Source organism: Talpa europaea, assembly GCF_964194135.1.
Source record: "Talpa europaea genome assembly, chromosome: 12".
In the NCBI taxonomy this organism is placed as follows: domain Eukaryota; kingdom Metazoa; phylum Chordata; class Mammalia; order Eulipotyphla; family Talpidae; genus Talpa; species Talpa europaea.
Window position 1 is genome coordinate 4,036,398 of NC_140079.1, and position 144,179 is coordinate 4,180,576.

Here is a 144,179-nt window from a genome sequence, read left to right on the forward strand (position 1 = left end):
GAGAAGCAGAGGAATCTTGGCGACGTGGAGCAACAACATTGAATACACCTGTGAGTTACGGGAGGTGACTGAGGGCAGACAGGCACCTGTGAGACCTTAGAGAGAAGATAAAGAACCAGAGTCTTCACCAAGAGATGGACAACATTCAAGGAACACAATAATCTCTGAATGTAAATCAACAAAAATATAAAAAATTCAGCTGGCAGGCATAATAACTTCAGAAAGAGAGGATCCAAGTGTATAAATCACCCAATTAGGAAATCAGAGACAAGTAAGACATAGATAGAGGGAACAATAAGGAAACGCTACAAACAGTGTCAGATGCAGTGAGAAGTGGAAGCAAAAGGACATTGGATCACCCAGCAGGTGAAGGAGAAGGAGGAGGGACGCCTTTCAGAAACATCATAGCCGAGAATTTTCCAAACCTACAGAATGCAATGAGCGTGAATGTCCAGAAGCAGAGATGACACCCGGTTTACAAAGGGAAAATGTCCGACAGCTGACACCCCACCGGTAAAGTATAAACATTCAGAGAAACAGATACCAATTTAAAGGAAGCCTGAAAAAAAGTGAGTTTGCAAAGGCGCCCAACGTAGACTTTTCTCAGATTTTGCCCCCGTCACTCTCCAGGAACGGAGAGGAAGGAAGAGCTAAATAATCCTAAACCCAAGAACTTCCCACCAAGAACACTCTGGGCTGCGACATTATTCAGTTATGAACATGGATAAAAGCTTCCCCAGACAGAGAAGCCCATGGCGTGACTCACTGTCAGAGCTGCCGGCCTGACGATAAACGCTGCCCAGAGTTCTTCTACAAGGAAGAAAAAAATGGGGCGGGGAGAGGAAGGGTTAGGGTCAAAAAAAGGGGGGGTGTGCAATTGCATGGGGAATATAACCAAAGTGGAAAATGCATACATTGTGCAAAAATGAAAAATGATGTAAGATTATATAAAAAAAAAAAAAGAAAGAAATGACACAAAGCCCTGCGCACAATGACAAGAACAGGGATCTTACGGGTTAAGAACAAATCCCCAGAAGGAAGGCAGGAAAGGACAGAAGGAAGGGCAGCTGCACGTTACCTCGTGGCGCTCATCGATGCTGGGACGTGACAAGATTTTTCTGCTTGTAATTATGGTTTGTTTTTACCCTATGGAGTTCTACATATTTTCCCTCCAATTCTTTCCTTTATTTTGTAAGTACCTATTTCCCGTCTTAAACATTTTACTAAAGAAAAATTCACACAGATTATGATGTTTTTAATACTGAGCCCAGGAGAATGACCAGTTAAGAACAATGAAGTCTGGGCCTCCCCGGAGGCGCAGCGGTTGAGCGCTGGGTTGCGAAGCTGCCTGGAGCCTCTGCAGCGCCGGTTCGATCCCCGGCTGCTCCCCTGCCACCGGAGGAGGGTCCCACATGGCGCGCAGACCTCTCCTGCCGCCCGCTGCTCCCCTCAGCAGTGTCCTTCGGTCCTTCTGCCTGCTCTGCTCCCTGCTCTGGCTCTGGTAAATTCTCTCACCCTCCTGCGCTTCTGACTGTACCCAGTGCCTGTATGTATGTATGTATATATGTATGTATGTATGTATGTATGTATGTATGTATGCATGTATGTATAAATAATAACATCTTAAAAAAAAGAAAATGAAGGAAATATAGGAAACATACTTATAATATATAAAAAACTAATGACAAACTGTGTACATAAGACAAGCACAGATTATCTCTGACTGACTGAGGACAGGATCATGACTTAGTCCGTGGACTGTGAGGCCTGCTGCTCCCGACCAGACAGTCTGAGGAAGCGGCCCCTGTCACGGTGGGGTTGCTCTGCAGCTGAAGAGCCTCCCCAGGGCCTGCTTTATGTCCCTGTTTCTGAGACTGTAGATGAAGGGGTTCAGCATGGGGGTGACCACCATGTACATCACCGAGGCAACTGCACTGTCCCTGGAGTCGTGGGTAGCAGCAGAGCTGAGGTACACACCGAGCCCCGTCCCGTAGAACAGGGAGACCACGGAGAGGTGAGACCCGCAGGTGGAGAAGGCTTTGTACCTGCCGCTCGCTGAGGAGATTTTCAAAACAGAGGACACAATCTTAGAGTAAGAGTAAAGGATGCCACTGAGAGGAATCATTGCCACAACCCCCACTGCTACATATATCACCAGCTCATTGAGGAAGGTGTCAGAACAGGCAAGCTGGACCACCTGGTTCAGTTCACAGAAGAAGTGAGGGATTTGCAGCTGTGAGCAGAAGGACAGTCGCAAAACCATTAAGCTGTGTAACAGAGAATGCAGAAGACTTAACACCCAGGATGCAAGAAGCAGGAGGCCACAGAACTGGGGGTTCATGATGACCGTGTAGTGCAGGGGATGGCAAATGGCCACAAACCGGTCGTAGGCCATGGCTGTCAGGAGGAAGGTGTCCAGTCCTCCAAAGTGTAAGTAGAAAAACACCTGGCTGAGACAGCCTGCGTAGGTTATGGCTTTGTTCTGTGTCTGGATGTTCAGCAGCATCTTGGGGACGGTGGTGGAGGTGAAGCCGATGTCGGCAAAGGACAGGTTGGCGAGGAAGAAGTATATGGGGGTGTGCAGGTGGGAGGCTGTGACGATGGCCAGGATGATGAGGAGATTCCCATTGAACGTGACCAAGTACATGGACAAGAATGCCCAGAAGAGGAGGGGCTGCAGCGAGGCCTCTTCTGAGAGCCCCAGGAGGGTGAATGCTGTGGGGTGGGTTTGGTTTCCTGGTGCCAGGTCGCTGGTGAGCCTGGGGGATGGAGACAGAAGTGATGTCAACTTCACCACATTAGAGCAGTCAAGGAATGAGTTTAAATGGGATGATTTCATTTTAAATACTTTTAGGTAATAAATTTCATGTTTTGAAGCTACTGCCTGTTCCCTGAAATTTTCAAGGTGGCTAATGACCCACCTGCTCTTGATGCTGAGAATTAGCTATTCCGACATATAGTGCAAAGGTTTTTTCATGTCAACATTTCTTGAAAATGCCCTGAGATTTTCTTTAAACTTGGTTGACCAGTTTTATTATCCACTTATTGCTGTAATCGTGGAGAAACGCAGTGAGAGTGACTTTGAAAATTCCTTGCCCTTGGGCCTCCTCGGTGGCCTCAGGGTTAAGTATCAGGGCAGCCACCTCAGTAGCCTGAGTTCAACTCCAGCCTGGAGCTGACCCACGTGGTGCAGCAGACCCCTCCTGTTTTGCCAGTGCTCACCTTCACAGTGTGTTTCAGTAGATCTGCCTGTCTTGCTCCCCACTCTGTCTCTGATGAGTCCTCTCGTCCCCTTCCCCTCTGGCCTTTGCCCCAGTTCTATACATAAATAGTGAGTAAGTCTTTTTAAAAAAATAAAAAAGCAAAATCCTAGTCCCAAACAAGTTTTCTCCTAAGTGTGTGTGTAGTCTCACTAATTAATATTTCATATGGTGATTATTGTTGTTACGTAAAAGAATGCAGTTGAATGAAGATAGAATCTAGAGGACACTAGTGTGATCACTTCCAATTAGGGGACTTGGAACAAAAAAATCTCAAGTCAACGGGATTTTTTATATGAAGGACATATGATGTGGCAATAATTTATCCATGAGAAAAACATTTGGGTTTGGGGTACAGCCAGAACACGATGTCCCTACAGGAGCGTTGCTGGCACAGTTACAGATCCCAGAAGTAGGGGTGTGACAGGAGGGGGCGCTCCAGGCAGGGGGTGAGAGGAGAGGCCCTGGCATCATGCTGCTGTGGAAGTTCCTACACATGACATTGTGCATTTGCTGATCTTCCTTGTGTGGATTGTGTTACATGTGCTGTGCATAAGTGTAAGTTCTATGTATTACATGTATCAGTTTTCCATAATTCAATCCCTCTATAAAGTATAATTTGTTTCCCTCAGCTTTCATTGCATTTAAATTCTGAATATTCGATTGTAGAAGGCAGCTTTAACTTGGGATTGATGTCAAATCTGTGCTTCGCTTTACCTGTAATAAGTGGTTATTTCTCTTACTTTAGCCACACACACACTTTCTTATCCAAGATTAGAGCATTTTGTCCTGTGCACTGAGGCAGAGCTGAGAACTGGAAATCAAATCACTAAGGACACAGGAAATAGGAAGTGTTTTACTTTTCCCAGAATGAGCTCTCCAGAATTGTTGTAAAGAAAGTTGCTGTTTTCTTCTGCATTATCTGACACTGGCTACCTAAAAGCAAAGAATCATGGTTATTGGAGCCTTATTTATTTCTTCATGTATTCATGTATAACTGAGATAATTTTGGGGTTCCCCCTCCCAGTGTTGCTACCATAGAGCACTGACACCAACTCACCCATATTCCACCACCGCAGACCATTGTGCTTCCTTCCCTCTTTGCTCTTTTCCCCTCCCTCGGCCTCCCTCCTTGGTGGTTCCGTTCTGTAGTCAGCTGTCAAGGGTTAGTTTTTCAGCTTGTCTTAATCTGTTAATTCAGTTACTTTATATCCCACATATTAGTCACACCATGCGTCTGATATTTATTTTCTCCTAACTTATTTCAACGAGCATTATGATTTCAAGTCCTAACCATGTTGCCACAAATGGCACACATTTTCCTTGTTGATTGCTGAGTAATATTCCATTGTGTATATATATAAACTTCTAGATCTACTCATATGTTAGGGTGTGTCCTCTATAATAAATAGTGCTGCAGTAAACATGAGAGTTCAAGTTTTCTTCAAATTAGTTTTTTGAATTTTTTGGACAGATGCCTAGGAGTTGAATGACTGGGTCAAATGGCAGATCCATGTTTACTGTGTGAGATGCGTCCTCACTGCTCTCTGTGAGGGCTGGACCAGGCTGCACTCCCACCCGCAGTTAATGTGGCCCCACTGCCCTGCATGTGAACAGCGTCCCGTCAGGGTCAGTTCCTTTGCACCATCTGCTTCTTGGCAGGCCCCAGTTACCCTCAACGCTGACTGGAATAAGCTGATTGGGAGATAAATGACTACATTGATGAGTACACATATTGTTTAATATTAGAATCATCAGGGTTTTTATTTAGAACTTTGGTGCAGTTTCTGTGACCAGAAAGCTGCCATAATGAAATTTAAAATTCTTGCATATATTGACTAATTTGTAATACAGTTGCTTTTGCTATGTATCATTTCAGTTAAAGTGGCAGTTTCCAAGAATCTATGATATTAAGTGAGAAATTGATGTATTTACTATATTCTGACGCACCACCCTGAGTTAGTTTAGTTGGCAATAGGTAGTTGAATACATATTTCATGAGCTATATAAAGAATATGGTCTCACAAACAATGATGACAAGTTGAGAAGGAAGACAGGAAAATGCTAAAATACTTGTGGAGAACACGCAAGAGGAGTTTTCATATCCTGAGAGTCACATCAGACCTTGGTACATGAGCAAAGTAGAGTAGAATCAGTGTAGCACGTAGGAAAATGTGCATTGTCTGAATACGCCGGGACATGTATATACAGTTCCTTCTATCAAGTGTGTGTCCACATGTAAGTGTGCATGCATTTCTGTGTGTGTGTGCGGGTAGGTAAGCTGCATCACAGAGTAAAGGCAGGTCTTACTTTAGGCCACAGTAAGAAGCAGCTGGTATCCATTGTATACAGGGGAGATGTATTTGAAAGTTCAGTTCTTGCTAATGAGGGAGAGACCATGTGAGTGAGGCCCCAACTGAAGAGCCAGGCCGGGTGGAGAACAGTTCCTTGGACACCAGGGCCCCCAGGCCGACTGACCCTCTGTCACTCCACTCGGCTGTAGTGGTGTTTACTGTGGACACCTGATCCAATTTTTGTTTTTGTGCCTGTTCCCACTTATGTGACCACATGCTGTCATATGATACAGCAGTGAGTGAGATTGTCCCTCCTCTAGTTTTTCGTTTTTGTGGAAGTGATTCTTTGCTTTCCTTGGGTTTATATTTTGTTCTCCCTTTGACACAGATAAACTGGTCCTGGTTTTGCTCCTTGTCCAACAAGCAGTGGCCTCCCCAGACAATATTCCATAAAATCCTGCTTGTGCCCCAACAGTCTGTCCCTTTCCTCCGTGTTGTTTATTCCTGAGACCATCATATCCCACATGCGCTATTTCCTTGTGCTCAACCCTCTCTAGCATAATGTAACATCCACATGAGCAGGGACTGCAGCTAGTTTGCTCACTTTTGGGATTTCATCATATAGCAACTATGTCAAAGAATTGTAATTCATAAAATAAATGGAATAGCAAGAAAAACAGCCTGGATAAATGTAGTGGGATCAGCATGAGTGCATTAAGCACAATGGAGCACAAATCTACGACTTTGTGAATAAAAGATATAACAAGAACTTAATCACATCCACTGGTTCTCTAAAACGTAAAATGGAAGAGTTGAAAATGAAAAAATAGGAAATGACACTTTTTCCAAAGCACTGAAAAATGCAGATCCAAAGCTCTCATTTCTCCCTAGAGAAACAGAAATGGATTCCATATGCTTGAGGAACAGATCGAGATTGTTCTTTGAATACAGAAGAATGTGATCCAGGAGATGGAAGGTGGGGGCTGTTTTTAGGAACAAATTGGCTGCCCATCGACCCTTTGTCTCTCTTGTATGCAGAAGCCTTTCAGTTTATGTAGCACCAGGTGTGGCTTCCTGCTTTTTCATGTCACAAGGAAGTCATTGCCTATGCAAATACCAGAGAGCACCTAAATATGTGTTTTCCAGAGGAGACACCTAGATGGTCAGCAAGCACATGAGGGGGTGCTCAGGGTTACTCACCAGGGAAATGCAAATCGGAACCAGGAGCTGTCACCCCACAGCTGCTGACAGAGCTCCCAGGGAGATGACCAAAGGTCAGCACTGGGAGTGGGGCACAGAGAACCTTGGGGTGCTGTCGGTAGCTAATACACCGCTCAGGCACAGTGGGTAAGAGAACAGAGGTGCCTCAAAATATTAAAGTTAGATGCCCCCATGATGTGTTCATACATGTACAAAGGCAATGAAAACAGGACATTAAACTCCCTGTTTATTGAAAAAATAAAAATTAATATTTATTTTTTAATTCAAAAATAAAAAATAATTAAAAATTAAAAAATTAGAAATTAAAATTAAAAATTTTAAAAACCTATGAGTCCATCAGTGGATCAATAAAGAAAATAATGTATACATATTAGATATAAAATATACATGTGCTATATATATATAGTGCTGCTCTTAATTGTCCAAATGAATATACATGGATTATGTAAAACACATAATGTGTAATACACGCACAGGATATTGTGTTGGTATAATGCACATTCTATATAGTAAAATATCAAATAATATCCAGTCAAGAGAAGGAAGCACACCCTGCCCTTTGTGACAACCCGAGCACCTAAGATCGTTGTGCCTCGTGACACAAGTCAGAGAACTACAGACACTGGACATCACTTCTGTGTGTGGTCCTAGAAAAGACTTAAAAAGCTTCCATGGACCAGGGTGGGAAATTTGGAAGAGGCTGTTTCAGGACACAAACTTGAAACTGGTGGGTGAATAAGGTTCTGGAATCTACTGCATTGTGACAGAGTCAACAGTATTTTCTTACAACATTCAAAGTTATCAGGAGATAATTTCTTAATAATTTTGTGACAAAAATAAATATTAATTGTGTGTATTGATGGACGTGTCAGCTAGAGCTCCAGGGGTCATCATATTGCAGTATATAAATATATGAAATCAACATGTTTTTCTCCAACTTTCACACTGTTTCAATTCAATTAAATCGCAATGAAAATACAACAAATCACAAAAGTGAGGAGACATAGTAATGAGGGAAAACAGATGTGACATGAACACAGTGTGTGTAATTTATTATTACTAATACGAATGGAAGAAACAGCTTTTCTTTTAATACATAGTGGGACACAATAGATCGACAGAGGCTCACACAAAATGGAAAACTTTTAAACATTTTGCCCAAAAGCCTATGTATATATGTGGGAGAATTAAGTGCAAAACACTTATTTTAATAAACTCCCATTCTGTTTGAATATTTGAATCACAAACCAAAATAAAATGCAGTCCCTAAGTTAATGAATTGTAGGAATGAGTGCAATTTATAATTAAAATTCTAACAAGGAAAACTATGCAGATTTTCCAGGAATAGAGTGGTTGCAGAGTAAAACTCCTTAGTCTCCCCCAACTGACTTTAAAGAAAAAGGATGACTTCTGTGAGCACTTAATATAATGGATGCACTACACACTGTTCCTCTCCTCAGCTGCCCTGTGAGGTCATCTGCCTCCATTAGCCTGCATCTTTCCAACACAGATCACCTCCTCATTACCCCATCCTAAAAATGACCCCTCACTTCAGTGCCGACCCCATCACATTTAATCCTTTATTTTCCTGCTGTTTTAACGTCAAACCTACTTGGCTGTGTCCTACTTTGCTGGAACCACGTTAAGCCCCCACTCCTCCTTCAGTCTCTTCCTAACAGACTTTCCTTCCTGTCTCTTCACTGTCAGCACCATCTCTGTATTGTTGAGAGCAGTGGACAGTTTTGAGTCACAAATTAAGTAAATTAATTATAAATTGACGAGTCAGTCAAGCAAGAGAACATGGGAACCTCTTGTCCCTGGGCCTGGTTTGATCTCTGTGACCTGAGGCAGAACTTCTCAGTTTGCATTTTCCATGGATCTGTCCCAAGTGCCTGCTGGGCTCTGAGACTCACCTGGGTGGGGGCTGTGAGGGGGGCTTCTCCATGGAGCCATCTGAGTCCCTCCTGGATGCTTGAGGATGGATCTGGGCTGTGTCACAGACAGGATCTCAGGAGGGCGCCAAGGGCTGGTCCCTGGGCAGAGGTCGGGCTCCACAGACAGGAATCATGTCCTCTCCGGTCCCGGGCTGGACAGTCTGAGGGACCGAGGGAGACAGGGTATTTACCGCCCTCCACGCGGTCTCATTAGCCACACTTCACTCTCCTGCTCCAAGCTCTGAGCTCAGGTTCCCTGTGGAGACTGGACTGAACAAAAGCAAAGTTTCTTAATGATTCTCTGATCCCGAGAGACTAGATTAGATGTCAAGTGAATCCAGCTGTTGTTTCTCCTTTTTCATGAATTCCCCCATCTTCCAGAGCTGTAACTACCCAGCACCCTATTCTCACTCTGTGCCTGAGGAGCCTGTGTGGACTTGATGTCCTGGATCATCAAGGCACAAATGTGGTGGGGGCTCAGCGCCCCCCAGTGTGTCCAATAGTGCTATTCCTCTCCCATAAAGCAGAGAACCGAGTTCCTCTAGATAAAACCTTAGAAACCACACTCCTTGTGTTCATGGCACTGTTGCAAAATCAAGTAGGAATTTCTTTTTTACTATTTATTGTGCTGTGACTGCAGCAGCCTTATGTTTGAGTCTCCTGAAGGAAACACTGTGTTCCTAACCAGCTAAACATTGAGCTCCTTAGAGTGAAGATGTTTATAACTGCCACACTCGCTCTGAATCCTGTGCACCGCCTTGGCCTCCCAAAGATTAGGCTCGTGTCCTGCTTAGAGCACAGGGAAGTGCTAACACACATGCCTCGCCACTGCCCCATGGAGCGCTGCCCATAAAAGTCCACTCCTGATACCAGGCGTCACCATCCTCACAGGTCACTGTCCTTGTCCAGAACAGCAGTTGTCTTAGCAACCTCTATATCGTGCCCAGACCTCACTGGTTAACTAGCGTCTGTGACAGCACCAGTGAGGCAGGAGGAGGCATGACAACGACTCCAAGTGAGGGTCTCCAATTGCTTTTGGAGCAGCCAGAGGAAGGGCTTGTAGTGACTTGTGAGGGACTCATCTCAGTACTGAAAATTCTTTTGGAAGACAATAGATTTTCCTTCACTTTCTTGTCCTTAGTGTCTACTTTGTTGCCACACAACACAGTCGGATGTTTTCCCACCCCCCTTGTCAGGTCTCTATTGCAAGTTAGACACATTCTTGGAAAAAACTCAGTGTCACATCACACAATCTGTTGGCACATGGGCTTGGAGTAACAGCCTCTCTCCACCCACCAGGTGTCTCCTAACCCTGGGCACCTCACGTTGAACATGGCACGTCTTGGGGGTGTAGAACAGGAGAGGATGGGCCTCAGCACTCCAAGGTCCTTGCGTGTCTTTAATTGTCAGAATTATGCTGTGCAAATATGTCCTCCCTGTAGCAGGCTGTCTTAGTGTAGTAGTGATGTTTTCGTGTACTGCACCGAAGCATTTTGGTTGATATATTCCCAATTATTTACATTCTCCTTTGTTCCCCTTGCTGCTGGAGATGAATCCACTAACACACCTGAAATTTATATTCTAGAGTGTGTTGCCCAAGTTTTCTTCTACATGTGTTATGCTTTGGTCTTTCAACAAGGACTTTTATTCATTTTTTTAAATTCATTTTGAATTGATTTTTGTGTGTTTAGAGATGGAGTCCTCTAGTTTCATCCTTTTTTTTTTTGTTGTGGGACCCTCAAAGGCAGCCGGGGAACGAACCAGCGATGCAGAGGCTACGGGCCGACTTGTAGCCCAGCGCTTAACCGCCACCACCAGGGGAGGCCCTAGTTTCATTCTTTTGCATGAGTGTCCAGTTTGCCCAATGCCATTAACTGTAGAAGCTCTTTGCAACAGTGTGTATATTTGATGCCCAATTTTGCCCCCGTCACTCTCCAGGAAAGGAGAGGAAGGAAGAGCTAAATCATCCTAAACCCAAGAACTTCCCACCAAGAACACTCTGGGCTGCGACATTATTCAGTTATGAACATGGATAAAAGCTTCCCCAGACAGAGAAGCCCATGGCGTGACTCACTGTCAGAGCTGCCAGCCTGACGATAAACGCTGCCCAGAGTTCTTCTACAAGGAAGAAAAAAATGGGGCGGGGAGAGGAAGGGTTAGGGTCAAAAGAAGGGGGGGGGGTGCAATTGTACCGGGAATATAACCAATATGAAAAATGCATACATTGTGCAAAAATGATGTAAGAATTATATAAAAAAAATGACACAAAGCCCTGGGCAAAATGACAAAAACGGGAATCTTATGGGTCAAAAACAAGTCACCAAAAGGAAGGCAGGAAAGGACAGAAGTGAGGGGCAGCTGCTCATTACCTCTCGGCGCTCATGGATGCTGTGACGGGACAAGATTTTTCTGCTGGTAATTATGAGTTGTATGTTTTCACCCAATAGAGTTCTGCATATTTTCCCTCCATTTCATTCCTTTATTTGTAAGTACCTAGTTTCCTGTCTTAAACATTTTACTAAAGAAAAATTCATACAGATTTTGATGTTTTTAATACTGAGCCCTGGAGAATGACCAGTTAAGAACAATGAAGGAAATATAGAAAACGTACTTATAATATATAAAAAACTGATGTCAAACTGTGTACATAAGACAAAGCACATTATCTCTGACTGACTGAGGACAGGATCATGACTCAGTCCATGGACTGTGAGCCCTGCTGCTCCCGACCAGACAATCTGAGGAAGCAGCCCCCGTCACGTTGGGCTGCTCTACAGCTGAAGAGTCTCCCCAGGGCCTGCTTTATGTCCCTGTTTCTGAGACTGTAGATGAAGGGGTTCAGCATGGGGGTGACCACCGTGTACATCACCGAGGCTGTTGCACTGTCCCTGGAGTCGTGGGTAGCAATTGAGCTGAGGTACACGCCGAGCGCCGTCCCGTAGAGCAGGGAGACCACGGAGAGGTGAGACCCGCAGGTGGAGAAGGCTTTGTACCTGCCGCTCGCTGAGGAGATTCTCAAAACAGAGGACACAATCTTAGAGTAAGAGTAAAGGATGCCACTGAGAGGAATGGCCCCCAGTACCCCCGCTGCTAAATATATCACCAGCTCATTGAGGAAGGTGTCAGAACAGGCAAGCTGGATCACCAGGTCCAGTTAAATAAATGTTTTCATCCTTTCTGGCTTTGGGTGAGTATATTTGGGAACTTGGAGAATGAATGAAGTTTATATTAAACAAACTGCAGCTGTGCCTGTGGCCAGGGAGTCCACGTCACCCCCTGATCAGGAAAACATTGCTTTCCGTCCGTGGCCGGGTCCGGCAGTGCATCCCCCTGCGTAGAAATAGTCTTCCTCCAGTTGGTACCAGTTTGTTCCCATTTAAAAACCAGAAATAATCAAGTCAAACTCAAGGAGAATAAAGCCATACACTTTGCAGTGTTACTCTCAAGAGGCAAGATAAGAAGACAACCTCAAGTCCATTAACAGGTGAGTGGATTCATGGGATTTCAAAAAAAAAAAAAAATCACGAGATTTCACAGGTGGCTCATGTAATATCCCAGCTTTCTATCAGCGCGAAGCAAACTGCTACCATTTCTTCTGGAAACTAGTGTTTTTCACTTCCCTGCTGGTGCTTGTTCCTAGGAAGTCTGTTTCCTCCTGGACAGTTTTAAGGTCAGGAATGACACAGTGCAGGTTTTCTGATCCAGCGGACCGGGTAAAGGAGGACTCCGAGTACTCAGTGGTTTTTTGCAGGTCTTTTATTGGGGTTCACCAGGCATATGGCAGGCAGGGGTGCTGGGGGGCTGGGAGGCTGGCAGTCTCCCAGCCCCCCGCAAGTCTTCACTCTATCTGGGCTCTCTGGTGATCTCGGCTTCTCTTCGGCTTCTCTCGGCTTCTCTTCTGCTTCTGCTGGCGACCCCGTGACGCCGCCCTTAAAAGCCCAGTCTCAGCCCAGGTGAACCCCATCTACCTCTGCCCACACCCGACTCCAGGTGCCGCCATCAGGTATGCACTCAGGACCGCAAGGCTCCATCATCTCTCCTGATGGCGGGAGGGCAGACAAGCCTGACATTTTCTTTACCCTACAACAGTGCTCCTTGTGCAGGCTTCCCTTGACCCCGAGCTGCTCCCAGATGTCAGATAGCTGTGGCCCTCCGCCTGCCCACTGTGGACTCGCTGCTCTGTGTCAGCCACTCACCCTGGGTGGCTGCTGCTCTGGCGGAAGCGGCTCTGTCTTGCTCACTTAGCTACACCGGTGCCGCTCGCTCGCTCTCTCTGGTTTCCCTGCACATGAAATGGGCGGCCGGCGGCCCAGACAGGTGCCCAGGGCCCTGCATCAGCTCCTCGGGCCAGCGTGTCCACCGCGGCCGTTCCACAGCCCCGTGGGGACATGAGTGGGCCAGGCCGGAAGGCGAAGGACTCTTGGCAGACGCAGAACTGACCATCAGGGTCAGCTGAGCAGGCGGCACAGGCTGCTGAGCTGGCCCAGGCCCGGCCCTACCGGCTCAGCAGGAGGCGGGCTGCTTCCTTCCCCCCATGCTGCCTCCTCCGCCTTCCTTTCCGGGGGTACTTACCTTACACCCCAAACCCCACCTCCCCACCCACGTCCGGAGAACCGAACATGCGACACCGCAGTGTAGGGAAAATGGGGGTGATCAGGCGTTTGCGCCCTCCCGCCGTGAGCATCCATGACGCACACCTGTGGGCCCGCGCGCGGCCTGATGGCGGCACCTGGCGTGGGCGGGGCGCGGGCGGCGCACCTGAGCCCGGAGGCCACGCGTCAGGTCAGGCGGCCGCGGGGGCGGGGGGCAGAGGGCAGGGCGGCCCGAGAGCCGGCGGAGCCCCGCGGGGTGCGGTGAGCAGGACGAGAGGCCACCAGGAGAGGAGCCGCTGCCCGGAGACAGGGAGGACTCGCTGGGGCTGGGGGCCTGCCCGCCTCCTGCCCGCGTCCCGCGCCCGCCCGCGCCACAGGTGGACTGGAGGGGTCGCCAGCGCCGAGCAGGCCGGGGCTCCCGGACTCCCGCTCTCCGTCCGCCCGGCCGCCGAGAGCCCGCGTGCCCGCCTGGCGCCGCGGGGCATGCCATTCCTGCGGCGTCCCCGGACGTTTCTTTGCCACCCGCCTCAAAACCCCGGCCCTGGGGAGCCTCCACGCCGCTCCTCCGCCAGAGAACCTGCCAGAGCACCTGCGGCTGCCCGCGGGCCACCCGAGGGACCCGGGCGCCCAGGACGCCGGCGCTGCCCGAGCAGCTCGGAGGGAGGGACTTCGGCGCTGGCCTCCAGGCCCTCGATGGCGGGAGCGCCGTCCCGCCCGGACCCGCCCGGACCCACCCGGACCAGCTCCACAGGTGAGTGCCCCCCGCGCCCCCTTGTCCTGCTGGCACGTCAGTGTGGGTGTCCCCTGCGGGGCTTGGGGAGCCGGGGAGGCCGGGACGCTCTTCCCTTCGGCGGGGGAATGGTCGATGGTCGCTGCGCTTCGCTTCACGGCGTCGGGGCGTCCCCAGGAGCCGCTGCCCTCGGGTACCGCGGGGAACCAGGACTCCTGGAAGAGGGGGCAGGCTTTCGGGGCGCAGGGAGGGCAGGCGGCGGCAGAGGCAAACGCTGAAAGAAGCCGTGAGCCCCCCGGGGCCTGGGCGTGTGGAAGGGAGACACTGTGCGCCACCAGCTGCCGGGACACGCGTGATGGGAAGGGCCAGGTTGTAAGCAATAGCTGGATTGAGACATAACTGCAGCGAAATAACAAATATTTTCTAAATTCAGCTCTACATGAGCACTTCTTGCCAATACTGAGCACATTTGGCCAATACTGCATCGTGTGGCTCACCAGCTGCCGCCGCCCGCCTGTCCCGCTGGCTGCTCCAGACGCGCGGGCTGGGCCGAGGCTGCACGGGGCCTGGGCGCAGCCTCTGCAGTCACTGCGGCGCGCGCCCCTTGACTCACCTGTCCGGACATCTCGGAACGGAGGTGCGGTTTCCTGGTAGAAATCTGTTCTGATTCACTTTGTGCAATTGCTGTCTTAGGGCCTTGCTCGTGGCGCGCTCGTCTGTTGCTGTGAGTGACGTGTGTGCAGTTCAGTGTATCTCAGACGTGGGGTGAAATCGTGCGGTGTAACACATGCTCGGTATAAAATTCTAGAGCGAAGATGGCTGGTGGACATGTCCCCTGTGGGAGGAAGAGGGAAGCCCCGTCCCCCAGGTGTGCAGCCGTCGCCTGGGCTGCAGCTCAGATGCGGGGAAGAATCCAGAAGGCGCTGCCGTGGGGGACTGGCAGCTGACGGCACGCCCCAGGCAGGGCTGCCAGTTTGCCCTTAGAGGAATAGCTGAGCAGCAGGCATCTGCACCGCCGCCCCCCGCTTCATTCATGGGGCAGCTGGTCAAGGGGAGTCCTGCTAGTGACCCCATTGGAGGCCACCGCCCCTCCCTGCCCCTGCGGCCACTCCATCAGAGTCCAGGTGGCCAGTGCAAGGGCTGCCTAATGTCAAATCACCAAAGCACTTTTTTCTGCTTTATTATTCAGTTCCTCTTCCATGCGGGGCGCCTGCTTCCTTGTAACAATTGAGTGTGAGAGAATAATCTCCAGCCTGCATAACCACTCCCGTGTCCACTCACAGACTCCCAAAGCTGCTTATACACCGTCTAGCAGTTCTTTTCCTCTCAGACTCCTAACTAGTCAGCCAAACCATTCCCCACTGTGCAGGAATTTGCAAACACATGTACAGTACACACACATGTACACACACACACGCGCACACTCACTCACTCCTAGTCTCACCTCCAGCTACTTATTCTAGACAAAGGTAGTAAATAATAAGATTCAGGACTCAAAACTCAACAAGAAAGGACTTCTTCCAGCCACCATCTTTCAGGTCCTCCTCCAAGTGTGACTGCAGACTAGCAGCCAAGTATGGCAGTTGCTCCCACCGCCGTGTGTGTCAGTCCCACTTACACATCCAGAAGATGCTCTAGAAGCTGAAACTCAGCCTCTGCCGCACTATTACCCCGTAGGGAACCGCCTCGGTGCTTCTCACCTCCAGGTGTCACTGTCCACTTCACATGTGTCCATATCCCCCGACCGTCCAGTACAGTGTCGGCCGGGTAAACACCACACGTCCCTCTGGGAAAATAATCAGCAGAATCCCAGTATCTGTTGTGGTGTTGCAATCCAAGGGTTCCCAGATTCAGCACGTAACCATACAGGACTCTCAGTGCAATGGAATTTCAGATAAGCAAGAAATAATTTTTTAGCGTAAGTATTTTGCAAATACTGCGTGAGAGATACTGAAATATTATCTGGTGTTTATCTGAAATGCAAATGAAGTAGATTCTTCTCGTATGTCAGCTGGCACCACTGCCTTGCCAACTCTTCAGACTTCACGGTCTGAGTCTGAGAAATGGATCTGAGCTCAAAATAATCCACATGCCAGGGTGACACAGCTTAGAAGCCATTTCTGGATAGGTCAGAAAGCGCCTGGGCCAGGTACATTGGCGTGGACTCTAGTTCTGAGACTGGGCGCACCGTTTATCCAGGCGATGCTGACAGAGCAGACATCTGAGAACCATCCACCTTAAAAAAGTGTGGTTCCTGACTGGCTGCATCTTCCCTGAGAACTCGCTGTAAACGCAGGGCCTCAGGCCCCCCTGGGTGAACATCTGTATGCCAGTGAGACCCATGTGGGGTTCATATCCATTCATGTGGACATTTTTAAGAAGAAGGCCGGAGGCCATGGCTCTTGACCCTAACTTCCTGTAAACAGCATACTGGGAGCTTGAAAAGTTGCAGATACCTGGGCCTCACCTTCAGAGTTTTACTTAATTTTTATGGGTGTGGCCCAGATGGAGAGTTTTTATTTTATTTGCATTAATTAAAAAAAAATTCTCACATAGTTGTAGATCCCATAGGCCTCCCGCCACCACATCACAGGGAACCATCACTGCATTCCCTTGCGCACTTCCCTCCCCTGTTTGCCCCCCACCCTCTCCCTTGCTGTACGCCTCAGATCTACGGTCAGCTGGCTAGCTTTGACTTTCTCTTGACCTTTTGTTTGGTGTCTCTATTCTCCACATATCAGTGAGACCATCAGTATTTATCTTTTTCCTTCTAATTTCCGCTAGCATCATCCCTTCCAGCTGCATCCACGTTGCCACAAAAGGCAGAGTTTGTCTTTTTTGATCGCTAACTGATATTCCATTGTATAAATACACCACAACTTTTTGATCCCTTCGTTAATTTGGGGGCACTTAGGTTGTTTCCATATCTTGGCTATTGTGAACAGTGCTGCAACAAACACAGGCGTGCAGGTTTCCTTTTGCATTAGTGTTTTTGTGTTCTCTGGGTGGATTCCTAAGAGTGGAATCCCTGGATACTACTGTAGATCCATTTTGAGTGTTCTGAGGAACCTCCACACAGCTTTCCATAGTGGCTGGACCAGTTTGCATTCCAGATGCGGGAGTCTTTAATGCTTCCTAGGGTAGCTCTTATAGGAAGTAAAGATTTCAGATCACCTCTCTTAAGAAACTTCAGGGTATTCTTGATTCTTTGTATAACTATATAGTTTGTACTTCTTAATAGTTTTTAATTAATCTAATAAATTATGAAGAAATATAACTGAAGAAATTTGAGTTGTAGAACTTTAGAATTTAAAGTAAGTCTTTTCACTCACCCCATTTTACATACATGTGTACATGCTTGGTTAGTATATAATAGAAGGAAGCAATAGAACAAAGCAGTTACCATATACATAAATTCTTCGAGTTATAGAAAGATCCAGATCCAAAATTTAGCACCTGGTTGCAAACGTTTCTGAGAATTGTTTAATTGACTGAGAGGAAAGCATCTGATTTTAGAAGGACCCCCTGAGAGTGAGGTCCTGACATGTAAAAGAGGGTACTTTGAACCTTGGAAACCAAGTATACTGCACATAGACCAGGTCTAATTCTCATAACTTCAGAACTGGCATAAATAATTTAGTCTGATTTTACAATTAAAGATGTATTCTATTGATAGTATATATTTTAAAAATCATAAAATAATGACTTTTTGTGGTTTTTAAGTGCCATGAAAAGAAAAGACATAAAGCATCCCAGCATAGGGAAATTATATGAGTAAACTGAATTTGATCAGTCGATTTCTTGTGTGATTTCCGTCTTCCGTTAAATTATTCAATTTCTGGTCACCAGTAACATTTGAGCTTACATTGCCATCTGCTGGAGGAACTTCGTCAAATAAGTACTGCTTACTTAGTTTAAAATTAAACACCATTTTGCTACTGTTTTCAGTAGGGTAGGATTCACATTAAAATTTAATGTGAACGTTTGAAATCTAATAAGAGAAAAAAATTGGACTATCATATCAACTTGGAATATGGATGAACACATGCAGAATGTACTCTGGAAAAACAGACTCACCATTGAGAGGGGCTTGGATTTACACCCAGGGGCCAGACCATTGTCCACTTCACCTGGGTTATTGTAAACCTAATTTTCTGGTAGTTCAGCTCCAGATGTGATCATTTCTGAAGTCAACATAACCCTTAAACTCATGTATACTTTTATATGACAAGATGTTTTTGCAGATAATCCATAAGTGGCTTGTTTTTACCTGATACGTTTGTACATATTTTTCCTGGATTTATTTCTAGTATTTTGTAAGTACCCAATTTCCTGCTTTAAGCATTTTCCTAAAGAAAAATTCATGCAGATTATGCTTTTCTTAATACTGAACCCAGCATACAGAACAGTTAAAAATAATTAAGGACTTATCGTAAGCATGTATATAATGTATAAAAAACTGATATCAAAGTCTGTACATAGGCAAAGCACAGATTATCTCTGACTGACTGAGGACAGAATCATGAGTTAGTCCATGGACTGTGAGCCCTGCTGCTCCCGACCATACAATCTGAGGAAGCGGCCCCCGTCACGTTGGGGTTGCTCTGCAGCTGAAGAGCCTCCCCAGGGCCTGCTTTATGTCCCTGTTTCTGAGACTGTAGATGAAGGGGTTCACCATGGGGGTGACCACCGTGTACATCACTGAGGCTGTTGCACTGTCCCTGGAGTCGTGGGTAGCAGCAGAGCTGAGGTACACGCCGAGCGCTGTCCCGTAGAACAGGGAGACCATGGAGAGGTGAGACCCGCAGGTGGAGAAGGCTTTGTACCTGCCGCTCCCTGAGGAAATTTTCAAAACAGAGGACACAATCTTAGAGTAAGAGTAAAGGATGCCACTGAGAGGCATGAGCACCACAACCCCCGTTGCTAAATATATCACCAGCTCATTGAGGAAGGTGTCAGAACAGGCAAGCTGGATCACCTGGTCCAGGTCACAGAAGAAGTGAGGGATTTGCAGCTGTGAACAAAAGGACAGTCGCAAAACCATTAAGCTGTGTAACAGAGCATGCAGAAGACTTAACACCCAGGATGCAAGAAGCAGGAGGCCACAGAACTGGGGGTTCATGATGACCGTGTAGTGTAGGGGATGGCAGATGGCCACAAACCGGTCATAGGCCATGGCTGTCAGGAGGAAGTTGTCCACTCCTGCATAAAATATGAAGAAAAACATCTGGCTGAGACAGCCCGTGTAGGTTATGTCTTTGTTCTGTGTCTGGATGTTGAGCAGCATCTTGGGGACGGTGGTGGAGGTGAAGCAGATGTCGGCAAAGGACAGGTTGGCGAGGAAGAAGTACATGGGGGTGTGCAGGCGGGGGTCCGTGACGATGGCCAGGATGATGAGGAGATTCCCAGTGACCGTGACCAAGTACATGGCCAAGAATGCCCCGAAGAGGAGGGGCTGCAGCGAGGCCTCTTCTGAGAGCCCCAGGAGGGTGAAGGCTGTGGGGTGGGTTTGGTTTCCTGGCGCCAGGTCGCTGGTGAGCCTGGGGGATGGAGACAGAATTGATGTCAACTTAACCACAGCAGAGCAGTCAAGACATGAGTTTAAATGGGGTGATTTTATTTTAAATACATTCAGTTAATAAATTTCATTTTATAGAGCTAGTACCTCTTACCTAAATTTTCTAGGCGGTTGAATGGCCCATCTTTCCCGATGCTGGAATAATTAGCCATTCTTACATCCAATGCAAACATTTTTCCAAGTCAAAATTTTCTTTGAAAATTTCCTGAGATTTTCTTTTCAATATGTTTGACCAATTATATTATTCAAATATTGTTGGAATCATGGAGAAAAAGCAGTGAGAGTGACTTTGAAAAATCCTAGCCCATGGGCCTCCCTGGTGGCCTAGGATTTAAGTCTCAGGCTACCACTGGGACAGCCTGAGTTTGATCTCTGGCCACAGAGCTGACCCACATGGTGCGGCAGACCTTTCCTGTTTTGCCAGCTGCTCCCCTCAGCAGTGTATTTCCGTAAATTAGCATGGTGTGCTCCCCATTCTTGTCTCTGATGATTTCTCATGCCCTGCACCTCCGGCCTGCACCCCAGTTCTTGTATGCATACACAATAAGTAAAGAAATATATTTTTAAATATTTTGTATAATTCTTACATCAAACCTTTTGTTTTGTTTTGTTTTGTTTTAGAAAAATCCTACCCCCAAACAAGTTTTCCTTTAAGTACATGTGGGGTCTCATTAAATGATATTTCATATGGTGATTATTATTATTAAGTAAAGTAATGCAGTTGGATGAAGAGGTAGAACCTAGAGGAAACATGTATAATCACTTCCAATTAGGAGACTTTGAACAAAAAAAATCTGAAGGCTTTTATATATGAAGGATTTATCAGGTGGCAGCAATATATCCATGAGAAGAACATTTGGGTTTTTGGAAATGGCCAGAAAAAGATGTCAGTACAGAGTGTTCTTGGCAGAGTTACAGAACCAGAAGTAGGGGTGTGACAGGAGGGGGCGCTCCAGGTTGGGGGTGAGATGAGAGTTGGCAGGAGGCCCCGACATCCTGCTGTCGAGCAAAGTCCCTGCACATGATGTACATTTGCTGATCTTCTAGTGTTACATGTGCTGTAACTAAGTGTGAATATCATGTATTACTTGTATCAATTGTCGATAATTTAATCTCTCCATCCATGTCTTTCTCTCACATTTCATCTAAATTATGAATGTTTGATTACAGAAGACAGCTTCCACTTGGGACTGATGTCTAATCTGTGCTTCTCTTTACTTGTAATAAGGATTATTTCCCTTATTTCAGCCGCACACACACTTTCTCATCTGTGCTTGGCATTTTGCCCTTTGCATTGAGGCAGAGCTGAGAATTGGAAATCAAATCACCAAAGAAAATGAAAATAGGAAATGATTTACCTTTCAAAGAATCAGCTCTCCAGAATTGTTGTAAAAAAGTTGTTATTTCCCCCGCATTTTAAGACACTGGGAAACTAAAAACAAAAAATCTTGGCTACTGTGCTCTTATTTATTTATTTGTAACTGACTTAATATCAGGGTACCTCCACCAGGTATTGCCACCATAGTGCACCCACTCACCCATATTCCACCACCACAGACCATTGGATTCCTTCCCGCGTTATTCTTACCCTTCCCCCAGCCTCTGCCCTTGGTGTCTCAGCTCTGTGGTCAGCTGTCAAGGGTTAGTTTCTAGCCTTGTCTTCGTCTTCTAATTTAGTTACTTTATATTCCACATTATCAGTCACACTATCTGACATTTATCTTTCTCATGACTGATTTCACCTAGCATTATGATTTCAAGCTCCATCCGTGTTGCCACAAATGGCACAGTTTATCTTTTTGAATACTGAGTAGTAGTCCATTGCAGCTCTGTATACTACATCTTCTTGATCTACACAGGTTAGGATGTTTCAGCTGTAATATATGGTGCTGCAATAAATATGGGAGTGCAAATATTTTTCAAATTAGTTTTGTGAATTTTTTGAACAAATGCTTAGGAGTAGAATTACTGGGTCAAATGGCAGATCCATGTTTACTGTTTGAGACACGTCCTCACTGCTCTCTGTGAGGGCTGGGCCAGGCTGCACTCCCACCCACAGCGAGTGGCCCACTGCCCTGCATCTGAACAGCGTCCCGTCAGGGTCAGTTCCTTTGCACCGTCTGCTTCTTGGCAGGCCTCAGTGTCCTCGATGCTAACTGAAATAGCTGATTAGGAGATAAAGGAATAGTTGAATGAATACAAATAGTGTTTAATAGTAAAAGTGTCAGGGTCTCTATTTAGAACTTTGATGATGTATCTGTGACCAGAAATATGGCATCGGAAATTTAATTCTTGTTTATATCGACAGACTTACAATACAGTTGGTTTTGCTATACATCAGTTCACTTAAAGTAGCAGTTCCTAACAAGCTATCCATGATATTAAGTGAGAAATTAATGTATTCACTGTGCTCCGACACCCCACTCTGACTTACTTTAGTTGGGAATAGTAGGAATAGTAGCCAAATAAAACATATTATGTGAGCTATATAAAGACCATGGTCTCACAAAAATAATGACAAGTTGAGAAGAAAGACCGGGAAATACTAAAATACTTGTGGAGAAACGCAAGAGGAAATTTTCATATCCTGAGTCTCACCTCCATTAGGGGGTCAGACCTTAGTTTACGTGCATGAGGTAGAGTAGACTCAGTAAAGCACGTAAGGAATGTTCTGAGTGCATTGTCTGAACACACCGTGGAAGCTCATTTACAGTTCTCTTTTTTCAGTTGTGTGTACGCGTGTACGTGTGCATGTCGTTTCTGTGTGTGTGGGTAGGTGAGCTGCATCACAGAGTAAAGGCAGGTCTGACTTTGGGCCACAGTAAGAAGAATCTGGCATCCATTGTATACAGGGGAGATGTATTTAAATGTCAGTTCTTACTAATGAGGGAGAGACCATGAGAGTGAGGCCCCAACTGAAGGGCCAACTGACCCGCTGTCACTCCACTCGCCTGTGGTGGGGTTGACAGTGGGATCCTGATCTGAGTGTTGTTTTTGTACCTGTTCCCACTATGTGACCACACACTGTGACATGAAGCCGTAGTGGCTGAGATTGTCCCTTCTCTGGTTTTTTGGTTTAGTGGATTGATTCTTTGCTTTCCTTGGGCTTTAGGTTTTGATCTCTCTTTGACACAGATAAACTGGTCCTTGTTTTGCTCCTTGTCCAACAAGCAGTGGCCTCCCCCGACAATATTCCATAAAATCCTGCTTGTGCCCCAACAGTCTGTCCCTTTCCTTCGTGTTGTTTATTCCTGAGACCATCATATCCCACATGCGCTATTCCTTGTGCTCAACCCTCTCTGTCATCATGTAACATCCACATGAGCAGGGACTGCAGCCATTTGCCCACATTTGTGACTTCATCATCTAGAAAATATGTCAAGGATTGTAATCCATACAACAAATTGAATACCGGGCAAAATAAAGCCTGGTTAAACAGCAGAACAACATGAATGCATTAAGCAGAGTGAAGTACAAATCAAAGCTTTGTGAAGAATAGGTAAAAGAAGAACTTAATTACATCTATATGGATCTCTAAAAAGTAAATTTGCAAAGATTGACAATGCAAAATAGGAAATCACAATTTTCCCAAAGCAGTGAAAAATGTGCATCCATTTTTACATGGACGGGAGTGGGGCATTTGGAAGAGGTTGTTTGAGGATACACACTTGAAGCTGCTGGATGAAAAAGGTTCTGGAAATCTACTGCATAGTGACATAGTCAACAGTACTTTCTTATAAACGTCAAAGTTGTTGAGAGATTATTTCTTAATCGTTTTGTGACAAAAAGAAACATGAATTGCAGGTAGTGATGGAGGTGTTAGCTAGTGCTACGGTGATAATCACGTTGCTCTATGTGTGTGTGTGTGTGTATATATATATATATATATGTATCTCAAATCAACATGTTTTCTCCAACTCACACACTGTTTCATGTCAATGAAATCTCAATGAAAATACAAAGGGTGAAATCCTGAAAGTCAGGACACATAGTCATGAGGAAACAGATGTAGCATACGAACAAAATGTGTACAATAGGTTATTACTTATAAGAGTGTAAGAAAACTGCCCATGTTTAAAATGTATCATTGGAAACAATAGGATCTGCAGAGGCCCGCACAAAATTGACAACTTTCAAACATTTTGTCCAACAATCTATACATATGTGGGAGCATTAAGTGGAAAACACCTATTTTGAAAAACTCCAATTCTGTTTGAATATTTCAGCACAAATCAGAATAAAAATTAAGGCTCTGTAAGTAAAAAATTTGTCAGAAGGAGCACAGTTTATAATAGATAAAGTCAAAATTCTAAGAAGCAAAACTGTGCCATTCTCCAGTAATATTGTGGTTGCAAAGTGAAACTCTTGAGATCCCCCAACAGACATTAAATAAAAGTAGGACTCATGTGCTCCTAATATGAGGGAGGCTCCTCAGCTGCTCTGTGAGGTAACCTGCCCCCGTTAGTCTGGATCCTCCTAATACAGGTCACCTGCTCCTAACCCCATCCTAAAAATGAGACCCTCACTTCAGTGCCTGCCCCATCACATTTAATACTTTATTTTCCCTCTGCCTTAACTCCAGACCTTCTTGGCTGGTTCCTAACTTTGCTGGAACCACGTTAAGCCCCCCACTCCCCCTTCAGTCTCATCCTAACAGATTTTCCTTCCTGTCTCTTCACTGTCAGCACCATCTCTGTATTGTTGAGAGCAGTGGACGGTTTTGAGTCACAAATTAAGTAAATTAATTATAAATTGACGAGTCAGTCAAGCAAGAGAACAAGGGACCCTCTTGTCCCTGGGCCTGGTTTGATCTCTGTGACCTGAGGCAGAACTTCTCAGTTTGCATTTTCCCTGAATCTGTCCCAAGTGCCTGCTGGGCTCTGAGACTCACCTGGGTGGGGGCTGTGAGGGGGGCTTCTCCATGTAGCGTCTGAGTCCCTCCTGGACGCTTGAGGATGGATCTGGGCTGTGTCACAGGATTTCAGGAGGGCGCCAAGAGCTGGTCCCTGGGCAGTTAGGGCTCCACAAATAGAAATCATGTCCTCTCAGGTCCCATGTGGGACAGTCTGAGGGACCAAGAAAGACAGGATATTTACTGCTCCCTAGTTGGTCTCATTAGCCACACCTCACTCTTACGCCAAGCTCTGAGCTCATGATTTCCCTGTGGACACTGGACTGGACAAAATGAAAGTTTCTTAATGATTCTCTGATCCAGAGAGACTGGAGTAGATGTCAAGTGCATCCAGCTGTTGTTACTCCTTTTTTCTTGAACTCTTGTACTTTCCAGAGCTGTAACCACCCAGCACCTTATTCTTGTTTTTTTTTTAAGAATTTTTTTTTAAAGATTATTTATTTATTTTTGCAAGCACTGGGTACAGTCAGAAGCACAGGAGGGTGAGAGAATTCACCAGAGCCAGAGCAGAGAACGGAACAGGCAGACTGACGAAACACCCTGCTGAGGGGAGCAGCGGGCGGCAGGAAAGGTCTGCATGCCATGTGGGACCCTTGCCGGTGTTGGGGATCAAACCGGCACTACAGATGCTGCGGGCAGCTTCGCAGCCCAGTGCTCACCCACTGCGCCACCAGGGGAGGCCCTGACCCAGCACCTTATTCTAACACTGTGTTCAAGTTTTCAAAATGTCTGTGCCTGAGGAGCCCGTCTTGACTTGATGCCCTGGATCATCAAGGCACAAATGTGGTGGGGCAGGCATAGCTCCCTTCCCCCAATATGTCCAACAGTGCTACACCTCTCTCAAAGAAGCAGAGAACCGAGTTCCTCTAGATAAAACCTTAGAAACCACACTTCGTGTGTTCATGGCACCTTCACAAAAACAAGTAGGAATTTCTTTTTTACTATGTTTGAGTCTCCTGAAGGATGACTGCGTTCCTAACCAGCTAAAGAGTAAAGATATTTTTAGCTGCCACACTCACTCTATGCACCACCTTGGCCCCCCAAAGATTAGGCTCATGTCCTGCTAAGCAGCACAGGGAAGTGCTAACACACATGCCACGCCACTGCCCCACGGAGCGCTGCCCATAAAAGTCCACTCCCGATACCAGGCGTCACCATCCTCACAGGTCACTGTCCTCGTCCCGAGCAGCTGTTGGCTCAGCAACCTCTATATCGTGCCCGGACTTCACTGGTAAACCAGGGTCTGTGACAGCCCCAGTGAGGTAGGAGGAGGCATGACAATGGTGTCCAAGTGAGGGTCCCAATTGCTTTTGGAGCAGCCAGAGGAAGGGCTCGTAGTGACCTGTGACGGACTCGTCTCAGTACTGAAACTTCTTTTGGAAGACAATAGATTTTCCTTCACTTTCTTGTCCTTAGTGTCTACTTTGTTGCCACACAACACAGTCGGATGTTTTCACACACTCCCCGTGCCAGGTCGCTCTGCATGTTAGACACATTCTTGGAAAAAACTCAGTGTCACATCAGACAATCTGTTGGCACATGGGCTTGGAGTAACAGCCTCTCTCTGTCCACCAGGCGTCTCCTAACCAGCTGGGCACCTCACCTTGACATGACACCTCTTGGGTTATGGAACAGGAGAGGATGGGCCGCAAAACCTCACATTTCTTGTGTGTCTTTAATTGTCAGAATTACGCTGTGCAAATATGTCCTCCCTGTAGTGGGCTGTCTTAGTGTTATAGTGATGTTTTCGTGTACCGGACAGATACATTTTGGTTGATAAAGTCCCAGTTATTTATATTCTCCTTTGTTTCCCTGCTGCTGGAATGAATCCACAAACACACCTGAAATTTATATTTTAGAGTGTGTTGCCCAGGACAGGAGAGGAAGGAAGTGCTCATAATCCTAAATACAAAGACTTCCAACCAAGAATACTCCACCCTGCAGAATTATTCAAATATGAATGTGAGTAAAAACTTCCCCAGGCAGAGAAGCCAAAGGAGTTAATCACCATCAGGTCTCCCTGCCTCACCATCAATGCTGAAATGGGGTCTTCTGCAGGAAAACCTGAAGCAAAGCCCCGAGCAAAATGACATGAACAGGAATATTATGGGTCAACAACAAATCACCAACGGAAGGAAGGAAAGGGCAGAAGGAGGGACAGTGAATATCAGCCCTGGGCACGCCTGGGTACTGTGATATGACAAGATTTTTCTGCTTGTTTTAACTGATACGGTTGTACATATTTTTCTTCCATTAGTTTCTGTTTATAAGTACCCAATTTCCATATTAAACATTTCAGTAAAGAAAAACTCACAGACATATGCTTTCCTTAATACTGAACCCAGTACACATAACAGTCAAAAATAATGAAGGAAATACAGAAAACATTTATTTATTTTAAAAGATTTATTTATTTATTTATACAAGCACTGTGTTCAGTCAGAAGCATGGGAGGCTGAGAGAATTCACCAGAGCCAGAGCAGGGAACTGAACAAGCAGAAGGACCAAAGTACACTGCTGAGGGGAGCATCGGGCGGCAGGAAAGGTCTGCGCACCATGTGGGATCCTCCCGCAGTGCCCTGGGATCGAACCGGCGCTGCAGAGGCTGCGGGCAGCTTTGCAACCCAGCGCTCAACCGCTCTGCCACCGGGGAGGCCCAGAAAACATATTTATAGTGTATAAAAAAAGTGATGTCAAACTCTGTTCCTAAGCCAAACCACAGATTATCTCTGACTGACTGAGGACAGGATCAGGACTTAGTCCACTGACTGTGAGCCCTCCTGCTCCCAACCAGACAATCTGAGGAAGCGGCCCCCGTCACGTTGGGGTTGCTCTGCAGCTGAAGAGTCTCCCCAGGGCCTGCTTTATGTCCTTGTTTCTGAGACTGTAGATGAAGGGGTTCAGCATGGGGGTGACCACCGTGTACATCACCGAGGCGACTGCACTGTCCCTGGAGTCCTGGGTAGCAGCAGAGCTGAAGTACACACCGAGCGCTGTCCCGTAGAACAGGGAGACCACGGAGAGGTGAGACCCGCAGGTGGAGAAGGCTTTGTACCTGCCGCTCGCTGAGGAGATTTTCAAAACAGAGGACACAATCTTAGAGTAGGAGAAAAGGATGCCACTGAGAGGAATCATCCCCACAACCCCAGCTGCTAAATACATCACCAACTCATTGAGGAAGGTGTCAGAACAGGCAAGCTGGATCACCTGTCCCAGGTCACAGAAGAAGTTAGGGATTTGCAGCTGTGAGCAAAAGGACAGTCGCAAAACCATTAAGCTGTGTAACAGAGCATGCAGAGGACTTAACACCCAGGATGCAAGAAGCAGGAGGCCGCAGAACTGGGGGTTCATGATGACCGTGTAGTGCAGGGGATGGCAGATGGCCACAAATCGGTCGTAGGCCATGGCTGTCAAGAGGAAGTTGTCCCCTCCTGCAAAGAGGAAGAAGAAAAACACCTGGCTGAGACAGCCCGCGTAGGTGATGGCTTTGTTCTGCGTCTGGATGTTCAGCAGCATCTTGGGGACGGTGGTGGAGGTGAAGCAGATGTCGGAAAAGGACAGGTTGGCGAGGAAGAAGTACATGGGGGTGTGCAGGTGGGGGTCCGTGACGATGGCCAGGATGATGAGGAGATTCCCAGTGACCGTGACCAAGTACATGGACAAGAATGCCCAGAAGAGGAGGGGCTGCAGCGAGGCCTCTTCTGAGAGCCCCAGGAGGGTGAACGCTGTGGGGTGGGTTTGGTTTCCTGGCGCCAGGTCGCTGGTGAGCCTGGGGGATGGAGACAGAAGTGATGTCAACTTAACCACAGCAGAGCAATCAAGGAATGAGTTTAAATGGGGTGATTTTATTTAAAATATATTCTGTGAGTTAATTTCATGTTATAGAGCTAGTGCCTGCTCCCTGAAATCTTCAAGGCTGTTAATGACCCACCTACCCTTGATGCTGAAAATATTAAGCCATTCTTACCTCTAATGCACACATATTTCCAAGTCAGCATTTTCTTTGAAAATTTCCTGAGATTTTCTTTTAAATACATTGACCAATTATATTATCCAAGTATTGTTGGAATCATGGAGAGAAATCAGTGAGAATGACTGAACTGTCCTACCCTAGGGCCTCCCTGGTAGCCCTTGTGTTAATTCTCTGGGCTCCTACCAAGACAGCCTGAGTCTGTTCCCCACCCAGGGAGCTACCCACAGGCCGCAGCAGACCTCTCCTGTCTCATCAGCTGCTCCCCTCACAGTGTATTTCAGTAGATCTGCCTGTTCTGCTCCCCACTCTGTCTCTGGTGAGTCCTCTCTCTCCCAACCTCTAACTACCTCCCTAGTTATTCTGTCCATAAAGAATTAATAATTTTTTTAAAACAGGATATTCCTCACCCCAAAGTAGTTTTCTTCTAAGTATGTGTTTGGTCTCGGTAAATAATATTTCTTACAGTGATTATTATTGTCAAGTGAAATAATGTAGTTGTATGAAGAGGTAGAATCTAGAGGAAACTCGTATATCTTCCAATTAGAAGATTTGAACAGAAAATGTTGAAGGCCTCCGGTTAACCTGTGATGGAGTTATCAGGTGGCAACAATATATCCATGAGAACAACATTTAGGTTTGGGGAAATACCCAGAAAAATATGTCAGTACAGGAGCATTCCTGGCACAGTTACAGATCCCAGAAGTAGGGGTGTGACAGGAGGTGGAGCTCCAGGTTGGGGATGAGAGGAGAGCGTGGGCAGGAGGCCCCAACATCCTGCTGCCGTGTGAAGTTCCTGCTCATGACATTGTACGTTTGCTGATCTTCTAGTGTGTAGATTGTGTTACATGTGCTGTGCCTAAGTGTGAACATTATGTATTATATGGATGAATGATCCATAATTGTATCCCTCCATCAATTTCTTTCCCTCACATTTCATCTGGATTATGGATGTGTGATTGCAGAAGACAGCTTCATTGGCACAGATGTCCAATCTGTGCTTCCTCTACCTCTAGTAAGGATTATTTCCCTATTTCAGCCACACACACACTTTGTCCTGTGCATGGAAGCAGAGCTGAGAATTGGAAATCAAATCACTAAGGACAACAAAAATAAGTGTTATACGTTTCCAAGAATCGGCTCTCCAGAATTGCTGTAAAGAAAGTTGCTTTTTTTGTGCATTGTAAGACACAGCACACCTTAAAACAAAGAACCTTGCCCTGTATCCTTATTCATGTATTTATTTGTAACTGAGTTAATATTGGGGTATCCCCACCAGGTATTGCCACCATAGTGCACCCACACCCACTCGCCCATGTTCCACCACCCCTGGCCATTGTGCTTCCATCCTTTTGCTCTGCCCCCTTCCCCCATATTCCTCCTTGCTGTCTCAGCTCTGTAGTCAGCTGTCAAGAGTGTTTTTAGCTTGTCTTAATCTATTTAGTTACTTTATATTCCACATAATAGTCACACCGTCTTATATTTACCATTCTCATAACTCATTTTCACCTAGCATTATGATTTCAGGTTCCATACATGTTCACACAAATTCATTAAGTTTGTCTTTTTGATTGCTGAGTAGTACTCCACTGTGTGTATGTACTACATCTTCTTTACACTTATTAGGATGTTTCAGCTATAATAAATAATGCTGCAATAAACATGGGAGTGCACGTTTTTTCAAATTAGTTTTTTGAATTTTTGGACAGATGCCTAGGAGTCGAATTACTGGGTCAAATGGCAGATCCATGTTTACTGTTTGAGACGCGTCCTCCCTGCTCTCTGTGAGGGCTGGACCAGGCTGCACTCCCACCACAGCGAGTGGCCCACTGCCCTGCATCCAGTCAGGGTCAGTTCCTTTGCACCATCTGCTTGGCAGGCCTCAGTTACCCTCAACATTGACTGGACTAAGCTGATTGGGAGTAAATGAATAGATGAATGATTACAAGTATTGTTTAATGTTAGAAGTGTCAGGGTCTTTATTTAGAAGTTTTGTAATGTTTCTGTCACCAGAAATCCACTATGAGAAATTTAATTCTTGTTTATATGGATGAACTTACAGTTCACTTACAGTTGCAGTTTCCAAGAATTTGTCCATGATATTAAGAGAGAAATTAATGTATTCACTATATCCTGACACCCCACCTGTCAAAGAATTGTAATTCGTAAAATAAATGGAAGAGCAGGAAAAATAAAGCCTCGTTAAATACACCAGCATCACCATGAATGCATTAAGCACAATGGAGCAAAAATCTAAGACTTTGTGAGGAAAAGATATAACAAGAACTTAATCACATCCACGTTGTTCTCTAAAATGTAAACTGACAAAGCTTGAAAATGAAAAACAGGAAATGACACTTATTCCAAAGCACTGAAAAATGCAGATCTAAAGCTGTCATTTTTCTCTGGATAAATAAAAATGGATTCCAATATGCTTCAGGAAAATATCATTTGTCATTTGAATATAGAAGAATGTGATCCAGGAGATGGAAGGTGGGGGATATTTTTAGGAACAAATTGGCTGCCCATCATCCCTTTGTCTCTCTTGTATGCAGAAGCTTTTCAGTTTATGTAGCACCACATGTGGCTTCCTGCTTTTTTCAAGTTACTCAGGAATTCATTGTCTATGCAAATACCAGAGTGCACCTAATAAGTGTTTTCCAGAGGAGACACCTAGATGGGCAGCAAGCACATGAGGGGGTGTCCAGGATCACTCACCAGGGAAATGCAATTCAGAACCAGGAGCTGTCACCTCACAGCTGCTGACAGAGCTCCCAGGGAGATGAGCAAAGGTCAGCACTGGGAGTGGGGCGCAGAGAACCCTGGGGTGTGGTCAGTGGCTAATACACCACTTCAGCCACCGTGGGTAAGAGAACAGAGACGCCTCAAAATAGCAAAGTTAAGACTCCCCCGTGATGTGTTTATAGATGTACAAAGGAAATAAACACAGGACTTTGAAAAGCTATCCACACCCCCTTGCTTATTGAGCCAAAATTTAGAAATAACCTGTGAGTCTCTTAGTGGGTGAATAAAGAAAATAATGTGTACATGTATAGATATAAAATATATATTCACAATACGTGTACACAATTGCTCTTAATTGTCCAAATGAATATACATGGATTATCTAAAACATGTAATGTGTAATACACGCACAGGATAGTGTGCTGTTAAAATACATTCTATATAGTAAAATATCAAATAATATCCAGTCAAGAGAAGGAAGGACACCCTGCCCTTTGTGACAACCGAGCACCTAAGAACGTTGTGCCACGTGACACAAGTCAGAGAACTACAAACACTGGACATCACTTCTGTGTGTGGTCCTAGAACAGACTTAAATAGCTTCCATGGACCAAGGTGGGGAATTTGGAAGAGGCTGTTTCAGGACACAAACTTGAAACTGGTGGGTGAATAAGGTTCTGGAATCTACTGCATTGTGACAGAGTCAACAGTATTTTCTTACAACATTCAAAGTTACTGGGACTTGTCATATATGGCCTTTATGATGTTGAGGTATGTTCCTTGTATCCCAAGAATTTCAAGGGTTTTTATCATGAATGGGTGTTGTGCTTTGTCGAATGCTTTCTCAGCATCTATTGATATTATTGTATGGTTTTTATATTTCTTTTTATTGATGTGTTGGATAACGTTGATTGGAGATTATTTCTTAACTTTGTGTCAAAAATAAATATTACTTGTGTGTATTGATGGAGGTGTCAGCTAGTGCTCCAGGGGTAATCACATTGCAATATATAAGTATATGAAATCAACATGTTTTTCTCCAACTTTCACACTGTTTCAATTCAATTAAATCTCAATGAAAATACAACAAATCGAATCACAAAAGTGAGGAGACATAGTAATGAGGGAAAGCAGATGTGACGTGAACACAGTGTGTGTAATACATTATTACCACTAAGAATGCAAGAAACAGCTGATGTTTAAATACATAGTGGGACACAATAGGTCGACAGAGGCCCACACAAAATGGAAAACTTTTAAATATTTTGCCCAAAAGCCTATGTATATGTGGGAGAAATAAGTGCAAAACACTAATTTTGATAAACTCCAATCACAAACCAAAATAAAATGCAGGCCCTAAGTAAATAAATTGTAGGAATGAGCATAATTTATAATTGAAAAAACAAAATTCTAACAAGAAAAACTATGCAGATATGCCAGGAATAGAGTGGTTGCAGAGTAAAACTGGTTGCAAATTATCCCCCAACTGACATTAAAGAAAAAATATTACTTCTGTGAGCACCTAATATAGTGGACACACTACACACTTCCTCTCCTCAGCTGCTCTGTGCCGTCATCTGCCTCCATTAGCCTGGCTCTTTCTAATACAGATCACCTGCTCCTACTCCCTATCCTGAAAATGAGCCCCTCACTTTAGTGCCGACCCCATCGCATTTAATACTTTAATTTCCTGCTGCTTTAACTTCAAACCTACTTGCCTGTGTCCTAACTTTGCTGGAACCACGTTAAGCCCCTACTCCCCCTTCAGTCTCATCCTAACAGATTTTCCTTCCTGTCTCTTCACTGTCAGCACCATCTCTGTATTGTTGAGAGCAGTGGGCAGTTCTTAGTCACAAATTAAGTAAATTAATTATAAATTGACCAGCCAGTCAAGCAAGAGAACAAGGGACCCTCTTGTCCCTGGGCCTGGTTTGATCTCTGTGACCTGAGGCAGAACTTCTCAGTTTGCATTTTCCCTGGATCTGTCCCAAGTGCCTGCTGGGCTCTGAGACTCACCTGGGTGGGGGCTGTGAGGGGGGCTCCTCCATGTAGCCGTCTGAGTCCCTCCTGGACGCTTGAGGATGGATCTGGGCTGTGTCACAGACGGGATCTCAGGAGGGCGCCAAGGGCTGGTCCCTGGGCAGAGGTCGGGCTCCACAGACAGGAATCATGTCCTCTGCGGTCCCGGGTTGGACAGTCTGAGGGACCGAGGGAGACAGAGTATTTACTGACCTCCAAGCGGTCTCATTAGCCACACCTCACTCTCCTGCCCCAAGCTCTGAGCTCATGATTTCCCTGTGGACACTGGACTGGACAAAGGAAAGTTTCTTAATGATTCTCTGATCCCGAGAGACTAGAGCTGTAACCACCCTAGGTTACAGGTGTGTGTTCATGTTTTCCAAATGTCTGTGCCTGAGGAACCCGTCTTCACTTCTTTTCCTGGGTCATCAAGGCACAAATGATTTGGGGGCACAGACCCCCCCCCAACATGCCCAATAGTGCTATTCCTCTCTCATAAAGCAGAGAACCGAGTTCCTCTATAGAATACCTTAGACTCCACACTCCTTGTTGTCATGGCACTCGTGCAAAAGTAAATAGGAATTTCCTTTTTGTTTTTATTGTGATGTGACTGCAGCAGCCTTATGTTTGAAACTCCAGAAGGAAACGCCTGTGTTCCTAACCAGCTAAATGTGCAGGGCCAACGAGTAAAGAGTTTTGTAAGTGTAAGACGAACCCTGAAGCCTGTGCACCTCCTCGGTCCCCCAAAGGTTAGGCAGGTGTCCTGCTTATCAGCACAGGCAAGTGCTAACATGCTGTGCCACTGCCGGCACAGGGTAGTTCGCTACAGAAGTTGACTCCTGACACTGGGCATCACTTTGTCATCCTGAGCAGCAGTTGTCTGAGCAACCTCTGAATCGTGCCCAGACTTCCCTGCTAAAGCAGGGTCCATGACAGCCCCCGGGGAGGCAGGAGCAGGCGCCACAATGAGCTGCAAGTGAGGGTCGCCCGTTGCTCTTCTAGCAGCCAGAGGAAGGGCTTGTGGTGACCTGTGACGACTCGCCTCAGGACTGAAAAGTCTTCTTTTGGTGACTATCTATTTTCTTTCACTTTCTTGTCCTTAATGTCCATGTTGCCACACTACACAAAAGGGATGTTTTCACACCCTGTACCAGGTTTACTTGGAATTTAGAGACATACTGGGAAATAACTCGATGTTAACTCTGACAACCTAATAGCACATGGGGCTTGGACTAACAGCCTCTCTCTGTCCACCAGATGTCCCTCACCAGCTGGGTGTCTCCTGTTGAAATTGGCACTTCTCTGTGGGTGTGGAACAGGAGATGATGGACCTCAACACCCCAGGTTCTTTGTATGACTTTAATTGTCAGAATTATGCTGTGCAAATATATCCTCCCTGTAGTAGGCTGTCTTGGTGTTCTAGTGATGTTTTCTTGTACTGCACAGAAGCATTTTGGTTGATATTTTCCCAATTATCTAGATTCTCCTTTGTTTCCCTTGCTGCTGGAAAAAATCCACAAACACATTTCTGTAATTTACACAGAAGAGTGTTTTGCCCAAGTTTTCTTCTATGTTCGTTATGGTTTTGGTTCTTAGATCAAATTTTTATTCCTTTTGAATTGATTTTTGTGTCAAGTGGGCTAGAGGCATCTCGTTTCATTCTTTGGTATGTGTGACCATTTTTTTCAATGTCGTTTACTGAAGAGGCTTTCCTTGCTCGGGTATATAGTTTTGGCTCCTAATTTCTAGATTTACTCTTCCTGTAAGTCTGGTTTATCTGGGTCTTGATTCTATCCCGTTGTTAACTGTGTCTGGTGTCATTCCCAACCATTTTCATTATGCAGTATTGTTTCAATTACTACACTTTTATAGTATAGTTGGAAGTCTGGTATTATAATGATTTTTCCTTTTTTTTTTTGTAAATTGCTTTGCTGTATGTGTATTTTGTGATTCCATATGAATTTCAGTAATGCGTGTTTTATTTCTTAAAGTGTGCCATCGAGAAATTCGTGTGATTGTGTTGACTCTGTGTAGTGCTTTGTGTAGGATGTTCTGTGACCACATTGATTCTTCCCATCCATGAGCATGAAATAACTTTCCATTTCTTTGTGCCTTTCTATTTCTTTTACCAGAGTCTTATAGTTTTCTCTATATGGGCTCTTTGTTAAGTTTGCTAACTAGGTATTTAACTTTTGTTTCTTTGGTGTGGTTGTAAATTGGATCATTTTCTAAACTTTTCCTCTTCTAACTATTGTTTATATATAGGAAGACAGCTGATATGTTTGTGTTTATATCCTGCCGCACTTCTGAAATGGCTTAATGTTTCAGTTAGATCCAAAATCCATGTATCCTGAAAACCCTAAAAACTGGACATCAGTGGAACTCATCCTAAATAATAAACACTATTTACAGGCATTTATTTCTGAAAACATCCATCTGACTATTGGTTTATTATTCCCACAATCTTATACGCAAGAAAACAGACTTTGGGACCATCTTTTTAAAAAATAATATAAGAAAGCAGTTGAAGCTTGTGTAATCTTTTGTGTATTCTGTATCAAGGGACCCATGCCGTATGTCTGCTAAATTTCTTATTGCTGCTCTAAATCAGTAATTTTGCATTATATTTTATAACGCATCATAGCTTCATTATTCAATTTCAAATGCAAATGAAATACATTTACATTAGCTTTAATACAAAGCTATTAATTAAAGGTGACACTCCCATTAAATTCTTTCCATTTCCTGTGAGTTTACCTTTCCATGAATTCCACTGAAGTAACCTTGCGTTATAACCGTGTATAAATTTCAGGTGTGCCTGATTATTAATCAACACATGTATCTGAACATTAAGTTCACTACTAAAAGTTTAAATTTATCTTTCATTATACCATCGTCCTCATTTCTGATTGAACCACCTCCCTTCTCCCATCTTCCTGTGAGCCACTAATTGCTCTTATATAGTCCAAAAGCGTATTTTGTTTTACGGACATGATCGGTTTATTTGTTCTCTTTATTACACAGGAGTGAAATCACATGATACTTGACTTTCTCTGTTTGGCTTGTGTCTGAAAGGATCATTCTGTTGTTACCCTTTTGTTCTTCCAAATATAAATAGTATTCCGCTATCTACATATACCACATCTTTTTGGACATTTGTCAGTCAGGGACACTTGGGTTTCTTCTACCTCTTGGCTATTGTAAAAACCATTGCCATGAACATGGATGGAAAACACCTCTTGGAATAAGTGCATTTTGTGTGTATTTTCCAGCTAAACACTCAGAAGTAAGACATTTGCATCACAGGAAACTTATATTCTTCAATGTTTGAGGAATTTCCTTACAGCTTTCCATAACAGATGCACAAGTTGACATTCCACCAATACTGTATATTGTTTCCTCTTCTGCCCTGGGACCTTGTGAGCTCAGTGACCAACACAGGAAAGGGAATCTGCACCCTCTACCAGAGATAAGAAATCAGAGTTTCCAGGCAGAGTCCAGATGGCTTCATAATGGATCCCAGAGCAGGAAGAGGACAGGTGGGACAGAGAACACAGCACTTCTTTGCAACATATCAAGCAGACTTGCAGTATTTGCAATCTGGGTCCCTCAGTGGACAGCAGGGCTGCTGGCTGTGGTAGTCATTGTCTCTAGTCACCACCCACGTAAGTGCCTCCAACATACAAGTGCCAGTTGATTCCACAGCTTGAACCCTGTGGACTAGACCCTGCTCCAGTGAGGAGGAGACTCAATCCGTGGCAGGAAGTACCAGACAGTGGTGGGGAGGGAGGTGAGGACAACTGAAGACCCATTGGACCTTGCTGTTGGAGAGAGGGCAGGAGCTGGAGGTGACAGAGTTCACGTCTCAACAAACTGAGACAACGCTTAAGACCCAGACTCCCCACCGCCTCCACCAGAAGCCAAGGAAAACTAGAAGAGAAAAAAATCTCACCACAGCACCCCAACTACAAACCTGGAAATGAGGTGACATAATTACTTAGAATTCAAGGAACATCTGAGCACAAGAGGAAAAAAAAGCAGCAGAACAGAAGTTCTGGTTCATTAATACAGGAGAGAGAAGCAGAGGAGTGTCAGTGACGTGGAGCAACAACAGTAAATACACCCCTGAGTTATGGGAAAGCAACTCAGATGCGGAGAGGCATCTGCAGGACCTTTGAACAAAGATAAAAGAACCAGAGAGTCTTCACCAAAGAGATGGACAAGATGAAGAAAACACAAAAGACCGTCTGAATGTGAATGAACCCAAATATTGGAAGTGTGTTCAATAGAATTAAACGGGCAAATGAAATAACTTCAGAAATGGAGGATCCCAGTATATACATGACCCAATTAGGAAAACAGAGAGAAATGAGACTCAGACACAGGAAAAATAAGGAAACGCTACAGAAATTTCAGACTCCACAGACGTGGATAATCCAGAAGGTGAACAGAGAAGACAGGAGTGACGCTTTTCGAAAAACCACAGCTGAGAATTTTCCAAACCGAGAGTGAAATAAGCACAAATATCCTGGAAGTACAGACAACACTCAAATTTCAAAGTGAAAATGACCTACAGCATGACACGCCACTGTTAAATCAGAAAAAAATCAGAAAAAAAGATATACAGGAGGCCTGATGAAAGGGAATTTGCAAAGGCATCCAAATTAGGCTTTCCTCTGATTGTTCCACAGTCGCCCTCCAGGAAAAGGAGGAATGCAGTGTGCGTCATCCTAAATATGAAGACTTCCAGGCAAGAGTTCTCTGTGCTGCAAAATTATTCAATTATGCATGTGGATAAAGGCTTCCCCAGACAGAGAAGCCAAGTCATTTTCACTTTGTAGGTCATTTTCACCTTTCCTCTACCCAGTGCCCCCTCAGCAGTGTGCTTCGGTCCTTCTGCCTGCTCTGCTCCCCGCTCTGGCTCTGGTGAATCCTCTCACCCTCCCGCGCTTCTGACTGTACCCAGTGCTTGTATAAATAAATAAATAAATATTTAAGCCTGCCTGACATTAAAAAGAAGCCAATAAATCAGAAGCCTGCCTGACAATAAAAACTGACAGGAGTTCTTCTACAAGGAAGAAAAAAAAATGAAAGAACCCCTGAGCAAAATGACTTGAACAGGGATATTATGGGTCAACAATAAAGCATTGAAAGGAAGGAAGTAAAGGAGAGAATAAGGGACCCTGGACACCCATGGATCCAGTGATACCACAAGATTTTTCTGCAGATAATCCATAAATTGCTTATTTTTTTTCCTTAGAGAGGGGTATATATTTTCCTCCATCTTTTAATTTCCTGTTTCAAACATTTCACTAAAGAAAAAGGCATGCAGGACTTCCCTGGTGGCGCAGCGGTTGAGCGCTGGACTGTGAAGCTGCCCGCAGCCTCTGCAGCGCCAGTTCAATCCCTGGCATCAGGCGAGGGTCCCACATGGCACGCAGACCTCTCCTATCGCCCGCAGCTCCCCTCAGCAGTGTACTTCGTCAGTCTGCCTGTTCTGCTCCCTGTTCTGGCTCTGGTGAATTCTCTCAACCTCCTGCGCTTCTGACTGTACCCAGTGCTTGTATAAATACATAAATAAATATTTAAAAAAAAAAAGAAAGAAAATCGCACGCATATTATGTTTTTTAACACTTCTCAGCATTCATACCAGTTAAAGACAATTTAGGAAATACTGAAAAAATATTAATAATATATAATAAAACTGACGTCAAACTGTGCACATAAGACAAAGCACAGATTGACTGACTGAGGACAGGATCATGACTTAGTCACTGGACTTGAGCCCTGCTGCTCCCGACCAGACAATCTGAGGAAGCGGCCCCCGTCACGTTGGGGTTGCTCTGCAGCTGAAGAGCCTCCCCAGGGCCTGCTTTATGTCCTTGTTTCTGAGACTATAGAAGAAGGGGTTCAGCATGGGGGTGACCACCGTGTACATCACCGAGGCGACTGCACTGTCCCTGGAGTCGTGGGTAGCAGCAGAGCTGAGGTACACGCCGAGCGCCGTCCCGTAGAACAGGGAGACCACGGAGAGGTGAGACCCGCAGGTGGAGAAGGCTTTGTACCTGCCGCTCGCTGAGGAGATTTTCAAAACAGAGGATACAATCTTAGAGTAAGAATAAAGGACGCCACTGAGAGGAATCATCCCCACAACCCCCGCTGCTACATATATCACCAGCTCATTGAGGAAGGTGTCAGAACAGGCAAGCTGGATCACCTGTCCCAGGTCACAGAAGAAGTGAGGGATTTGCAGCTGTGAGCAAAAGGACAGTCGCAAAACCATTAAGCGGTGTAATAGAGCATGCAGAAGACTTAACACCCAGGATGCAAGAAGCAGGAGGCCACAGAACTGGGGGTTCATGATGACCATGTAGTGCAGGGGATGGCAGATGGCCACAAACCGGTCATAGGCCATGGCTGTCAGGAGGAAGGTGTCCCCTCCTGCAAAGAGTAAGAAGAAAAACACCTGGCTGAGACAGCCCGCGTAGGTGATGGCTTTGCTCTGTGTCTGGATGTTGAGCGCATCTTGGGGACGGTGGTGGAGGTGAAGCAGATGTCGGAAAAGGACAGGTTGGAGAGGAAGAAGTACATGGGGGTGTGCAGGTGGGGGTCCGTGACAATGGCCAGGATGATGAGGAGATTCCCAGTGACCGTGACCAAGTACATGGCCAAGAATGCCCAGAAGAGGAGGGGCTGCAGCGAGGCCTCTTCTGAGAGCCCCAGGAGGGTGAACGCTGTGGCGTGGGTTTGGTTTCCTGGCGCCAGGTCGCTGGTGAGCCTGGGGGATGGAGACAGAAGTGATGTCAACTTAACCACAGCAGAGCAATCAAGGAATGAGTTTAAATGGTGTGATTTTATTTTAAATACATTCAGCTAATAAATTTCATGTTTTGGAGCTCGTGCCTGTTGCCTGGAATTTTCAAGGTGCTAATGACCCACCTGCTCTTGATGCTGAGAATTAGCTATTCCTACATTGAGTGCAAAGGTTTTCCCATGTCAACGTTTCTTGAAAATGCCCTGAGATTTTCTTTACATATGGTTGACCAGTTATATTATCCACTGATTGCTGGAATCATGGAGAAAAGCAGCGAGAGTGACTTTCAAAATTCCTTGCCCTTGGGCCTCCTTGGTGGCCTCGGGGTTAAGCATCAGGGCTACCACCTCAGTAGCCTGTGTTCAACTCAGCCGGGAGCTGACCCACATGGTGCAGCAGACCCCTCCTGTTTTGCCAGCGCTCACCTTCACAGTGTGTCATTAGATCTGCCTGTCTTGCTCCCCACTCTGTCTCTCATGAGTCCTCTCATCCCCTTCCCCTCTGGCCTTTGCCCCAGTTCTATACATAAATAGTAAGTAAGTCTTTAAAAAAAAAAAAAAAGCAAAATCCTAGTCCCAAACAAGTTTTCTCCTAAGTGTGTGTGTAATCTCACTAATTAATATTTCATATGGTGATTATTATTGTTACGTAAAATAATGCAGTTGAATGAAGAGGTAGAATCTACAGGAAACTTGTGTGATCACTTCCAGTTAGGAGACTTGGAACAAAAAAATCTCAAGTCAATGGGATTTTGTTATACGAAGGACATATTATGTGGCAACAATTTGTCCATGAGAAAAACATTTGGGTTTGGGGAACAGCCAGAAAAAGATGTCATACAGGAGCGTTGCTGGCACAGTCACAGATCCCAGAAGTAGGGGTGTGACAGGAGGGGGCGCTCCAGGTAGGGGGCGAGAGGAGAGGCCCCGGCATCACGCTGCTGTGGAAGTTCCTACACATGACATTGTGCATTTGCTGATCTTCCTTGTGTGGATTCTGTTACATGTGCTGTGCCTAAGTGTAAGTTCTATGTATTACAGGTATCACTTTTCCATAATTTAATCCCTCTGTAAAGTATAATTTGATTTCCTCAGCTTTTGTTAAATTTAAATTCTGGATATTCGATTAGAGAAGGCAGTTTTAACCTGGGATTGATGTCGAATCTGTGCTTCTCTTTACCTGTAATAAGTGGTTGTTTCTCTTACTTTAGCCACACACACACTTTCTTATCCAAGATTAGAGCATTTTGTCCTGTGCACTGGGGCAGAGCTGAGAATTGTAAATCAAATCACTAAGGACAAAGGAAATAGGAAGTGTTTGACTTTTCCAAGAATGAGCTCTCCAGAATTGTTGTAAAACAGTTGCTGTTTTCTTCTGCCTTATCCGACACTGGCTACCTGAAAGCAAAGAATCATGGTTATTGGAGCCTTATTTATTTCTTCATGTATTCATGTATAACTGAGGTAATTTTGGGGTCCCCCCTCCCAGTGTTGCTACCATAGAGCACTGCCACCAACTCTCCCATATTCCACCACCACAGACCATTGTGCTTCCTTACCTGTTTGCTCTTTTCCCCTCCCTCCTTTGTGGTTCAGTTCTGTAGTCAGCTGTCAACGGTTAGTTATTCAGCTTGTCTTAATCTGTTAATTCAGTTACTTTATATCCCACATATTAGTCACACCATGCGTCTGATATTTATTTTCTCCTAACTTATTTCAACGAGCATTATGATTTCAAGTCCTAGCCATGTTGCCACAAATGACATACATTTTTATTTTTGATTGCTGAGTAATATTCCATTGTGTATATATGAGATCTTTTTGATCTACTCATATGTCAGGGTGTATCCTCTATAATAAATAGTGCTGCAGTCAACATGGTGATGTTTCTGTGACCATATATCTGCCATAGGAAATTTAAAATTCTTGCGTATATTGACTAATTTGTAATACAGTTCTTTTGCTATATATCATTTCAGTTAAAGTTGTAGTTTCCAAGAATCTATCTATGACTTTAAGTGAGAAGTTAATGTATTCACTATATTCTGACACGCCACCCTGACTTAGTTTAGTTGGCAATCAGTTGATGAATACATACTTCATGAGCTATATAAAGAATATGGTCTCACAAAAAATAATGACAAGTTGAGAAGAAAGACAGGAAAATGCTAAAATACTTGCGGAGAACACGCAAGAGGAATTTTCATATCCTGAGATTCACATCAGACCTTGGTACATGAGAAAAGTAGAATAGAATCAATTAAGCACATAGTTAAATGTGCATTGTCTGAACACACCTGGACATGGATATACAGTTCCCTTCTATCAAATGTGTGTCCACATGTAAGTGTGCATACATTTCTGTGTGTGTGCAGGTAGGTAGGTTGCATCACAGAGTAAAGGCAGGTCTGACTTTAGGCCACAGTAAGAAGAATCTGGCATCCATTGTATACAGGGGAGATGTATTTGAAAGGTCAGGTCTTGCTAATGAGGGAGAGACCATGTGAAGAGGCCCCAAATGAAGGGCCAGGCCGGGTGGAGAACAGTTCCTTGGACACCAGGGCACCCAGGCCAGCTGACCCACTGTCACTCCACTCGCAGTAATGGGGTTGACAGTGGACTCCTGATCCAATTTTTGTTTTTGTGCCTGTTCCACTTATGTGACCACACACTGTCATATGATCCAGTAGTGAGTGAGATTGTCCCTCCTCTGGTTTTTCATTATTGTGGATTGATTCTTTTGTTTTTCTGGGTTTTAGGATTTGATCATTCTTTTAACATAGATGAACTGGTCCTTGTTTTGCTCCTTGTCCCCAGACAATATTCCATAAAACCCTGCTTGTGCCCCAAAAGTCTGTCCCTTTCCTCCGTGTTGTTTATTCCTGAGACCATCATATCCCACATGCGCTATTTCCTTGTGCTCAACCCTCTCTGTCATAACGTAACATCCACATGAGCAGGGACTGCAGCTCTTCTGCCCACCCTTTGTTTATTGAGCCAAAATTTAGAAGTAACCTATGTGACCATCAGTGGATGAATAAATAATGTGTACGTATATAGATATAAAATATGTCTGCGCTCTCACTCTCTATATATGATTCCTCTAATTGTCTATAAGTGTATCATGGATTATGTAAAACATATGATGTGTGTTCTTATAATACATTGTGTCGTTATAATATATTCTGTATAATAAAATATCAAATAATATTAATCAAGGAAAGAAGGTCACCCTGCCTTTTGCGACAACTCAAGCACCTAAAAACTTTGTGCTCCATGACAGAAGTCAGAGAACTAGAAATACTGGATATCACTTATGAGTGTGGTCCTAAAACAGACTTAAATTCCATTTTCCAATGGAAATTTGGAAGAAGTTGTTTTAGGGTACACACTTGAAACTGCTGAATGAATAAGGTTCTGGTTCTACTGCATTGTGACGATATTCAACAGTAATTTATTATAACCTTCAAAGTTGTCAAGACATCGTGTGTTAATTGTTTTGTGACAAAAATAAATATCAGTTGTGTGTATTCACGGAGGTGTTAGCTAGTGCTGCTGTGGTAATCATGTTGCATTGTATAAATATATCAAATCATCATGTTTTTCTCCAACTTACACAGTTTCATGTCAATTAAATCTCAATGAAAATACAACAGATCACATCACAAAAGTGGAGAGAGGAAGTAATGAGGAAAAACAGATGTGACATATGAACACAATGTGTGTTATAGGTTGTCACTACTCAGAATACAACAAAACAACCTATGTTTAAAATGCACGTGGGACATAGTAGGATTGACTGAGGATCACACAAAATTGAGAACTTGAGCATTTTGCCAGCTCTCTCTTCATGTGTGGGATAATTAAGTGCAAAGCATTTCTCTTGAAAAACTCCAATTCTGTTTGAATAATTGAATCCCAAACTAGAATAAAATCTCAGCCCTGGTAAGTAATGAAACTGTAAGAATGAGCACAATTTTTTAATTTAGAAAGGTAAAATTCTAACAAGCAAAACTCTGCAGATTTGCCAGGAATAGAGAGGTTGCAAAGTAAAACTCTTTAGTCTCCCCCAACTGACATTACCTGAGATGTATCACTTAAGGGAGCACCTGATTTGTGGGAGGGACGACATGCTGTTCCTCTCCTCAGCTGCTCCCGAAGGTAATCTGCCCCCTTACTCTGGGATGTTTCTAGAACAGCTCACCTGCTCACACACCCCATGCACTTCCTTCATCCCCTTCCCATTCAATACTTGATTTCCTGCTGCCTCAACTCCGGAACTTCTTGGCTCTGTCCTAACATTGCTGGAACCACGTTAAGCCCCCACTCCACCTTCAGTCTCATCCTAACAGATTTTCCTTCCTGTCTCTTCACTGTCAGCAACATCTCTGTATTGTTGAGAGCAGTGGACAGTTTTGAGTCACAAATTAAGTAAATTAATTATAAATTGACGAGTCAGTCAAGCAAGAGAACAAGGGAACCTCTTGTCCCTGGGATGTTTTGATCTCTGTGACCTGAGGCAGAACTTCTCAGTTTGCATTTTTTTTAAACATTTATTTTATTTATTTATACAAGCACTGGGTACAGTCAGAAGCTCGGGAGGGTGAGAGAATTAACCAGAGCCAGAGCGGGGAGCAGAGCAGGCAGAAGGACCGAAGTACACTGCTGAGGGGAACAGCGGGCGGCAGGAGAGGTCTGTGCGCTATGTGGGACCCTCGCCTGTGGCCGGGGATTGAACCAGCACTGCAGAGGCTGCGGGAAGCTCTGCAGCCCAGCGCTCAACTGCTGCACCACCGGGGAGGCCCTCGGTTTGCATTTCCCTGGATCTGTGACAAGTGCCTGCTGGGCTCTGAGACTCACCTGGGTGGGGGCTGTGAGGGGGGCTTCTCCATGTAGCCTTCGGAATCCCTCCTGGACGCTTGAGGATGGATCTGGGCTGTGTCACAGACAGGATTTCAGGAGGGCGCCAAGCGCTGGTCCCTGGGCAGAGGTCGGGCTCCACAGACAGGAATCATGTCCTCTCCGGTCCCGGGTTGGACAGTCTGAGGGACCGAGGGAGACAGGGTATTTACCGCCCTCCACGCGGGCTCATTAGCCACACCTCACTTTCCTGCTCCAAGCTCTGAGCTCATGATTTCCCTGTGGACACTGGATTGGGCAAAAGGAAAGTTTCTTAATGATTCTCTGATCCCGAGAGAGCAAATTATATGTCAAGTGCATCCAGTTTTAGTTACTCCTTTTCATAAACTCCCCCATATTCCTAGTTGTAACCACCCAAAACCTAATTCTCACTCTGTGTTCAAGTTTTGAAATCTGCGCCTCAGCAACCCAACTAGACCTGACTTCCTGGATCTTGAAGGCAGAAATGTGTTGGGGCACAGACCCCCCATATGTCCAGAAGTGCTGTTTCTCTTTCATAAAGCTGAGAACCGAGTTGCTCTATACAAAACCTTAGCAACCCCACTCCTTGTTTTTGATTTTTTTAAAAGATTTATTTATTTATTTATTTATACAAGCACTGGGTACAGTCAGATGCACAGGAGGGTGAGAGAATTCACCAGAGCCAGAGCTGGGAACAGAACAGGCAGACTGATGAAGTACACTGCTGAGGGGAGCAGAAGGCGGCAGGAGAGGTCTGTCGTGCCATGTGAGATCCTCTCTGGGGTCCAGGGATGGAATTGTTGCTGCAGAGGCTCCAGGCATCTTCGCAGCCCAGCTGTCAACCACTGTGCCACCAGGGGAGGCCCCACACTCCTTGTTTTATGTCACTTTTGCAAAAACAAGTAGCAATTTCTTTTTTAGTTTTCACTGTGATGTGACTGCCCAGCCTTCTGTTTGTAACTCCAGAAGGAAACGACTCTGTTCCTAACCAGCTAAATATGCAGGTCTGAAGACTAAAGATTTTTGTAACTGCCACACTCACTGTGAAACCTGTGCACCTGCACGGACCCCCAAAGGTTAAGCACGGGTCCTGCTTAGCAGCGCAGGGAAGTACTAACATGCTCGCTGCTGCCAGCACCCGGCACTGCCCACAGAAATCGACTCCTGACACTGGGCATCAGCATTCTTACAGGTCACTGTCCTCATCCCAGGCAGTGATTATTGATCAACCTCTATATCATGCACACACTGGTCTGCCACAGTAGGAGCTGGCGTGACAAGGAACACCAAGTGAGGGTCTCCCTTTGCTTTTCTCGCAGCCAGAGGAAGGGCTTGTAGTGACCTGTGATGACTCGTCTCAGTACTGAAAAGTCTTTTGGTGGACAATAGATTTCCTTAACTTCCCTGACCTTTATTTAAAAAGAAAATTTATTTGTTCATGCATATAAGAACCAGGGGACAGGCCGGATGTGTGGGAGGATGAACGGATTCAGCAGAGACAGTGGAGAACAGAACCTGCACATTGACTGACATACATTATTGACAGGAGCAGCTGGCGAGACAGGAGAGGGCTGCTGTGCCATGTGGGTATCTCCGTGGCCTGCCAGGATCGAACCCATGCTGCAGGATCTGCACACAGCTTCACAGCACCGCGCTCAACTGCCTGTGCCACCAGGGAGGCCCCTTTGATGCCACACAATACAGTGGGGATGTTTTCACACACCTGTGCCAGGTCTCTATGCGAGTTAGGCACGTTCTTGGAAATAACTTTATGTCACATCGCACAATCTAAGGGCACGTGGGCTTGGACTAAGAGCCTCTCTCCGTCCACCAGATGAGTCCTAACCAGCTGTGTACCTCACGTTGAACTTGACACCTCTCTGTGGGTGTGGAACAGGAGAGGATGGACCTCAACACCCCAGATTCTTTGTATGACTTTAATTGTCAGAATTAAGCTGTGCAAATATGTCCTCCCTGTAGTAGGGTGTCTTGGCGTTGTAGTGATGTTTTCTTGTACTGCACAGAGCATTTTGGTTGATACAGTCCACGTTGTTCATGTTCCCCTTTGTTTCCCTTGCTGCTGGAGATGAATCCACAAACATCTGAAATTTATATTGGAGAGTGTTTTGCCCAAGTTGTCTTCTATGTGTGTTATGGTTTGGGTCTTACATCAAAGTCTTTTATTCATTTTGAATTGATTTTTAAGTGTTTGGAGATAGAGTCATCTAGTTTCATTCTTTTTCATGAGTGTCCATTTTTTTTTTGATGATTTATTTATTTATACAAGCACTGAGTACAGTCAGAAGTGTGGAAGGGTGAGAGAAGTCATCAGAGCCAGAGCAGGGAGCAGAACAGGCAGACTGATGAAATACACTGCTGAGGGGAGCAGCGGGCAGCAGGAGAGGTCTGCTCACCATGTGAGACCCTCGCCCAGTGTCCGGGGATCGAATCAGCACTGCAGAGGCTGAGGGCAGCTTCCCAGTCCAGCGCTCAACTGCTGTGCCAGCAGGGGAAGCCCCGTGAGTGTCCAGTTTTCCCATTGACATTTACTGAAGAGGTTCCTTGCTCTGGTGTATGTTCTTGGCTGTTATTTTGTAGAGTAACTGTTCCTGTAGGTCTGAATTTTTTCTGGGTCCTGATTCTATCCTATTGGTCTCTGGCTGTTATTTCCGACCATTTTAATCATCCAGTATTGTTTTGATTACTATACCTTTATAGTATTGTTTGAAGTCTGGTATTGTAATAATTTTTCCCCTTTTTGTCAGAGTTTCTTTGCTATCCGGGATCTTTGGTGAATCCATATGGATGTCAGTAATCTGTGTTTTATGCCGTGAAGGAGCCATAGAAAATTTCGTGTGTTGCATTGACTCCGTGTAGTGCTTTGTGGAGGATGGTCATTGTGGCCACATTGATTCTTCCAGCCCATGAGCAAGAATAACTTTCCATTTCTTTGTGTCCTTCTCTGTTTCTTTTAACAGTGTCTAACAGTTTTCCTTATACAGGCCCATCACATCCTTTGTTCAGTTTACTCACTAGGTATTTAACTTTCATTTATTTTGGTGTGATTGTAAATGGGATCATTTTCTTATTTTTTTTCCCTTTCTAACTTATTGTTCTTATTTGGGGAGGAGCTGGTTTTGTTTGTGTTTATTTCCTGCCACTTTAACAAACTCGGTTTATTGTTTCAATCAGATCCAGCATCCAATGAATGCTGAAAACCCTAACAGGTGGACATAAGTGGAACTCATCCTAAACTAATAAACACTATTTACAGGCACTTATTTCTCAAAACATCCATCTGAATATTGGTTTATTATTCCCATAGTAGACATAAGGAAAGAGACATAAGGTGATCTTTTATGTAATCGTTTAGGCATCATGTATAAAGGGAACCATGCAGTATGGCTGCCTAATTTTCTGTGAGCCCTCAGATTCAGTAATTTTACGTTTTATTTTGTCATGCAAAATAACTTCGTAATGCACTTTGAAATAAGTAAATTTTAATACAAAGTTATTTATTCCAGGAGACTCTCCCATTCAATCCTTTTCCCTTTGTTTTGAGTTTATTTTTAATTTTTAAACATTTTTTTAAATTGAAGAAACCTTGCATTTTAACGTTACGTGAAATTTCAGGCATCATGAATATTAATCAACATATCTGTATGCGACATTAAGTTCACTGCTAAAAGTTCAAATTCATCATTCATTATACCATTGTCCTCTGTTTCCGATTAAACCTCCTCCCTTGCCCATCATTCTTTTAGCCACTACATGTTCTTATATAGTCCAAAAGTATATTTTTTTTATTGACATGCTCTATTTATTTGATTTCTTTATCACATATGAGTGAAATCATATGGAATTTGACTTTGTCTGCTTCGCTTATTTCAGTAAGGATAATTCAATTGTTTCCCTTCTGTTGTTGCAAGTGGTGCAATTTCCTCATTGTAATATCTAACTAGTATTCCATTATCCACATATGCCACATCTTGTTTACATCTGTCCATCAGTGAACACTTGGATAGTTTCTACCTCTAGGCTACTGTAAATACCTTTGCAGTGAACAGGGGTGGTGAACACTACTTTGAATTATTGTTATTTGGGTATATTTTCCAGCTAAATACTCACAGTGAGAGAACGGGAACATGAGGAACTTACATTCTTCTATTATTGAGGAAATTACATACAGCATTCCATAACAGATGCACCAAAATTACATGCCACCAATATTATTTGTGTTTCCTCTTCCAGCCTGGGGCCCTGTGAGCTCAGTGACCAGTCCAGGAAAGGAAATCTGCACCCTCTACCAGAGTGGGGAGATCAGAGTTTTCAGGGGAGCCCAGATGGCTTCATAATTGATCCCACAGCAGAGAAAAGGACGGGTGGTACAGAGAAAACATCCTGCTCTGTTTGTTATCAAGCAGACTTGCAGCACATGCAACCATGGCTCTAGTGAATATAAGGGCTGGTGGATGTGGTGGCCATTGCCTGTGGCCATTGCCTGTGTGGCCACAGCTGTGCAAAGGGCACACGACCCACAAAGGTGCCCCCTTCATATCCAGGCCAGCTGAGTCCAGAGACTAGACCCAGCTCCAGTCACCAGGAGATTCAATCCATGGCAGGAAGTACCAGAGGGAGGTGGGGAGGAAGGTTTGAACACTGAAGACAAATTGGAGCTTCTGTGGTGGGAGAGGGAGGAGGCGGAGGTGACAGAGTTCCCTTCTCAACAAACTGAGACAATATAAGTCGCAGATTCCCCACGGCCCACCTGACACCATGGTAAACAAGAAGAGAAACAATCAAAACTGACCCACAGAACCCAAAAATTAACCTGGAAATGAGGTGACTTAAATACTTAGAAACCAAGGAACATCTGAGCACAGGAAGGACAAACAGTAGCAGAACAGAAGGTCTGGCTCATAAATACGGGAGAGAGAAGCAGAGGAGTCTCAGCGATGTGGAGCAACAACATTAAATACACCCGTGAGTTACGGAGGTGACTCGGAGCACCTGACAGGCAGCTGCGAGACCATCGGAAGAAGATAAAGAATCAGAGAGTCTTCACCGAAGAGATGGAGAAGATTAAGAGAACACAAAAGAGTCTCTGAATGTAAATGATCACAAATATACAACATGTTTAAATAGAGTTAAACTTCAAAGATAATAACTTCAGAAACAAAGGATCCAAATGTATAAATCACCCAGTTAGGAAAATAGACAGAAATAAGACAGACATAGGACAAAATAAGGAAATGCTGCAAAAAATGTCAGACTCAATGAGAAGTGGGAAGATAAGGCTAGTAGATGACCCAGAAGATGAAGGAGAAGGGAGGAGGGATCCTTGTTAAAAAAATCATAGCTGAGAATTTTCCAAACCTAAAGAATGAAATAATCATGAATGTCCAGGAAGAACCGAAAACATCCAAATTACAAAGTGAAAATGACCTACACCCTGAGACCTCACTGGTAAAGTATAAAAATCAGAAAAAAGAAAACAATTTTCAGGAGGCCTGAAAAAAAGAGAATTTGCAAAGGCATCCAAATTAGGTTTTCCTCAGATGTTTCCCCAGTCACTGCCCATGAAAGGAGAGGAAGGAAGTGCTCAAAATCCTAAACACAAAGACTTCCAACCAAGAATACTCCACCCTGCAAATTATTCAAATATGAATGTGAATAAAAGCTTCCCAGGCAGAGAAGCCAATGGAGTTAATCACCATCTGGTCTGCCTGCCTCACCATAAATGCTGAAATGGGGTCTTCTGCAGGAAAACCTGAAAGAAAGCCCTGGGGAAAATGACATGAACAGGAATATGATGGGTCAACAACAAATCACCAACGGAAGGAAGGAAAGGGCAGAAGTAGGGACAGTGAATATCAGCCCTGGGCACGCCTGGGTACTGTGATATGACAAGATTTTTCTGTGCATAATCTATAAACTGCTAGTTTTTCTGATAGAGTTGTACATATTTTTCTTCCATTTCCGTCTATTGTTTTGGAAGTACCCAATTTCCTGTTTTAACATTTTAAAGAAAAATTCAGCAATTATATTTTTCTTAATACTGAACCCATTACTCAGACCAGTTAAAAATAATTAAGAAAATACAGAAACATATTTATAATGTGAAAAACACTGATAACAAACTCTGTACATAAGAGAAACCACAGATTATCTCTGAATAACTGAGGAGAGGATCATGACTCAGTCCATGGACTATGAGCCCTGCTGCTCCCGACCAGACAATCTGAGGAAGCGGCCCCCATCATGTTGAGGTTGCTCTGCAGCTGAAGAGCCTCACCATGGCCTGCTTTATGTCCCTGTTTCTGAGACTGTAGATGAAGGGGTTCAGCATGGGGGTGACCACCGTGTACATTACCGAGGCTGTTGCGCTGTCCCTGGAGTCGTGGGTAGCGACAGAGCTGAGGTACATGCCGAGCCCTGTCTCGTAGAACAGGGAGACCACGGAGAGGTGAGACCCGCAGGTGGAGAAGGCTTTGTACCTGCCGCTCGCTGAGGAGATTTTCAAAACAGAGGACACAATCTTAGAGTAAGAGAAAAGGATGCCACTGAGAGGAATCATCCCCACAACCCCCGCTGCTACATATATCACCAGCTCATTGAGGAAGGTGTCAGAACTGGCAAGCTGGATCACCTGTCCCAGGTCACAGAAGAAGTTAGGGATTTGCACCTGAGAGCAAAAGGACAGTCGCAAAACCATTAAGCTGTGTAACAGAGCATGCAGAGGACTTAACACCCAGGATGCAAGAAGCAGGAGGCCACAGAACTGGGGGTTCATGATGACCATGTAGTGCAGGGGATGGCAGATGGCCACAAACCGGTCGTAGGCCATGGCTGTCAGGAGGAAGGTGTCCACTCCTCCAAAGAGTAAGTAGAAAAATATCTGGCTGAGGCAGCCCGCGTAGGTTATGGCTTTGTTCCGTGTCTGGATGTTGAGCAGCATCTTGGGGACGGTGGTGGAGGTGAAGCCGATGTCGGCAAAGGACAGGTTGGCGAGGAAGAAGTACATGGGGGTGTGCAGGTGGGGGTCCGTGACGATGGCCAGGATGATGAGGAGATTCCCAGTGACCGTGACCAAGTACATGGACAAGAATGCCCAGAAGAGGAGGGGCTGCAGCGAGGCCTCTTCTGAGAGCCCCAGGAGGGTGAACGCTGTGGCGTGGGTTTGGTTTCCTGGCGCCAGGTCGCTGGTGAGCCTGGGGGATGGAGACAGAAGTGATGTCAACTTAACCACAGCAGAGCAATCACGGAATGAGTTTAAATGGGGTGATTTCATTTTAAATACATTCAGTTAATAAATATCATCTGATAGAGCCCGTGCCTCTTTCCTGAAATTTTCGAGGCTATTAATGACTCACCCTCTGTTTATGCTAAAAATAATTAGCCATTCTACATCTAATGCAAACCTTTTCCTAAGTCAAAATTTTCTTTCAGTATATCCTAAGATTTTTTTTTAAATACATTTGACCAATTTGTTATCCAAATATTGTTGGAATCATGGGGAACAATCAGTGAGCCTGACATGGAAATCTCCTAGCTTTAGAGCTCCCAGAACACGAAGGGTTAAGTCTCAGCACTAAGGCCATGATATGCTGAGTTGTGTCCCCCGCCAAGATGCTGACCCACATCGCACAGTGTCCTCTCCTGGTTTGCCAGCTGCTCCCCTCAGCAGTATATTTCAGTGGATGGGCTTGTTGAGCTCCCAACTCTGTCTCTGGTGGGTCCTCTCACCCCTGCACCTCTGGCCTGCACCCCAGTTCTTCAATACATAAAAAATAAATAAATCTTTTTAAAAAAAATCCTAGCAACCGTATATCCATGAGAAGAGCATTTGGGTTTGGGGAAATAGCCAGAAAAAGATGTCAGTACAGGAGTTTTCCTGGCAGTCACAGATCCCAGAAGTAGTGGTTGAAAGAAGGGGCGCTCCAGGTTGCAGGTGAGATGAGAGATGGCAGGAGGCCCCGACATCCTGCTGCCGTGTGACGTTCCTGCCCATGACACTGTACATTTGCTGATCTTCTAGTGTGTAGATTGTGTCACGTGTGCTGGCCTAAGTGTGTGTATTATGTATCACATGCATAAGTGATCCATAATTTCATCCCTCCACCAATTTCTTTCCCTCACATTCCGTCTAAATTGTGAGTGTTTGGTTACATAAGACAGCTTCATTGGGACAGATGTCCAATCTGTGCTTCTCTTTACCTGGAATAAGGATTATTTCCCTAGTTCAGCCCCACACACGTTCTGATCCGTGATGAGGATACCTTGTCCTGTGCCCTGAGGCTGAGCTTTGTAAATCAAATCACTAAGGACGAGGGAACTAGGAAGTGTTTTACTTTTCAAAGTAAAGTTCTGGGGCTCATCCCTCTCAGTGGCGTCCTTTTCTCCTACTCTAAGATTGTGTCCTCTGTTTTGAAAATCTCCTCAGCGAGCGGCAGGTACAAAGCCTTCTCCACCTGCGGGTCTCACCTCTCCGTGGTCTCCCTGTTCTACGGGACGGGGCTCGGCGTGTACCTCAGCTCTGCCGCTACCCACGACTCCAGAATTGTTGTAAAGACAGTTGCTTTTTTTCCTGCATTGTAAGACACTGGATACCTATTGTCCTTTGTTCCCCTGGTGCTGGAGATGATTCCACAAACACACCTGAAATTTATATTCTAGACTGTGTTGCCCAAGTTTTCTTCTATATGGGTTATTCTTTGGGTCTTACATCAAGAACTTTTATTCATTTTGAATTAATTTTTGAGTGTTTGGAGATGGAGTCTAGTTTGATCTTTTTTTTTTTTTTTTTTGTGGGACCCTCGCAGGCGGTCGGGAAATGAACAGGTGCTACAGACGCTGCGGGCAGCCTCGCAGCCCAGGCTCAACCGCTGCGCCACCAGGGGAGGCCCTTGTTTCATTCCTTTGCATGAATGTCCAGTGTGCCCAATGCCATTAACTGTAGAGGCTCCTGGCGCCACTGTATATTTATGACTCCCAATTTGTAGCTTAACTGTTCCTATAAGTCTGGTTTATTTCAGGGTCTTGATTCTATCCCATTGGCCTCAGCGTCTTATTGTTCCTGACCATTTTAATTATCCAGTATTGTTTCAGTTATTATAGTTTTATAGTATAGTTTGAAGTCTAGTTTGTAATAGTTTTTCCTTTTTTGTCAGAGTTGCTTTGCTATTCAGGGAAGTTTGTGGTTCCACATGATGTCAGGAATGTATTTTCAGGCAGAGCCCAGATGGCTTCATAATGGATCCCAGAGCAGAGAAAAGGACGGTGGGACAGAGAACACAGCACTGCACTGCACAGTATCAAGCAGACTTGCAGCATTTGCAACTCGGGCCCCTCCGTGGACAGCATGGCTGGTGGCTGTGGTGGTCATTGCCTGTGGCCATTGCCTGTGTAATGGGCACACTACCCACTTAGGTGCCTCCTTCATACCCAGGCCCACTGAGTCCAGACATTACACCCTGTGGACTAGACCCAGCTCCAGTCACCAGGATATTCAGTCTGTTGCAGGAGTACCAGAGGGAGATGGGCGGGAGGTCTTCTTCCAACTGAAGACCAATTGGACCTTGATGTGGAGAGAGAGTGGAGGAGGTGGAGGTGACAGAGTTCACTTCTCAACAAACTGAGACAACATTTAAGCCCCAGACTCCCCACCTCACGCGAAGGTATACTAGAAGAGAAACAATGAAAACTAATCCAGAACACCCCAGCTGTATACCTGGAAATGAGGTGACATCAATACTTAGAAACCAAGGAACATCTGAGTACAGGAAGGAAAAACAGTAGCAGAACAAAAGTTCTGGCTCATAAATACAGGGGAGAGAATCAGAGGCGTCTCGGTGACGTAGAACAACGACATTGAATATACCGTGAGTTATGGGAGGTGACTCAGGGCAGACAGGCAGCTGCAAGACCTCAGAAAGAAGATAAAGGGGCTTCCCTGGTGGCGCAGGCAAGTGAGCGCAGTGCTGTGAAGCTGTCCACAGCCTCTGCATTGCTGTTTTGATCCCTGCCAGCCTTGGAGCCGCCCACGTGGCGCAGCAGACCTCTCCTGTCTTGCCCGCTGCTCCCCTCAGCAGTGTATTTCAGTCAGTCTGCCTGTTCCTGTTTCCCACTTTGTCTCTAGTGAAACCTCTCACCTTTCCGCATATTTGGCCTATACCCTGGTTCTCGTATAAATACATAAATAAATCTTAAAGAAGATAAAGAACCAGAAAGTCTTCACCAAAGACATGGACAATAGTAAGAGAACACAAAAGACTGTCTGAATGTGAATGAACACAAGTATACAAAGTTTTTTAAATAAAATTAAACTGCAAAGATAATAACTTCAGAAACAGAAGATCCAAATGTATAAATCACCCATTTAGGAAAATAGACAGAAATAAGACAGACATAGGACAAAATAAGGAAATGCTGCAAAAAATGTCAGACTCAATGAGAAGTGGGAAGATAAGGATAGTGGATGACCCAGAAGATGAAGGAGAAGGGAGGAGGGACCCTTGTCAAAAATCATAGCGGAGAATTTTCCAAACCTAAAGAATGAAATAAGCACGAATGTCCAGGAAGAACTGAAAACACCCAAATTACAAAGTGAACATGAGCTGACACCCCACTGGTAAAGTGAAAAATCAGAAAAAAAAAAATCTTCAGGAGATCTGAAAAAAAGGGAATTTGCAAAGGCATTTAAATTAGGTTTTCCTCAGATGTTTCCCCAGTCACGCTCCAGGACAGGAGAGGAAGGAAGTGCTCAAAATCCTAAATACAAAGACTTCCAACCAAGAATACTCCACCCTGCAAAATTATTCAAATATGAATGTGAATAAAAGCTTCCCCAGGCAGAGAAGCCAATGGAGTTAATCACCATCAGGTCTCCCTGCCTCACCATCAATGCTGAAATGGGGTCTTCTGCAGGAAAACCTGAAGCAAAGCCCCGAGCAAAATGACATGAACAGGAATATGATGGGCCAACAACAAATCACCAACGGAAGGAAGGAAAGGGCAGAAGTAGGGACAGTGAATATTAGCCCTGGACACGCCTGGGCACTGTGATATGACAAGATTTTTCTGCTTGTTTTTACTGATACGGTTGTACATATATTTCTTCCATTACTTTCTATTTGTAAGTACCCAATTTCGGTATTAAACATTATACTAAGAAAAACTCACAGACATATGCTTTCCTTAATACTGAACCCAGTACACAGAACAGTCAAAAATAATTAAGGAAATATAGAAAACATATTTATTTTTTAAGATTTATTATTTATACAAGCACTGGGTACAGTCAGAAGCGCAGGAGGGTGAACGAATTCACCAGAGCCAGAGCGGGGAGCAGAGCAGGCAGAAGGACCGAAGGACACTGCTGAGGGGAGCAGCGGGCAGCAGGAGAGGTCTGACGCCATGTGGGATCCTCGCCCAGCGGCCTGGGATCGAACTGGCGCTGCAGAGGCTGCGGGCAGTTTGCAACCCAGCGCTCCACCGCTGCTGCACCGGGGAGGCCCTGAAAATATAGTTATAGTGTATAAAAAAGTGATATTAAACTCTCTTCCTAAGCCAAACCACAGTTATCTCTGACTGAGGACAGGATCATGACTTAGTCTGTGGACTATGAGCCCTGCTGCACTCGACCAGACAATCTGAGGAAACGGCCCTCGTCACATTGGGCTGCTCTACAGCTGAAGAGCCTCCCCAGGGCCTGCTTTATGTCCTTGTTTCTGAGACTGTAGATGAAGGGGTTCAGCATGGGGGTGACCACCGTGTACATCACAGAGGCGACTGCACTGTCCCTGGAGTCGTGGGTAGCAGCAGAGCTGAGGTACACGCCGAGCGCCGTCCCGTAGAACAGGGAGACCACGGAGAGGTGAGACCCGCAGGTGGAGAAGGCTTTGTACCTGCCACTCGCTGAGGAAATTTTCAAAACAGAGGACACAATCTTAGAGTAGGAGAAAAGGACGCCACTGAGAGGAATCATCCCCAAAATCCCCGCTGCTAAATACATCACCAGCTCATTGAGGAAGGTGTCAGAACAGGCAAGCTGGATCACCTGCTCCAGGTCACAGAAGAAGTGAGGGATTTGCACCTGTGAGCAAAAGGACAGCTGCAAAAACATTAAGCTGTGTAATAGAGCATGCAGAAGACTTAACACCCAGGATGCAAGAAGTAGGAGGCTGCAGAACTGGGGGTTCATGATGACCGTGTAGTGCAGGGGATGGCAGATGGCCACAAACCGGTCATAGGCCATGACTGTCAGGAGGAAGTTGTCCCCTCCTGCAAAGAGTAAGGAGAAAAACATCTGGCTGAGACAGCCCCTGTAGGTTATGGCTTTGTTCTGTGTCTGGATGTTCAGCAGCGTCTTGGGGACGGTGGTGGAGGTGAAGCAGATGTCGGCAAAGGACAGGTTGGCGAGGAAGAAGTACATGGGGGTGTGCAGGTGGGGGTCCGTGACGATGGCCAGGATGATGAGGAGATTCCCAGTGACCGTGACCAAGTACATGGCCAAGAATGCCCAGAAGAGGAGGGGCTGCAGCGAGGCCTCTTCTGAGAGCCCCAGGAGGGTGAACGCTGTGGGGTGGGTTTGGTTTCCTGGCGCCAGGTCGCTGGTGAGCCTGGGGGATGGAGACAGAAGTGATGTCAACTTAACCACAACAGAGCAATCAAGAATGGGGTTTAAATGTCAGTTTTATTTAAAATATATTCTGTGAGTTAATTTCATGTTTTGGAGCTAGTGTCTGTTCCTTGAAACCTTCAAGGCTGTTAATGACCCACCTTCCCTTGATGCTGAAAATATTAAGCCATTCTTACATCTAATGCACACATATTTCCAAGTCAGCATTTTCTTTGAAAATTTCCTGAGATTTTCTTTTAAATACATTGACCGTTTATATTATCCAAGTATTGTTGGAATCATGGAGAGAAATCGGTGAGAATGACTGAATGGTCCTACTCTAGGGCCTCCCAGGTAGCCCTGGTTTTAATTCTCTGGGCTCCCACCAAGACAGCCTGAGTCTGTTCCCCACCCAGGGAGCAACCCACGTGGCGCAGCAGACCTCTCCTGTGTCCCCGCTGCTCCCCCCAGCAGTGTATTTCAGTAGATCTGCCTGTTCTGCTCCCCACTTTGTCTCTGGTGAGTCCTCTCTCTCCTAACCTCCAACTACCTCCCTAGTTATTCTATCCATAAAGAATTAATAATTTTTTTGAAAAAGCATAATCTTCACCCCAAAGTAGTTTTCTTCTAAGTATATGTGTGGTCTTGGTAAATAATATTTCTTATAGTGATTATTATTGTCAAGTGAAATACTGCAGTTGTATGAAGAGGTAGAATCTAGAGGAAACTTGTATATCTTCCAATTAGAAGATTTGAACAGAAAATTTTGAAGGCCTTGGGTTAACCTGTGAAGGACTTATCAGGTGGCAACAATATATCCATGAGAACAACATTTAGATTTGGGGAATTTTCCAGAAAAAGATGTCAATACAGGAGCATTCCTGGCAAAGTTACCGATCTCAGAAGCAGGGGTGTGACAGGAGGTGGAGCTCCAGGCTAGGGGTGAGAGGAGAGAGTGGCAGGAGGCCCCAACATGCTGCTGCCAAGTGAAGTTCCTGCTCATGACATTGTACGTTTGCTGATCTTCTAGTGTGTTGATTGTGTTACATGTGCTGTGCCTAAGAAAGAACATTTTTTGTTACCTGTATAAATGATCCATAATTGTATCCCTCCATCAATTTCTTTCCTTCACATTTCGTCTAAACTGTGAATGTTTGATTACAGAAGACAGCTTCATTGAGACAGATGTCCAATCTGTGCTTCCTCTACCTCTAGTAAGGATTATTTCCCTTATTTCAGCCACACACACACTTTGTCCTGTGCATGGAAGCAGAGCTGAGAATTGGAAATCAAATCACTAAGGACAACAAAAATAAGTGTTATACGTTTCAAAGAATCGGCTCTCCAGAATTGCTGTAAAGAAAGTTGCTTTTTTCCTGCATTGTAAGATACAGCACACCTTAAAACAAAGAACCTTGTCCTGTATCCTTATTCAGGTATTTATTTGTAACTGAGTTAATATTGGGGTATCCCCACCAGGTATTGCCACCATAGTGCACCCACATCCACTCACCCATGTTCCACCACCCCAGACCATTGTGCTTCCATCCTTTTGCTCTGCCCCCTTCACCCAGAATCCCCCTTGCTGTCTCAGCTCTGTTGTCACCTGTCAAGGGTGTTTTTAGCTTGTCTTAATCTATTTATTTAGTTACTTTATATTCCACATAATAGTCACACCGTCTTATATTTACCATTCTCATAACTCATTTTCACCTAGCATTATGATTTCAGGTTCCATACATGTTCACACAAATTCATTAAGTTTGTCTTTTTGTTTGCTGAGTAGTATTCCGCTGTGTGTATGTACTACATCTTCTTTACCTACCCTTATTAGGATGTTTCAGCTATAATAAATAGTGCTGCAATAAATATGGGAGTGCAGGTTTTTTCAAATTAGTTTTTTGAATTTTTTGGATAGATGCCTAGGAGTTGAATTACTGGCTCAAATGGCAGATCCATGTTTACTGTTTGAGACGCGTCCTCCCTGCTCTCTGTGAGGGCTGGACCAGGCTGCACTCCCACCCGCGGCGAGAAGCCCACTGCCCTGCATCCTGTCAGGGTCAGTTCCTTTATACCATCTGCTTCTTGGCAGGCCCCAGTTACCCTCAAACTTAACTGGAATAAGCTGATTGGGAGTAAATAATAGATGAATGATTACAAATATTGTTTAATATTAGAAGTGTCAGGGTCTTTATTTAGAAGTTTTGTAATGTTTCTGTGACCAGAAATCCGCCGTCAGAAATTTAATTCTTGTTTATATGGATGAACTTACAGTTCACTTACAGTTGCAGTTTCCAAGAATTTGTCCATGATATTAAGAGAGAAATTAATGTATTCACTATATCCTGACACCCCACCTGTCAAAGAATTGTAATTCGTAAAATAAATGGAAGAGCAGGAAAAATAAAGCCTCGTTAAATACACCAGCATCACCATGAATGCATTAAGCACAATGGAGCAAAAATCTAAGACTTTGTGAGGAAAAGATATAACAAGAACTTAATCACATCCACGTTGTTCTCTAAAATGTAAACTGACAAAGCTTGAAAATGAAAAACAGGAAATGACACTTATTCCAAAGCACTGAAAAATGCAGATCCAAAGCTATCATTACCCTCTAGATAAATAAAAATGGATTCCAATATGCTTGAGGAAAATATCATTTGTCATTTGAATACAGAAGAATGTGATCCAGGAGATGGAAGGTGGGGGATATTTTTAGGAACAAATTGGCTGCCCATCATCCCTTTGTCTCTCTTGTATGCAGAAGCTTTTCAGTTTATGTAGCACCACCTGTGGCTTCCTGATTTTCATGTCACAAGGAAGTCATTGCCTATGCAAATACCAGAGAGCACCTAAATAGGTGTTTTCCAGAGGAGACACCTAGATGGGCAGCAAGCACATGAGGGGGTGCTCAGGATCACTCACCAGGGAAATGCAAATCCAAACCAGGGGCTGTCACCTCACAGCTGCTGGCAGAGCTCCCAGGGAGATGAGCAAAGGTCAGCACTGGGAGTGGGGCCCAGAGAACCCTGGGGTGTGGTCAGTGGCTAATACACCACTTCAGCCACCGTGGGTAAGAGAACAGAGACACCTCAAAATAGCAAAGTTAGGGCCTCCCCGGTGGCGCAGCGGTTGAGCGCTGGGTTGTGAAGCTTCCCGCAGCCTCTGCAGTGCCAGTTCAATCCCCGGCTGCTCCCCAGCCACAGGAGGAGGGTCCCACATGGCTCACAGACCTCTCTTGCCCCCTGCTGTTCCCCTCAGCAGTGTACTTAGGTTCTTCTGCCTGCTCTGCTCCCCACTCTGGCTCTGGTGAATTCTCTTGCCCTCCCTGGCTTCTGACTGTACCCAGTGCTTGTATGTATGAACAAATAAATAAATAAATAAACAAACAAACAAATAAATCTTTAAAAAAAAATAGCAAAGTTAGACTACCCCGTAATGTGCTTGTCCATGTACAAAGGAAATGAACACAGGACATTGAAAAGCTATTCTCACCCCCTTGCTTATTGAGCCTAAATTTAGTAATAACCTCTGAGCCTCTTAGTGGGTGAATAAAGAAATTAATGTGTACACGTATAGATATAAAATATATATTCACAATACATGTATACAATTGCTCTTAATTGTCCAAATGAATATACATGGATTATGTAAAACATATAATGTGTAAAACACACAGAGGATATTGTGTTGGTATAATGCACATTCTATATAGTAAAATATCAAATAATATCCAGTCAAGAGAAGGAAGGACACCCTGCCCTTTGTGACAACCGAGCACCTAAGAACGTTGTGCCACGTGACACAAGTCAGAGAACTACAAACACTGGACATCACTTCTATGTGTGGTCCTAGAACAGACTTAAATAGCTTCCATGGACCAAGGTGGGGAATTTGGAAGAGGCTGTTTCAGGACACAAACTTGAAACTGGTGGGTGAATAAGGTTCTGGAATCTACTGCATTGTGACAGAGTCAACAGTATTTTCTTACAACATTCAAAGTTACTGGGACTTGTCATATATGGCCTTTATGATGTTGAGGTATGTTCCTTGTATCCCAAGAATTTCAAGGGCTTTTATCATGAATGGGTGTTGTGGTTTGTCTAAAGCTTTCTCAGCATCTATTGATATTATCGTGTGGTTTTTATATTTCTTTTTGTTGATGTGTTGGATAATGTTGATTGGAGATTATTTCTTAATAATTTTGTGTCAAAAATAAATATTAATTGTGTGTATTGATGGAGGTGTCAGCTAGTGCTCCAGTGGTCATCATATTGCAATGTATAAGTATATGAAATCAATATGTTTTTCTCCAACTTTCACAAATCAACATGTTTCATGCCAATTAAATCTCAATGAAAATACAACAAATCAAATCAGAGAAGTGAGGAGACATAGTAATGAGGGAAAACAGATGTGTCATGAACACAATGAGTGTTATGTATTATTACCACTAAGAAGGCAAGAAACAGCTGATGTTTAAATGCATAGTGGGACACAATAGGTCGACTGAGACCCACACAAAATGGAAAACTTTTAAATATTTTGCCCAAAAGCCTATGTATATGTGGGAGAAATAAGTGCAAAACACTTATTTTGAGAAACTCCAATTCTGTCTGAATATTTGAATCACAAACCAGAATAAAAATGCAGGCCCTAGGTAAATAAATTGTAGGAATGAGCACAATTTGTAATTGAAAAAGCAAAATTCTAACAAGGAAAACTATGCAGATTTGCCGGGAATAGAGTGGTTGCACAGTAAAACTGGTTGCAGATTATCCCCCAACTGACATTAAAGAAAAAATATTACTTCCGTGAGCACCTAATATAGTGGACGCACTACTCACTGTTCCTCTCCTCAGCTGCTCTGTGGGGTCATCTGCCTCCATTAGTCTGGCTCTTTCTAATACAGATCACCTGCTCACACACCCCATCCTAAAACTGAGCCCTTCACTTCAGTGCCGACCCCATCGCATTTAATACTTTATTTTCCTGCTGCCTTAACGTCAAACCTTCTTGGCTCTGTCCTAATATTGCTGGAACATTGCTAAGCCTCTCACTCCTCCTTCAGTCTCTTCCTAACAGATTTTCCTTCCTGTCTCTTCACTGTCAGCACTATCTCTGTATTGTTGAGAGCAGTGGGCAGTTCTGAGTCACAAATTAAGTAAATTAATTATAAATTGACGAGCCAGTCAAGCAAGAGAACAAGGGAACCTCTTGTCCCTGGGCCTGGTTTGATCTCTGTGACCTGAGGCAGAACTTCTCAGTTTGCATTTTCCCTGGATCTGTCCCAAGTGCCTGCTGGGCTCTGAGACTCACCTGGGTGGGGGCTGTGAGGGGGGCTTCTCCATGTAGCCGTCTGAGTCCCTCCTGGACGCTTGAGGATGGATCTGGGCTGTGTCACAGGCAGGATCTCAGGAGGGCGCCAAGGACTGGTCCCTGGGCAGAGGTCGGGCTCCACAGACAGGAATCATGTCCTCTCCGGTCCCGGGTTGGACAGTCTGAGGGACCGAGGGAGACAGGGTATTTACCACCCTCCACGCGGTCTCATTAGCCACACCTCACTCCCCTCCTCCAAGCTCTGAGCTCATGATTTCCCTGTGGACACTGGACTGGACAAAAGGAAAGTTTGTTAATGATTCTCTGATCCCAAGAGACTAGATTAGATGTCAAGTGAATCCAGCTGTTGTTTCTCCTTTTTCATGAATTCCCCCATCTTCCAGAGCTGTAACTACCCAGCACCCTATTCTCACTCTGTGCCTGAGGAGCCTGTGTGGACTTGATGTCCTGGATCATCAAGGCACAAATGTGGTGGGGGCTCAGACCCCCCCCAATGTGTCCAATAGTACTATTCCTCTCCCATAAAGCAGAGAACCGAGTTCCTCTAGATAAAACCCTAGAAACCACATTTCTTGTGTTCATGGCACTTTTGCAGAAACAAGTAGGAATTTCTTTTTCACTATTTATTGTGCTGTGCCTGCAGCAGCCTTATGTTTGAGTCTCCTGAAGGAAACACTGTGTTCCTAACCAGCTGAACATCCAGGTCCTCAGAGTGAAGATGTTTATAACTGCCACACTCGCTCTGAATCCCGTGCACCGCCTTGGCCTCCCAAAGATTAGGCTCGTGTCCTGCTTAGAGCACAGGGAAGTGCTAACACTCATGCCACGCCACTGCCCCACGGAGCGCTGCCCATAAAAGTCCACTCCCGATACCAGGCGTCACCATCCTCACAGGTCACTGTCCTCGTCCCGAGCAGCAGTTGTCTCAGCAACCTCTATATCGTGCCCAGACCTCACTGGTAAACCAGGGTCTGTGACAGCACCAGTGAGGCAGGAGGAGGCATGACAACGACTCCAAGTGAGGGTCTCCAATTGCTTTGGGAGCAGCCAGAGGAAGGGCTTGTAGTGACCTGTGACGGACTCGTCTCAGTACTGAAAAATCTTTTGGAAGACAATAGATTTTCCTTCACTTTCTTTTCCTTAGTGTCTACTTTGTTGCCACACAACACAGTAGGATGTTTTCACACACTCCCCGTGCCAGGTCTCTCTGCAAGTTAGACACATTCTTGGAAAAAACTCAGTGTCACATCAGACAATCTGTTGGCACATGGGCTTGGAGTAACTGCCTCTCTCTGCCCACCAGGTGTCTCCTAACCAGCTGGGCACCTCACGATGGACTTGACACGTCTCAGGGGGTGTGGAACAGGAGAGGATGTGCCTCAACACCCCACGGTCCTTGTGTGTCTTTAATTGTCAGAATTATGCTGTGCTAATATGTCCTCCCTCTATTGGGCTGTCTTAGTGTTGTAGTGATGTTTTCGTGTACTGCACAGAAGCATTTTGGTTGATATAGTCGCAGTTATTTATATTCTCCATTGTTCCCCTGCTGCTGGAATGAATCCAGAAACACACCTGAAATTTATATTCTAGAGTGTATTGCCCAAGTTGTCTTCTATATGTGTTATGCTTTAGGTCTTACATCAAGGACTTTTATTCATTTTTTTTTTCAATTCATTTTGAATTGATTTTTGTGTGTTTGGAGATGGAGTCATCTAGTTTCATCCTTTTTTTTTTTTTTTTTTTGTGGGACCCCGAACCGGCGCTGCAGAGGCTGCGGGCAAACTTGCAGCCCAGCGCTTAACCACTGCGCCACCAGGGGAGGCCCTAATTTCATTATTTTGCATGAATGTCCAGTGTGCCCAATGCCATTAACTGTAGAGGCTCCTTGCGCCAGTGTGTATTTTTTACGCCCAATTTGTAGCTTAACTGTTCCTATAAGTCTGGTTTATTTCAGGGTCTTGATTCTATCCCATTGGCCTCAGCGTCTGTTATCGTTCCTGACCATTTTAATTATCCAGTATTGTTTCAGTTATTATAGTTTTATAGTATAGTTTGAAGTCTAGTTTGTAATAGTTTTTCTTTTTTGTCAGAGTTGCTTTGCTATTCAGGGAAGTTTGTGGTTCCACATGATGTCAGGAATGTATTTTCAGGCAGAGCCCAGATGGCTTCATAATGGATCCCAGAGCAGAGAAAAGGACGGTGGGACAGAGAACACAGCACTTCACTGCACAGTATCAAGCAGACTTGCAGCATTGGCAACGCGGGTCCCTCAGTGGACAGCAGGGCTGGTGGCTATGGTGGTTGTTGCCTGTGGCCATTGCCTGTGTAATGGGCACATTACCCACTTAGGTGCCTCCTTCATACCCAGGCCCACTGAGTCCAGACATTACACCCTGTGGACTAGACCCAGCTCCAGTCACCAGGAGTCTCAATCCACGGCAGGAACAACTATAGGGAGGTGGGGACGGAAGTTCCAACAACTGAAGACCAATTGGAGCTGCTGTGGACAGAGGGAGGAGGTGGAGGTGACAGAGTTCACTTCTCAACAAACTGAGACAAAATTTATGTCCCAGACTCCCCAGTGCCCACCTCAAGGCAATTAAACTAGAAGAGAAACAATCAAACTGACCCCCAACACCCCAGCTGGACACCTGGAATTTAGGTGACATAAATACTTAGAAACCAAGGAACGTCTAAGCACAGGAAGGAAAAAACAGTAGCAGAACAGAAGTTTTGGGTCATAAATACAGAGGAGAGAAGCAGGGGAGTCTCGGTGACATGGAGCAACAACATGAAATACACCTGTGAGTTTTGGGAGGTGACTCAGGGCAGAGAGGCAGCTGCGAGACCTGAGAAAGAAGATAAAGAACCAGAGTCTTCACCCAGAGATGCACAACATTAAGGGAACACAAGAGTGTCAGAATGTAAATCAACAAAAATATAAAAAAAAAGTTTTATACAGAATTCAGCTGGCAGGCATGATAACTTCAGAAAGAGAGGATCCAAATGTATAAATCACCCAATTAGGAAATCAGAGACAAGTAAGACATAGATAGAGGGAAAAATAAGTAAACGCTACAAACAATGTCAGACGCAATGAAGAGTGGAAGCAAAAGGACAGTGGATCACCCAGCAGGTGAAGGAGAAGGAGGAGGGACGCCTTTCAGAAAAATCATAGCTGAGAATTTTCCAAACCTAAAGAATGCAATGAGCGTGAATGTCCAGAAGCAGAGATGACACCCGGATTGCAAAGTGAAAATGTCCTCCACCTGACACCCCACTGGTAAAGTATAAACATTCAGAGAAACAGATACCAATTTAAAGGAAGCCTGAAAAAAAGTGAGTTTGCAAAGGCGCCCAACGTAGAATTTTCTCAGATTTGCCCCCGTCACTCTCCAGGAACGGAGAGGAAGGAAGAGCTAAATAATCCTAAACCCAAGAACTTCCCACCAAGAACACTCTGTGCTGCGACATTATTCAATTATGAACATGGATAAAAGCTTCCCCAGACAGAGAAGCCCATGGCTTCTGTCAGATCTGTCACATCTGCCAGCTGACAATAAAAGGTGACCAGGAGTCTTCTACAGGAGTTCTTCTACAGGAAAGCAAAAAATGGGGCGGGGAGAGGAAGGATTAGGGTCAAAACAAGGGGGAGTGCAATTGCACGGGGAATATAACCAAAGTGAAAATGCATACATTCTGCAAAAATGAAAAATGATGTAAGAATCACATAAAAAAAAAATGACACAAAGCCCTGCGCAAAATGACAAGAACAGGAATATTATGGGTCAAAAACAAATCACCAAAAGGAAAGAAGGAAAGGGCAGAAGTGAGGGGCAGCTGCTCATTACCTCTCGGCGCTCATGGATGCTGTGACAGACAAGATTTTTTGCTGGTAATTATGAGTTGTTTGTTTTTACCCTATAGAGTTCTGCATATTTTCTCTCCATTTCTTTCCTTTATTTTGTAAGTACCTAGTTTCCTGTCTTAAACATTTTACTAAAGAAAAATTCACACAGATTATGATGTTTTCAATACTGAGCCCAGGAGTGTGACCGGTTAAGAACAATGAAGGAAATATAGAAAACAAATTTATAATATATAAAACACTAATGTCAAACTGTGCACATAAGACAGAGAACAGATTATCTCTGACTGACTGAGGACAGGATCATGACTCAGTCCATGGACTGTGAGCCCTGCTGCTCCCGACCAGGCAATCTGAGGAAGCGGCCCCCGTCACGTTGGGGTTGCTCCACAGCTGAAGAGCCTCACCAGGGCCTGCTTTATGTCCTTGTTTCTGAGACTGTAGATGAAGGGGTTCAGCATGGGGGTGACCACCGTGTACATCACCGAGGCAACTGCACTGTCCCTGGAGTGGTGGGTAGCAGCAGAGCTGAGGTACACGCCGAGCGCCGTCCCATAGAGCAGGGAGACCACGGAGAGGTGAGACCCGCAGGTGGAGAAGGCTTTGTACCTGCTGCTCGCGGAGGAGATTTTCAAAACAGAGGACACAATCTTAGAGTAGGAGTAAAAGATGCCACTGAGAGGAATGATCCCCACACCCCCCGCTGCTAAATATATCACCAGCTCATTGAGGAAGGTGTCAGAACAGGCAAGCTGGATCAATTGGTCCAGGTCACAGAAGAAGTGAGGGATTTGCAGCTGTGAACAAAAGGACAGTCGCAAAACCATTAAGCTGTGTAACAGAGCATGCAGAAGACTTAACACCCAGGATGCAAGAAGCAGGAGGCCACAGAACTTGGGGTTCATGATGACCGTGTAGTGCAGGGGATGGCAGATGGCCACAAACCGGTCGTAGGCCATGGCTGTCAAGAGGAAGTTTTCCAGTCCTGCAAAGAATATGTAGAAAAACACCTGGCTGAGACAGCCCGCGTAGGTGATGGCTTTGTTCTGCATCTGGATGTTCAGCAGCATCTTGGGGACGGTGGTGGAGGTGAAGCCGATGTCGGCACAGGACAGGTTGGCAAGGAAGAAGTACATGGGGGTGTGCAGGTGGGGGTCCGTGACGATGGCCAGGATGATGAGGAGATTCCCAGTGACCGTGACCAAGTACATGGCCAAGAATGCCCAGAAGAGGAGGGGCTGCAGCGAGGCCTCTTCTGAGAGCCCCAGGAGGGTGAACGCTGTGGGGTAGGTTTGGTTTCCTGGCCCCAGGTCGCTGGTGAGCCTGGGGGATGGAGACAGAAGTGATGTCAACTTAACCACAGCAGAGCAGTCAAGGAATGAGCTAAATGGGTTGATTTTATTTTAAGTACATTCAGCTAATAAATTTCATGTTTTGGAGCTCGTACCTGTCCCTGAAATTTTCAAGGTGGCTAATGACCCGCCTGCTCTTGCTGCTGAGAATTAGCTATTCCTACATTGAGTGCAAAGGTTTTTCCATGTCAACGTTTCTTGAAAATGCCCTGAGATTTTCTTTAAATATGGATGACCAGTTATATTGTCTACTTATTGCTGGAATCATGGAGAAAAGCAGCGAGAGTGACTTTCAAATTTCCTTGCCCTTGGGCCTCCTTCTTGGCCTCGGGGTTAAGCATCAGGGCTACCACCTCAGTAGCCTGAGTTTGATCTCTGGCCACAGAGCTGACCCACATGTTGCAGCAGACCCCTCCTGTTTTGCCAGCGCTCACCTTCACAGTGTGTTTCAGTAGATCTGCCTGTCTTGCTCCCCACTCTGTCTCTCGTGAGTCCTCTCATCCCCTGCACCTCTGGCCTTTGCCCCAGTTCTGTACATAAATAGTGAGTAAGTCTTAAAAAAAAAAAATTAGAAAGCAAAATCCTAGTCACAAACAAGTTTTCTCCTAAGTGTGTGTGTAGTCTCACTAATTAATATTTCATATGGTGATTATTGTTGTTACAAAAAAGAATGCAGTTGAATGAAGAGGTAGAATCTAGAGGAAACTTGTGTGATCACTTCCAATTAGGAGACTTGGAACAAAAAAATCTCAAGTCAACGGGATTTTTTTATAAAAGGGACATATGATGTGGCAACAATTTATCCATGAGAAAAACATTTGGGTTTGGGAAACAGCCAGAAAACGATGTCAGTACAGGAGCATTGCTGGCACAGTTACAGATACCAGAAGTAGGGGTGTAGCAGGAGGGGGCGCTCCAGGTAGTGGGCGAGAGGAGAGGCCCCAGCATCATGCTGCTGTGGATGTTCCTACACATGACATTGTACATTTGCTGATCTTCCTTGTGTGGATTGTGTTACATGTGCTGTGGCTAAGTGTAAGTTCTATGTATTACATGTATCAGTTTTCCATAATTTAATCCCTCTGTAAAGTAAAATTTGATTCCCTCAGCTTTTGTTAAATTTATATTCTGGATATTCGATTAGAGAAGGCAGATTTAACTTGCGATTGATGTCGAATCTGTGCTTCGCTTTACCTGTAATGAGTTGTTATTTCTCTTACTTTGGCCACACACACACTTTCTTATCCAAGATTAGAGCATTTTGTCCTGTGCACTGAGGCAGAACTGAGAACTGGAAATCAAATCACTAAGGACACAGGAAATAGGAAGTGTTTCACTTTCCCCAGAATGAGCTCTCCAGAATTGTTGTAAAGACAGTTGCTGTTTTCTTCTGCATTATCCGATACTGGCTACCTAAAAGCAAAGAATCATGGTTATTGGAGCCTTATTTATTTCTTCATGTATTCATGTATAACTGAGGTAATTTTGGGGTCCCCCCTCCCAGTGTTGCTACCATAGAGCACTGACACCAACTCTCCCATATTCCACCACTGCAGACCATTGTGCTTCCTTCCCTCTTTGCTCTTTTCCCCTCCCTCGGCCCTCCCTCCTTGGTGGTTCCGTTCTGTAGTCAGCTGTCAACAGTTAGTTTTTCAGCTTGTCTTAATCTGTTAATTTAGTTACTTTATTTTCCACATATTAGTCTCATCATCTGTCTGATATTTCTTTTCTGCTGACTTATTTCAACGAGCATTATGATTTCAAGTCCTAGCCATGTTGCCACAAATGACATACATTTTCCTTTTTGATTGATGAGTAATATTCCATTGTGTATATATGAGATCTTCTTGATCTACTCATATGTCAGGGTGTATCCTCTATAATAAATAGTGCACAGTCAACATGGGAGTTCAGGTTTTCTTCAAATTAGTTTTTTGAATTTTTTGGACAGATGCCTAGGAGTTGAATTATTGGGTCAAATGGCAGATCCATGTTTAGTATTTGAGACACATCCTCACTGTTCTCTGTGAGGGCTGGACCAGGCTGCTTTCCTGCCCATGGCGAGTGTGGCCACTGCCCTGCATCTGAACAGCATCCTGTGAGGTTCAGTTCCTTTGCACCGTCTGCTTCTTGGCAGGCCCCAGTTACCCTCAGCTCTGACTGGAATAAGCTGATTGGGACATAAATGAATAGCTTAATGAGTACAAATGCTGTTTAATATTAGAATCATCAGAGTCTTTATAGAAGTTTGGTGATGTTTCTGTGACCAGAAATCTCACATAGGAAGTTTAAAATTCTTGAGTATATTGACTAATTTGTAATACAGTTGCTTTTGCTATATATCATTTCAGTTAAAGTTGCATTTCTCAAGAATCTATCCATGATATTAAGTGAGAAATTAAGTGAGAAATTAATGTATTCACTATATTCTGACACGCCACCCTGACTTAGTTTAGTTGGCAATCGGTAGATGAATACATATTTCATGAGCTATATAAAGAATACGGTCTCACAAAAAATGACAAGTTTAGAAGAAAGACAGGAAAATGCTAAAATACTTGTGGGGAACACGCAAGAGGAATTTTCATATCCTGAGACTCACATCAGACCTTGGTACATGAGAGAAGTAGAATAGAACCAGTGAAGCATGTAGGAAAATGTGCATTGTCTGAATACACCGGGACATGGATATACAGTTCCCTTCTCTCAAGTGTGTGTCCACATGTAAGTGTGCATACATTTCTGTGTGTGTGTGGGTAGGTGAGCTGCATCACAGAGTAAAGGCAGGTCTGACTTTAAGCCACAGTAAGAAGAATCTGGCATCCATTGCATACAGGGGAGATGTATTTGAAAGGTCAGTTCTTGCTAATGAGGGAGAGACCATGTGAGTGAGGCCCCAACTGAAGAGCCAAGCCGGGTGGAGAACAGTTCCTTGGACACCAGGGCCCCCAGGCCGACTGACCCGCTGTCACTCCACTCGCCTGTGGTGGGGTTGACAGTGGGCTCCTGATCTGAGTGTTTTCTGCCTGTTCCACCATATGTGACCACACACTGACGTGATGCAGAGTGAGTGAGATTGTCCCTCCTCTGGTTTTTGTTTCTGTGGAATGGATTCTTTTGTTTTCCTTGGGCTTTAGGTTTTGATCTCTCTTTGACACAGATAAACTGGTCCTTGTTTTGCTCCTTGTCCAACAAGCAGTGGCCTCCCCAGACAATATTCCATAAAATCCTGCTTATGCCCCAACAGTCTGTCCCTTTCCTCCGTGTTGTTTATTCCTGAGACCATCATATCCCACATGCACTATTTCCTTGTGCTCAACCCTCTCTGTCATAACGTAATATCCACATGAGCAGGGACTTCAGCTAGTCTGTCCACCCTTTGTTTATTGAGCCAAAATTTAGAAGTAACCTATGTGACCATCAGTGGATGAATAAATAATGTGTACGGGTATAGATACAAAATATGTCTGCGCTCTCACTCTCTATATGTGATTACTCTAATTGTCTATGATAAGTATCATGGATTATGTAAAACATATGATGTGTGTTGTTATAATACATTGTGTCATTGTAATATATTCTGTATAGGAAAATATCATATAATATTAATCAAGGAAAGAAGGTCACCCTGCCTTTTGCGACAACACAAGCACCTAAAAAATTTGTGCAACACGGTAGAAGTCAGAGAACTAGAAATACTGGGTATCACTTATGAGTGTGGTCCTAAAACAGACTAAAATTCCATTTTCCAATGGAAACTTTGGAAGAAGTTGTTTTAGGGTACACACTTGAAACTGCTGAATGAAAAAGGTTCTGGTTCTACTGCATTGTGACGATATTCAACAGTAATTTAGTATAACCTTCAAAGTTGTCAAGACATCGTGTGTTAATCATTTTGTGACAAAAATAAATATCAGTTGTGTGTATTAACGGTGGTGTCAGCTAGTGCTGCAGTGGTAATCAAATTGCATTGTATAAATATATCAAATCAACATGTTTTTCTCCAGCTTACACAGTTTCCTGTCAATTAAATCTCAATGAAAATACAACAGATCACATCACAAAAGTGGAGAGAGGAAGTAATGAGGAAAAACAGATGTGACATATGAACACAATGTGTGTTATAGGTTGTCACTACTCAGAATACAAGAAAACAGCCTATGTTTAAAATGCATAGTGGGACACAATAGGATTGACTGAGGACCACAGAAAATTGAGAACTTGAGTTTTTTGCCAGCTCTCTCTTCATGTGTGGGATAATTAAGTGCAAAGCATTTCTCTTGAAAAACTCCAATTCTGTTTGATTAATTGATCCCAAACTAGAATAAAATCTCAGCCCTGATAAGTAATGAAACTGTAAGAATGAGCACAAATTTTAATTTAGAAAGGTAAAATTCTAACAAGCAAAACTCTGCAGATTTGCCAGGAATAGAGAGGTTGAAAGTAAAACTCTTTAGTCTCCCCCAACTGACATTACCTGAGATGTATCACTTACGGGAGCACCTGATTTGTGGGAGGGACGACACACTGTTCCTCCCCTCAGCTGCTCCGGAAGGTCATCTGCCCCCTTACTCTGGGATGTTTCTAGAACAGCTCACCTGCTCACACACCCCATGCAGTTCCTTCATCCCCTTCCCATTGAATACTTGATTTCCTGCTGCCTCAACTCCGGAACTTCTTGGCTCTGTCCTAACTTTGCAGGAACCATTTAAGCCTCCCGCTCCTCCTGCAGTCTCATCCACACAGATTTTCCTTCCTGTCTCTTCACTGTCAGCACCATCTCTGTATTGTTGACTGCCATGGAGAATTTTTAGTCACAAATTAATTAAATAAAGTGACGAGTCAGTCAAGCAAGAGAACAAGTGAACCTCTTGTCCCTGAGCCTGTTTTGATCTCTATGACCTGAGGCAGAACTTCTCAGTTTGCATTTTTTTTAAACATTTATTTAATTTATTTATACAAGCACTGGGTATAGTCAGAAGCGCGGGAGGGTGCGAGAATTCACCAGAGCCAGAGCGGGGAGCAGAACAGGCAGAAGGATCGAAGTACACTGCTGAAGGGATCAGCTGGCGGCAGGAGAGGTCTGCACGCCATGTGGGACACTCGCCTGCGGCCGGGATTGAACCAGCACTGCAGAGGCTGCGAGAAGCTCTGTAGCAGAGCGCTCAACTGCTGCACCACCAGGGAGGCCCTCGGTTTGCATTTTCCCTGGATCTGTCCCAAGTGCCTGCTGGGCTCTGAGACTCACCTGGGTGGGGGCTGTGAGGGGGGCTTCTCCATGTAGCATTTGAGTCCCTCCTGGACGCCTGAGGATGGATCTGGGCTGTGTCACAGACAGGATCTCAGGAGGGCGCCAAGGGCTGGTCCCTGGGCAGAGGTCAGGCTCCACAGACAGGAATCATGTCCTCTCCGGGCCCGGCTTGGACAGTCTGCGGGACTGAGGGAGACAGGGTATTTACCGCCCTCCACACGGTCTCATTAGCCACACCTCACTCTCCTGCTCCACACTCTGAGCTCATGATTTCCCTCTGGACTGGACTGGACAAAGGAAAGTTTCTTAATTATTCTCTGATCCCAAGAGAACAAATTAGATGTCAAGTGCTCCAGTTTTAGTTACTCCTTTTCATAAACTCCGCCATCTTCCAAGCTGTAACCACCCAAAACCTAATTTTCACTCTGTGCTAAAGTTTTGAAATCTGCACCTCAGCAACCCAACTAGACCTGACTTCCTGGATCTTCAAGGCACAAATGTGTTGGGGAACAGACCCCCCATATGTCCAGAAGTGCTGTTTCTCTTTCATAAAGCTGAGAACCGAGTTGCTCTATACAAAACCTTAGCAACCCCACTCCTTGATTAAAGAACTAGACATAAGACCTGAAACCATAAAATATATAGAAGGAAATATAGGCAAAACACTACGTGATTTGCACATCAAAGATATCTTTACAGACATATCACCCAAAGCAGTGATAGTGACTGCAAAGATAAACAGCTGGGACTACATCAAATTAAAGAGCTTCAGCACAGCAAAAGAGACAATAACAAAAACAAAGAGAAACCCCACCAACTGGGAGAACATTTTTGCACCCAACACTAATGATAAAGGACTGATCACAAAAATCTGCAAAGAGCTGATGAGACTCAACAACAACAAAGAAAAGAATCCAGTCCAAAAATGGGCAGAAGAGCTAAAAAGAAACTTCTCTGAAGAGGAAATGCAAATGGCCAACAGGCATATGAAAAAATGTTCAACATCACTTGTCATCGGAAATGCAAATCAAAACTACCATGAGATACCATCTCACACCAGTGAGAATGGCACATATTAAAAAAACTAGCAACAACAAATATTGGCGAGGGTGTGGAGAAAAAGGAACTCTTCTGCACTGTTGGTGGGAGTGCAAACTGGTCCAACCACGATGGAGAGCTGTGTAGAGATTTCTGGACCTACTAAACATAGAGCTTCCATAGGATCCAGCAATTCCACTCCTAGGTATTTACCCAAAGGACACAGAAACATCAATTCCAAAGAACACCTGCACCCCTATGTTTATAGCAGCACTGTTTACAATAGCTAAGCTTTGGAAACAACCCAAATGCCCAAAAATAGATGACTGGATCAAGATATGGTACATATATATCATGGAATATTACTCAGCATTCAAAAAAGATAAACACATGCAATTTGCAGCAACATGGATGGCGCTGGAAGGGATCATGCTCAGTGAAATAAGCCAAAAAGAAAAAGAAAAACACCGGATGGTCTCACTCATAGCAGGAATCTAGAAAACTTAAATAAGGGACCAGGAAAATGAATAACTATAAGAAAGTGAAAATCAAAATCAACAAAAAACTATGAAACAGAGACACTTTTTGGGGGGTGGGGGGCAGGAGGGGAGGGATTGGGGTCAAAATGGGGGGGTAGCAATTGTATGGGGAATATAAAAATAAAATTTATAGAAAAAAAAATAAATATGTTTGGCCATTTAACATAATCTAAAAAAAAAAAAAAGATTTATTTATTTATTTATTTATTTATTTATTTATTTATTTATTTATTTATTTATTTATTTATTTATACAAGCACTGGGTACAGTCAGATGCACAGGAGGGTGAGAGAATTCACCAGAGCCAGAGCTGGGAACAGAACAGGCAGACTGATGAAGTACACTGCTGAGGGGAGCAGAAGGCGGCAGGAGAGGTCTGTCGTGCCATGTGAGATCCTCTCTGGGGTCCAGGGATGGAATTGGTGCTGCAGAGGCTGCAGGCATCTTCACAGCCCAGCGCTCAACCACTGTGCCACCAGGGGAGGCCCCACACTCCTTGTTTTATGTCACTTTTGCAAAAACAAGTAGGAATTTCTTTTTTAGTTTTCACTGCGATGTGACTGCCCAGCCTTCTGTTTGTAACTCCAGAAGGAAACGACTCTGTTCCTAACCAGCTAAATATGCAGGTCTGAAGACTAAAGATTTTTGTAACTGCCACACTCACTGTGAAACCTGTGCACCTGCACGGACCCCCAAAGGTTAAGCACGGGTCCTGCTTAGCAGCGCAGGGAAGTACTAACATGCTCGCTGCTGCCAGCACCCGGCACTGCCCACAGAAATCGACTCCTAACACTGGGCGTCACCGTCCTTACAGGTCACTGTCCTCATCCCAGGCAGTGATTATTGATCAACCTCTATATCATGCACACACTGGTCTGCCAGAGCAGGAGCAGGCGTGACAAGGAACACCAAGTGAGGGTCTCCCTTTGCTTTTCTCGCAGCCAGAGGAAGGGCTTGTAGTGACCTGTGATGACTCGTCTCAGTACTGAAAAGTCTTTTGGCAGACAATAGATTTTCCTTAACTTCCCTGACCTTTATTTAAAAAGACAATTTATTTGTTCATGCATACAAGAACCAGGGGACAGGCCGGATGTGTGGGAGGATGAGCGGATTCAGCAGAGACAGTGGAGAACAGAACCTGCAGATTGACTGACATACATTATTGACAGGAGCAGCTGGCGAGACAGGAGAGGTCTGCTGTGCCATGTGCGTATCTCCGTGGCCAGCCAGGATCGAACCCATGCTGCAGGGTCTGCACACAGCTTCACAGCACCGCGCTCAACTGCCTGTGCCACCAGGGAGCCCCTTTGATGCCACATAACACAATAGGGATGTTTTCACACACCCATGCCAGGTCTCTATGTGAGTTAGGCACGTTCTTGGAAATAACTTCATGTCACATCGCACAATCTAATGGCAAGTGGGCTTGGACTAAGAGCCTCCGTCCACCAGATGAGTCCTAACCAGCTGTGTACCTCATGTTGAACTTGACACCTCTCTGTGGGTGTGGAACAGGAGAGGATGGACCTCAACACCCCAGGTTCTTTGTATGACTTTAATTGTCAGAATTAAGCTGTGCAAATATGTCCTCCCTGTAGTAGGGTGTCTTGGCGTTGTAGTGATGTTTTCTTGTACTGCACAGAAGCATTTTGGTTGATACAGTCCACGTTGTTCATGTTCCCCTTTGTTTCCCTTGCTGCTGGAGATGAATCCACAAACATCTGAATTTTATATTGGAGAGCGTTTTGCCCAAGTTGTCTTCTGTGTGTGTTATGGTTTGGGTCTTACATCAAAGTCTTTTATTCATTTTGAATTGATTTTTAAGTGTTTGGAGATAGAGTCATCTAGTTTCATTCTTTTTCATGAGTGTCCATTTTTTTTTAATGATTTATTTATTTATACAAGCACTGAGTACAGTCAGAAGTGTGGGAGGGTGAGAGAAGTCACTTGAGCCAGAGCGGGGAACAGAACAGACAGACCAATGAAATACACTGCTAAGGGGAACAGCGGGTGGCAGGAGAGGTCTGTGCACCATGTCAGACCCTCTCCCAGTGTCTGGGGATCGAACCGGCTCTGCAGAGGCTGCGGGCAGATTCCCAGCCCAGCACTCAATCGCTGCGCCACCAGGGGAGGCCCCGCGAGTGACCAGTTTTCCCATTGTCATTTACTGAAGAGGCTCCTTGCTCTGGTGTATGTTCTTGGCTGTTAATTTTTAGAGTAACTGTTCCTGTAGGTCTGATTTATTTCTGGGTCTTGATTCTATCCCATTGGTCTCTGTGTCTGTTATTTCCGACCATTGTAATTATCCAGTATTGTTTTGATTACTATACCTTTATAGTATTGCTTGAATTCTGGTATCGTAATAATTTTTCCCCTTTTTGTCAGACATGCTTTGTATCCGGGATCATTGGTGAATCCATATGGATGCCAGTAATGTGTGTTTTATGCCGTGAAGGTGCCGTTGAAAATTTCTAGTGTTGCATTGACTCTGTGTAGTGCTTTGTGGAGGATGGTCATTGTGGCCGCATTGAATCTTCCAGCCCATGAGCAAGAATAACTTTCCATTTCTTTGTGTCCTTCTCTGTTTCTTTTAACAGTGTCTAACAGTTTTCCTTATACAGGCCCATCACATCCTTTGTTCAGTTTACTCACTAGGTATTTAACTTTCATTTATTTTGGTGTGATTTGTAAATGGGATCATTTTCTTATTTTTTTCCCTTTCTAACTTATTGTTCTTATTTGGGGAGGAGCTGGTTTTGTTTGTGTTTATTTCCTGCCACTTTAACAAACTCGGTTTATTGTTTCAATCAGATCCAGCATCCAATGAATGCAGAAAACCCTAACAGGTGGGCATAAGTGGAACTCATCCTAAAATAATAAACACTATTTACAGGCACTTGTTTCTCAAAACATCCATCTAAATATTGGTTTATTATTCCCATAGTAGACATAAGGAAAGAGACATAAGGTGATCTTTTATGTAATCTTTTAGGCATCATGTATAAAGGGAACCATGCAGTTCGGATGCCTAATTTTCTGTGAGCCCTCTGATTCAGTAATTTTACATTTCATTTTGTCATGCAAAATAACTTCGTAATGCACTTTGAAATAAGTAAATTTTAATACAAAGTTATTTATTCCAGGAGACTCTCCCATTCAATCCTTTTCCCTTTCTTTTGAGTTTATTTTTAATTTTTAAACATTTTTTTAAATTGAAGAAACCTTGCATTTTAACGTTATGTGAAATTTCAGGCATCATGAATATTAATCAACATATCTGTATGCGACATTAAGTTCACTGCTAAAAGTTCAAATTCATCTTTCATTATACCATTGTCCTCTGTTTCCGATTAAACCACTTCCCTTGCCCATCTTTCTTTTTGCCACTACGTGTTCTTATATAGTCCAAAAGTATATTTTGTTTTATTGACATGCTCTATTTATTTGATTTCTTTATCACATATGAGTGAAATCATACGGTATTTGACTTTGTCTGCTTCGCTTATTTCAGTAAGGATAATGCTGTTGTTTCCCTTCTGTTGTTGCAAGTGGTGCAATTTCCTCTTTTTAATATCTAACTAGTATTCCATCCTCTACATATACCAGCTGAGTCCAGAGACTAACCATGTGGGCTAGACCCAGCTCCAGTCACCAGGAGATTCAATCCATGGCAGGAGGTACTAGAGGGAGGTCGGGAGGGAGGTGGGGACACTGAAGACCAATAGCTGCTTCTGTGTTGGGAGAGGGAGGAGGCGGAGGTGACAGAGTTCCCTTCTCAACAAACTGAGGCAATATAAGTCGCAGATTCCCCACGGCCCACCTGACACCATGGTAAGGAAGAAGAGAAACAATCAAAACTGACCCACAGCACCCCAAAATTAAACCTGATAATGAGGTGACTTAAATACTTTGAAATCAAGGAACATCTGAGCATAAGAAGCAAAACAACAGTAGTAGAACAGAAGTTCTGGCTCATAAATAAGGGAGAGAGAAGCCGAGGAGTCTCAGTGACGTGGAGCCACAACATTGAATACACCCGTGAGTTATGGGAGGTGACTCAGGGCAGACAGGCAGCTGCGAGACCTTAGGAAGAAGATAAAGAACCAGAGTCTTCACCGAAGAGATGGAGAAGATTAAGAGAACACAAAAGAGTCTTTGAATGTAAATGACCACAAATATATAACATGTTTAAATAGAATTAAACTTCTAAGATAATAACTTCAGAAACAGAAGATCCATATGTATAAATCACCCAGTTAGGAAGATAGACAGAAATAAGACAGACATAGGAGAAAATACGGAAATGCTGCAAAAAATGTCAGACTCAACGAGAAGTGGGAAGATAAGGATAGTGGATGACCCAGAAGATGAAGGAGAAGGGAGGAGGGACCCTTGTCAAAAAAATCATAGCTGAGAATTTTCCAAACCTAAAGAATGAAATAAGCACGAGTGTCCAGGAAGAACTGAAAACACCCAAATTACAGAGTGAAAATGACCTTTACCCTGACACCCCACTGGTAAAGGGTAAAAATCAGAAAAAAGAAAACAATTTTCAGGAGGCCTGAAAAAAAGAGAATTTGCAAAGGCATCCAAATTAGGTTTTCCTCAGATGTTTCCCCAGTCACTGTCCATGAAAGGAGAGGAAGAATGTGCTCATAATCCTAAACACAAAGACTTCCAACCAAGAATACTCCACCCTGCAAATTATTCAAATATGAATGCGAATAAAAGCTTCCCAGGCAGAGAAGCCAATGGAGTTAATCACCATCAGGTCTCCCTGCCTCACCATCAATGCTGAAATGGGGTCTTCTGCAGGAACACCTGAAGCAAAGCCCTGGGGAAAATGACATGAACAGGAATATGATGGGTCAACAACAAATCACCAACGGAAGGAAGGGAAGGGCAGAAGTAGGGACAGTGAATACCAGCCCTGGACACGCCTGGGTACTGTGATATGACAAGATTTTTCTGCACATAATTCATAAGTTTCTTGCTTTTATGTGATACAGTAGTTCATATTTTTCCTCTATTTCTTTCTATTATTTTGTAAGTGCCAATTTCCGTGTTAAACATTTCACAAAACTCACAGACACTATGCTATCCTTAATACTGAACCCAGTACACAGAACAGTTAAAAATAATGAAGGGAATACAGAAAAGATACTTATAATGTATAAAAAAGTGATATCAAACTCTGTTCCTAGGCCAAACCACAGATTATCTCTGACTGACTGAGGACAGGATCATGATTTATTCCATGGACTGTGAGCCCCGTGGCTCCCAATCAGACAATCTGAGGCAATGGCCCCCGTCACGTTGGGGTTGCTTTGCAGCTGAAGAGTCTCCCCAGGGCCTGCTTTATGTCCTTGTTTCTGAGACTGTAGATGAAGGGGTTCAGCATGGGGGTGACCACCATGTACATCACCGAGGCTGTTGCACTGTCCCTGGAGTCGTGGGTAGCGGCAGAGCTGAGGTACACGCCGAGCCCCGTCCCGTAGAACATGGAGACCACGCAGAGGTGAGACCCGCAGGTGGAGAAGGCTTTGTACCCGCCGCTCGCTGAGGAGATTTTCAAAACAGAGGACACAATCTTAGAGTAAGAGAAAAGGACGCCACTGAGAGGAATCATCCCCACAACCCCTGCTGCTAAATATATCACCAGCTCATTGAGGAAGGTGTCAGAACAGGCAACCTGGATCACCTGGTTCAATTCACAGAAGAAGTGAGGGATTTGCAGCTGTGAGCAAAAGGACAGTCGCAAAACCATTAAGCTTTGCAATAGAGAATGAAGAAAACTTATCAACCAGGATGCAAGAAGCAGGAGGCCACAGAACTGGGGGTTCATGATGACCATGTAGTGCAGGGGATGGCAGATGGCCACAAACCGGTCATAGGCCATGGCTGTCAAGAGGATAGTGTCCAGTCCTCCAAATATTAAGTAGAAAAACACCTGGCTGAGACAGCCCGCGTAGGTTATGGCTTTGTTCTGTGTCTGGATGTTGAGCAGCATCTTGGGGACGGTGGTGGAGGTGAAGCCGATGTCGGCAAAGGACAGGTTGGCGAGGAAGAAGTACATGGGGGTGTGCAGGTGGGGGTCCGTGACGATGGCCAGGATGATGAGGAGATTCCCAGTGACCGTGACCAAGTACATGGCCAAGAATGCCCAGAAGAGGAGGGGCTGCAGCGAGGCCTCTTCTGAGAGCCCCAGGAGGGTGAACGCTGTGGGGTGGGTTTGGTTTCCTGGATCCTGGTCGCTGGTGAGCCTGGGGGATGGAGACAGAAGTGATGTCAACTTAACCACAGCAGAGCAATGAAGAATGGGGTTTAAGTTTTGATTTTATTTAAAATATATTCTTTTAAAAAATTTCATGTGATAGAGCTAGTGTTTTTCCCTGAAATCTTCAAGGCTGTTAAGGACCCACCTTCCCTTGATGCTGAAAATATTAAGCCATTCTTACATCTAATGCACACGTATTTCCAAGTCAGCATTTTCTTTGAAAATTTCCTGAGATTTTCATTTAAATACATTGACCAATTATATTATCCGAATATTGTTGGAATCATGGGGAGAAATCAGTGAGAATGACTGAACGGTCTTACTCTAGGGCCTCCCGTTTGGCCCTGGGCTCCCACCAAGACAACTGAGTCTGATGTTCAGCCAGGGAGCCACCCACATGGCACAGCAGACCTCTCCTGTCTCCCCGCAGCTCCCATCAGCCGTGTACTTCAGTAGATCTGCCTGTTCTGCTCACCACTCTGTCTCTGTTTAGTCCTGTACCCACCACCCTAGTTATCTATCCATAAAGAATAAATATTTTTTTTAAAAGTTTAACCTCGCCCCAAAGTAGTTTTCTTCTAAGTATGTGTGTGGTCTCAGTAAATAATATTTCTCATGGTGATTATTATTGTTAAGTAAACTAATGCAGTTGTATGAGGAGGTAGAATTTAGAGGAAACTTGTGTATCTTCCAATTAGAGGGTTTGAACAAAAAAATTTGCAGGCCTTGAGATTTACTATGAAGGACTTATTAGCGGCTACAATATATCCATGTATCCATGAAAAGAACATTCGGGTTTGGGGAAATATCCAGAAAAAGATGTCAGTATAGGAGCGTTCCTGGCACAGTTAGAGATCCCAGAATTAGGGGTGTGACAAGAGGGGGTGCTCCAGGTTGGGGGTGAGATGGGAGAGTGGGTAGGAGGCCCGGACATCCTGCTGCCATGTGAAGTTCCTGCTCATGACATGGTACATTTGCTGATCTTCTAGTGTTTAGATTGTGTTACATGTGCTGTGTGAACATTATGTATTATATGTATAAATGATCCATAATTGTATCCCTCCATCAATTTCTTTCCCTCACATTTCATCTGGATTATGGATGTGTGATTGCAGAAGACAGCTTCATTGGGACAGATGTCCAATCTCTGCTTCCTCTCCCTCTAGTAAGGATTATTTCCCTTATTTCAGCCACACTCACACTTTGTCCTGTGCATGGAAGCAGAGCTGAGAATTGGAAATCAAATCACTATGAACAACAAAAATAAGTGTTATGTGTTTCCAAGAATCGGCTCTCCAGAATTGCTGTAAAGAAAGTTGCTTTTTTGTGCATTGTAAGACACAGCACACCTTAAAACAAAGAACCTTGCCCTGTATCCTTATTCATGTATTTTTTTGTAACTGAGGGAATATCGGGGTACCCCCCTCAGGTATTGCCACCATAGTGCACCCACACCCACTCACCCATATTCCACCACCCCAGGCCATTGTGCTTCCTTCCCGCCTTGTTCTTCACCTTCCCCCAGCTTCCCCCTTGCTGTCTCAGCTCTGTAGTCAGCTGTCAAGGGATAGTTTTTTGCTTGTCTTAATCTGTTAATTTAGTTACTTTATATTCCACATAATAGTCACACCATCTTATATTTACCATTCATAACTCATTTTCACCAAGCATTATGATTTCACTTTCCATCCATGTTGCCACAAATGGCATAAGGTTATCTATTTTATTGCTGACTAGTATTCCACTGTGTGTATATACTACATCTTCTTTACGTGCACATATTAGGATGTTTCAGCTATAATATATAATGCTGCAATAAACATGGGAGTGCAGGTTTTTTTCCAATTAGTTTTTTGAATTTTTGGATAGATGCCTACGATTGGAATTAATATCAAATGGCAGATCCATGTTTACTGTGTGAGACGCGTCCTCCCTGCTCTCTGTGAGGGCTGGACCAGGCTGCACTCCCACCCGCAGTTAATGTGGCCCCACTGCCCTGCATCTTAACAGTGTCCTGTCAGAGTCAGTTCCTTTGCACCGTCTGTTTCTTGGCAGGACCCAGTAACCCTCAACCTTGACTAGAGTAAGCTGATTGGGAGTAAATGAATAGATGAATGATTACAAGTATAGTTTAATATTAGAAGTGTCAGGGTCTTTATTTAGAAGTTTTGTAATATTTCTGTGACCAGAAATCTGCCATAAGAAATATAATTCTCATTTATATGGGTGAACTTAGAGTATAGTTGGTTTTGCTAAATATCTGTTCACTTAAAGTTTCTATTTCCAAGAATTTGTCCATGATATTAAATGAGAAATTAATGTATTCACTATAGTCTAACACCCCACCCTGACAAGGAGTTGTAATTCATAAAATAAATGGAATAACAGGAAAAATAAAGCCTGGTTAAATATAGCGGGGTCAACATGAGTGCTTTAAGCACCATAGAGTATGAAACTAAGATTTTGGAAGAATAGTTATAACAAGAACTTAATCACATCCACTGGTTCTCTAAAAGTAAGTTGGCAAAGACTAAAAAATGAAAATAGGAATCGTACTCTTTCCAAAGCAGTGGAAACTGCAGATCCAAAGCTCTAATTTCTCCCTAGAGAAACAAAAATGGATTCCATATGCTTGAGGAATAGATCAAGATTGTCCTTTGAAAACAGAAGAATGTGATCCAGGAGATGGGGAGTTGGAGGCTGTTTTTAGGAACAAATTGGCTGCCCAGTGTCCCTTTGTCTCTCTTGTATGCAGAAGCTTTTCAGTTTATGTAGCACCACGTGTGGCTTCCTGATTTTCATGTCACAAGGAAGTCATTGCCTATGCAAATACCAGAGAGCACCTAAATAGGTGTTTTCCAGAGGACACACCTAGATGGGCAGCAAGCATATGAGGGGGTGCTCAGGATCACTCACCAGGGAAATGCAAATCCAAACCAGGGGCTGTCACCTCACAGCTGCTGGCAGAGCTCCCAGGGAGATGACCAAAGGTCAGCACTGGGAGTGGGGCCCAGAGAACCCTGTTGTGCTATCTGTGGCTAATACACCACTCAGGCACAGTGGGTAAGAGAACAGAGGCGCCTCAAAATATCAAAGATAGACGCCCTCGTGATGTGTTCATACATGTACAAGGCAATGAACACAGGACATTAAACTCCCTATTTATTGAAAAATAGAAATTAATATTTAATTTTTAATTAAAAAATAAAATTAAAATTTTTTAAAAAATAAAAATTATAATTAAATTAAAATTAAAAATTAAAAATTGATTAAAATGTTAAAAAACCTATGAGTCCATCGGTGGATGAATAAAGAAAATAATGTGTACACATTAGATATAAAATATACATGTGCTATATATGTATAGTACTGCTCTTAATTGTCCAAATGAATATACATGGATTATGTAAAACATATAATGTGTAATACATGCACAGGATATTGTGTTGGTATAATGCACATTCTATATAATAAAATATCAAATAATATCCAGTCAAGAGAAGGAAGGACACCCTGCCCTTTCTGACAACCGAGCACCTAAGAATGCTGTGTTATGTGACCGAGGCAGAGAACTTCAAATCCTGACATCACTTCTGTGTGTGGTCCTAGATCAGACTTAAATAGCTTCCATGGACCAGGGTGGGGAATTTGGAAGAGGCTGTTTCAGGACACAAACTTGAAACTGGTGGGTGAATAAGGTTCTGGAATCTACCACATTGTGACAGAGTCAACAGTATTTTCTTACAACATTCAAAGTTATCAGGAGATAATTTCTTAATAATTTTGTGACAAAAACAAATGCTAATTGTGTGTATTGATGGAGGTGTCAGCTAGTGCTCCAGTGGTCATCATATTGCATTACATAAGTATATGAAATCAACATGCATTTCTCCAACTTTCACACTCTTTCAATTCAATTAAATCTCAATGAAAATACAACAAATGAAATCACAAAAAGTAGGAGACATAGTAATGAGGGAAAGCAAATGTGACATGAACACAATGTGTGTAATCTATTATTACTAATACAAATGGAAGAAACAGCCTTTCTTTCAATACATAGTGGGACACAATAGATCGACACACAAAATGGAAAACTTTTAAACATTTTGCCCAAAAGCCTATGTATATATGTGGGAGAATTAAGTGCAAAACACTTATTTTGCAAAACTCCAATTCTGTCTGAATATTTGAATCACAAACCAGAATAAAAATGCAGGCCCTAAGTAAATAAATTGTAGGAATGAGCACAATTTATAATTGAAAAAACAAAATTCTAACAAGGAAAACTATGCAGATTTGCCAGGAATAGAGTGGTTGCAGAGTGAAACTCTTTAGTCTCCCCCAACTGACATTAAAGAAAAAGGATGACTTCTGTGAGCACCTACCATGAGGGAACACTACACACTGTTCCTCTCCTCAGCTGCCCTGTGATGTCATCTCCCTATATTAGTCTGGATCTTTCTAACACAGATCACCTCCTCATTCACCCCATCCTAAAAATGAGCCCCTCACTTCAGTGCCGACCCCATTACATTTAATCCTTTATTTTCCTGCTGCTTTAACTCCAGACCTACTTGGCTGTGTCCTGACTTTGCTGGAACCACGTTAAGCCCCCACTCCCCCTTCAGTCTCATCCTAACAGATTTTTCTTCCTGTCTCTTCACTGTCAGCACCATCTCTGTATTGTTGAGAGCAGTGGACAGTTTTGAGTCACAAATTAAGTAAATTATTTATAAATTGACGAGTCAGTCAAGCAAGAGAACAAGGGAACCTCTTGTCCCTGGGCCTGGTTTGATCTCTGTGACCTGAGGCAGAACTTCTCAGTTTGCATTTTCCCTGGATCTGTCCCAAGTGCCTGCTGGGCTCTGAGACTCACCTGGGTGGGGGCTGTGAGGGGGGCTTCTCCATGGAGCGTCTGAGTCCCTCCTGGACGCTTGAGGATGGATCTGGGCTGTGTCACAGGCAGGATTTCAGGAGGGCGCCAAGGTGGGGGGATCCCTGGGCAGAGGTCGGGCTCCACAAACAGAAATCATGTCCTCTCCGGTCCCAGTTTGCTGAGGGACTGAAGCAAATAGGGTATTTACCACTCTCCACGCGGTCTCATTAGCCACACCTCACTCTCCTTCCTCCACAGTTTGAGCTCATGATTTCCCTGTGGACACTGGACTGGACACAAGAAAATTTCCTTAGTGATCTCTGATCCCAAGAGACTAGATTAGATGTCAAGTGCATCCAGCTGTTGTTACTCCTTTTTCATGAACTCCCGCACCTTCCAGAGCTGTAACCACCCAGTGCCTTATTCTCACTCTGTGTTCAAGTTTTCCAAATGTCTGTGCCTGAGGAGCTCGTCTTGGCTTGTTGTCCTGGGTCATCAAGGCACAAACGTGGTGGGGGCTCAGACCCCCCAATATGCCCAGTAGTGCTATTCCTCTCTCATAAAGCAGAGAACCGAGTCCTCTATAAAATACCTTAGACTCCACACCCCTTGTTGTCATGGCACTCGTGCAAAAGCAAATAGGAATTTCTTTTTTGTTTTTACTGTGATGTGACTGCAGCAGCCTTATGTTTGAAATTCCAGAAGGAAACGCCTGTGTTCCTAACCAGCTAAATATGCAGGACCAAAGAGTAAAGAATTTTGTAAGTGTTAGACGAACCCTGAAGCCTGTGCCCCTCCTCGGCCCCCCAAAGGTTAGGCAGGTGTCCTGCTTAGCAGCACAGGAAAGTGCTAACATGCTGTGCCACTGCCAGCACAGGGCAGTTGGCTACAAATGTCAACTCCTGACACTGGGCGTCAATTTGTCATCTCGAGCAGCAGTTGTCTGAGCAACCTCTGAATTGTGCCCAGACCTCACTGCCAAAGCAGGGTCTGTGACAGCCCCAGGGAGACATGAGCAGGCGCCACAACTACCTCCAAGTGAGGGTCGCCCGTTGCTCTTCTAGCAGCCAGAGGAAGGGCTTGTGGTGACCTGTGACGACTCGCCTCAGTACTGAAAGGTCTTCTTTTGGAGACAGTTGATTTTCCTTTACTTTCCTGTCCTTAATGTCCATGTTGCCACACAATACAACAGGGGTGTTTTCACATCTGTGATGTACCAGGTCTCTATGAAAGTTAGGCAGGTTCAGGAAAATAACTCGATGTTACATCTGACAATCTAATGGCACATGGGGCTTGGCCTGACAGCCTCTCTCTGTCCACCAGATGTCCCTCACCAGCTGGGTACCTCGCTTGAACTTGGCTCATCTCTGTGGGTGTGGAACAGGAGAGGATGGACCTCAACACCCCAGGTTCTTTGTGTGTCTTTAATTGTGGAACTATGCTGTGCAAATATGTCCTCCCTTTAGTAGGCTGTCTTGGTGTTGTAGTGATGTTTTCTTGTACTGTATGGAAGCATTTTGGTTGATATAGTCCCAATTATTTATATTCTCCTTTGTTTCCTTTGCTGCTGGAGATGATTCCACTAACACGTTTCTGAAATTTACGTTGAAGAGTGTTTTGCCCATGTTTTCTTCTATGTGTGTTATGGTTTTGGTTCTTACATCAAATTTTTATTCATTTTGAATTGAATTTTGTGTCAAGCGGGCTAGAGGCATCTGGTTTCATTCTCTTGCATGTGTGTCCATTTATTTCAATGCCATTTACTGAAGAGGCTTTCCTTGCTCAGGTGTAATTTTTTGGCTCCTAATTTCTAGATTTACTCTTCCTGTAAGTCTGGTTTATCTGGGTTTTGGTTCTATCCCGTTGTTAAGTGTGTCTGGTATCATTCCTGACCATTTTAATTATGCAGTATTGTTTCAATTATTACACTTTTATAGTATAGTGGGAAGTCTGGTATTGTAATGATTTTTCCTTTTTTTTTTTTTATAAATTGCTTTGCTCTCTGTGTCTTTGTGGTTCCATATGAATTTCAGTAATGTGTGTTTAATTTCTTAAAGTGTGCCATCGATAAATTCGTGTGATTGTGTCGACTCTGTGTAGTGCTTTGTGTAGGATGTTCATTGTGGCCACATTGATTCTTCCAGTCCATTCACAAGAAATAACTTTCCATTTCTTTGTGTCTCTATTATTTCTTTGACAAAATCTTATAGTTTTCTTAATTCAGGCCCTTCACATCCTTTGTTAAGTTTGCTAAGTAGGTATTTAACTTTTATTTGTTTGGTGTTGTTGTAAATTGGATCATTTTTGACTTTTTCCTCTTCTAACTATTGTTTATATATAGGAAGGCAGCTGATATGTTTGTGTTTATATCCTGCCACATTTACTGAACTGGCTTATTGTTTCAGTTAGATCCAAAATCCATGTATCCCGAAAACCCTAAAAACTGGACATCAATGGAACTCATCCTAAATAAGAAAAAATATTTACAGGCATTTATTTCTGAAAACATCCACCTGAATATTGGTTTATTATTCCCACAATATTATATGCAAGAAAACAGACTTTGGGAGCATCTTTTTAAAAAATAATTTAAGAAAGTAGTTGAAGCTTGGTAATCTTTTGTGTATTCTGTATAAAGGGACCCAGGCTGTATGTCTGCTAAATTTCTTATTGCTACTCTAAATCAGTAATTTTGCATTATATTTTATAATGCATCATAGCTTCATTATTCACTTTCAAATGCAAATGAAATGCATTTACATTAGCTTTAATACAAAGCTATTAATTAAAGGTGACACTCCCATTAAATTCTTTCCATTTCCTGTGAGTTTACCTTTCCATGTATTCCACTGAAGTAACCTTGCGTTATAACCGTATATAAATTTCAGGGGTGCCTAATTATTAATCAACACATGTATCTGAACATTAAGTTCACTACTAAAAGTTTAAATTTATCTTTCATTATACCATTGTCCTCATTTCAGATTGAACCACCTCCCTTCTCCCATATTTCTGTTAGCCACTAATTGCTCTTATATAGTCCAAAAGTGTATTTTGTTTAATGGACATGATCGGTTTATTTGTTTTCTTTATTACATATGAGTGAAATCACATGGTATTTGACTTTCTCTGTTTGGCTTGTTTCAGAAAGGATCATTCTGTTCTTATCCTTTTGTTCTTGGAAATATAAATAGTATTCTGCTATCTACATATACCACATCTTTCTGGACATTTGTCAATCAGTGGACTCTTGGTTTTTTTCTGCCTCTTGGCTATTGTAAATACCATTGCAGTGAACATGGATGGAAAACACCTCTTGGAATGAGTGCTTTTTGTGTGTATTTTCCAGCTAAATACTCAGAAGTAAGACATTTGCATCACAGGAAACTTATATTCTTCAATGTTTGAGGAATTTCCTTACAGCTTTCCATAACAGATGCACAAGTTGACATTCCACGAATACTGTATATTGTTTCCTCTTCTGCCCTGGGACCTTGTGAGCTCAGTGACCAGCACAGGAAATGAAATCTGCACCCTCTTCCAGAGTTTAGAAATCAGAGTTTTCCGGCAGAGCCCAGATGGCTTCATAATGGATCCCAGAGCAGGGAAAGGACGGTGGGACAGAGAACACAGCACTTCTTTGCAACGTATCAAGCAGACTTGTAGCATTTGCAACCCGGGTCCCTCAGTGGACAGCAGGGCAGGGGGCTGTGGTGGTCATTGCATGTGGTCACTGCCCACGTAGGTGCCTCCAACATACTAGTGCCAGTTGATTCCACAACTTGAACCCTGTGGACTAGACCCTGCTCCAGTGAGGAGGAGACTCAATCCGTGGCAGGAAGCACCAGACAGTGGTGGGGAGGGAGGTGGGGACAACTGAAGACCCATTGGACCTTGCTCTGAGAGAGAGAGGGGAGGAGTTGGAGGTGACAGAGTTCACTTCTCAACAAACTCAGACAACACTTAAGCCCCAGACTCCCCACCGCCTCCACCTGAAGCCAAGGAAAACTAGAAGAGAAACAATCTCACCACAGCACCCCAGCTACAAACCTGGAAATGAGGTGACATAATTACTTAGATCAAGGAACATCTGAGCACAAGATGGGAAAAAAAGCAGCAGAACAGAAGTTCTGGTTCATTAATACAGGAGAGAGAAGCAGAGGAGTGTCAGTGACGTGGAGAAACAACAGTAAATACACCCCTGAGTTATGGGAAAACAAGTCAGATGCGGAGAGGCATCTGCAGGACCTTTGAACGAAGTTAAAAGAACCAGAGAGTCTTCACCAAAGAGCTGGACAAGATGAAGAGAACACAAAAGACCGTCTGAATGTGAATGACCACAAATATAGGAAGTGTGTTAAATAGAATTAAATGGGCCAATAAAATAACTTCAGAAATGGAGGATCCCAGTATATACACGACCCAATTAGGAAAACAGAGAGAAATGAGACTCAGACACAGGAAAAATAAGGAAATGCTACAAAAATGTCAGACTGCATAGACGTGGATAATCCGGAAGGTGAACAGAGAAGACAGGAGTGACGCTTTTCAAAAAACCACAGCTGAGAATTTTCCAAACTGAGAGTGAAATAAGCACAAATGTCCAGGAAGTACAGACAACACTCAACTTTCAAAGTGAAAATGACCTACACCACGACACCCCACTGTTAAATCAGAAAAAAATCAGAAAAAAGATATACAGGAGGCCTGATGAAAGGGAATTTGCAGAGGCATTCAAGGTAGGCTTTCCTCTGAATGTTCCCCAGTCACCCTCCAGGAAAAGGGAGGAATGAAGTGTGCGTCATCCTAAATATGAAGACTTCCAGGCAAGAGTTCTCTGTGCTACAAAATTATTCAGTTATGCATGTGGATAAAGTTTTCCCCAGACAGAGAAGCCAGTGGAGTTTATTACCATCAGGTCTTCCTGCCTCACCATAAAAACTGACAGGAGTTCATCTACAAGGAAGAAAAAATGAAACAAACCCTGAGCAAATGACATGAACAGGAATATTATGGGTCAACAATAAAGCATCGAAAGGAAGGAAGTAAAGGAGAGAGTAAGGTACAGTGAATATTAGCCCTGGACACCCATGGATCCAGTGATACCACAAGATTTTTCTGCAGATAATCCATAAATTGCTTATTTTTTTTCCTTAGAGAGTGGTATATATTTGCCTCCATCTTTCAATTTCCTGTTTTAAACATTTCACTAAAGAAAAAGGCACGCAGGACCTCCCTGGTGGTATAGCAGTTGAGCGCTAGGCTGTGAAGTTGCCCTAGCCTCTGCAACGCTGGTTGGATCCCTGGCATCAGGCAAGAGTCCCACATGGCGCACAGACCTCTACTGCCGCCTGCTGCTCCCCTCAGCAGTGTACTTCGTGTGTCTGCCTGTTCTGCTCCCTGCTCTGGCTCTGGTGAATTCTCTCACCCTCCTGCGCGTATGACTGTACCCAGTTCTTGTATAAATAAATAAATAAATCTTTAAAAAAAAAGAAAGAAAGAAAATAGCAACCAGATTATGTTTTTTTTAATACTTCCCAGCATTCATACCAGTTAAAGACAATTTAGGAAATACCGAAAATATATTAATAATATATAATAAAACTGATGTCAAACTGTGTACATAAGACAAAGCACAGATTATCTTTGACTGACTGAGGACAGGATCATGACTTAGTCCCTGGACTTGAGCCCTGCTGCTCCCGACCAGACAATCTGAGAAGGTGGCCCCCATCACGTTGGGGTTGCTCTGCAGCTAAAGAGACTCACCAGGGCCTGCTTTATGTCCTTGTTTCTAAGACTCTAGATGAAGGGGTTCAGCATGGGGGTGACCACCGTGTACATCACTGAGGCTGTTGCACTGTCCCTGGAGTTGTGGATAGCAGTAGAGCTGAGGTACACACCAAGCGCCGTCCCGTAGAACAGGGAGACCACGGAGAGGTGAGACCCGCAGGTGGAAAAGGCTTTGTACCGGCCACTCGCTGAGGAGATTTTCAAAACAGAGGACACAATCTTAGAGTAAGAGTAAAGGATGCCACTGAGAGGAATCATCCCCACAACCCCCGCTGCTAAATACATCACCAGCTCATTGAGGAAGGTGTCAGAACAGGCAAGCTGGACCACCTGGTCCAGGTCACAGAAGAAGTGAGGGATTTGCAGCTGTGAGCAAAAGGACAGTCGCAAAACCATTAAGCTGTGTAACAGAGAATCCAGAAAACTTAACCCCCAGGATGCAAGAAGCAGGAGGACATAGAACTTGGGGTTCATGATGACCATGTAGTGCAGGGGATGGCAGATGGCCACAACCCAATCATAGGCCATGACTGTCAAGAGCAAGTTGTCCAGTCCTCCAAAGAGCAGGAAGAAAAACATCTGTCTGAGGCAGCCCGCGTAGGTTATGGCTTTGTTCTGTGTCTGGATGTTCAGCAGCATCTTGGGGACGGTGGTGGAGGTGAAGCCGATGTCGGCAAAGGACAGGTTGGTGAGGAAGAAGTACATGGGGGTGTGCAGGCGGGGTCCGTGACGATGGCCAGGATGATGAGGAGATTCCCTGTGACCGTGACCAAGTACATGGACAAGAATGCCCAGAAGAGGAGGGGCTGCAGCGAGGCCTCTTCTGAGAGCCCCAGGAGGGTGAACACTATGGCGTGGGTTTGGTTTCCTGGCGCCAGGTCTCTGGTGAGCCTGGGGGATGGAGACAGAATTGATGTAAACTTCACCACAGCAGGACAAACAAGTAATGATGTTAAACAGTGTGATTTCATTTGTCTTTATTAATAGATTTATCCATTTATGCACACAAGGACTGGGGCACAGGTCAGAAGTATGAGGGGTGAGAGGACACACCAGAGACAGAGTGGGGAATAGAACAGGCAGATTGACAGAAATATACTGCTAAGGGGCCAGTGGGTAAGACAGGAGAGGTCGGCCATGCTGTGTGTGTAGCTCCCTGGCCAGGGATCAAACTCATGCTGCAGTGGCTGTGGTGCGACTGCAGAGAGCTTCATAGGTTGCATCCCACCCCCCTGTGCCACCAGGGAGGCCCTGGTGTGATTTTATTTTAAATACATTCAGTTAATAAATTTCATGTTATAGAGCTAGTGCCTGTTCCCTGAAATTCGCAAGGCTAAGTCACCCACCTTCTCTTGACGTTGAAAATAATTAGCCAGTTGTACATCTAATACAAACATTTTTCAAAGTCAAAATTTTCTTTGAAACTATTGTGTGATTTTCTTTTAAATACGTTGGACCAATTATCCAAATATTGTTGGAATCACGGAGGGAAAGCAGTGAGACTGACTCTGAAAGATTCTAGCCCTAGGGCCTCCCTGGTGGCCTAGAGGTTAAGACTCTTTGCTACCACCGGGACTGCCTGAGTTTGATCCACAGCCAGGGAGCTCACCCACATGGCGCTGGAGACCTCAGCAGTGTGTTGGAGTAGATCTGCCTGTCCCCCTCCCCACTCTGTGGTCTCGCTAAATAAATTTTCATAGGGTAAATTTTATTGTTAAGTAAAATAATGCAGTTGGATGAAGAGGTGGAATCTAGAGGAAACTTGTGTGATCACTTCTGATTAGGAGGCTTTGAACAAAAGCATCTCGGCAGCGAGAAATATCTATGAAAGACATATCATGTGGCCACCATATATCCATGAGAAGATCATTTGGGTTTGGGGAAATAGCCGGAAAAAGATGTCACTACAGGAATGTTCTGGGCATCGTTACGGAACACAGAAGTAGGGGTGTGATGAGAGGGGACATTTCAGATTGAGAGTGAGAGAGAAAGCAGGAGGCCCCGAAATCCTGCTCTCTTGTGAAGTTCCTGTGCATGACTTTGTACCTTTGCTGATCTTCTAGTGGATAGCCTGTGTTACCTGTGCTGCGCCTAAGTGTGACTATTACGTACTACATGTTTAAATTACCCATAATTTATTTCCTCCCTAAACTATAATTTATTTCTGTCACATTTTGTCTAGATTCTGTATGTTTGATTGCAGAGGACAGCTTCAACTTGGGATCAGTGTCTCCTCTGTCTTCTCTTTACCTGCAATAAGGGTTACTTCCCTTATTTCAGCCACACACACACTTTCTGATCTACATTAGGTCATTTTGTCCTGTGCATTGAGCAGAGCTGACAATTAGAAATTACTGAGGACAAGGAAAATGGGAAGTGTTGTACTTTTCAAGGAATCAGGTCTCCAGAATTGCTGTAAAGTAAGTGGTTATTTCCTCTGCATTTTAAGACACTGAGGACCTAAAAACAAAGAACCTTGCTGTTGTCTCCGTATTTATTATTCACTTAAAATTTAACTGAGGTAGTACTGGGGAACCCCCTCCAGGTGTTGGCACCGTAGTGCACCCACACCACCTCCCCCATATTCCACCACCGCAGACCATTGTTCTTCCCCTTCCCCAGGCTCCCCCCTTTGTGTCTCAGCTCTGTCGTCAGCTGTCAAGGGTTAGTTTTCAACAGTCTTAATCTTTCAATTTAGTTGTTTTCTGTTCCACATACTAGTCACACCACTGGATATTTAATGTTCTCGTGACGTATTTCAGTTAGCGTGATGATACCAAGCCCCATCCATGTTGTCAAAATGGCATCAGTTTATCTGTGTGATTGCTGAGTATATTCCACGGTGTGTATGTTCTACAGCTTCTTGATCTACATATTAGGGTGTTTCAGCAATAATAAGTAGTGCTGCAGTAAACATGAGAGTTCAAGTTTTCTTCAAATTAATTTTTTGAATTTTTTGAACAGATGCCTAGGAGTGGAATGACTGGGTCCAATGGCAGATCCATGTTTACGCTTTGAGACACGTCCGTCCTCACTGCTGTCTGTGAGGGCTGGACCAGGCTGCACTCCCACCTGCGGCGAGTGTGGCCCACTGCCCTGCATCTGAAGAGCATCCCGTCAGGGTCAGTTCCTTTGCACCATCTGCTTCTTGGCAGGTCCCAGTTACCCTCAACTCTGACTGAATAAGCTGATTGGAGATAAATGAATAGATTAATGAGTACAAAGGCTGTTTAATAATTAGAATCATCAGGGTCTTTATTTAGAAGTTTGGTGATGTTTCTGTGACCAGAAATCTGCCATAGGAAATTTGAAATTCTTGCGTATATTGACTAATTTGTAATACAGTTGCTTTTGCTCTATATCATTTCAGTTAAAGTTGTAGTTTCCAAGAATCTATCCATGATATTAATTGAGAAATCGATGTATTCACCATATTCTGACACGCCACCCTGACTTAGTTTAGTTGGCAATCGGTAGATGAATACATATTTCATGAGCTATATAAAGAATATGGTCTCACCTAAAATAATGACAAGTTGAGAAGAAAGACAGGAAAATGCTAAAATACTTGTGGAGAAACGCAAGAGGAAATTTTCATATCCTGAGACTCACCTCCATTAGGGGGTCAGACCTTAGTTTACGTGCATGAGGTAGAGTAGACTCAGTAAAGCACGTAAGGAATGTTCTGAGTGCATTGTCTGAACACACCGTGGAAGCTCATTTACAGTTCTCTTTTTTCAGTTGTGTGTACGCGTGTACGTGTGCATGTCGTTTCTGTGTGTATGTGTGTGGGTAGGTGAGCTGCATCACAGGGTAAACTCAGTTCTGACTTTAGGCCACAGTAAGAAGAATCTGGCATCCATTGTATACAGGGGAGATGTATTTGAAAGGTCAGTTCTTGCCAATGAGGGAGAGACCATGTGAGTGAGGCCCCAACTGAAAGGCCAGGCCGGGTGGAGAACAGTTCCTTGGACATCAGGGCCCCCAGGCCGACTGACCCGCTGTCACTCCACTCGCCTGTAATGGGGTTGACAGTGGGCTCCTGATCTGAGTGTTGTTTTTGTACCTGTTCCCACTTATGTGACCACACACTGTGACATGATGCAGAGTGAGTGAGATTGTCCCTCCTCTGGTTTTTGTTTTGTGAAATTGATTCTATGTTTTCCTTGGGCTTTAGGTTTTGATCTCTCTTTGACACAGATAAACTTGTCCTTCTTTTGCTCCTCGTCCAACAATCAGTGGACTCCCCAGACAATATTCCATAAAATCCTGCTTGTGCCCCAACAGTCTGTCCCTTTCCTCCGTGTTGTTTATTCCTGAGACCATCATATCCCACATGCACTACTTCCTTGTGCTCAACCCTCTCTGTCATCATGTAACATCCACATGAGCAGGGACTGCAGCCATTTGACCACAATTGTGACTTCATCACTAGAAAATATGTCAAGGAATTGTAATCCATACAACAAATTGAATACCAGGAAAAATAAAGCCTGGTTAAATGTTGTGGGATCAACATGAATGCATGAAGCACAGTGAAGTACAAATCTAAGCTTTGTGAAGAATAGGTATAAGAAGAACTTAATTACATCCATGTGGTTCTCTAAAAAGTAAATTTGCAAAGACTGACAATGTAAAATAGGAAAGCACAATTTTCCCAAAGCAGTGAAAAATGTGCATCGAAAGCTGTCATGTCGACTTAAACAACATGGATTCCAGTACGCTTGTGGGAGAGATGGCTATTGTCATTTGAATACAGAAGAATGTGATCCAGGAGATGGAAGGTGGGGGCTGTTTTTATGAACAAATTGGCTGCCTAGTGTCCCTTTGTCTCTCTTGTATGCAGAAGCTTTTCAGTTCATGTAGCATCACATGTGGCTTCCTGATTTTCATGTCACAAGGAAGTCATTGCCTATGCAAATACCAGAGAGCACCTAAATAGGTGTTTTCCAGAGGAGACACCTAGATGGGCAGCAAGCACATGAGGGGGTGCTCAGGATCACTCACCAGGGAAATGCAAATCCAAACCAGGGGCTGTCACCTCACAGCTGCTGACAGAGCTCCCAGGGAGTTCAGCACTGGGGTGGGGCGCAGAGAACCCTGGGGTGCTATCGGTGGGCTAATACAGTGCTGCAGCCATGGTGTAAAAGAGAAGAGAGGTGCCTCAAATTAGCAAAGTGGGGCTCCCCAGTGATGTATTCATACATATACAAAGGGAATGAAAACAGGACATTGAAAAACTATCCGCACCATGTTGTTTATTGAGCCAAAATTTAGAAATAACCTACAAGTCCTTCAGTGGATGAATAAAGAGAATAATGTGTACACATATAGATATAAAATATATATGGGCTCTCTCTCTCTCTCTCTCTCTCTATATATATATATATATATATATACATATACACATACACACATACATCGTGTGTGATTACTTGTGTGTCCAAATAAATATACATGGATTATGTAAAACATATAATGTGTAATACATGCACAGGATATTATGTTGTTATAATAAATTCTATATGTTAAAATATCAAACAATATCCAGTCAAGATAAAGAAGGACACCCTCCCTTTTGTGACAACATAAACAAATAAAAACATTTTGCTGTGTGACAAAAGTCAGAGATGTACAAATACTGGATATCACGTACATGTGCAGTCCTAAAACAGAGACTTAAATTTTTACGTGGACTGGAGTGTGGCATTTGGAAGAGGTTGTTTGAGGATACACACTTGAAGCTGCTGGATGAAAAAGGTTCTGGAAATGTACTGCACAGTGACATAGTCAACAGTACTTTCTTATAAACGTCAAAGTTGTTGAGAGATTATTTCTTAATCGTTTTGTGACAAAAAGAAACATGATTGCAGGTAGTGATGGAGGTGTTAGCTAGTGCTACGGTGATAATCACGTTGCTGTGTGTGTATATATATATATGTATCTCAAATCAACATGTTTTCTCCAACTCACACACTGTTTCATGTCAATGAAATCTCAATGAAAATACAAAGGATGAAATCCCGAAAGTCAGGACACATCGTCATGAGGAAAAACAGATGTAACATACGAACAAAATGTGTACAATAGGTTATTGCTTATAAGAGGGTACGAAAACTGTCCATGCTTAAAACGTATCATTGGAAACAATAGGATCTGCAGAAGGCCGCAGAAAGTTGACAACTTTAAAACATTTTGTCCAACAATCTATACATATGTGGGAGCAGTAAGGGAAAAACACTCATTTTGAAAAACTCCAATTCTGTTTGACTATTTCAGCACAAATCAGAATAAAAATTAAGGCTCTGTAAGTAAAAAATCTGGAAGGAGCACAGTTTCCAATAGATAAAATCAAAATTCTAAGAAGCAAAACAATGCAAATTCTACAGTAATATTGTGGTTGCAAAGTGAAACTCTTTAGATCCACCATCAGACATTAAATAAAAATATGGCTCATGTGCGCTCCTAATATGAGGGAGGCTCCTCAGCTGCTCTGTGAGGTAACCTGCCCCCATTAGCCTGGATCCTTCTAATACAGATCACCTGCTCCTAACCCCATCCTAAGTATGAGACCCTCACTTCAGTGCCTGCCCCATCACATTTAACACTTTATTTTCCCTCTGCCTTAACTCCAAACCTTCTTGGCTCTGTCCTAACTTTGCTGGAACCATTTATGCCCCACACTCCTCCTGCAGTCTCATCCTAACAGATTTTCCTTCCTGTCTCTTTACTGTCAGCACCATCTCTGTGTTGTTGAGAGTAGTGGACAGTTTTGAGTCACAAATTAAGTAAATTACTTATAAAATGACGAGTCAGTCAAGCAAGAGAACAAGGGAACCTCTTGTCCCTGGGCCTGGTTTGATCTCTGTGACCTGAGGCAGAACTTCTCAGTTTGCATTTTCCCTGGATCTGTCCCAAGTGCCTGCTGGGCTCTGAGACTCACCTGGGTGGGGGCTGTGAGGGGGGCTTCTCCATGTAGCGTCTGAGTCCCTCCTGGACGCTTGAGGATGGATCTGGGCTGTGTCACAGACAGGATCTCAGGAGGGCGCCAAGGGCTGGTCCCTGGGCAGAGGTCGGGCTCCACAGACAGGAATCATGTCCTCTCCGGTCCTGGGTTGGACAGTCTGAGGGACCGAGGGAGACAGGGTATTTACCGCCCTCCACGAGGTCTCATTAGCCACACCTCACTCTCCTGCTCCAAGCTCTGAGCTCATGATTTCCCTGTGGACACTGGACTGGACAAAATCAAAGTTTCTTAATGATTCTCTGATCCCGAGAGACTAGATTAGATGTCAAGTGAATCCAGCTGTTGTTTCTCCTTTTTCATGATTTCCCCCATCTTCCTGAGCTGTAAATACCCAGCACCCTATTCTCACTCTGTGCCTGAGGAGCCTGTGTGGACTTGATGTCCAGGATTATCAAGGCATAAGTGTTGTGGGGGCTCAGACCCCCCCGCAATGTGTCTAATAGCGCTATTCCTCTCTCATAAAGCAGAGAACCGAGTTCCTCTAGATAAAACCCTAGAAAACACACTCCTTGTGTTCATGGCACCTTTGCAAAAACAAGTAGGAATTTCTTTTTACTATTTATTGTGCTGTGACTGCAGCAGCCTTATGTTTGAGTCTCCTGAAGGAAACACTGTGTTCCTCACCAGCTAAACATCCAGGTCCTCAGAGTGAAGATGTTTATAACTGCCACACTCGCTCTGAATCCTGTGCACCGCCTTGGCCCCACAGATTAGACTCGTGTCCTGCTCAGAGCACAGGGAAGTGCTGACACACATGCCACGCCACTGCCCCATGGGGCGCTGCCCATAAAAGTCCACTCCCGATACCAGGCGTCACCATCCTCACAGGTCACTGTCCTCGTCCCGAGCAGCAGTTGTCTCAGCAACCTCTATATCGTGCCCAGACCTCACTGGTAAACCAGGGTCTGTGACAGCACCAGTGAGGCAGGAGGAGGCATGACAACGACTCCAAGTGAGGGTCCCAATTGCTTTGGGAGCAGCCAGAGGAAGGGCTCGTAGTGACCTGTGAGGGACTCGTCTCAGTACTGAAACTTCTTTTGGAAGACAATAGATTTTCCTTAACTTTCTTGTGCTTAGTGTCTTCTTTGTTGCCCCACAACAGGGTAGGATGTTTTCACACCCCCCGTGTCAGGTCTCTCTGCAAGTTAGACACATTCTTGGAAAAAACTCAGTGTCACATCAGACAATCTGTTGGCACATGGGCTTGGAGTGACAGCCTCTCTCTGTCCACCAGGTGTCTCCTAACCAGCTGGGCACCTCACGTTGAACTTGACATGTCTCATGGGGTATGGAACAGGAGAGGATGGGCCTCAACACCCCACGGTCCTTGTGTGTCTTTAATTGTCAGAATTATGCTGTGCAAATATGTCCTCCCTCTATTGGGCTGTCTTAGTGTTGTAGTGATGTTTTCGTGTACTGCACAGAAGCATTTTGGTTGATATAGTCCCAGTTATTTATATTGTCCTTTGTTCCCCTGCTGCTGGAATGAATCCACTAACACACCTGAAATTTGTATTCTAGAGTGTGTTGCCCAAGTTGTCTTCTATATGTGTTATGCTTTGGGTCTTACATCAAGGACTTTTATTCATTTTCTTTTTAATTCATTTTGAATTGATTTTTGTGTGTTTGGAGATGGAGTCTAGTTTCATCCTTTTTTTTTTTTTTTTTTTTTTTTGTGGGACCCTCGCAGGCGACTGGGGAACGAACCGGTGCTACAGAGGCTGCAGGAAACCTTGCAGCCCAGCGCTTAACCGATGCGCCACCAGGGGAGGCCCTAGTTTCATTCTTTTGCATGAATGTCCAGTGTGCCCAATGCCATTAACTGTAGAGGCTCCTTGCGCCAGTGTGTATTTTACTCCCAATTTGTAGCTTAACTGTTCCTGTAACTCTGGTTTATTTTGGGGTCTTGATTCTATCCCATTGGTCTTAGCGTCTGTTATCGTTCCCGACCATTTTAATTATCCAGTATTGTTTCAGTTATTATAGTTTTATAGTATAGTTTGAAGTCTAGTTTGTAATAGTTTTTCTTTTTTGTCAGAGTTGCTTTGCTCTTCAGGGAAGTTTGTGGTTCCACATGATGTCAGGAATTTATTTTCAGGCAGAGCCCAGATGGCTGCATAATGGACCCCAGAGCAGAGAAAAGGACGGTGGGACAGAGAACACAGCACTGCACTGCACAGTATCAAGCAGACTTGCAGCATTTGCAACCAGGGTCCCTCAGTGGACAGCAGGGCTGGTGGCTGTGGTGGTCATTGCCTGTGGCCATTGCCTGTGTAATGGGCACATTACCCACTTAGGCACTTCCTTCATACCCAGGCCAACTGAGTCCAGACATTACACCCTGTGGACTAGACCCAGCTCCAGTCACCAGGAGTCTCAATTCATGGCAGGAACAACTATAGGGAGGTGCGGACGGAAGTTCCGACAACTGAAGACCAATTGGACCTTGATGTGGAGAGAGAGGGGAGGAGCTGGTGGTGACAGAGTTCATGTCTCAACAAACTGAGACAACATTTAAGTCCTAGACTCCCCAGTGCCCACCTTAAGCCAATTAAAATAGAAGAGAAACAATCAAACTAACCCCGGCACCCCAGCTGGACACCTGGAAATAGGTGACATCAATACTTAGAAACCAAGGAACAGCTGAGCACAGGAAGGAAAAACAGTAGCAGAACAAATGTTTTGGCTCATAAATACGGAGAAAGAAGCAGAGGAGTCTCAGTGACGTGGAGCCACAACATTAAATACACCCGTGAGTTACGGGAGGTGACTGAGGGCAGACAGGCAGCTGCAAGACCTTAGAGAGAAGATAAAGAACCAGAGTCTTCACCAAGAGATTTACAACATTCGAGGAACACAAGAGTCCCTGAATGTAAATCAACAAAAATATAAAAAGTGTTTTTTTCGGACTTCAGCTGGCCGGCATGATAACTTCAGAAACAGAGCATCCAAGTGTATAAATCACCCAGTTAGGAAATCAGAGACAAGACATAGATAGAGGGAACAATAAGGAAACGCTACAAACAGTGTCAGATGCAGTGAGAAGTGGAAGCAAAAGGACAGTGGATCACCCAGCAGGTGAAGGAGAAGGAGGAGGGACGCCTTTCAGAAACATCATAGCCGAGAATTTTCCAAACCTACAGAATGCAATGAGCGTGAATGTCCAGAAGCAGAGATGACACCCGGTTTACAACGTGAAAATGTCCGACAGCTGACACCCCACCGGTAAAGTATAAACATTCAGAGAAACAGATACCAATTTAAAGGAAGCCTGAAAAAAAGTGAGTTTGCAAAGGCGCCCAACGTAGACTTTCGTCAGATTTTGCCCTCGTCACTCTCCAGCAACGGAGAGGAAGGAAGAGCGAAATAATCCTAAACCCAAGAACTTCCCACCAAGAACACTCTGGGCTGCGACATTATTCAGTTATGAACATGGATAAAAGCTTCCCCAGACAGAGAAGCCCATGGCGTGACTCACTGTCAGAGCTGCCGGCCTGACGATAAACGCTGCCCAGAGTTCTTCTACAAGGAAGAAAAAAATGGGGCGGGGAGAGGAAGGGTTAGGGTCAAAATCAGGGGGGAGGTGCAATTTTTCGGGGAATAGCCAATGTGAAAAATGCCTACATTGTGCAAAAATGAAAAATGATGTAAGAATTCTATATATAAAAAAAGAAAATATACAAAGCCCTGCGCAAAATGACAAAAACAGGAATCTTATGGATAAAAACAAATCACTAAAAGGAAGGGAGGAAGGGACAAAAGTGAGGGGCAGCTGCTCATTACCTCTCGGCGCTCATGGATGCTGTGATGCGACAAGATTTTTCTGCTGGTAATTATGCGTTGTTTGTTTTTACCCAATAGAGTTCTGCATATTTTCCCTCCATTTCTTTCCTTTATTTCTAAGTACCTAGTTTCCGGTCTTAACATTTTACTAAAGAAAAATTCACTCAGAATGTGATGTTTTCAATACTGAGCCCAGGAGAATGACTAGTTAAGAACAATGTAGGAAATATAGAAAATGCATTTATAACATATAAAACACTAATGTCAAACTGTGTACATAAGACAAAGCACAGATTATCTCTGACTCACTGAGGACAGGATCATGACTTAGTCCTTGGATCATGAGCCCTGCTGCCCCCGACCAGACAATCTGAGGAAGCGGCCCCTGTCACGTTGGGGTTGCTCTGCAGCTGAAGAGCCTCACCAGGGCCTGCTTTATGTCCTTGTTTCTGAGACTGTAGATGAAGGGGTTCAGCATGGGGGTGACCACCGTGTACATCACCGAGGCTGTTGCACTGTCCCTGGAGTCGTGGGTAGCGGCAGAGCTGAGGTACACGCCGAGCGATGTCCCGTAGAACAAAGAGACCACGGAGAGGTGAGACCCGCAGGTGGAGAAGGCTTTGTACCTGCCACTCGCTGAGGAGATTTTCAAAACAGAGGACACAATCTTAGAGTAAGAGTAAAGGATGCCACTGAGAGGAATCATCCCCACAACCCCCGCTGCTAAATATATCACCAGCTCATTGAGGAAGGTGTCAGAACAGGCAAGCTGGATCACCTGGTCCAGGTCACAGAAGAAGTGAGGGATTTGCAGCTGTGAGCAAAAGGACAGTCGCAAAACCATTAAGCTGTGTAACAGAGCATGCAGAAGACTTAACAGCCAGGATGCAAGAAGCAAGAGGCCAAAGAACTTGGGGTTCATGATGACCGTGTAGTGCAGGGGATGGCAGATGGCCACAAACCGGTCATAGGCCATCGCTGTCAAGAGGAAGTTGTCCAGTCCTCCAAAGAATATGTAGAAAAACACCTGGCTGAGACAGCCCGCGTAGGTTATGGCTTTGTTCTGCGTCTGGATGTTGAGCAGCATCTTGGGGACTGTGGTGGAAGTGAAACCGATGTCGGCAAAGGACAGGTTGGCGAGGAAGAGGTACATGGGGGTGTGCAGGTGGGGGTCCGTGACGATGGCCAGGATGATGAGGAGATTCCCAGTGACCGTGACCAAGTACATGGACAAGAATGCCCAGAAGATGAGGGGCTGCAGCAAGGCCTCTTCTGAGAGCCCCAGGAGGGTGAACGCTGTGGGGTGGGTTTGGTTTCCTGGCGCCAGGTCGCTGGTGAGCCTGGGGGATGGAGACAGAAGTGATGTAAACCTCACCGCAGCACAGCAATCAAGTCATGAGTTTAAATGGTGTGAATTTACTTTAAATACATTCAGGTAATAAATTTCATATTTTGGAGCTAGTGCTTCTTCCCTGAAATTTTCTAGGTGGCTAATGACCAATCTGCTCTTGATGCTGAGAATTAGCTATTCCTACATTGAGTGCAAAGGTTTTCCCATGTCAACATTTCTTGAAAATGCCCTGAGATCTTCTTTAAATATGGTTGACCAGTTATATTATCCACTGATTGGTGGAATCATGGAGAAAAGCAGAGAGAGTGACTTTCAAAATTCCTTGTCCTTGGGCCTCCTTGGTGGCCTCGGGGTTTAGTATCAGGGCTACCACCTCAGTAGCCTGAGTTCAACTCAGCCGGAGCTGACCCACATGGTGCAGCAGACCCCTCCTGTTTTGCCAGCGCTCACCTTCACAGTGTGTTTCAGTAGATCTGCCTGTCTTGCTCTCCACTCTGTCTCTCGTGAGCCTCTCATCCCCTTCCCCTCTGGCCTTTGCCCCAGTTCTATACATAAATAGTGAGTAAGTCTTTAAAAAAAATAAAAAAAGCAAAATCCTAGTCCCAAACAAGTTTTCTCCTAAGTGTGTGTGTAGTCTCACTAATTAATATTTCATATGGTGATTATTGTTGTTACGTAAAAGAATGCAGTTGAATGAAGACGTAGAATCTAGAGGAAACTTGTGTGATCACTTCCAATTAGGAGACTTGGAACAAAAAAATCTCAAGTCAATGGGATTTTTTATACGAAGGACATATGATGTGGCAACAATTTATCCATGAGAAAAACATTTGTGTTTGGGGAACAGCCAGAAAAAGATATCACTGCAAGAGCATTGATGGCACAGTTACAGATCCCAGAAGTAGGGGTGTGCCAGGAGGGGGCGCTCCAGGTAGGGGGCGAGAGGAGAGGCCCCGGCATCATGCTGCTGTGGAAGTTCCTACACAGGACATTGTACATTTGCTGATCTTCCTTGTGTGGATTGTGTTACATGTGCTGTGCCTAAGTGTAAGTTCTATGTATTACATGTATCAGTTTTGCATAATTTAATCCCTCTGTAAAGTATAATTTGTTTTCCTCAACTTATATTTTATTTAAATTCTGAATATTCGATTGTAGAAGGCAGCTTTAACTTGGGATTGATGTCGAATCTGTGCTTCGCTTCACCTGTAATAAGTGGTTGTTTCTCTTACTTTAGCCACACACACACTTTCTTATCCAAGATTAGAGCATTTTGTCCTGTGCACTGAGGCAGAGCTGAGAACTGGAAATCAAATCACTAAGGACACAGGAAATAGGAAGTGTTTCACTTTCCCCAGAATGAGCTCTCCAGAATTGTTGTAAAGACAGTTGCTGTTTTCTTCTGCATTATCCGACACTGGCTACCTAAAAGCAAAGAATCATGGTTATTGTAGCCTTATTTATTTCTTCATTTCTTCATGTATAACTGAGGAAATTTTGGGGTTCCCCCTCCCAGTGTTGCTACCATAGAGCACTGCCACCAACTCTCCCGTATTCCACCACCGCAGACCATTGTGCTTCCTTCCCTCTTTGCTCTTTTCCCCTCCCTTGGCCTCCCTCCTTGGTGGTTCCGTTCTGTAGTCAGCTGTCAAGGGTTAGTTTTTCAGCTTGTCTTAATCTGTTAATTCAGTTACTTTATATTCCACATATTAGTCACACCATCCGTCTGATATTTATTTTCTCCTAACTTATTTCAACGAGCATTATGATTTCAAGTCTTAGCCATGTTGCCACAAATGGCATACATTTTCCTTTTTTGATTGCTGAGTAATATTCCATTGTGTATGTATGCAAACTTCTTGATCTACTCATATGTCAGGGTGTATCCTCTATAATAAATAGTGCACAGTCAACATGGGAGTTCAGGTTTTCTTCAAATTAGTTTTTTGAATTTTTTGGACAGATGCCTATAAGTTGAATTATTGGGTCAAATGGCAGATCCATATTTACTGTTTGAGACACGTCCTCACTGCTCTCTGTGAGGACTGGACCAGGCTGCACTCCCACCCGCAGCGAGTGTGGCCCACTGCCCTGCATCTGAACAGCGTCCTGTGAGGGTCAGTTCCTTTGCACTGTCTGCTTCTTGGCAGGTCCCAGTTACTCTCAACTCTGACTGGAATGAGCGGATTGGGAGATAAATGAACAGATTAATGAGTGCAAATACTGTTTAATATTAGAATCATCAGGGTCTTTATTTAGAAGTTTGGTGATGTTTCTGTGACCAGAAAGCTGCCATAGGAAATTTGAAATTCTTGCGTATATTGACTAATTTGTAATACAGTTGCTTTTGCTCTATATCATTTCAGTTAAAGTTGCAGTTTCCAAGAATCTATCCATAACATTAAGTGAGAAATTAATGTATTCACTATATTCTGACACGCCACCCTGACTTAGTTTAGTTGGCAATAGGTAGTTGAATACATATTTCATGAGCTATATTAAGAATATGGTCTCACAAAAAATAATGACAAGTTGAGAAGAAAGACAGGAAAATGCTAAAATACTTGTGGGGAACACGCAAGAGGAATTTTCATATCCTGAGACTCACATCAGACCTTGGTACATGAGAGAAGTAGAATAGAATCAGTGAAGCATGTAGGAAAATGTGCATTGTCTGAATACACCGGGACATGGATATACAGTTCCCTTCTATCGAGTGTGTGTCCACATGTAAGTGTGCATGCATTTCTGTGTGTGTGTATGGGTAGGTGAGCTGCATCACAGAGTAAAGGCAGGTCTGACTTTAGGCCACAGTAAGAAGAATCTGGCATCCATTGCATACAGGGGAGATGTATTTGAAAGGTCAGTTCTTGCCAATGAGGGAGAGATCATGTGAGTGAGCCCCAACTGAAGGGCCAGGCCGGGTGAAGAACAGTTCCTTGGACACCAGGGCCCCCAGGCCGACTCACCCGCTGTTACTCCACTCGCCTGTCGTGGGGTTTACTGTGGACTCCTGATCTGAGTGTTGTTTTCGTGCCTTTTCCCATTTCTGTGACCACACACTGTTGTATGATACAGTAGTGAGTGAGATTGTCTCTCCTCTGGTTTTTCATTTTTGTGGATTGATTCTTTTGTTTTTCTGGGCTTTAGGTTTTGATCATTCTTTTGACACAGATAAACTGGTCCTTGTTTTGCTCCTCGTCCCACAAGCAGTGGCCTCCCCAGACAATACTCCATAAAACCCTGCTTGTGCCCCAATAGTCTGTCCCTTTCTTCCGTGTTGTTTATTCCTGAGACCTTCATATCCCACATGCGCTATTTCCTTGTGCTCAATGCTCTCTAGCATAATGTAACATCCAAATGAGCAGGGACTGCAGCTAGTCTGTCAGTTTGTTTATTGAGCCAAAATTTAGAAGTAACCTATGTGACCATCAGTGGATGAATAAATAATGTGTACGTATATAGATATAAAATATGTCTGTGCTGTCACTCTCTGTATATGATTCCTCTAATTGTCTATAATAAGTATCATGGATTATGTAAAACATATGATGTGTGTTCTTATAATACATTATGTCGTTATAATATATTCTATATAATAAAATATCAAATAATATTAATCAAGGAAAGAAGGTCACCCTGCCTTTTGCGACAACTCAAGCACCTAAAAACTTTGTGCTCCATGACAGAAGTCAGAGAACTAGAAATACTGGATATCACTTATGAGTGTGGTCCTAAAACAGACTTAAATTCCATTTTCCAATGGAAATTTGGAAAAAGTTGTTTTAGGGTACACACTTGAAACTGCTGAATGAATAAGGTTCTGGTTCTACTGCATTGTGACGATATTCAACAGTAATTTAGTATAACCTTCAAAGTTGTCAAGACATCGTGTGTTAATCATTTTGTGACAAAAATAAATATCAGTTGTGTGTATTCACGGAGGTGTTAGCTAGTGCTGCAGTGGTAATCGTATTGTGTTGTATAAATATTTCAAATCAACATGTTTTTCTCCAACTTACACAGTTTCATGTCAATTAAATCTCAATGAAAATACAACAGATCACATCACAAAAGTGGAGAGAGGAAGTAGGAGGAAAAACAGATGTGACATATGAACACAATGTGTGTTATAGGTTGTCACTACTCAGAATACAAGAAAACAGCCTATGTTTAAAATACACAGTGGGACATAGTAGGATTGACTGAGGACCACACAAAATTGAGAACTTGTGCATTTTGCCAGCTCTCTATCCATGTGTGGGATAATTAAGTGCAAAGCATTTCTCTTGAAAAACTCCAATTCTGTTTGAATAATTGAATCCCAAATTAGAATACAATCTCAGCCCTAGTAAGTAATGAAACTGTAAGAATGAGCACAATTTTTAAATTAAAAAGGTAAAATTCTAACAAGCAAAACTCTGCATATTTGCCAGGAATAGCGAGGTTGCAAAGTAAAACTCTTTAGTCTCCCCCAACTGACATTACCTGAGATGTATCACCTATGGGAGCACCTGATTTGTGGGAGGGACGACACCCTGTTCCTCTCCTCAGCTGCTCCAGAAGGTAATCTGCCCCCTTACTCTGGATGTTTCTAGAACAGATCACCTGCTCACACACCCCATGCACTTCCTTCATCCCCTTCCCATTCAATACTTGATTTCCTGCTGCCTCAACTCCCGAAGTTCTTGGCTCTGTCCTAATTTTGCAGGAACCATTAAAGCCTCCCACTCCCCCCTCAGTCTCATCCACACAGATTTTCCTTCCTGTCTCTTCACTGTCAGCACCATCTCTGTATTGTTGAGTGCCATGGAGAATTTTTAGTCACAAATTAAGTAAATAAAGTGATGAGTCAGTCAAGCAAGATAACAAGGGAACCTCTTGTACCTGGGCCTGTTTTGATCTCTATGACCTGATGCATAGCTTCTCAGTTTGCATTTTTTTTAAAGATTTATTTTATTTATTTATACAAGCACTGGTTATAGTCAGAAGCATGGCAGGGTGAGAGAATTCACCAGAGCCAGAGCGGGGAGCAGAGCCGGCAGAAGGACCGAAGTATACTGCTGAGGGGAGCAGTGGGCGTGGCAGGAGAGGTCTCTGCGCCATGTGGGACCCTCTCTGGCAGTCGGGGATTGAACCAGCACTGCAGAGGCTGCGGGTAGCTCTGCAGCCCAGTGCTCAACTGCTGCGCCACCAAGGGAGGCCCTCAATTTACATTTTCTCTGGATCTTTCCAATTACCTTTTGTGCTCTGAGACTCACCTGGGTGGATGCTCTGAGGGGGGCTTCTCTGAGCCCCTGAGACCCTCCTGGATTCTTGAGGATGGATCTGGGCTGTGTCACAGACAAGATTTCAGGAGGGCGCCAAGGGCTGTTTCCTGGGCAGAGGTCGGGCTCCACAGACCGAAATCATGTCCTCTCTGGTCCCGGGTTGGACAGTCTGAGGACTGAGGGAGACAGGGTATTTACCACCCTCCATGTGGTCTCATTAGCCACACCTCACTCTCCTGTTCCAGTCTCTGAGCTCGTGATTTCCCTGTGGGCACTAGACTGGATAAAAGGAGAGTTTCTTAATGATTCTCTGATCCCGAGAGACTAGATTTGATGTCAATTGGATCCAGTTTTTGTTATACCTTTTTAATGAACTTACACACCTTTTAGAGCTCTAATGACCCAACACCCTATTCTAACTCTGTGTTCAGTTTTCAAAAAGTCCATGCCTGAGGAACCTGTCTAGTTTGACATCCTGGATTATCAAAGCACAAATATGGTAGGGGCACAGCTCCACCCAATATGTCCAATAGTGCTGCTCCTCTCTCATAAAGCAGAGTTCCAGTGCCTCTGTGTAAAACCTTAGCAACCACACTCCTTGTTTTCAATGCGCTTTTGTAAAATAGATAGGAATTTCTATTTTGTTTCTATTGTGATGTGACTGTAGCAGCTGTAGAGGCAGGAAGGGTACAGTGCAGGATCTCTGCAATTCGAGCAGATGGGGAAAGGAGTCCTGGAGCCCCCAGTGGCTTTTACAGGCTTTCACTGGGACTTACCAGGTACATGGCAGGCAGGGTTGCTGGGGGGCCGGGAGGCTGGCAGGCCTCCCAGCCCCCAGCAAGCCTTCACTCTTTCCGGGCTCCCTGGCGTTCTTTTGTGGCCTCTGCTTCTCTCTTGTTCTGGTCTCTCTGCTCTTCCGCTCTCTGCTGTTCCATTTGCTCTGTTCTCCTGGTGTCCCCGTGATGCTACCCTTATAAGCCCAGTCTCAGGCCAGGTGAAGTCCATCTACATATGCCCACAGCCCCCTCCAGGGTGTGGTGCCCACCCTCAGGCATGCATTCATGACTGAAGATCCATCATCAGTCCCAAAGGTGGGAGGGCAGAAAAGCCTGATACTTTTTACCCTACCCTACACAATCCTTCTGTTTCAAACTCCAAAGGAAATGGCTATGTTCCTAAACAGGTAAGTACGCAGGTCTGAAGAGTGATTTTTGTAACTATCATAATCACTCTGAAGCCCGTGCACCTCCTTGGCCCCCCAAAGATTAGACACATGTCATGCTTAGCAGCACAGGGAAGTGCTAACATGCCGCACCACATCCAGCACAGAGCAGCTGCCCACAGATCTCAACTCCTGGCACGGGGAGTCCCCGTCCTCACCGGTGACCCTTCTCATCCCCAGCCAGGTTGTCTGAGCAACCTCTAAATTGTGCCCATATGTCACTGCCAAAGCAGGGTCTGTGACAGCCCAGGTGAGCCAGGAGCAGGCGCTACAACGAACTCGAAGGGAGGGTCTCCCGTTGCTCTTCTAGCAGCCAGAGGAAGGACTTGTGGTGACCTGTGATGGACTCGTCTCAGTACTGAAAAGTCTTCTTTTGGAGACAATCAATTTTCCTTGACTTTCCTGTCCTTAATGTCCATTTGTCCCCATACAACACAATGTTTTCACCCGGTACCAGGTCTCTATGCCAGTGAGGCACATTCTAGGAAATAACTCGATGTTACATCAGAGAATCTAATGGCACACTGGGCATGGCCTGACAGCCTCTCTCTGTCCACCAGATTTCTCAACACCCCAGGTAGTTTGTGTTCTTTAATTGTCAGAATTTTGCTGTGCAAATATATCCTCCCTTTAGTAGGCTGTCTTAGTGTTGTAGTGCTGTTTTCTTGACCTGTACAGAAGCATTTGGGTTGATATAGTCCCAATTATTTATGTTCTCCTTTGTTTCCCTTGTTGCTGGGGATGATTCCACTAATGCATCTGAAATTTATTTTGTAGAGTGATTTCTCAAGTTTTCTTCTATGTGTGATGTTGGAGACACCAAGGCCTGTAGTGCTGAGACAACAAGACATCAAGGTCATGGCTGTACAAATTGGGATTCTTTCTTGTGTCTGCAAAGCTATGTCTGGGGGACAAACTAGATTAGAAAAAGAAACCAAATGATTTGATAACGCAGAACCTTGGCAGTGAATGTGTGCCCAGGCAAAGCCAAATGCGCAGAGAATACGTCATTGTCTAGTAACTCACCTGAGGGAGAGACTGCTTGTATCAATCAAAACAAGTTGCACCAGGCACTTGGGACACTTGAGCATGGATGAGAGACCTGGCGTCCCCAGGATCCCACTTTTCTTAAACTCTATTTTGTGTCTGTCCTTTCTTTATAATTTCCTCAATTCAATCGGATTCCTCTCTCAACCGTGTTCACCTGAGCTGGACTCAGTGTGTTATTGTTTTGGGTCTTACATCAAAGTCTTTTATTCATTTTCAATTGATTTTTGTAGTTCTGAGATGAAGTCATCTAGTTTCATTCTTTTGGTGTGTGTCCAGTTTTCCCAGTGCCATTTACTGAAGAGACTTTCCTGCTCTGGTGTATGTTCTTGGCTCCTAGTTTGTAGATTAACTGTTCCTGTAAGTCTGGTTTGTTTCTGGGATCTTGATTCTATCCCATTGGTCTCTCTGTCTCTTATCCTCCCCATACCATTTTAATTATCCAGTATTGTTTTAATTATTATAGCTTTATAGTATAGTTTGCAGTCTGGTATTGTAATAGTGACATATTTCTGTTTTTGGAAGAGTTGCTTTGCTATGCAGGGTCTTTGTGGTTCCATATGGATTTCAGTAATGTAGGTTTTATTTCATAAGGTGTGCCGTTGATAATTTCATGTGAGTGCTTTACCTCTGTGTACTGCTTTGTGTAGTATAATCACTGTGACCACAACGATACCTCCAATCCATGCGCAAGAAATAACTTTCCATTTCTTTGTGGACTTTTCTACTTCCTTTAATAGAGTCTTATAGTTTTCTTTATACAGGCCCTTCACATTGTTAAGTTTACTCACTAGGTGTTTAACTTTCATTTATTTTGGTAGGATTATAAATGGGATCATTTTCTTAATTTTTTTCCCCTTTCTAACTCATTGCTCATATATAGGAAGGCAGTTGATTTTTGTTGCATTTGTATCCTGCCACTTTAACTGACCTGGTTCATTGTTTGAGTTATATCCAACATCCTTGTATGCTGAAAAGCCTAAAAAATGGATATAAATGGGACTCATCCTAAAACAGTAAAAACTCTTACTAGACATTTATTTCTCAAAACATCTATCTGAACATTGGTTTATTATTTCCATACTAGATACAAGAAAACAGACTTAGGGTGATCTTTTTTAAAAATAATTTCAGAAAGCAGTTGAAGCATCCCGGGTCCCTCAGTGGACAGCAGGGCTGGGTGGCTGTGGTGGTCTTTGCCTGTTGTCAATGCTTGTGGCCACAGTTGTGCAATGGGCACATGGCCCACAAATAATACATAATATTTTATATATTATGTATGAAGGAAACCATGCAGTGTGTATGCCTAGTATTTATGTCCTCTAATTCAGTAATTTTACATTTTATTTTATAATGCAAAATAACTACGTAATTCACTTTGAAGCATAAGTTAATTTTATTTATTTTTTTAGATTTATTTATTTATTCATACAAGCACTGGGTACAGTCAGAAGTGCGGGAGGATGAGAGAATTCACCAGAGCCAGAGCAGGAAGCAGAGCAGGCAGAAGGACCGAAGTACACTGCTGAGGGGAGCAGCGGGCGGCAGGAGAGGTCTGCGCGCCATGTGGGACCCTCCTCCGGTGGCCGGGGAGCAGCAGGGGATCGAACCGGTGCTGCAGAGGCTGTGGGCAGCTTCGCAACCCAGCGCTCAACCGCTGCGCCACCGGGGAGGCCCAGAAACATAAGTTAATTTTAATACAAAGCTATTTATTAAAGGGGACACACCCGTTAAATTCTTTTCCCCTTCTTTTAAGTTGACTTTATATTTTTCAAATTGAAATAACCTTGCATTATATTGTTACATAAATTTCTGATATGCATGAATATTAATCAACATATGTATTGTGACAGTAAGTTTACTACTAAAATTTCAAATTTATCTTTCATTATACCACTATCCTCTGTTTCTGATTTAACCACCTCCCTTCCCCCAATGTTCTGTTAGCCACTAATTATTCTTCTGTACTCCAAATGCATATTTTGCGTTATTGATGCTATGTTTTTATTTGCTTTATTTATCATGTATGAGTGAAATCATATGGTATTAGATTTTCTCTGCTTGGCTTATTTCAGTGAGGATAATTCTGTTGTTTCCCTTCCGTTGTTGCAAATGGTGCAATTTCCTGTCTTTAATATCGAAATAGTATTCCATATCTACACATGCCACGTCTTTTGTCCATCTGTTGATCAGGGAGCACTTAGATTGTTTCTACCTCTTGGCTATTGTAAATACCTTTGCAGTGAGCATGGGTGGCGCAAACCACTTTGAATTATTGTTATTTGTGTGTATTTTCCAGCTAAATACTCAAAATCAGACAACTGGAACATTCTTCAGTTTTTGAGGAAATTACGTACTGCTTCCATAACAGTTGCACAAGTTTACATTCCACAAATGTTATATGCATTTCCTCTTCCAGCCTGGGACCCTGTGAGCTCACTGACCAGCACAGGAAAGGAAATCTCCACCCCCTACCAGAGTGGGGAGATCAGAGTTTTCAGGGGAGCCCAGATGGCTTCATAATGGATCCCAGAGCAGAACAAAGGATGGGTGGGAGAGAGAACACATCCTGCTTTAAATGCTATCAAGCAGACTTGCAGCATTTACAACCTGGACTCTCAGTGGACATCAAAGGCTGGTGGCTGTGGTGGTCATTGCCTGTGCCACAGCTGTGCAATGGGCACACGGCCCAAAAAGTTGCCCCCTTCATATTAGGCCAGCTGAGTCCAGAGATGGGACCCTGTGGAGTAGAATCAGCTCCAGTCACCAGGAGACTCAATCCGTGGCAGGAAGTATCAGACAGTGGTGGGGAGGGAGGTGAGGACAACTGAAGACCCTTTGGACCTTGCTGTGAGAGAGAGGGGAGGAGGTGGAGGTGACAGAGTTTACGTCTCAGCAAACTGAGACAAACCTTAAGTCCCAGACTCCCTACCGCCTACCTTACCCCAAGGTAAACTAGAAGAGAAACAATCAAACTGACCCCCAGCACCCCAGCTGTACACCTGGAAATGAGGTGACATCAATATGTAGAAATCAAGGAACAGCTGTGCACAAGAAGGAAAAAAAGTAGCAGAACAGAAGTTCTGGCTCATAAATAAGGGAGAGAGAAGCCGAGGAGTCTCAGTGACGTGGAGCCACAACATTGAATACACCCGTGAGTTATGGGAGGTGACTCAGGGCAGACAGGCAGCTGCGAGACCTTAGGAAGAAGATAAAAAACCAGAGTCTTCACCAAAGAGATGGACAAGATCAAGAGAAGACAAAAGAGTCTCTGAATGTAAATGAACATGAATATACAAAATGTTTTAAATAAAATTAAAATGCAAAGATAGTGACTTCAGAAACAGAGGATCCAAATGTATAAATCACCCAGCTAGGAAAACAGAAATGAGACACAAACACATGAAAAATAAGGAAACAACCAAAAATCTCAGACTCAGTTGGAAGTGGAAACATAATGATATGGATAACCCAGAAGATGAAGGAGAAGGGAGGAGGGACACTTTCCAAAAAATCATCGCTGAGAATTGTCCAAACCTAAAGAATGAAATAAGCATGAATGTCCAGGAAGTAGCGATAACACCCAAATTTTATTTTATTTTTTTTCATATTTTTGTAAAATTTATTATTATTTTTATTTTTTTAATATTTTATATAATTCTCACATCATTTTTTATCTTTGCACAATGTATGCATTTTCATTATGGTTATATTCCCCATATAATCGCACCCCCCCTTATTTTGACTCTAGACCTTCCCCCCCCCCCCCGGCTGTCCCCACCCCCCCGCAATGTGTCTCTGGTTTATAGTTGCTTGTTGATTTTGATTTTTACTTTGTATTGATTAGTCTTTTTCCTGGTCTCTTATTTACATTTTCTAAATTCCTGCTATGAGTGAGACCATCCAGTATTTTTCTTTTTCTTTCTGGCTTATTTCGCTGACTGTGATCCCTTCCAGCTCCATCCATGTTGCTGCAAACTGCATGTGTTTGTCCTTTTTGAATGCTGAGTAATATTCCATGGTGAAAATGTACCACATCTTCCTGATCCAGTCATCTGTTTTGGGGCATTTGGATTGTTTCCAAAGCTTAGCTATTGTAAACAGTGCTGCTATAAACATTGGGGTGCAGGTGCTCTTTGGAATGGATGTTTCTGTGTCCTTTGGGTAAATACCTAGGAGTGGGATTGCTGGATCATATAGAAGCTCTATGTTTAGTAGGTCCAGAAATTGCCACACAGCTCTCCATAATGGTTGGACCAGTTTGCACTCCCACCAGCAGTGCAGGAGAGTTCCTTTTTCTCCACACCCTCGCCAGCATTTGTTGTTGCTAGTTTTTTAATATGTGCCATTCTCACTGGTATGAGATACCATCTCATGGTAGTTTTGATTTGCATTTCCCTGATGACAAGTGATGTTGAACATTTTTTCATATGCCTGTTGGCCATTTGCATTTCCTCTTCCGAGAAGTTTCTCTTTAGCTCTTCTGCCCATTTTTTGACTGGATTATTTTCTTTGATGTTGTTGAGTCTCATCAGCTCTTTGTAGATGTTTGTGATCAGTCCTTTATCATTAGTGTTGAGTGCAAAAATGTTCTCCCAGTCGGTGGGGTTTCTCTTTGTTTTTGTTATTGTCTCTTTTGCTGTGCAGAAGCTCTTTAATTTGATGTAGTCCCAGCTGTTCATCTTTGCCTTCACTATCACTGCTTTGGGTGATGTGTCTGTAAAGATGTCTTTGATGTGCATATCCCGTAATGTTTCGCCTAGATTTCCTTCTATGTATTTTATGGTTTCAGGTCTTATATCTTGTTCTTTAATCCATTTTGAGTTGATTTTTGTGTATGGTGTGAGGTAGTGGTCAAGCTTCATTCTTTTGCTTGTAGCGACCAGTTTTCCCAGCACCATTTATTGAACAAACTTTCTTTGCTCCAATGCATAGTCTTTGCTCCTTTGTCAAAGATTAGTTTGCCATAAATCCGTGGGTTTATTTCTGGATTTTCTATTTGATTCCATTGGTCTGTATGTCTGTTCTTGTTCCAATACCATGCAGTTCTGATGATTATGGCTTTGTAGTATAGTTTGAAGTATGGGAGGGTGATGCCTCCATTCCCTTCTTTTTTATTCAGGTTAGCTTTAGCTATTCAGGGTTTTTGGTGATTCCATATGAATTTCATTAATAATTGTTCTGTGTCTTTCAAGAATGTTATTGAAATTTTTATTGGAATAGCATTGAATCTGTATATTGCTTTTGGTAGGATGGCCATTTTAACCCTTTGCACTCCGCTGTCCCCTCTCAGGGGACATCAGACTTCTAGCATATCACTTGGATGTCCCCTCTCAGGGGACATTGCAATTTGTTAGTGATTACGGGGAATTGAGGTTATTTCAACACAGCTTTTTGAGACATGCATGTTTCCCTGAAGTTTTATCTTGAAATGGCACAAGAAATTAAATCAAAATATCATAAAATGGTTCGGAGTGCAAAGGGTTAATAACGTTTATTCTTCCATTCCATGAGCAGGGGATGTCTTTCTATTTTTTGTGTCTTCTTCTATTTCTTTTAACAGTGTTTTATAGTTTTCTTTGTATAGGTTCTTTCCCTCTTTTGTTAGATTTATTCCCAAGTATTTGATTTTTAAGTTTCAATAATAAAAGGGATGTTTTATTTTTTATTTCTTCTTCATATTTATTGTTTGTGTATAGGAAGGCTACAATTTTTGCGTGTTGATTTTATATCCTGCCACTTTACTAAACTGATTGATATGTTGAATTAGTTTTTCTGTGGAGTTTTTGGGATTCTCTATGTGTATTATCATATCATCTGCAAATAGTGATAGTTTGACTTCTTCTTTTCCTATTTGGATTCCTTGTATGTCTTTCTCTTGTCTTATTGCTCTGGCTAGGACTTCCAGCATTATATTGAAAAGCAGTGGTGAGAGTGGACATCCTTGTCTTGTTCCAGATCTTAATGGAATTGCTTTCAGCTTTTCGCCATTGAAAATGATACCAGCTGTGGGCTTGTCTATATGGTCTTTATGATGTTGAGGTATGTTCCTTGTATCCCAAGAATTTCAAGGGCTTTTATCATGAGTGGGCGTTCTACTTTGTGAAAAGCTCTCTCGGCATCTATTGATATGATCATATGGTTTTTATATTTCTTTTTGTTGGTGTGTTGGATAACATTGATTGATTTTCGGATGTGGAACCATCCTCGTGTCCCTGGAATAAATCCTACTTGGTATTGGTGAATTATCTTATGGATACAGTGTTGGATTCTGGTAGCTAAAATTTTATTGAGGATTTTTGCATCAGTGTTCATTAGGGAGATTGGCCTGTAGTTTTCCTTTTTTGTGTTGTCCTTGTTCGGTTTTGGTATTAGTGTAATGTTGGCTTCATAAAACGTGTTTGGTATTGTCCCTTCCTTCTCAATTTTTTGGAAGAGTTTGTGAAGGATAGGCACTAATTCGTTTCTGAATGATTGGTAGAGTTCATTTGTAAATCCATCTGGTCCTGGGCCTTTATTTTTGGGGAGGGTTTTTGATTACCATTTCAATTTCGCTGCTTGTAATTGGTCTGTTTAGGTGTTCTATTTCTTCTTTAGCTTTGGGCGATTATAGAGTTGTAGGAATTTGGCCATTTCTTCTAGATTGTTGAATTTGTCTCCATATAACTGTTCATATTAGTTACTGATTATTCTTTTGATTTCGGCTCTGTCAGTTGTGATTTCTCCTCTTTCATTTGTGATGCTATTTATTTGTGCTTTCTCCCATTTTTCCTTTTCGAGCCTGGCTAGGGCTTTGTCTATTTTATTTATTTTTTCAAAGAACCAGCTTTTGGTTTCATTGATCTTTTGGATTTTTTTTTAGTTTCAATTTATTTATTTCTGCTTTGATTTTTATTATTTCTTTTCTTCTACTGGTTTTGGGTTTTTTTGTTGTTCTTTTTCTAGTTCTTTGAGCTTTGAGATTAGGTTGTTTCATTGAGTTCTTTCTTGTTTCTTGATGTGAGCCTCCATTGCTATATATTTTCCTCTTATTACTGCTTTTGCTGCATCCAATAGGAATTGGTGTCCTTCTTGTCATTCAACTCAAAGTATTTTTTAATTTCTTCCTTGGTCTCCTCGTTAGTCCAGTGGTCTTCCGGTAGTGTGTGTTTCAATCTCCATGAGGTAGGAGAGTTCCTTGCCTTCTTTTTATGGTTTATTTCTAGTTTTATACCTTCATGGTCAGAGCAGATGGTTGGTATGATTTCAATCTTGGTGTATCTGTTGATGTTTGTCTTGTGCCCCAGTATATGATCGATCCTGGAGAATGATCCATGTGCACTTGAGAAAAATGTGTACTCAGATTTTTTTGTGTTTAGTGTTCTATAGATGTCTGTTAAGCCCAAGCTCTCTAGATCCTTATTTAGAGCTTTATTGTCCTTACTTATTTTTTGTCTTGTTGATCTATCCATTGTTGATAGTGGTGTGTTGAAGTCTCCCACTACGTATGTGTTTTCTCTGATGTCTGTTTTCAGAGATGATAATAGTTGTCTGATATATTTTGGTGCTCCTTCATTTGTTGAGTATATGTTAATGACTGTTACTTCTTCTTGAAGTATTGTCCCCTTGATCATAATGTAGTGGCCATCTGGGTCTCTTTTTAACTTTTTGAGTTTGAAATCTCTTTTATCTGATATGAGTATAGCTGTTCCTGCCTTCTTTTTTGGTCCATTTGCTTGTAGGATTGTTTTCCATCCTTTAACTTTGAGTCTGTTTTTATCTTTTATAGTTAAATGTGTTTCCTGGAGACAGCAAAAGATTGGGTTTTGTTTCTTAATCCAGCCTGCGACTCTGTGTCTTTTTATTGAAGAATGTAGTCCATTTACATTTAGAATTAATATTGATGTGTTAGCATCTGTATTTGCCATTGTGTTTGTCTTTCCTCTGATTTTATTTATTTATTCTTTTAATAACTTTTTTTATTGGCCTTCTTCCATTGTTATTCAACGTTGTTATTTGTTGGCCTTCTTCCTCTGTTGGTTCTGGCTTTCAGACTTCTTGTAATATTGTGTGGAGTGGGGTTTAGTCGTAATGAAATTCCAGAGTTTCTGTTTCTCTGGGAAGGTCCTTATTCTTTCTTCATAGGGGATAGAAAACTTTGCAGAATAGAGTATTTTTGGTTGGCATTTGTTGTCTTGGAGTCTGTTGACTATGTCCCTCCACTCTCTCCTTGCCTGTAGTGTTTCTTCAGAGAAGTCTGATGTCAGTGTGATTGGTTTTCCTTTCTATATTATCTGTTTCTTCCCTCTTGTCAGCTTCATTATTTTTTCCTTGTCTTGGATTCATGGGAGCTTTACTATTATGTGTCTTGCTGTATTTTTCCTTTCATCATGGAAGTTTGGGTGTTCTTCTTGCTTCTTGTGTGTCTATTTTCAGCTCCTTCTTCACATTTGGGAAGTTCTCTTCAATTATTTCCTTCACTATTTTCTCTGTTCCTAGGTTTCTCTCCTCTCCTTCTGGGATTCCTATAACTCTTATATTTCCTTTCCTCATGGAGTCAGATAGTTCCCGAAGTCTTCCTTCAGTCTTTTTCATTCATACTTCTCTTTCCTTTTCTGTTTAGGTTCTTTTTAATTCTGTGTCTTCGAGAGTGCTTATTCGTTCGTCCATTTCCTCTGTTCTGTTATCACTGCTTTTCCCAGCATTCCTTAGCTCTTCTGTTCATCCTTTGAGCTCCTGCATTTCCTTCATTTCCCTATTTAGGGACTCAATTTCATTCTTCTGAACATTGTTTTCCTAAATGACTTCCATCAGTTTTTTTATCACGGCAATTTTAAATTCTCTTTCTGGAAGGCTCAGAAGTCCTTCCAAGTCACTGTTGTTGCAAGCTGGTGGGTGGCTTTCTTTTTGTGGTGTATCTTTTTCCTGACGAGTTGCTAGGTTGCATGTAGTTTTTCTTCTCCCTGCTGCCTGTTTTCTGATTTACCCTATGCTTTGGGACACTGTGTCGCTGGTACTGGCCAGCATCTTTTTGGTGTGCTCTTTCTGGGGTTTTGGAAACTGGCCATCAAAATGAGTCAAATACTGTTATGCCAGAAGTCTAGTGAGGCAGTGGTACTTTGAATATGTTAATGGTCTCTGTCACAGAATATCTCCTCCTTCTGAGTTTAATTCCAAAGGTGTGTCTTGAAGTCCCACAGACTTCCCTGGAGGTGGGGCAGCTGGATTGCACTCTGGGTTCCAAGTCACTGGATCCCCCTCTGGGTTCCGACTTCCTGCAAGGTGGGACCAGGCTTGTGGGGGCCTTCACCTCACCTATGACCATGCAGGGAACCTTCTCCCTGTTTCAAGCAGTCTTTATTGAAGTAAGGTCCCTGTTCTAAAATGGCGAGTCGGACACACACTTTCCTGCATGTGCAGTCTGCCCTGGCCTTGGATGCCTGCTCCCCCTCTGGGCTCAGCTTTCTAGCTGGAAGAGGCCTAGCATGGGGGAACTTCCCAGCTCATCTCTGGCTCTGTGGGGAGCCTTCTGCCAGTTTCAAGCAGTCTTTATTGAAGAAAGGTCCCTGTTCTAAGATGGCGAGTCAACACACACTCTACTGCGCGCCTGGTCTGCCTGGCCATGGGTGGCTGCTCCCCCAACACCCAAATTTTAAAGTGAAAATGACCTACACCCTGACACCCCACTGGTAATTATAAGGAAAATGAAAGTTGAAAAGCATTTATAGAGGCCTGAAAGAAAGAGAATTTGCAAAGGCTTCCAAATTAGGCTTTCCTCAGATTTTTCCCTAGTCACACTCCAGGACAGGAGAGGAAGGAAGTGCTCGTAATCCTAAATACAAAGACTTCCAACCAAAAATACTCCACCCTGCAAAATTATTCAAATATGAATGTGAATAAAAGCTTCCCCAGGCAGAGAAGCCAATGGAGTTAATCACCATCAGGTCTCCCTGCCTCACCATAAATGCTGAAATGGGGTCTTCTGCAGGAAAACCTGAAACAAAGCCCCGAGCAAAATGACATGAACAGGAATATTATGGGCCAACAACAAATCACCAACGGAAGGAAGGAAAGGACAGAAGTAGGGACAGTGAATATTAGCCCTGGACACGCGTGGGTGCTGTGATATGACAAGATTTTTCTGCAGATGATTCGTAAGTTGCTTGTTTTTAACTGATATGGTGACACGTATTTTTCTTCCACTTCTATTATTTTGTAAGAACCCCAATTCCTGTATTAAATTTTCACTAAAGAAAAAAATCACTGACACTATGCTTTTCTTAATCCTGAACCCAGTACACAGAACAGTTGAAAATAATTAAGGAAATACAGAAAAGATATTTATACTGTATAAAAAAGTGATATCAAACTCCATTCATAAGGCAAACCACAGATTATCTCTGACAAACTGAGGACAGGATCATGACTTAGTCCATGGACTGTGAGCTCTGCTGCTCCCGACCAGACAGTCTGAGGAAGCGGCCCCCGTCACGTTGGGGTTGCTCTGCAGCTGAAGAGCCTCCCCAGGGCCTGCTTTATGTCCTTGTTTCTGAGACTATAGATGAAGGGGTTGAGCATGGGGGTGAGCACTGTGTATATCACCGAGGCTGTTGCACTGTCCCTGGAGTCGTGGGTAGTGGCAGAGCTGAGATACACGCCGAGCCCCGTCCCGTAGAACAGGGAGACCATGCAGAGATGAGACCCGCAGGTGGAGAAGGCTTTGTACCTGCCGTTCGCGGAGGAGATTTTCAAAACAGAGGACACGATCTTAGAGTAGGAGAAAAGGATGCCAGTGAGAGGAATCATCCCCACAACCCCAGCTGCTAAATATATCACCAGCTTATTGAGGAAGGTGTCAGAACAGGCAAGCTGGATCACCTGGTCCAGGTCACAGAAGAAGTGAGGGATTTGCAGCTGTGAGCAAAAGGACAGTCGCAAAACCATTAAGCTGTGTAACAGAGATTGCAGAAGACTTAACACCCAGGATGCAAGAAGCAGTAGGCCACAAAACTGGGGGTTCATGATGACCATGTAGTGCAGGGGATGGCAGATGGCCACAAACCGATCATAGGCCATGACTGTCAGGAGGAAGGTGTCCACTCCTGCAAAGAGTAAGAAGAAAAACATCTGGCTGAGACAGCCCGCGTAGGTGATGGCTTTGTTCTGTGTCTGGATGTTCAGCAGCATCTTGGGGACGGTGGTGGAGGTGAAGCAGATGTCGGCAAAGGACAGGTTGGCGAGGAAGAAGTACATGGGGGTGTGCAGGTGGGGGTCCGTGACGATGGCCAGGATGATGAGGAGATTCCCAGTGACTGTGACCAAGTACATGGCCAAGAATGCCCAGAAGAGGAGGGGCTGCAGCGAGGCCTCTTCTGAGAGCCCCAGGAGGGTGAACACTGTGGCTTGTGTTTGGTTTCCTGGCGCCAGGTCTCTGGTGAGCCTGGGGGATGGAGACAGAAGTGATCAAAGTTAACCACAGCAGAGCAATCAAGAATGGGGTTTAAATGTTGATATTATTTAAAATATATTCTGTGAATAAATTTCATGTGATAGAGCTAGTGCCTGTTCCCTGAAATCTTCAAGGCTGTTAAGGGCCCACGTTCCCTTGATGCTGAAAATATTAAGCCATTCTAACATCTAATGCACACGTATTTCCAAGTCAGCATTTTCTTTGAAAATTTCCTGAGATTTTCTTTTAAATACGTTGACCAATTATATTATCCAAATATTGTTGGTATCATGTAGAGAAATCAGTGAGAATGACTGAACAGTCCTACACTAGGGCCTGCCAGGTGGCCTTGGTGTTAATTCTCTGGACTCCCAACAAGACAGCCTGAGTCTGTTCCTCAGCCAGGAAGCTACTCACATGGCTCAGCAGACCTCTCCTGTCTCCCCGCTGCTCCCTTCAGCAGTGTATTTTGGTAGATCTGCCTGTTCTGCTCCACACTCTGTCTCTGGTTAGTCCTCTATCTACCACCCTAGTTATTCTATCCATGAAGAATAATTTTTTTTTTAAAGGGTTAATCCTCGCCAAAGTAGTTTTCTTCTAAGTATGTGTGTGGTCTCGGTAAATAATATTTCTCATGGTGATTATTATTGTAAATTAAACTAATGCAGTTGTATGAAGAGGTAGAATCTAGAGGAAACTTGTGTATCTTCCAATTAGAGGATTTGAACAAAAAAAAATGTAGGCCTCGAGATTTACTATGAAGGACTTACCAGGTCGGGTTTGGGGAAATATCCAGAAAATATGACAGTACAGGAGCATTCCTGGCACAGTTAGAGATCCCAGAAGTAGGGGTGTGACAGGAGGGGTGCTCCAGGTTGGGGGTGAGATGGGAGAGTGGGCAGGACGCCCCAACATCCTGCTGCCATGTGAAGTTCCTACTCATGACATTGTACACTTGCTGATCTTCTTGTGTGTAGATTGTGTTACATGTGCTGTGCCTAAGTGTGAACATTATGTATTATATGTATAAATGATCCATATTTGTATCCCTGCATCAATTTCTTTCCCTCACATTTCATCTGAATTGTGAATGTTTGATTACAGAAGACAGCTTCACTGGGACACATGTCCAATCTGTGCTTCCTCTACCTCTACTAAGGATTATTTCCCTTATTTCTGCCACACACACACTATGTCCTGTGCATGGAAGCAGAGCTGAGAATTGGAAATCAAGTCTCTATGGACAACAAAAATAAGTGTTATGTGTTTCAAAGAATCGGCTCTCTAGAATTGCTTTAAAGAAAGTTGCTTTTTTTTGTGCATTGTAAGACACAGCACACCTTAAAACAAAGAACCTTGCCCTGTATTCTCACTCATGTATTTATTTGTAACTGAGGCAATATTGGGGTATCCCCACCAGGTATTGCCACCATAGTGCACCCACACCCACTCGCCCATATTCCACCACCCCAGGCCATTGTGCTTCCTTCCCGCCTTGTTCTTCACCTTCCCCCAGCCTCTCCCTTGCTGTCTCAGCTCTGTAGTCAGCTGTCAAGGGTTAGTTTTTAGCTTGTCTTAGTCTGTTATTAGTTACTTTATATTACATATAATAGTCACATCATTTGATGTTTACCATTCTTATAACTCATTTGCACCTAGCATTATGATTTCACGTTCCATCCATGTTGCCACAAATGGCATAAGTTTATCTTTTTGATTGCTGAGTAGTATTCCACTGTGTGTATGTACTACATCTTCTTTACCTGCACATGTTAGGATGTTTCAGCTATAATATATAGTGCTGCAATAAACATGGGAGTGCAGGTTTTTTTCCAATTAGTTTTTTTAATTTTTGGAGAGATGCCTACGATTGGAATTAATGTCAAATAGCAGATCCATGTTTACTGTTTGAGACACGTCCTCCCTGCACTCTGTGAGGGCTGGTCCAGGCTGCACTCCCACCCGCAGTAAGTAGCCCTCTGCCCTGCATCTGAACAGCATCCCGTCATGGTCAGTTCCTTTGTACCATCTTCTTCTTGGCAGGCCCCAGTTACCCTCAACCTTGACTGGAGTAAGCTGATTGGGAGTAAATGAATAGAGGAATGATTACAAGTATTGTTTAATATTAGAAGTGTCAGGGTCTTTATTTAGAAGTTTTGTATTGTTTCTGTGACCAGAAATCTGCCATAAGAAATATAATTCTCGTTTATATGGATGAACTTAGAGTATAGTTGTTTTTGCTATACTTAAATTTGCTTTAAAGTTCACTTAAAGTTGCTATTTCCAAGAATTTGTCCATGATATTAAGTGAGAAATTAATGTATTCACTAAAGTCTAACACCCCACCCTGTCAACAAGTTGTAATTCATAAAATAAATGCAATAGCAGGAAAAGTAAAGCCTGTTTAAATATAGCGGGGTCAACATGACTGCAATAAGCACCATAGAGTATGAATCTAAGATTTTGAAAGAATAGTTATAACAAGAACTTAATCACATCCACTGGTTCTCTAAAAGTAAGTTGGCAAAGACTAAAAAATGAAAATAGGAATCGTACTCTTTCCAAAGCAGTGGAAACTGCAGATCCAAAGCTCTCATTTCTCCCTAGAGAAACAACAATGGATTCCATATGCTTGAGGAATAGATGGAGATTGTCCTTTGAATACAGAAGAATGTGATCCAGGAGATGGGAAGGTGGGGGCTGTTTTTAGGAACAAATTGGCTGCCCAGTGTCCCTTTGTCTCCCTGTATACAGAAGATTTTCAGTTTATGTAGCACCACTTGTGGCTTCCTGATTTTCATGACACAAGGAAGTCATTGCCTATGCAAATACCAGAGAGCGCCTAATTATGTGTTTTCCAGAGGAGACACCTAGATGGTCAGCAAGCACATGAGGGGGTGCTCAGGATCACTCACCAGGGAAATGCAAATCGGAACCAGGAGCTGTCACCCCACAGCTGCTGACAGAGCTCCCAGGGAGGTGACCAAAGGTTAGCAGTGGGAGTGGGGCTGTCTGTGGTTTAATAAACCGCTTCAGCCATGGTTGAAAAGAGAACCAGGATGCCTCAAAATAGCAAAGACAGATTCCCCCATGATGTGTTCATACATGTACAAAGGCAATGAAAACAGGACATGGAAAAGCTGTCTGCACCCCTTGTTTACGGAGCAAAATTTAGAAGTTAGCTACAAGTCCCTGAGTGGATGAATCAACAGTGTGTGCACATACAGATATAAAACATGTATGCACAATATATGTACACATTTGCTCTTAATTGTCCATAATAAATATTCATGGATTATGTAAAACATAAAATGTGTAATACACACCCAGGATACTGTGGTGTTGAAGTGCACATTCTGTGTGATAAAATGTCAAATAATGTCCAGTCAAGAGAAAGAAGGGCACACTGACTTTTGCCACCACACAAACGCCTAAGAAGATTCTGCTACATGATGGAGTCCAGAACTACAAATACTGGATATCACTTGTGTGTGCGGTGCTGAAACAGACTTCAATTGGTTCCATGGAGAGGGATGGGGAATTTGGAAGAAGTTATTTCAGGACACACAGTTGAAGCTGCTGGATGAATCCGTTTCTGGAAATCTACTGCTTATGGCGTGGTCAGCAGTACTTTATTATAACCTACAAAATTGTCAGAGATTATTTCTTAATCGTTTTGTGACAAAAATAAATATCGTGTCTATTAATGGAGGTGTTAGCCAGTGTTATAGCAATAATCATATTGCAATATGTAAATATCAAATCAACATGTTTTTTGCCAGCTTACAGTTTCATATCAATTAAATCTCAATGAAAAAACAACAGATCAAATCACAAAAGTGAGGAGACATAGTGATGAGGAAAAACATGTGACATATGAACACAATTTGTATAATAGCTTATTACTACTAAGAATGGGAAAAAACCTGGCTATAATTAAAATACATAGTAGGACACTATAAGACTGACAGAGGCCCACACAAAATTGAAAACTTTCAAACATTTTGCCCAACTAGCTGTACGTATATGGAAGAATTAAGTGCAAACCATTTGTTTTCAAAAACTCCAATTCTGTGTGAATATTTGAATCACAAGCCAGAATGAAAACTCAAGCCACAGGAAGTAAATAAACTGTCAGAATGAGCGCAGTCAGCTTATAATTGAAAAAAGTAAAATGTTAACAAGCAAAACTATGCGAATTTGTCAGCAATGGAATGGTGGTAAAGTTAAACTCTTTAGATCCCTCAACTGATATTAAATACAACGTTTTACTTATGTGAGCACCTAATATGAGGGAAGGACTTACACACTGTTCATCTCATCAAGTGCTGTGGAAGGTCATCTGCCCCCATTGGTCTGGATCTGTCTAACACAGATCACCTGCTCGTACACCCCATCCCTTCTCTTCCTCCCTTCTGCGTTTAATACATATTTCCTGCTGCCTCAACTCCAGACCTTCCTGAATCTGTCCTAATGTTGCTGGGAACCACGTTAAGCCTCCCACTTCCCCTTCAGTGTTAACCGAACAGATTTTCCTTCCTGTCTCTTCACTGTCAGCACCATCTCTGTATTGTTGAGTGCAGTGGACAGTTTTGAGTCACAAATTAAGTAAATTAATTATAAATTGATGATTCAGTCAAGCAAGAGAACAAGGGAACCTCTTGTCCCTGGGCCTGGTTTGGTCTCTGTGACCTGAGGCAGAACTTCTCAGTTTGCATTTTCCCTGGATCTGTCCCAAGTGCCTGCTGGGCTCTGAGACTCACCTCGGTGGATGCTGTGAGGGAGGCTTCTCCATGTAGCCGACTGAGACCCTTCTGGATTCTTGAGGATGGATCTGGGCTGTGTCACAGACAGGATTTCAGGAGGGCGCCAAGGGCTGGTCCCTGGGCAGAGGTTGGGCTCCACAAGCAGAAATCATGTCCTCTGCAGTCCCGGGTTGGACAGTCTGAGGGACCGAGGGAGACAGGGTATTTACCGCCCTCCATGTGGTCTCATTAGCCACACCTCACTCTCTTGCTCCAAGCTCTGAGCTCATGATTTCCCTCTGGACTGGACTGGACCAAGGAAAGTTTCTTAATGATTCTCTGATCCTGAGAGACTAGGTTAGATGTCAAGTGCATCCAGTTTTAGTTACTCCTTTTTCATGAACTCCTGCACCTTCCAGAGCTGTAACCACCCAGCACCCTATTCTCAGACCGTGTTCAAGTTTTCTAAATGTGTTTGCCTGAGGGACTGCCTTGACGAAATGTCTGGAATCATCAAAGCACAAATGTGTTGGGGGCACAGACTCTTCCCCCAATGCCCAATAGTGTTATTCCTCTTTCATAAAGCAGAGAACCGAGCCCTCTATACAAAACTTTAGCAACCACACTTGTTGTCATGGCACTTTTGCAAAAGCAAATAGGAATTTCTTCTTTGTTTTTACTGTAATGTGACTGCAGCAGCCTTGTGTTTGAAACTCCAGAAGGAAACGTCTGTGTTCCTAACCAGCTAATATGTGGGTCCGAAGATTAAAGATTTTTGTAGCAGCCACACTCACTCTGAAGCCCGTATGTCTCTTCAGCCCCTCAAAGATTAGGCAGGTGTCCTGCTTAGCAGCACAGGGAAGTGCTAACACATGTCCTGCTGCCAGCACGGGACAGCTGCCCACAAAAGTCCACTCCTGACATTGGGCGTCACTGTCCTCACAGGTCAACATGTCATCGAGCAGGAGTTGTCTGAGCAACCTCTAAATTGTGCCCAGACTTCACTGCCAAAGCAGGGCCCTTGACAGCCCCCGGTGAGCAGGAGCAGGCATGACTACAGTCTCCAAGTAAGGGTCTCCCGTTGCTTTTCTTGCAGCCAGAGGAAGGGCTTGTGGTGACCTATGACAACTCACCTCAGTACTGAAAATTCTTCTTTTGGAAGACAATAGAGTTGCCTTAACTTTTCTGTCCTAATGTCCACTTTGTTGCCACACAACTCAATAGGGATGTTTTCACACCCCGTAACAGGTCTCTATGCAAGTTAGGCACGTTCTAGGAAATAACTTGTTACATGTGACAATCTAATGGCACACGGGGCTTGGCCTAACAGCCTCTCTCCATCCACCAGATGTCTCCTCACCAGCTGGGCACCTCACTTGAGCTTGGCACGTCTCTGTGGGTGTGGAACAGGAGAGGAAGGACCTCAACACCCCAGGTTCTCTGTATATCTTTGTCAGAATTATGCCGTGCAAATATATCCTCCCTTTAAGTACATTGCCTTGTTGCTATCGTGATGTTTTCTTGTACTGCACAGAAGCATTTTGGTTGCTATAGTCCCAATTATTTATATTCTCCTTTGTTTCCCTTGATGCTGGAGATGATTCCACAAACACATCAGAAATTTATACTGTACAGCGATTTACCATTTTTTCTTCTCTGTGTGTTATGGTTTGGCGTCTTACATTGAAGACTTTTATTCATTTTGAATTTTTTGTGTGTATGTGTTTTGAGATAGAGTCCTGTAGTTTCATTCGTTTGCATGAGTGTGCAGTTTTCCAAATGCCATTTACTGAAGAAGGTTTCCTTGCTCCCGTGTATGTTCCTGGCTCCTATTTGGTAGAGTAACTGTTCCTGGTTTATTATTCCCATTGGTCTCTGTGTCTGTTATTGTTCCTGTACAATTTTAATTATTCAGTATTATTTTAATTACTATACCTTTATAGTATTGTTTGAAGTCTGGTATTGTAATAATTTTTCCCTTTTTTTGCCAGAGTTGCTTTGCTATCCAGGGTTTTTGGCGGTTCCATATGAATTTCAGTAATGTGTATTTTAGTTTTTAAAGTGTGTCATTGATAATTTCATGTGAGTGCATTAACTCTGTGTACTGCTTGTGTAGGATGTTCACTGTGACCACATAGATTTTTCCAGTCCATTTGCATGAAAAACTTTCCATTTCTGTGTGTATTTTGTCTACTTCTTTTAAGAGTGTCTTAGACTTTTCTTTATACAGGCCCTTCATAACCTTTGTTAAGTTTACTAACTAGGGATTTAACTTTAAAAAAAAATATTTATGCATACAAGAGCTGGGGTATAGGCCAGAGTTGTGGGGGGTGAGAGGATTCACCAGAGACAGAGTGGGGAACAGAACAGGCAGATTGACCTAAGTACTCTACTGAGGGGAGCAGCAGGTGAGACAGGAGAGGTCTGCTGCGCCATGTGGGTAGCTCCCTGGCCGTCCGAGCATCGGACCCGTGCTGCAATGGTTGCAAATTGCTTCATAGGTTGCGTCTTAACCCTTGTGCCACTAGGGAGGCCCTAGGTATTGAACTTTTATTTATTTTGGTGTGATTGTAAATGGCACAATTTCTTAATTTTTTCCTCTTCTGACTCATTGTTTATATATATATAGGAAAGCAGTTGATTTTGTTTGTGTTTATATCCTGCCACTTTGACTGGTTTATTGTGTCACTTAGATCCAACATCCATGCATGCTAAAAACCCTAAAAACTGAACATAAATAGAACTCATCCTCAAAATAATCAAAACTCTTTCTAGGCATTTATATCTCAAAACATCTGTCTGAATCCTGGTTTATTATTCCTGCACTATGAGAACCAAGAAAACAGACTTAGGGCATTATTTTTTTAAAATAATATCAGACGACCTCCATGGCAGCACAGGTAGTTTAGCGCAGTGCTGTGAAGCTGTCCGCAGCCTGTGCAGTGCAGGTTCACTCCTGGCCAGCAGACCTCTCCTGTCTCACCCACTGCTCCCCTCAGCAGTGTATCTCAGTCGATCTGCCTGTTCTGCTCCCCACTCTGTCTCTGGTGAATCCTCTCACCCTCCCGAACATCTGGCCTGTACCCCAGTTCTTGTATAAATAAACAAATCTTTAAAAAAATAATAAAAATAAAAATAATGTAAGAAAGCAATTGAAGCTTGTGGAATCTTTAGTGTATTATGTATAAAGGGACCCATGCAGTATGGATTCCTAATTTTGTGTGGCTCCTCTAATACTCAATAATTTTACATTTTATTTTATAATGCAAAATATCTTCAATATTCATTTTGAAATCTAAGTTAATTTTAATACAAAGTTATTTATTAAAGGAGACTCTCATTAAATTATTTTCATTTCCTTTGACTTTACCTTTTAATTTTTTAAATTGAAGTAACCTTGCATTATAATGTTATATAAATCTCAGGCATGCATGATTATTAATCAACATATGTATATGCAACATAAAGTTCAGTACTAAATGTTTTACTTTATCTTTCATTATACCATTGTCCTCGGTGTCTGATTTAAATACCTCTGTTCCACCATCTTCCTGTGAGCCACTAATTGTTCTTATAGAGTCCAAAAGTATATTTTGTTTTATGGACATGATCCGTTTGTTTTCTTTCTCACATATGAGGAAATCACATGGTATTTGACTGTCTGGGATTGATTTATTTCAGTAGGATAATTCTGTTGTTATCGCTCTGTAGTTGCAAAAGGTGTAATTTCATCTTTTTAATACCCAAATAGTATTCCATTATCTACATATACCACGTCTTTCTGTCCATTTGTCGATCACTTGGATTGTTTCTACATCTTGGCCAGTGTAAATATCATTGCAGTGAGCATGGGTGGCACCCACCCCTTTGAATAAGTGTTTTTGTGTGTATTTTCCAGATAAATACTCAGAATGAGATGACTAGATCATAGGGCACTTATGTTCTTCAATAATTGAGGGATTTCCATACTGCTTCCATAACAGATGCAGAGTTTACATTCTATCAGCAGTACATAAGTGTACTCTTTCGGCCTGGACCCTGTGAGCTCAGTGAGCAGCACAGGAAAGGAAATCTCCACCCCCTACCAGAGTGGGGAGATCAGAGTTTTCAGGGGATCCCAGATGGCTTCATAATGGATCCCAGAGCAGAGCAAAGGACAGTGGGGCAGAGAACACAGCACTTCCTTGCAATGTGTCAAGCAGACTTGAAGCTTTTGCACCCCAGGGCCCACAGTGGACAGCAGGGCTGTTGGTGTGGTCATTGCCTGTGGCCACAGCTGTGCAATGGGCACACAGCCCACGTAGGTGCCTCTTTAGTATCCAGGCCAGCTGAGTCCAGAGATGGAAGCCTGTGGACTAGACCCAGCTCCAGTCACCAGGAGACTCAACCCATGGCAGGAACTATAGGGAGATGGGAAGAGTAGTTACGGAAACTGAAGACCAATTGGAGCTGCTGTGAGAGGGAGGGGAGGAGGTGGAGGTGACAGAGTTCACTTCTCAACAAACTGAGACAACACTTAAACCCCAGACTCCCCACCGCCCACCTCACCCCAAGGTAAACTAGAAGAGAAACAATCAAACTAACCCACAGCACCCCAGCTGTACACCTGGAAATGAGGTGACATACTTAGAAACCAAGGAACATCTGAGCACAAGAAACAAAAAAAAGTAGCAGAACAGAAGTTCTGGCTGATAAATACAGGAGAGAGAAGCAGAGGAGTCTCAGTGACGTGAAGCAACAACATTAAATACACCCGTGAGTTATGGGAGGTGACTCAGAGCACCTGACAGGCAGCTGCGAGACCTTGGAAAGAAAATAAAGAACCAGAGTCTTCACCAAAGAGATGGACAAGATTAAGCGAACACAGGGCATCTCTGACTGTAAATGAACACAAATATATAAAGTGTTTTAGATAGAATTAAAATTGCAAACAAAATAACTTCAGAAACGGAGGATCCAAATGTATAAATCACCCAATTAGGAAATCAGAGACAAGTAAGACATTCATAGAGGGAAAATAAGGAAATGCTACAAAAAATATCCGACACAGCTGAAAGTGGAGAGATGAGGATCATGGATAACCCAGGAGATGAAGGAGAAGGGAGGAAGGACACTTGTCAAAAAAAATCATAGCTGAGAATTTTCCAAACCTAGAGAATGAAATAAGAATGAATGTCCAGGAAGTCGTCGTAACACCCAAATTTCAAAGTGAAAATGACCTACACCCTGGTACCCCATTGGTAAAGTATAAAAAATCAGAAAAACAGATACCAAAGCAAAGGAAGCCTGAAAGAAAGGAAATTTGCAAAGGCATCCAAATTAGGCTTTCCTCAAATTTCCCCCATCACTCCCCAGGACAGGAGAGGAAGGAAGTGCTCATAATCCCAAACACAAGGATTCCCACCCAGAACACTCTATTCTGCAAAACTGGTCAGATAGGAATGTGAATAAAAGCTTCCCCAGACAGAGAAACCAGTGGAGTTTATGACTGTCAGGTCTGCCTGCCTGAACACAGAAGCTGACAGGAGTTCTTCTACTGGAAAGAAACAATGAAACACAAAGCCCTGAGCAAAATGACATGAACAGGAATATTATGGGTCAACAACAAATCACCAAAAAAAGGAAGGAAAGGACAGAAGAAGGGATAGTGAATACCAGCCCTGGACACATGTGGGTTCTGTGATATGGCAAGATTTTTCTGCGCATAATCTATAAACTCCTGGTTTATCTGATAGAGTTGTACATATTTTTCTTACATTTCCGTCTATTGTTTTGGAAGTACCCAATTTCCTGTTTTAACGTTTTAAAGAAAAATTCAGAAATTACATTTTTCTTAATAGTGAGCCCATTACTCAGACCAGTTAAAAGTAATTAAGAAAATACAGAAACATATTTATAATGTAATAAACACTGATATCAAACTCTGTACATAAGAGAAACCACAGATTATCTCTGACTAACTGAGGACAGGATCATGACTTAGTCCATGGACTGTGAGCCCTGCTGCTCCCGACCAGACAGTCTGAGGAAGCGGCCCCCATCACGTTGGGGTTGCTCTGCAGCTGAAGAGCCTCACCAGGGCCTGCTTTATGTCCTTGTTTCTGAGACTGTAGATGAAGGGGTTCAGCATGGGGGTGACCACCATGTACATCACCGAGGCGATTGCACTGTCCCTGGAGTCGTGGGTAGCAGCAGAGCTGAGGTACACGCCGAGCCCTGTCACGTAGAACAGGGAGACCACGGAGAGGTGAGACCCGCAGGTGGAGAAGGCTTTGTACCTGCCGCTCGCGGAGGAGATTTTCAAAACAGAGGACACAATCTTAGAGTAAGAGAAAAGGATGCCACTGAGAGGAATGATCCCCAGAATCCCTGTTGCTAAATATATCACCAGCTCATTGAGGAATGTGTCAGAACAGGCAAGCTGGATCACCGGGTCCAGTTCACAGAAGAAGTGAGGGATTTGCAGCTGTGAGCAAAAGGACAGTCGCAAAATCAGTAAGCTGTGTAACAGAGAATGCAGAAGACTTAACACCCAGGATGCAAGAAGCAGGAGGCCACAGAACTGGGGGTTCATGATGACCATGTAGTGCAGGGGATGGCAGATGGCCACAAACCGGTCGTAGGCCATGGCTGTCAGGAGGAAGGTGTCCAGTCCTCCAAAATGTAAGTAGAAAAACACCTGGCTGAGGCAGCCCGCGTAGGTTATGACTTTGTTCTGTGTCTGGATGTTGAGCAGCATCTTGGGGACGGTGGTGGAGGTGAAGCCGATGTCGGAAAAGGACAGGTTGGCGAGAAAGAAGTACATGGGGGTGTGCAGGTGGGCGTCTGTGGCGATGGCCAGGATGATGAGGAGATTCCCAGTGACCGTGACCAAGTACATGGCCAAGAATGCCCAGAAGAGGAGGGGCTGCAGCGAGGCCTCTTCTGAGAGCCCCAGGAGGGTGAACGCTGTGGGGTGGGTTTGGTTTCCTGGAGCCAGGTCGCTGGTGAGCCTGGGGGATGGAGACAGAAGTGATGTAAACTTAACCACAGCAGAGCAATCCAGAAAGAGTTTAAATGGGGTGATTTTGTTTTAAATACATGCAGTTAGTAAGTTTGATGTTATAGATCTGGTGTCTTTTACCTGAACTTTTCAAGGCTGTTCATGCCCCACCTTCTCTTGATGCTGAGAATAATTAGCCATTCTTACCTGTAATGCAAACATTTTTCCACGTCAAAATTTTCTTTGACTATATTGTGTGATTATCTTTAAATATGTTTGACCAATTATAGTATCCAAATATTGTTGGAATCATGGAGACAAAGCAGTGAGACTGATTCTGAAAAATCCTAGTTATAGGGCCTCCCTGGTGGCCTAGAGGTTAAGACTCAGAGCTACCACCAGGACAGCCTGAGTTTGATCCCCGGCCATGGAGCTCACCCACATGTCCCCGGAGACCTCCCCTGTTTTCCCACTGTTCCCCTCAGCAGTGTATTTGAGTAGATCTGCCTGTCCTTCTCCCCACTCTGTCTCTGGTGAATCTTCTCTGCCCCGGCACCTCTGGCCTGCACCCCAGTTGTTCTATGCATAAATAAATGATCAATATTTTTTCTTTTAAAAAAGAAAAATGCTAACCCCAAAACAATTTTCTTCTAATATGTGTATGGTCTCAGTAAATGATATTTCATATGGTGATTATTACTGTTAAGTAAAATAATGCAGGTGTGGTAAGAGGTAGAATCTAGAGGAGAGCTGTATAATCTCTTCCATTTGGGACACTTTGGGAAAAAAAAAATTGAACGCAGCAGATTTATCTATGAAGGATGTATCATGTGGCGACAATATGTCCAAGAGAAGTACATTTGGGTTTGGGGAAATAGCCAGAAAAACATGTCACTACAGGAGTGTACCTGGCATAGTTACAGATCCCAGAATCAGTTGTGTTACACTCCAGGTTGGGGATGAGATTAGAGAGTTAGCAGGAGGCCCCAAAATCCTGCTCTCTTTTGAAGTTCCTGTGCATGACATTGTACATGTGCTGATCTTCTAATGAGTAGATTGTTAGATGTGCTGTGCCTAAGTGTGCATGTTATATATTATATGTATAAGTTATCCATAATTTGGGCCTCCCCAGTGGTGTAGTGGGTTGAAGGCAGTGCTGTGAAGCTGTCTGCAGCCTCTACAGCATGGCTTCGATTCCTGGCTGGCCAGGGACATTCCCACATGGCCCGGCAGGCCTCTCCTCTCTCCCCTGCTGCTCCCCTCAGCAGTGTATTTCGTCAGTCTGCCTGTTCTGTTCCCCACTCTTTCACTGGTGAGTCCTCTCACCCCAGCACCCCTGACCTGTACCCCAGCTCTTCTCTATAAATAAATAAATCTTAGGAAAAAAAAGCTGAATAGTTTCTTAAATAAGTTATACATAATTTAATCCCTCCTTAAACTATGATTTCTTTTCCTCACATTTCATCTAAATTCTGACTGTTTGATAATAGAAAACAGCTTCATTGGGGCAGATGTCTAATCTGTGCTTCTCTTTATCTGTTATAAGGGTTATTTCCCTTCTACTAGCCACACAACACTTTCTGATCCACACTTAAGGCATTTTGTCCCGTGCATTGAGGCAGAGCTGAGAATTGGAAATCACTACAGTCCCCGAAAATAAGAAGTGATTTACTTTTCCAAGAATCAGCTCTTCAGATTGTTGTAAAGTAAGTTATTTTCTCTACATTTTAAGGCACTGGGTACCTAAACACAAAGAACCTTGGCTGTGGTATCCTTATTTATTCAGTTAAGATTTGTAACTGAGGTAGTGTTGGGGAACCCCCCCACCAGGTATTGCCACCATAGTGTGCAGACACCCGCTCACCCCTAATCCACCACCACAGACCAATAGGCTTCCTTCCCACCTTGTTTTTCCCCTTCCCCCCACCTGGCCTCACCCCTTGGTGTCTCAGCTCTGCAGTCAGCTGTCAAGGGTTAGTTTCTAACCTTGTCTTCCTCTGTTAGCTACTTTATATTCCACGTAATAGACACTCCATTGGATATTTAACATTCTGGTGACTTATTTCAGTTAGCACCATGATATCAGGTTCCATCCATGTCGTCAAAATGGCATAAGTTTATATTTTTGATTGCTGAGTAGTATCCATGGTGTATACACTACATCTTCTTGATCTGCTCATATGTTAGGATGTTTCAGCTATAATATATAGTGCTGCAATTAACATGGGCGTGCAAGTTTTTTTTCAAATTAGTTTTTTGAATTTTTTGGACGAATGCCTGAGAGTGTAATTCCTGGGTCATGGTGGCAGACCCAGGTTTACTGTTTGTGACACGTCCTCACTGCTCTCTGTGAGGGTTGGACCAGGCTGCACTCCCACCCGCAGTGAGTGTGGCCCACTGCCCTGCATCTGAACAGCATCCTGTGTGGGTCAGTTCCTTTGCACAGTCTGCTTCTTGGCAGGCCCCAGTTCAATTCTGACTGGAATAGGCTGATTAGGAGAGAGATGAATAGATGATGAAATCAATAGTGTTTAATACTCCAAATGTCAGGGTCTTTATTTATTGAGAAGTTGGTGATGTGTCTCTGACCAGAAATCTGCCATAGGAAATTTAATTCTTGTGTATATCACCCAGCTTATGATACATTTGGTTTTGCGATATATCATTTCACTTAAAGTTGCAGTTTCCAAGAATCTATGTGTGATATTAAGTGAGAAATTAATGTATTCACTGTGCTCTGACACCTCACCCTCACTTAGTTAAATTGGCAATAGTAGCCAAACAAATACATATTGCACGAGCTATATAAACAGTATGGTGTCACAAAAATAATGACAGGCTGAGAAAGAAAGACAGGAAAATACTAAAATGCTTGTGGAGAACACACAAGGGGAATTTCCATATCCTGAGCCTCACATCCACTAGGGGATCAGACCTGGGTTTACATGAATGAAGTAGAATAGAACAAGTAAAGCCCGCAGGAAAACATCTGAGTGCATTGTCTGAACACACCGTGGACATTGATTTACAGTTCTCTTCCATCAGTTGTGTGTACGCGTGTATGTGTGTGTGTCATAGGTAAGCTACATCACAGAGAAAAAGACAGGTTATTTTAGGCATCAGTAAGAAGAATCTGGCATCCCTTGCATACTGGAGAAAAGTATTTAAAAGTCAGTTCTTGCTAATAAGGGAAAGACCATGTGAGTGAGGCCCCATCGGGGTGGAGAACAGTTCCTTGGACACCAGGGTCCCCAGGCCGACTGACCCGCTGTCACTGCACTCGCCTGTGGTGGGGTTGACTGTGGGCTCCTGATCTGAGTGTTGTTTCTGTACCTGTCCCCCCTTACGTGAACACACACTGTTACACGATGCAGTAGTGAGTGAGCTGGTCCCTCCTCTGTTTTTTGTTTTTGTGGATTAATTCTTTGCTTTCCTTGGGTTTATATTTTGATCTCCCTTTGACACAGATAAACTGGTCCTTGTTTTGCTCCTGGTCCAACAAGCAGTGGCCTCCCCAGACAATATTCCATAAAATCCTGCTTGTGCCCCAACAGTCTGTCCCTTTCCTCCGTGTTGTTTATTCCTGAGACCATCATATCCCACATGCGCTGTTCCTTGTGCTCAACCCTCTCTATCATCATGTAACATCCACATGAGCAGGGACTGCAGCTAGTTTGCTCACTTTTGTGATTTCATCATATAGAACTATGTCAAAGAATTGTAATTCATAAAATAAATGGAATAGCAAGAAAACAGAGCCTGGATAAATATTATGGGATCAGCATTGAATGTGCTAAGCACAATGGAGCACAGATCTAGACTTTGTGAAGAAAAGATGTAAGAAGAACTTAATCACATCCACTGGTTCTCTAAAACATAAAATGGCAGAGTGGAAAATGAAAAAATAGGAAATGACACTTTTTCCAAAGCAGTGGAAAATGCAGATCCAAAGCTATCATTTCTCCCTAGAGAAACAAAAATGGATTCCAATATGCTTGAAGAAAATATCATTTGTCCTTTGAATACAGAAGAATGTGATCCAGGAGAGGGGAAGGTGGAGGCTGTTTTTAGGGAGGCTGTTTGCCTGCCCATCATCTTCCCTTTGTCTCTCTTGTATGCAGAAGCTTTTCAGTTTATGTAGCACCACCTGTGGCTTCCTGCTTTTTCATGCCACAAGGAAGTCATTGCCTATGCAAATACCAGAGAGTGCCTAAATATGTGTTTTCCAGAGGAGACATCTTGATGATCAGCAAGCACCTGAGGGGGTGCTCAGGATCACTCACCAAGGAAATGCAAAGCCAAACCAGGAGCCTCACCTCACAGCTGCTGACAGAGCTACCAGGGAGATGACCTAAGGTCAGCACTGGGAGTGGGGTGCAGAGAACCCTGGGGTGCTGTCGGTGTCTAATACACTGCTCAGGCACAGTGGGTAAGAGAACAGAGGCACCTCAAAATATCAAAGATAGATGCCCCCATGATATGTTCATACATGTACAAGGGAAATGAAAACAGCACATTAAACTCCCTGTTTATTGAAAAAATAAAAATTAATATTTAATTTTTAATTAAAAATAAAAATTTAAAATTAAAAAATTCAAATTAAAAATTAAAATTAAATTAAAATTAAAATTAAAATTAAAAATTAATTAAAATTTTAAAAAACCTATGAGTCCATCAGTGGATGAATAAATAAAATAATGTGTACACATTAGACATAAAATAAACATGTGCTCTATATATATATAGTACAGCTCTTAATTGCCCAAATGAATATACATATAATGTATATAATGTGTAATACATGCACAGGATATTTTGTTGGTATAATACACATTCTATATAATAAAATATCCAATAATATCCAGTCAAGAGAAGGAAGGACACCCTGCCCTTTCTGACAACCGAGCACCTAAGAACGCTGTGTTACGTGACACAAGTCAGAGAACTACAAATCCTGGACATCACTTCCGTGTGCAGTTTTTCTCCAACTTTCACACTGTTTCAATTCAATTAAATCTCAATGAAAATACAACAAATGGAACCACAAAAGTGAGGAGGCATAGTAATGAGGGAGAGCAGATGTGACAGGAACACAATGTGTGTAATTTATTATTACTAATACGAATGGAAGAAACAGCCTTTCTTTCAATGCATAGTGGGACACAATAGATCAACACACAAAATGGAAAACTTTTAAACATTTTTCCCAAAAGCCTATGTATATATGTGGGAGAATTAAGTGCAAAACACTTATTTTGCAAAACTCCAATTCTGTCTGAATATTTGAATCACAAACCAGGATAAAAATGCAGGCCCTAAGTAAAAAAATTGTAGGAATGAGCACAATTTATAATTGAAAAAACAAAATTCTAACAAGGAAAACTGTGCAGATTTTCCAGGACTAGTGTGGTGGCAAAGTAAAACTCTTTAGTCTCCCCCAACTGACATTAAAGAAAAAGTATTACTTATGTGAGCACTTAATATAATGGACGCACTACACACTGTTCCTCTCCTCAGCTGCTCTGTGGGGTCATCTGCCTCCATTAGTCTGGCTCTTTCTAAGACAGATCACCTGCTCACACACCCCATCCTAATAATGAACGCCTCACTTCAGTGCCGACCCCATCACATTTATTGCTTTATTTTCCTGCTGCCTTAACGTCAAACCTACTTGGCTGTATCCTAATTTTGCTGGAACCACGTTAAGCCCCCCATTCCTCCTTCAGTCTCATCCAGATTTTCCTTCCTGTCTCTATACTGTCAGCACCATCTCTGTATTGTTGAGAGCAGTGGGCAGTTTTGAGTCACAAATTAATTAATTATAAATTGGTGAGTCAGTCAAGCAAGAGAACAAGGGAACCTCTTGTCCCTGGGCCTGGTTTGATCTCTGTGACCTGAGGCAGAACTTCTCAGTTTGCATTTTCCCTGGATCTGTCCCAAGTGCCTGCTGGGCTCTGAGACTCACCTGGGTGGGGGCTGTGAGGGGGGCTTCTCCATGTAGCCGTCTGAGACCCTCCTGGATTCTTGAGGATGGATCTGGGCTGTGTCACAGACAGGATCTCAGGAGGGCGCCAAGGGCTGGTCCCTGGGCAGAGGTCAGGCTCCACAGACAGGAATCATGTCCTCTCCGGTCCCGGGTTGGACAGTCTGAGGGACCGAGGGAGACAGGGTATTTACCGCCCTCCACGCGGTCTCATTAGCCACACCTCACTCTCCTGCTCCAAGCTCTGAGCTCATGATTTCCCTGTGGACACTGGACTGGACAGAAGGAAAGTTTCTTAATGATTCTCTGATCCCAAGAGACTAGATTAGATGTCAAGTGCATCCAGTTTTTGTTACTCCTTTTTCATGAACTCCCGCACCTTCCAGAGCTGTAACCACCCAGCGCCTTATTCTCACTCTGCATTCAGTTTTCTAAATGTGTGTCCCCAGGAACCATCTTGACTTGTTGTCCTGAATCATCAAGGCATAAAAGTGTTGGGGGCACAGACCCCTCAATGTGTCCAATTGTGCTATTTTTCTCTCACAGCAGAGAACCGAGTTCCTCTATATAAAGCCTTAGACACCACACTCCTTGTGTGCATGGAACTCGTGAAAGCAAATAGGAATTTCTTATTTTGATTTTATTGTGATGTGACCGCAGCAGCCTTATGTTTGAACCTCCAGAATGAAACGACTGTGTTCCTAACCAGCTAAATGTGCAGGGCCAAAGAGTGAAGATATTTGTAACTCCCACCCTCACTCTGAAGCCTGTGCACCTCCTCGCCCACCCCACCACAGAGTAGGCATGTGTCCTTTTAGCAGCACAGGGAAGGGCTAACACCCCGCACCACCGCCAGCACAGGGGCAGCTCCAACCAAAATCACTCCCATCACGGGGCATCACCGTACTTTCAGGGCACCATCCTCATCCCCATGGACAGTTGTCTGGGCAACCTCTAAATCTGCCCATACACACAGCCAGAGCAGGGTCTGTGATAACCCCAGGGAGCCAGGAGCAGGCATGACAAGGATGTCCAAGTGAGGGTCTCCGATTGGTTTCTAGCAGCCAGGGAAGGGCTTGTAGTGACCTGCGACGGACTCGTCTCGGTATGAAAATTCTTCTTTAGGAGACAATCAACTTTCCTTAACTTTCCTGTCCTTAATGTCCACGGTGTTGCCACACAACTCAACAGGGATGTTCTCACACCCCGCTCCAGTTCCCCTTGCAAGTTAGGCACGTTCTGGGAAATGACTCGATGTTACATCTGACAATCTAATGGCACGCTGGACTTGGCCTAACAGCCTCTCTCCGTCCACCAGATGTCCCTGACCAGCTGGGCACCTCTCATTGAACTTGACACGTCTCTGTGGGTGTGGACCAGGAGAGGATGGACCTGAACAGCCCAGTTACTTTGTTTCTTTAATTGTCAGAATTATGATGTACAGATGTAACCTCCCCTTATGTGTGCAGTCTTCCTGTTAGGTTGCTGTTTTCTTTTACTGTACAGAAGATTTTGGTTGATACAGTCCCAGTTATTTATATTCTCCTTTGTTTCCCTTGCTGCCGGAGATGAATCCACAAACACATCTGAATTTTTTATTGCAGAGAGTTTCCCCAAGTTTTCTCATGTGTGTTATAGTTTTGGGCCGTACATCAAAGTTTTATTCATTTTGAATTGATTTTTCGGTGTTTTGAGAGAGAGTCATCTAGTTTCACTCTTCTGCGTGTGTGCCCACTTTTCCCAATACCATTTACTGAAGAGGCTCCTTGCTCTGGTGTATGTTCTCTGCTCAAATTTGAAGATTAACTGTTCCTGTAAGTCTGGTTTATTGCTGGGGTCTTGATTCTATCCCATTGGTCTCTGTGTCTGTTATAGTTTCTGACCATTCTCTTTATCCAGTATTGTTTTAATTATCGTAAATTTATAGGATCGTTTGAAGTCTGCTATTGTAGTAGAGACACTTGATCTTTTTTGGTCAGAATTGCCGTGCAATCCAGGGTCTTTTGTGGTTACATTAAAGTTCAGAAATGCATGTTTTATTACTTAAAATGTGCCACTGAAAATTTCAGGTGATGTGTTGACTCTGTAGACTGATTTGTGGAGGATGTTCATTGTGGCCACATTGATTCTTCCAATCCATTCGCAAGAAATAACTTTCCATTTCTTTGTGTCATTTTTATGTCTTTGACAGAGTCTTATAGTTTTCTTATTTCAGGCCTTTCACATCCTTTGTTAAGTTTACTAACTAGGTATTTAACTTTTATTTTTATTGTGTAAATGTAAATGGGATCTTTTTCTTAATTTTTTCCTCTTCTAACTCATTGTTCATGTATAGGAAGGCAGCTGATTTTGTTTGTGTTTATATCCTGCCCCATTAAACTGGTTTTTGTTTCAGTTAGATGCAGTATCCATGTCTGCTGAACTCCCTAAATCTGGACATAAATAGAACTCATCCTAAAGTGATAAAAACTCTTTCCACAGGCATTTATTGATCAAAACATCCACTGAATCCTGGTTTATTAATCCCAAACTATTAGACACAAGAAACCAGACTTAAGGACATCTTTTTAAAAAATAATATAAAAAATGGTGTAATCTTTTGTGTATTAGGTATACAGGGCCCCATACAGTATGTATGCCTAATTTCTTATGGCTCCTCACATTCGTGATTTACATTTTATTTTATATTGCAAAATAACTTCATTATTCATTTGGAACCATAAGTTAATTTTAATGAATAGCTATTTATTAAAGGAGACACTCCCATTCAGTTTTCCATTGACTTTGAGTTTACCTTTTACTTTTTTAAAATGAAGTAACCTTGCATTATAAAATTATATACACTTCAGGTGTGCATGCATGATTATTAAGCAACAGATGTGTATGCGACTTTCAGTTCATTACTAAAATTTCAAATTTACCCTTCCTTATATCATTTTCTTGGTTTCTGATTTCACCACTTCCCTTCCCCAATCTTTCCGTGAGCTTCTAGTTGTTGTTCTATAGTCCAAAAGCATATTTTGTTTTATGGACATGATCCGTTTCTTTATCACACATGAGTGAAATCATATGGTATTGGACTGAGGTCTCAGCTTGACTTATTTCACTAGGGATAATTCTGTTGTTATCCTTCTGTTGTTGCACGATGCACAATTTCATCTTTTTTAATATCCCAAATAGTATTCCATTATCTATATATGCCACTTTTTTTGTCCATTTGTTGATCATTTGGATTGTTTCTGCCTCTTGGCGATTGTAAGTATTGTAAGTACCATTGCAGTAAACATAGGTGGCACACACCTCTTTGAATTAGTGTTTTTAGCATGCATTTTTGTGGGGGGGTCTTATTGATTGTCTTCATTTTTAAATTTTTATCCTTTTACATATTATTACATCATTTTTCATTTTTGCACAATGTATGCATTTTCATCTT

At 43.6% G+C, this 144,179-nt stretch overlaps 8 protein-coding genes and 2 pseudogenes across 10 annotated transcripts; all 10 read right to left on the reverse strand.

Moving 5' to 3' along the window:
• Positions 1–1,807: 1,807 nt before the first annotated feature.
• On the reverse strand, positions 1,808–13,099 carry LOC311180608 (olfactory receptor 7A17-like; the record flags this gene model as incomplete). Its single annotated transcript, XM_084248526.1, has 2 exons — positions 1,808–2,759; positions 12,951–13,099. 2 exons carry the CDS (start codon positions 13,097–13,099, stop codon positions 1,808–1,810), a joined length of 1,101 nt encoding a protein of 366 aa, XP_084104652.1.
• A 5,520-nt stretch (positions 13,100–18,619) lies between these two features.
• On the reverse strand, positions 18,620–19,459 carry LOC311180609 (olfactory receptor 7A5-like; the record flags this gene model as incomplete). The annotated part of the gene is made up of 1 exon (XM_084248527.1): positions 18,620–19,459. The coding sequence occupies one exon, from the start codon at positions 19,457–19,459 to the stop codon at positions 18,620–18,622; it is 840 nt and encodes a 279-aa protein (XP_084104653.1).
• Positions 19,460–27,338: 7,879 nt separating this feature from the next.
• LOC311180610 (olfactory receptor 7A5-like) lies at positions 27,339–28,178 on the reverse strand (the record flags this gene model as incomplete). The annotated part of the gene is made up of 1 exon (XM_084248528.1): positions 27,339–28,178. The coding sequence occupies one exon, from the start codon at positions 28,176–28,178 to the stop codon at positions 27,339–27,341; it is 840 nt and encodes a 279-aa protein (XP_084104654.1).
• Positions 28,179–39,082: 10,904 nt separating this feature from the next.
• On the reverse strand, positions 39,083–39,921 carry LOC311180611 (olfactory receptor 7A10-like; annotated as a pseudogene). The gene has a single exon. The product of its transcript is annotated as an olfactory receptor 7A10-like (transcript).
• Positions 39,922–51,208: 11,287 nt separating this feature from the next.
• Positions 51,209–55,110, reverse strand: LOC311180612 (olfactory receptor 7A17-like; the record flags this gene model as incomplete). Its single annotated transcript, XM_084248529.1, has 3 exons — positions 51,209–52,160; positions 54,394–54,526; positions 55,101–55,110. The coding sequence occupies 3 exons, from the start codon at positions 55,108–55,110 to the stop codon at positions 51,209–51,211; spliced, it is 1,095 nt and encodes a 364-aa protein (XP_084104655.1).
• A 1,459-nt stretch (positions 55,111–56,569) lies between these two features.
• Positions 56,570–95,021, reverse strand: LOC311180614 (uncharacterized protein; the record flags this gene model as incomplete). Its single annotated transcript, XM_084248531.1, is given in 5 exon segments — positions 56,570–57,520; positions 91,885–91,917; positions 91,921–92,627; positions 92,630–92,799; positions 94,981–95,021. Coding segments are annotated over 5 exon segments (1,902 nt in total).
• On the reverse strand, positions 80,232–81,125 carry LOC311181039 (olfactory receptor 7A10-like). Its single transcript, XM_084249194.1, has one exon. It carries the CDS (start codon positions 81,108–81,110, stop codon positions 80,271–80,273), a length of 840 nt encoding a protein of 279 aa, XP_084105320.1. The 5' UTR covers positions 81,111–81,125; the 3' UTR covers positions 80,232–80,270.
• Positions 95,022–103,153: 8,132 nt separating the features above from the next.
• On the reverse strand, positions 103,154–104,000 carry LOC311182097 (olfactory receptor 7A10-like; annotated as a pseudogene). Its single transcript has one exon. The product of its transcript is annotated as an olfactory receptor 7A10-like (transcript).
• An 18,075-nt stretch (positions 104,001–122,075) lies between these two features.
• Positions 122,076–122,996, reverse strand: LOC311180615 (olfactory receptor 7A10-like; the record flags this gene model as incomplete). Its single annotated transcript, XM_084248532.1, has 1 exon — positions 122,076–122,996. The coding sequence occupies exon 1, from the start codon at positions 122,913–122,915 to the stop codon at positions 122,076–122,078; it is 840 nt and encodes a 279-aa protein (XP_084104658.1). The 5' UTR covers positions 122,916–122,996.
• Positions 122,997–133,821: 10,825 nt separating this feature from the next.
• On the reverse strand, positions 133,822–134,661 carry LOC311180616 (olfactory receptor 7C1-like; the record flags this gene model as incomplete). The annotated part of the gene is made up of 1 exon (XM_084248533.1): positions 133,822–134,661. One exon carries the CDS (start codon positions 134,659–134,661, stop codon positions 133,822–133,824), a length of 840 nt encoding a protein of 279 aa, XP_084104659.1.
• Positions 134,662–144,179: the final 9,518 nt, after the last annotated feature.

Bases quoted from the DNA above. Each gene is read 5' to 3' on its own strand.
- LOC311181039 (XM_084249194.1), bottom strand. From the start codon at position 81,110: ATGTACTTGGTCACGGTCACTGGGAATCTCCTCATCATCCTGGCCATC.